General features: G+C 38.6%; 2 protein-coding genes across 2 annotated transcripts; both read left to right on the top strand.

Moving 5' to 3' along the window:
- The first annotated feature begins 709 nt into the window (after window positions 1–709).
- On the top strand, window positions 710–69,839 carry LOC122707480 (membrane cofactor protein-like). Its single transcript, XM_043922938.1, has 13 exons — window positions 710–772; window positions 9,202–9,387; window positions 9,732–9,831; window positions 27,394–27,479; window positions 28,780–28,977; window positions 31,333–31,515; window positions 38,575–38,622; window positions 42,589–42,642; window positions 43,346–43,381; window positions 43,915–44,213; window positions 53,274–53,283; window positions 68,715–68,846; window positions 69,616–69,839. The coding sequence occupies exons 1-13, from the start codon at window positions 730–732 to the stop codon at window positions 69,837–69,839; spliced, it is 1,599 nt and encodes a 532-aa protein (XP_043778873.1). The 5' UTR covers window positions 710–729.
- An 8,495-nt stretch (window positions 69,840–78,334) lies between these two features.
- On the top strand, window positions 78,335–113,058 carry LOC122708112 (membrane cofactor protein-like). Its single transcript, XM_043924232.1, has 7 exons — window positions 78,335–78,524; window positions 83,499–83,687; window positions 84,012–84,114; window positions 100,871–100,956; window positions 101,757–101,951; window positions 112,085–112,267; window positions 112,891–113,058. Exons 1-7 carry the CDS (start codon window positions 78,482–78,484, stop codon window positions 112,992–112,994), a joined length of 903 nt encoding a protein of 300 aa, XP_043780167.1. The 5' UTR covers window positions 78,335–78,481; the 3' UTR covers window positions 112,995–113,058.
- The last annotated feature ends 8,838 nt before the right edge of the window (window positions 113,059–121,896 follow it).

Genomic DNA, 121,896 nt, shown 5'->3' with positions numbered 1-121,896 from the left:
CAACCACGTAAACCTCAGCTATTGTCCTGAATTATGCCTAGATAATGCCAAAGACTGAGCAAGGGCCCAAGTGTCGGGACAGTCTGGAGGGCCCCAGGTCCAAAATAGAGTCCTGAGAGGTGTCTGCCCCACAGGGATCCACTGACTGTTTTCAGGTGGAGGCGCTTGATTCTTTTTATTTAGTCCAGCGTTCTGGAAAAGGGTCAACGATGACCGCGCCTGCCCTTGATTCCTTCCCATCCTTCCTAAGTAGGGCAGTGACAGTGTGTTCACGAAGAGGCGCTGAACATTTCCCGCGAGCCGCTGAGGTTCTCCTTTAGGTCTGCAGACGAAGAAGTGATGTCCTGGCAGGGTCTGAGCAGGAGGTGCAAAGCAGCCCGCGCGCTCACAGGTTAGACCTGGGCTGGGGCCACACCCCGCCTCTCCCGGCCTAAGGACCGCCCCCGGCCCGAGGCCCCGCCTTGCAGCCCGCCCATTGGCCGGCCGTTCCAGGCCACGCCCACCTCCGTGACCGCACCGGACTCTGAATCCGCCGATTGTTGCGCGCGGTAACTCAATTCGGACAGGTCTGTCTCGCGTCGGTCTGCGGTGTCCCGCGTCTGTCTGCGGTGTCCCGCGTTGGTCTGCGGTTTCCCGCTGAACATCCCGAAAATGACAGCGTCTTGCGCGCCTCGCCAGGCACCTCCCGCTCGCCCCGAGAGTCCCCTCTTCCCTTGGTGCTGCGTCGGGATGCTTTTGGCGGCCCTAGTGCTCCCGTTACCCATATTCTCCGGTAGGAGCCTGGAGACAGCGTGCGCCCAGGCGGCGAGTTGGAATGGGTCGGGGGCGGGCAGGCCAGAACCGGGGGCGGGGTGCTTTGCTTGGTGGTACGGGGCGGTGACACGGAGCTGGATTCAACGCGGGTCCTGCGAAGTTGGGGTAGAGGGCGGAGTTGGGGTAGAGGGCGGGGCGGGTGTTTCCCGGGTCTAGCTGTGCGGGGTCCTAAGGAGAAGGCTTGCTTGTTGCGGGGCACTGAGAGCTGCGCGATGGTGGGCTCGGCTTGGGTTGACCAGGGCCAGGCTGGTTCCCTGGCAAGAGCTGGTAGGGTGTTTACAGGACAGAGCCTGGTGAGGACAGGTGCAGGGCCCGGGTGTTGGTGGGGAGGGCTTGCTCAAGTATCTGGGGATGTTGCGAGGGGAAGGGTTTGCCCTGTGTTCCCTGCGCGGTTGGGGGAATGGGGTTATGTCCCGCTGGGGGAGCCGGGAGAAATATACCCCGGTATATGCTTTCTGGAAGTCCCCAACACAGTAGTGCCCGGTGTGGGACTAGAAAGCTTATTGTTTGCTTCGCGTGGGGCTTACCAAAGCAACCGAAAACACATTGGTAGCCAAACCTAGTGAAAAATGAGTATCCTGGAAATAAACTATAAATGGTGTTCACCTGGTTTTCCCTTAAAGCTCATAAATTAGAGCTGAGACCCCGTCCACTAAGTTTGTGTGTTTCATTGAATCAAACAAATACTTTAAATATGTACAAAAATGCATGCTTATTGTATAAAACATAAACAAGGAAAACCATTTTTTTAATACATTGGTATATTTCCTTGTCTTTGTCCACAGATGTGTTTCTATGCCCAGGATATTTTTAGGATCTATTCCGTGTAGTTTGTTTGCTGCAGTTTTTCTTAGCAGCATTCATTCAACAAATACTTGTCTTCTGTATGCCAGGTCCTGTCCAGGTCCTGAGGATGCACTGGTGAACAATAAACACAGCATTCCTATTTTCACTCTCCTGATTTCACTGTCTGTCTGTTTGCCTCCCTTCCGCACACACATGTGAGTATATGCAGGGACTGAGTTTTGCTCACTGTTACACCCCCAGTGCCAGGCACACATTAGGAAATCGAATATTAATATTTGCTAGAATTTATTGGGAGTGGCAGACGGTAGCCAACACGTAAGACTAATGAATATGCTATAACCCAAGAGAAGTGCCCAAGAGCAAAGAAGCGTGATTCTCTGATGGCATTTAACAAAGGACTGATGGGAGGGAAGACTTTTCTGCTCAACGAACAGGCTAGACTCTGCCACCTTGTCTTCTGCAGTTGTTGTTTCCTCAGAGGGCTTAGAAGATTCTTCTGCCTTATACATAATTAACTCTTTCTTATTCTTCAAGCTCTGTGATGTCACCTTTTCAGAGGGACCTTCTCTGACCTACCATTTCCAGTGGACGCACACACACTTCAGTTTAATTCCCCTGCTAACTGGTAGTCACCCACCCAAACTGTGTTTTCCATTCTCTCCTCACTAGAACGCAGAGATCTTGGCTGTCTTGGCACACCTGTGGTTTGAAATGCCCATTTTTTTTTTTTTTTCCTCAGTGTCAACACTCTCGTATAACTATCGAGTACCAGTTAGAGGTAACTTTCAGCTGGGGCTTAGAGTCCAGGAACAACTTCTTTTACTTCCAGGAGGAAGGTTCTCTAAAGAGCCACACTTAGGATGGCCTTTCTGTGGTGCCTAAAAGCTAAGGCAGAGGCAGCTGAGGATCAGAAAGGATTTATATGCCCCTGATAGTAGACTACTCAGGGCTCACACTACTACAGTCTTGCTTGTTACAGATGGTTTTAAAAGTTTATTTCTCTGCAGGAGAGGTGTGAGTGATGGAACAACAGTGCTAACAAGAAATTAAAAGGAATTCTTTAATAATGTTTAAAATATGCTTAAGGCTAGAAGTTGAATGAGATGATAAGAATTGTTCAAAATAGAGAAAAAAAGGATAAAATGAATAGGATATATCAGGGAAGATACCAACTGGAAATGAAGAGGATGAATAGGTTATGTTTAAGGTTGAAAGGTAAAATCAGAATAGGTAGGAAAGTTAAATAAGGTATAAATGGTAACTCACTATACTGGGCATGGGGAGTATGTGGATACTACAAACAGTCACAGAAGTGGCTCTTGAGGAGCAGGTATAATAAGTAGTCATCGTTGTGCCTGGAAGGCTTGCCAGCTCAGAGGTAGTTGCCCAATGGCAGGAGCCCACAGAAGGGACCAGTCTCATTCCTCCAGAGCAGGGTCTGCTTTTTGGGACAAAACCTATGATTTCCTTTTGTAAGTGATCTCTTCTGCCTATATTAAGTCTTTTCTTTCTTCCTGATGAAAGAAACCAAGATCAGTAAATGCTTACATGATACTGTCTTAGTTTTCTTGCTCTTTGTTTTACAGTGCAAGAAGAACAGTCCTTATCAGTCAGTTGCTAGGTTACCATACTACTGGGAGATAGACAACAAAAGAAATTACGTGGTCAAATATTTCTCCAGTGCATAAAGTTTTAAGATGATTATTTTCAATGGTTGGATTTATTGTACTGTATTCTTTACCATTGATTTCTGTTTAACAGTAGTGATACTTTGAAAAGCAAAGTGTTTTGAAGCATGACTGTGACAGACATGCTGTGTGAGATGTTGTTGGCCACAAGGATGAAGGGAGTCCACTATATTATGTGTTCAACATAAAAGCATGTAATGGTAAGCATGCAGAGGAAAGTCCAAGTGCTGCTGAACTCAGGTTGGACTTCTTACCACTCAGAAAGTCAATACTTCAGAGACAAGTGCCAGTAGGAATGGAAAGGTTGCTTTAAGCAGAAGGCTGGCATCTGGGGAGAAGGCAGACCTCTGTCCCAGAACCTACTCTGAAGATTCTACTTGGCCCTGAAAGTTTTTAAAGGGAAAAAGGGGAAGTAATCTCCAAAGTTAATCATTGTGATGTGCGTGCATGCTCAGTCGTGTCTGGCTCTCTGTAACCCCATGAACTGTAGCCCGCCAGGCTCCTCTGTCCATGGGATTCTCAAGGCGAGAATAGTGGAGTGGGTTGCCTTTTTCTACTCCAGGGGAATCTTCCTGACCCCAGGGATTGAACCCACGTCTAACGTCTGCAGGCAGATTCTTTACCACTGCACCACCAGGGAAGCCCAGTCATTGTGATAGGGAGTCATATTTGTTGACATCTCCAATTGCCTGCAGACTTCTTGACTCCTTGTGATCTTTCTTTAGATGCTCTCTCACTGAGTTTGCTCTCAAGATTATTGAAGGGAAAACTGGGGGAAAGAGCTGGCCATCTCTTAATTATTCTTCATTTCCATTTCTTGAACTTAGAAAAGAGACAACAGGTTAGGCAGAGTATTGTGTGATCAAAAGATGTGAAAGGTATGCTTGTCCAGAGGTTAATTAAAATATAGTTTTGATAAAGTGACAAGACAAAGGGGACCTCCTGCAGATAGCTCTTTCCTACAAAAAGCTGCTTATACGAGAGAAGGGACTGATCACTGCCTCCCCAGGGAAGCAGAAACTACTTGCCAGAGGAGATGTTGAGTGAACTAAGGTCAAGGAAGACAAGAGCTGAAGGAGTTGCTCCAGAGCAGGAAGAAGGTGTTCAGAGCAGAGGAAGGAGTGTGAGCAAAGGCTCAGAGAGGTGGTGTGGCTCAGGGCAGTGGTGGCCTGTCTAGCCACCCTGCGTGGTGGCAGTGGGGTGAAGGAGGCAAGAGGAAGGCAGCAGTGTAGATCACAGAGTGAGTGATTGTGGAGAAACAGGATAGTTAGGAATGAACAATTAAAATCAGAGAAATCAGACTATGGTATTATTACCTGTTCTTTCTGGGCACCTTGAGACTTTTTGTTGGCTCTAGCAAATGCACATCTAAACTCTGTGTGTGTATACTCAGTTGTGTCTGACTCTTTGCGACCTCTGGACTGCAGCCTGCCAGGCTTCTTTGTCCATGGAATTTTCTAGGCAAGAATACTGCAGTGGGTTGCCAGTTCCTACTCCAGGGGCTCTTCTGATCCAGGGATCTAACCGGTGTCTCTTGCATTTGTAGGCGGATTCTTTACCACTGCACCACCTGGGAAGCCACATCTAAACTAGGTTGCTTTAATTTCCCCAGGCTCAGTATAAGACCATTTCTTAAGGACTAAATACAAACGTTGCTGTCATTACAATATGAGGATTTCAGATGACCAACTGATGGAAAGCAGTGTTGGTAATAGAACCAAGATTCCTGGCTTGACCCTGGGTGTGCTACCTACTAGGAATGTATTCATGGGAAAGTTCCTTCACCTCACCATAGTTCAGATTGCTCATCTTAAAGAAAGGAAAATAGTACCCAATTCATAGGAAGACTGTGAAGGATACATTAGTTTAAAAAACATGAAAACAATGATTGGCACAGGTAATGCCTGATTTGCTGTTTCTAAAATGATTGATATCACCAATGTTTTTATAAGAAACATGTTCTGGAATTGTTCATTGCTAATCTTTAGGAAAAATATAACCTACAGTCTTTGGAGTTCACTTTTAATGTTAAAATATGATTTCTAGTCATAGAAGTGATATAAAATAGGTTTATAATAAAATATTAAAACAAATATTTTGACATGAAAAAAGTGAAAAATTCTGATTAAGTGAAATTTTTGTAAAGAAACTCCAAAAAAATGGAATCTGACAAAAACAGCAGTAAAAAAAAAGTGATGGTTTGAAGATATTTCTGGAGCAGTTTGGCTGAAGAGTAAAGAATTTTAATTTTATCAAAAGTATGTAAAACTGATAACAGTGCTCCTTCAACTGTGGCTCTAGGAGCTCGAAATGCAGTGATGAGTGAGACACGGCCCCCAGGAAGTTACCATGTCCCAGGGAGTATGAGCAATGAGCAAGTACAGTATGAAAAGTGCTACGAAAGAAGTAAATTGTGGCACCACAAAGACGCTTGACCCAATTTTTTGAGTGAGAAATGTTAAGAGCCTCAGGGAAAAAGTGGCATTTAGGATGAAACTGAAGGAGGGATGGCAAGGTCTCTGGTCAAAGCTGAAGTCAAATGATGCATGGAGGTCCAGAGTGATACAGGAAGCTGAGTGAGTTAATGGGCAGTACTGGTGGAATTGAATGTTGCCTGGAAAATCCCATGGATGGAGGATCATGGTAGGCTACAGTCCATGGGGTTGCAAAGAGTCAGACACGATTGAGCAACTTACTAGACGAGTGTGCAAGAGTGAGCAGATACTAAAGCTCTCTTAGCCATATCAAGGAGCCTTAGACATTATCATGAGGGAATAGGGGAGCCATTGAAATATATCTAACTTGGAAGAGCCCTGGTCATGGTATTCTATCAGTATTATATGGTGGCGGTGTGTAAGTGAACTGAATGAAAGGTAGCAAGACCAGTATGGAGACCTGTTCAGAAACTCTTGCAGCAGTTCAGATAAGAAATGATAGTGGCTTGAATTTTTAGTAGAAGTAAAGGTGGAAATAGAGAGAGAACAGGCATTTCAGTTGTGGAAACTTGGTATGAAGAGTCAAAAGAGACCACACTCTGGCTTCATTATGTTGCTTGAGAAAGTGCAACACCTTCCACGTGGAGCTGTGTTGGGAGGGAATTGAATACGTAGACTTGGCACCCCAGCTAGAGACCTAGGATGGACAGAGCGGTTTGGGAGGCAGCTCTTAGCAGTGTTAATGATGTCATGAGAGTATGTATTCTCACCCAGGGGGATTTGCAGAATGAAAATTAGGAACGTTCCTAGAATAACCCATGAGTAACGTCACATAATGCAATCAGACATAGGAGGAAGAGTAGCCAGAGGACAGGCTGAATATCAAGGTCATTTGTTTCCTGAAAACCAAAGGGAAGAGCTTTTCGGGCATGAAGGAGCAAAGGGAAAATGATCAATCGCTCCAGATGTTATAGGCAGGAAACCTAAAATAACTGAGGGAAAGGGTTAGGGTGAATTTATCTAGAAGGAGGCTACTTAATGACTTTGAAAGTACATTATAAATGAGTGGAAATTTAGAAGTAAAATTGACAGATTATGTGTTAGAATCTGCACTTTGAAGAAGCAAAGAAATTTTAAAAATAAATAAGATTTGGGGAAATTATGTCTTGGGTCAGAGACCATGATTTCCTGAGGAGACTACATGAGAAGGGATATGGATGTGTGCTTGTGTCAGAGATTTATTTTTAATTTTTGCAAGTGGGTAGAGAGTGAGTGCATAATTTTTGCAAGTGCAGAGAAAGTGAACAGTTCTCTTGATTCATAGCAGGGTACTATTTCACTTTTCTGTCACTTACCTGGAGCACTGGGGAATTTTCTGAATGCAGCCTATTGTATTGTGTAATAATACCTATTTTTAAAGTATAATATTGCATTTCTTGCCTTGTTTTTTGCTAATGACTTATTACTTGATATTTAGTTTGTATTTATTTGAGGCTATAGAAAAGATGTTAGACAAATTTGAGTGAATTTTTATTTGAGTTCAAAATGAGTCATAAAGCAGTGGAGACAACTTACAACATTAATGCGTTTGGCCCTGGAACTGCTAACAAACGTACAGTGGAGCAGTGGTTCAAGAAGTTTTGAGAAGGAGACAAGAGCCTTGACGATGAGGAGCATGGTGGCCAGCCATGGGAAGTTGATAATGACCAGTTGAGAGGATTATCAAAGCTGATCCTCTTACAATTACACAAGAAGTTGTCGAAGAACTCAGTTTCGACCATTCTCCAGTCATTCAGCATTTGAAGCAAATTGGAAAGGTGAAAAAACTTGATAAGTGGGTGTCTGATGAGCTGACTGAAAATCAAATAAATCATCATTGTGAAGTGCTGTTTTCTCTTATTCCACACAGCAACAATGAACCATTTCTTGATCAGATTGTGACATGCGACGAAAAGTGGATTTTTCTATGACAACTGACAACAACCAGCTCAGTGGTTGGACTGAGAATCTCCAAAGCACTTCCCAAAACCAAACTTGCACCAAAAAAGGTCATGGCCACTGTTTGGTGGTCTGCTGCCCACTTAATCCACTATAGCATTCTGAATCCTGACAAAACCATTATATCTAAGAAGTATGCTCAGCAAATCAATGAGATGCACCAGACGCTGCAATGCCTGCAGCCAACCTTGGGGAACACAAAGGGCCCAATTCTTCTCCACTACAACACCGAGCCACACATCACACAATCAACACTTCAAAAGTTGAACAAATTGGGGTAAGATATTTTACCCCTCAAAATATTTTGAATATTTTGCCACATTCACCTGACCTCTCGCCAGCCAACAACGACTTCTCCAAGCGTCTTGACAACTTTTTGTAGGGAAAATGCTTCCACAAAAAGCAAGAGGTAGAAAATGGTTTCCAAGAGTTCTTCGAATCCCGAAGCATGGGTTTATGCTACCGGAATCAACAAACTTATTTCTTATTGGCAAAAATGTGTTGATTGTAATGAATCCTATTTTGATTAATAAAGATGTGTTTGAGCTATTTATAATGATTTAAAATTCAGTCTGAAGCTGCAATTACTTTTGTATCAACCTAATATATAAAGTGAAGTCATATTTTGAAATACATAGTCCACATCTATTTTGATCTTTTGAAATCCACAATGCTTATTTAATAATCTCTTCTTACTACAGCAAGTCTTGAGCACCCAGTGTGTACAGAGTGTAGTAGAAAAAGAAAGTATATGATCCTTTCCCTCTAGAACCTTGCCTTCTGAGAGGAAACAGCCTGAATTGACACGTGATCATATGCTTGTGTTTCCAACTATGGAAGCGTAATCTGAGCAGAGTGTTATAGACTATAAAAGAACTTTTAAGATGAGAGGTGAGTTTTGAAATAAATTTAGGGAAAAAATGTGTAAGGAAACACGTGCTGTGCTGTGCTAAGTCACTTTAGTCGTGTCTGACTTTTTTGTGACCCCCTGAACTGTAGCCCGCCAGGCTCCTCTGTCCATGGGTTTCTCCAGGCAAGAATGCTTTAGCGTGTTGGCATGCCCTCCTCCAGGGGATCTTCCCAACCCAGGGATTGAACCCGCATCTTTTATGTCTCCTGCATTGGCAAGCGAGTTCTTTACCACTAGCACCACCTGGGAAGCGCGTGAGGATACGTATGTATATTTAATACCCAAAAGATAGATTTTGTGTCCTTGAATTTACTGTTGAATGAAAATTTAGCTTATTCCTCAACAAATTAAAAGTTAATAGGATATTTTTTAGTAAGCAAGACACATTCTCCACTACTACCATCGCTTGGATAAAACCATGGATAAAGTCATTAAAAATCTTGCTAAGAAACTTTCTACTTATTCTGTACTACCTGCTTGCTGCTAAGCCACAGTGACTGATGGGAAAGATTAAATTCCTAATTTTCTGTTTTTATTCTCTTATTCCTAGTACGCTGCATTGATCCACCAGTATTGGAGAGTATGAAGCTTAAGGGTGTCATTAAACGCCATTATTACCCTGGGGACAGAATAGACTATGAGTGTTACCGAGGATACTTTTATGTGTTGCCTTATCTCCTCTCAGCTACTTGTGAGCCTAATGGCTCATGGAGCCGTATTGAAGAAGCATGTTTAAGTAAGGAAACGAAACCATTTTTATTTCTTGGGTTTTTTTTTTTTTTTCATTCTCTAGAGATTTTTACACATTTTAAGAGTTAATTTTCCACTATAACAGTAATGATTTTCTCATAAGAAACTAAGTTGTAGATCGCAATCCATTTTTTCTGGCTTTGAGAAATCTCCAGGGAATCTTTCTTGGGGATTGATCCCTAGATAAATGTGAATTTCAAGTTTGCCCTTATAATAATTAAATAAAGAAAATGATATTTCATCAATACAAAAGAGCAGTGTAGAATTTTGATTTTGATTTAAATGTTTTGAAATTGGTATGAAAGAACAAATTTGAAAATTTTCTTTTAGGAAAATCATGTCCAGATATCAAAGTAAAGCATGGTAAAGTCGTTGCCCCAAATGAAACATTTGAGTGGGAATCAGAAGCTCACATTTCTTGTGATGAGGGGTAAGTAAGTTACCCTTTAGAAAGGAAGAAGGTAAACATTGTGAATTTCATTTTGCTTTGCTTCTCAACTTGATCATTTCCTTAAAGTTGATTTCATGTTTCTTTCTAGGTGGTAAGTGGCACTTGAAATGATGTGTTATACTGAAATGATAAGTTACACTGAAAAAAATGTGTAATTAATAGAAAGAAATTTAAATTGAAGAAAAGCAAGATTATATACTTATTATATGTGAGAATAAGCCTATTGGATGTGTCAAAAATGTAATAATCATGATAGCTTTATCCTTAACTACAAAGGACATCTGTTTAAAATGGCCGTTCTCAGAGTTGAAGGCAGGTTCACAGAATGACTGCTATCAGCAGGGTAGGAGGGCTCCTTTCTCTCCACACCCTTTCCAGCATTTATTATTGGTAGCCTTTTAAATGATGGCCATTCTGACAGGTGTAAGGTAATATCTCATTGTAGTTTTGACTTGCATTTCTCTAATAATTAGCAATATTTAGCATTTTTTGTTCATGTGCCTGAAAAAGACACATATGCTTCTTTGGAAAAATGTCTGTCTAGTCCTTCTGCTCATTTTTTTACTATGTTATTTTTGGTATTAAGCTGTGTGAACTCCATATATTGGAAATTAATCCATTCTTGGTAGAATCATTTTAGTTAGAATATTTTCTAGATATTTAGTTAGAAATTTTCTCCCAGGCCATAGGTTTCCTTTATTTATGATTTCCTTTGCCATGCAAAATGGCTTCCCATTTAGTTAGATCCCAGTTTTTTATTTTTGTTTTTATTTTCATTACTCTAGGAGATGTATCCAAAAAAATATTGCCACAATTTATGTTAAAGAGTGTTCTGCCTATGTTTTCCTCGAAGAGTTTTATAATATCAGATCTTACATTTAGGTCTTTAATCCATTTTGAATTTAGTTTTGTATTTATTTGTATGTGGTGTAAAAGAATGTTCTATGTTCTATATGGTGTAAAATGTTCTATATGTAGAATGTTCTATATGGCATAAAAGAATGTTTCATTCTTTTCACATATAGCTGTCTAGTTTTTCCAGCACCACTTATTGAAGAGACTGCCTTATCTCCATTGTCTCTTCTTGCCATGTTTATTGATGGGCTTTCTAGCCTATTCTGTGGTTCTACACGTCTCCTTTTCGGCCAGTACCATACTGTTTTGAAGACTGTAGTGTTATAGTATAGTTTGAAGTCAGGGACCATGGTTCCTCCTGTTCCATACTTCCTTCTCAACAGTGTTTTGGCTATTAGGGGTCTTTTGTGTTTCCGTACAACTTAAAACATTTTTTACTCTAGTTCTGTGAAAAATGCCATTGGTAGTTTGGTAGGGATTGCATTGAATCTATAGATTGTCTTGGGTAGTATAGTCATTTTGACAATGCTGATTCTCTAAATCCAAGAACACAGAATATCTTTCCATCTGTTTGAGTCATCTTCAGTTCCTTTCATAGTATCTTATAGTTTTCAGAGTATAGGTTTTTTGCCTCCTTAGACAGGTTTGTTTCTATATATTTTATTCTTTTTGATGCAGTAGTAAATGGGATTGTTTCCTTAATTTCTTTTTCTGATATTTCATTGTTAGAGTATAGAAGTGCAACAATTTCTGTATATTAATTTAGTGTTTGTCAACTTTTCAAAATTCATTGATGAGCTCTAGTAGTTTTCTGGTAGTGTCTTTAGGATTTTCTATGCATAGCATCACATTATCTGCAAACAGTGATGGTTTTACTTCTTTTCCAATTTGGATTCCTTTTATTTATTTTTCTTCTCCATTTCCCATGGCTAGAACTTCCAAAACTATGTTGAATTATAATGATAGGAGTGGGCATCCTGGTATTTTTCCTGATATTAGAGAAAATGTTTTCCATTTTCACCATTGAATATGATATTAGCTGTGGATTTGTCATATATGGCCTTTATTATGTTGAGCCATGTTTTCTCTAAGCTCACTTTCTGAAGAGGATTTTTAGCATCATAAATATATATTGAATTTTATCATATTATTTTTTCTGCATCTATTGATAGGATCACATGGTTTTTGTTCTTCAGTTTGTTAATGTGGTGTAATGCACTGGTTGATTAATGAATATTTAAAAATCTTATATTCCTGGGATAAATCTCACTGGATCATGATGTATGATCCTTTTAAAGTATTGTTGGAGTTGGTCTGCTAGTATTTTGTTGAGGATTTTTGTTTATATTTTCATCAGTAATTGACCTAAAATGTTCTTTTTTGTGTGATATCTTTGTCTGGTTTTGGTATTAGGGTGATGCTGGTCTCATAGAATAAGTTTGGAACTGTTCTTTCTTCTGCAAGTTTTTGGAATAGTTTCAGAAAGATGGATGGATGTTTGGTAGAATTCACCTGTGAAGCCATACGGTTCTGGAATGTTTTGCTTGTTGGGAGTTTTTAAATTACTGATTCAATTTCTGTACTGGTGATTTCGTCTTGGTTCACTCTTGGGAAATTATCTTTTTCTAAGAATATTTCCATTTCTTCTACAGTAGATTGTCCATTTTATTGGCAAATAGTTGCTTGTAGTAGTCTTTTGTGATCCTTCATATTTCTGATGTGTTGGTTGTAACTTCCTTTTCCTTTCTGGTTTTATTGATTTGGGCCCTCTCCCCCTTTTTCTTGATGAGTCTGGCTAAAAGTCTATCAATTTCTTTATCTTTTCAAAGAACCAGCTTTTAGTTTCATTGGTCTTTTCTATTTTTTTAAAAATTTATTTATTTTAATTGGAGGCTAATTATTGTACAATGTTGTGGTGGTTTTTGCCATACATTGACATGAATCAGTCATGGTTGTACATGCATCCCTCTGGCCCGAACCGCCCTTTCACCTCCCCTCCCCCATCCCATCCCTCTGGGTTGTCCCAGTGCACTGACTTTGAATGCCCTGGTTCATGCATCAAACTTGGACTGGTCATCTATTCCACATATGGTAATATACATGTTTCGATGCTGTTCTCTCAAATCATCCCACCCTTGCCTTCTCCCACAGAGTCCAAAAGTCTGTTCTCTGTATCTGTGCCTCTTTTGCTCTTTTGCATATAGGGTATTTATTGCCATCTTTCTAAATTCCATATATATGAGTTAATATACTGTATTGGTGTTTTTCTTTCTGACTTCTCTCTGCATAATAGGCTCCAGTTTCGTGCATCTTATTTTAACTGTTTTCTTTTTTTTTTTAATTTTTTTATTAGTTGGAGGCTAATTACTTCACAACATTTCAGTGGGTTTTGTCATACATTGATATGAATCAGCCATAGATTTACACTTATTCCCCCTCCCGATCCCCCCTCCCACCTCCCTCTCCACCCGATTCCTCTGGGTCTTCCCAGTGCACCAGGCCCAAGCACTTGTCTCATGCATCCCACCTGGGCTGGTGATCTGTTTCACCATAGATAGTATACATGCTGTTCTTTTGAAACATCCCACCCTCACCTTCTCCCACAGAGTTCAAAAGTCTGTTCTGTACTTCTGTGTCTCTTTTTCTGTTTTGCATATAGGGTTATTGTTACCATCTTTCTAAATTCCATATATATGTGTTAGTATGCTGTAATGTTCTTTATCTTTCTGGCTTACTTCACTCTGTATAATGGGCTCCAGTTTCATCCATCTCATTAGGACTGATTCAAATGAATTCTTTTTGACGGCTGAGTAATATTCCATGGTGTATATGTACCACAGCTTCCTTATCCATTCATCTGCTGATGGGCATCTAGGTTGCTTCCATGTCCTGGCTATTATAAACAGTGCTGCGATGAACATTGAGGTGCACGTGTCTCTTTCAGATCTGGTTTCCTCAGTGTGTATGCCCAGAAGTGGGATTGCTGGGTCATATGGCAGTTCTATTTCCAGTTTTTTAAGGAATCTCCACACTGTTTTCCATAGTGGCTGTACTAGTTTGCATTCCCACCAGCAGTGTAAGAGGGTTCCCTTTTCTCCACACCCTCTCCAGCATTTATTGCTTGTAGACTTTTGGATAGCAGCCATCCTGACTGGCGTGTAATGGTACCTCATTGTGGTTTTGATTTGCATTTCTCTAATAATGAGTGATGTTGAGCACCTTTTCATGTGTTTGCTAGCCATCTGTATGTCTTCTTTGGAGAAATGTCTGTTTAGTTCTCTGGCCCATTTTTTGATTGGGTCATTTATTTTTCTGGAATTGAGCTGCAGGAGTTGCTTGTATATTTTTGAGATTAATCCTTTGTCTGTTTCTTCATTTGCTATTATTTTCTCCCATTCTGAAGGCTGTCTTTTCACCTTACTTATAGTTTCCTTTGTAGTGCAAAAGCTTTTAAGTTTCATTAGATCCCATTTGTTTAGTTTTGCTTTTATTTCCAATATTCTGGGAGGTGGGTCATAGAGGATCTTGCTGTGATTTATGTCGGAGAGTGTTTTGCCTATGTTCTCCTCTAGGAGTTTTATAGTTTCTGGTCTTACATTTAGATCTTTAATCCATTTTGAGTTTATTTTTGTGTATGGTGTTAGAAAGTGTTCTAGTTTCATTCTTTTACAAGTGGTTGACCAGTTTTCCCAGCACCACTTGTTAAAGAGGTTGTCTTTTTTCCATTGTATATCCTTGCCTCCTTTGTCAAAGATAAGGTGTCCATAGGTTCGTGGATTTATCTCTGGGCTTTCTATTCTGTTCCATTGGTCTATATTTCTGTCTTTGTGCCAGTACCATACTGTCTTGATGACTGTGGCTTTGTAGTAGAGTCTGAAGTCAGGCAGGTTGATTCCTCCAGTTCCATTCTTCTTTCTCAAGATTACTTTGGCTATTCGAGGTTTTTTGTATTTCCATACAAATTGTGAAATTCTTTGGTCTAGTTCTGTGAAAAATACCGTTGGTAGCTTGATAGGGATTGCATTGAATCTATAGATTGCTTTGGGTAGAATAGCCATTTTGACAATATTGATTCTTCCAATCCATGAACACGGCATGTTTCTCCATCTGTTTGTGTCCTCTTTGATTTCTTTCATCAGTGTTTTATAGTTTTCTATGTATAGGTCTTTTGTTTCTTTAGGTAGATATACTCCTAAGTATTTTATTCTTTTTGTTGCAATGGTGAATGGTATTGTTTCCTTAATTTCTCTTTCTGTTTTTTCATTGTTAGTATATAGGAATGCAAGGGATTTCTGTGTGTTAATTTTATATCCTGCAACTTTACTATATTCATTGATTAGTTCTAGTAATTTTCTGGTAGAGTCTTTAGGGTTTTCTATGTAGAGGATCATGTCATCTGCAAACAGTGAGAGTTTCACTTCTTCTTTTCCTATCTGGATTCCTTTTACTTCTTTTTCTGCTCTGATTGCTGTGGCCAAAACTTCCAACACTATGTTGAACAGTAGTGGTGAGAGTGGGCACCCTTGTCTTGTTCCTGATTTCAGGGGAAATGCTTTCAATTTTTCACCATTGAGGGTGATGCTTGCTATGGGTTTGTCATATATAGCTTTTATTATGTTGAGGTATGTTCCTTCTATTCCTGCTTTTTGGAGAGTTTTAATCATAAATGAGTGTTGAATTTTGTCAAAGGCTTTCTCTGCATCTATTGAGATAATCATATGGTTTTTATCTTTCAATTTGTTAATGTGGTGTGTTACATTGATTGATTTGCGGATATTGAAGAATCCTTGCATTCCTGGGATAAAGCCCACTTGGTCGTGGTGTATGATTTTTTTAATATGTTGTTGGATTCTGTTTGCTAGAATTTTGTTAAGGATTTTTGCATCTATGTTCATCAGTGATATTGGCCTGTAGTTTTCTTTTTTTGTGGCATCTTTGTCTGGTTTTGGAATTAGGGTGATGGTGGCCTCATAGAATGAGTTTGGAAGTTTACCTTCTTCCGCAATTTTCTGGAAGAGTTTGAGTAAGGTAGGTGTTAGCTCTTCTCTAAATTTTTGGTAGAATTCAGCTGTGAAGCCATCTGGTCCTGGGCTTTTGTTTGCTGGAAGATTTTTGATTACACTTTCGATTTCCTTGCCTGTGATGGGTCTGTTAAGATCTTCTATTTCTTCCTGGTTCAGTTTTGGAAAGTTATACTTTTCTAAGAATTTGTCCATTTCATCCAAGTTGTCCATTTTATTGGCATAGAGCTGCTGGTAGTAGTCTCTTATGATCCTTTGTATTTCAGTGTTGTCTGTTGTGATCTCTCCATTTTCATTTCTAATTTTGTTAATTTGGTTCTTCTCTCTTTGTTTCTTAATGAGTCTTGCTAATGGTTTATCAATTTTGTTTATTTTTTCAAAAAACCAGCTTTTAGCTTTGTTGATTTTTGCTATGGTCTCTTTAGTTTCTATTGCATTTATTTCTGCCTTAATTTTTAAGATTTCTTTCCTTCTGCTAACCCTGGGGTTCTTCATTTCTTCCTTCTCTAATTGCTTTAGCTGTAGAGTTAGGTTATTTATTTGGCTTTTTTCTTGTTTCTTGATGTAAGCCTGTAATGCTATGAACCTTCCCCTTAGCACTGCTTTTACAGTGTCCCATAGGTTTTGGGTTGTTGTGTTTTCATTTTCATTCATTTCTATACATATTTTGATTTCTTTTTTGATTTCTTCTATGATTTGTTGGTTATTCAGAAGCGTGTTATTTAGCCTCCATGTGTTTGAGTTTTTAACAATTTTTTTCCTGTAATTGAGATCTAATCTTACTGCACTGTGGTCAGAAAAGATGACTGGAATGATTTCAATTTTTTTGAATTTTCCAAGACTAGATTTATGGCCCAGGATGTGATCTATTCTGGAGAAGGTTCCGTGTGCACTTGAGAAAAAGGTGAAGTTGATTGTTTTGGGGTGAAATGTCCTATAGATATCAATTAGGTCTAGCTGGTCCATTGTGTCATTTAAAGTTTGTGTTTCCTTGTTAATTTTCTGTTTAGTTGATCTATCCATAGTTGTGAGTGGGGTATTAAAGTCTCCCACTATTATTGTGTTACTATTAATTTCCTCTTTCATACTCGTTAGTGTTTGCCGTACATATTGCGGTGCTCCTATGTTGGGTGCATATATATTTATAATTGTTATATCTTCTTCTTGGATTGATCCTTTGATCATTATGTAGTGTCCTTCTTTGTCTCTTTTCACAGCTTTTATTTGAAAGTCTATTTTATCTGATATGAGTATTGCGACTCCTGCTTTCTTTTGGTCTCCGTTTGCATGAAATATTTTTTTCCAGCCCTTCACTTTCAGTCTGTATGTGTCTCTTGTTTTGAGGTGGGTCTCTTGTAGACAGCATATATAGGGGTCTTGTTTTTGTATCCATTCAGCCAGTCTTTGTCTTTTGGTTGGGGCATTCAACCCATTTACATTTAAGGTAATTATTGATAGGTGTGGTCCCGTTGCCATTTACTTTGTTGTTTTGGGTTCACGTTTATACAACCTTTCTGCATTTCATGTCTAGAGAAGATCCTTTAGCATTTGAAGAGCTGGTTTGGTGGTGCTGAAATCTCTCAGCTTTTGCTTATCTGTAAAGCTTTTGAGTTCTCCTTCATATCTGAATGAGATCCTTGCTGGGTACAGTAATCTGGGTTGTAGGTTATTCTCTTTCATTACTTTCAGGACGTCCTGCCATTCCCTTCTGGCCTGGAGGGTTTCTATCGATAGATCAGCTGTTATCCTTATGGGAATCCCTTTGTGTGTTATTTGTTGTTTTTCCCTTGCTGCTTTTAATATTTGTTCTTTGTGTTTGATCTTTGTTAATTTGATTAATATGTGTCTTGGGGTGTTTCGCCTTGGGTTTATCCTGTTTGGGACTCTAAGGGTTTCTTGGACTTGGGTGGCTATTTCCTTCCCCATTTTAGGGAAGTTTTCAGCTATTATCTCCTCGAGTATTTTCTCATGGTCTTTCTTTTTGTCTTCTTCTTCTGGGACTCCTATGATTCGAATGTTGGGGCGTTTCACATTGTCCCAGAGGTCCCTGAGGTTGTCCTCATTTCTTTTGATCCTTTTTTCTTTTTTCCTCTCTGCTTCATTTATTTCCACCATTTTATCTTCTACCTCACTTATCCTATCTTCTGCCTCCATTATTCTACTCTTGGTTCCCTCCAAAGTGTTTTTGATCTCATTCATTGCATTGTTCATTTTTAATTGACTCTTTTTTATTTCTTCTAGGTCTTTATTAAACAATTCTTGTATCTTTTCAATCTTTGTTTCCAGGCTATTTATCTGTAACTCCATTTTGTTTTCAAGATTTTGGATCATTTTTATTATCATTATTCTAAATTCTTTTTCAGGTAGATTCCCTATCCCCTCCTCTTTTGTTTGACTTGGTGGGCATTTTTCATGTTCCTTTACCTGTTGGGTATTTCTTTGCCTTTTCATCTTGTTTAGATTGCTGTGTCTGGAGTGGACTTTCTGTATTCTGGAGGTCTGTGGTTCCTTTTTATTGTGGAGGATTTACCCAGTGGGTGGGGTTGGACGTTTGGCTTGTCAAGGTTTCCTGGTTAGGGAAGCTTGCGTCAGTGTACTGGTGCATGGAACTTGATTTCTTCTCTTTGGAGAGCAATGGAGTGTCCAGTAATGAGTTTTGAGATGGGTCTATGTGTTAGGTGTGACCTTGGGCAGCCTGTATGTTGACATTCAGGGCTATGTTCCTGTGTTGCTGGAGAATTTGCGTGGTATGTCTTGCTCTAAAACTTATTGGCTCTTGGGTGGTGGTTGGTTTCAGTGTAGGTATGGAGGCTTTTGGACGGTCACCTATTACTTAAAGTTCCATGTAGTCAGGAGTTTTCTGGTGTTCTCAGGTTTTGGGCTTAAGTTTCCTGCCTCTGGATTTCAGTTTTATTCTTCCTGTAGTCTCAGGACTTCTCCAACTATACAGCACTGATAATTAAACTTCTAGGTTAATGGCGAAAAGATTCTCCCCCATTAGGGACACCCAGAGAGGTTCACAGAGTTACATGAACAGGAGAAAAGGGAGGAGGGAGATAGAGATGAGTAGGAGGAGAAAAAGGGGGACTCGAGGAGAGAGACAGATCTACGCAGCTGTCTGTTCCCAGAGTGTTCTCGTATCTCAGACACCTACAAGGATTCACAGAATTGGATTGGGAAGAGAAGGGGAAAGGAGGAAATAGAGGTGTTCTGAGGTAGAAAACAGAGAGTCAAGATTGGGAGAGAATAATCTTCGGTTTAAAGATAGGGCTTCTCTTTTTTTTTTTGTAAGGTTATAGTGTAGTGAAGATGAAAATGAAGAGTAGTAGAGGAGTACTAGAGGACTTTAAAAGAAATAAGAGAAAAAGAAAAATAGAAAATAGAAGAGAAAAAGGAAAGAAGAAAAAAGAGAAAAAAAAAAGAAAAAGAAGAAAAAAAAAAGAAAGAAAAAAAAATTTTTTTTCCCCCTAATTAAAAAAATCATAAAAATCTATGAAAATGAAAGTTAAGGAGTAATGGGGGAGTAATAGGGAATTTTAAAGGAAAATAAAAGAGAAAAAATAAAAAAGAAAAAATATAAAAAGAAAAAAAAATTTTTTTTTCCCTTACTTAGAAAAAATAAAAAAAAAAAAAAGTAAAAATATGTCTAGGAATTTCTCTGGAGCTGTTGCGGTCAGTGTGGGTTCGGCTCAGTTTCAGATAGCTCCTCGTTCCAGCTTGCACTTCTCGATATCTACAGGGCCCTTCCGGTGAAGTCGGTGTTTTCTACAGGGATTTTAATCTGTTGCACCAGTCCCTTCTGAAGCGGTTCCCTTTGTTTATTTGGCTTCTGTTTGCCGGTCTCTTCAGAGCCTCATCTCCGCCCTGACACAGGCGGGCGGAGGTGGACTCTTATTCAGGTAGCTAGTTCCGTCGCTCTGCGGGGAGGGGCTGGCGCTGCAGGGAGGGGCTGGCGCTGTGAGGGCGGGCTTGCGCCGTGGGGATGGGCTGGCGCTGCCGGGAGGGGCTGACGCTGCTTTCTCCGTCTGCGCTGCTCAGGCTCCCGGCTGTTCTATGTGGAGCGCGCCCCGCGCTGCGCGCGGTTCCAGCCCTCGGGTGTTCCACAAAAGCGCGGAAGGAAAAGCTGCGCCTGCTCTCTGTGCCTTCCCCGTCAGAGCGGTCCAGGCAGCCAGGGGCTTGATGGGCGCGCTATCCCCAGGTGTGGCGCACTCACTCCCTTCCGCGGACCCAGTCTCAGTTTCCGCTGGCGCCAGTCGGGTGCGCGCGCCTTCCGCCCTCTGCGTCCCCAGCCCCAGTCCCCGCCCACGCCGGTCGGGTGCCTGCGCCCTGTGTCTCACCGCGACCTTCCCCTCCCCCCTGCCTCCTGCCTCCGGCGGGGCTGGGCCCGTCCGCAGCCTGCGAGCTCTTCTCGGGACTTTCCCCCTCCCTTTGTTCTGCGAACGGCCGGCAGTGTGTTCCCGCCGGTTAATTTTCTCTCTCTTTTGGTCTCCCACAGTTCAAGTTGGCACCTCACAGAAGCTCCCTCCGATTGTCCTCAGGGCACTCAGGCCCGGACCCTAGCCCAAGCAAGACCGCCTAAGACTCCCTTCCCGGGACGGGTCTCCGTCCTTAGCTCTTTTGTCTCACTTTTTATCTTTTATATTTTGTCCTACCTCCTTTTGAAGACAATGGTCTGCTTTTCTGGGCGCCTGATGACCTCAGCTAGCGATCAGAAGTTGTTCTGTGAAGTTTGCTCTGCATTCAGTTATTCTTTTGATGAATTTGTAGGAGAGAAAGTGGTCTCCCCGTCCTACTCCTCCGCCATCTTCTATTTTAACTGTTTTCAAACTTCTAGTTCAAAGTTTCATTTGTTGCTGCTCTGATCTTTATGATTTCCTTCTTTTTACTGACTTTGACTTTTATTTGTTCTTCTTTCTCTAGTCACTTTAAGTGTAATGTTAGGTTGTTTATTTGAGATATTTCTTGTTTCCTGAGGTAAGTTTATATCACTATAAAATTCCCTTTTACTACCGCTTTTGCTGCAGCCCATAGGTTTTAGATCATGTTTTCATTTTCATTTGTGTCTAGGTATTTTTTTAAAATGTCCTCTTTGGTTTCTTCAGTGATTCATTGGTTGTTCTATAGCATACCATGTAGCCTCCACATGCTTGTGTTTTTTGCAGTTTTTTTTTTTTCTTTTAGTTGATTTCTGACCTCACAGGGTCATGGTTGAAAAAGATGATTGGTATGATTTCAGTTTTCTTAAATTAGCAGAAATTGCTTTGTGGCCCAGCCTGTGATCTACCCTAGAGAATGTTCCATGTGTACTTGAAAAGAATGTGTATTCTGCTGCTCTTGGATGAAATGCTCTATAAATATTAAGTCCATCTAGTTCAATATGTCACTTAAGGCTCTTGTTTCCTTATTAATTTTCTGTCTGGATGATCTATCCATTGATGTAAGTGGGGTGTTAAAGTGCCCTACTATTATTGTATTACTGTCAATTTTCCCTTTTTGGCTGTTAGCACTTGGCCGTATGTACCAAGGTGCTCCTATATTGGGTGCATATATATTTAAATTGTTATATTTTCTTCTTGGATTGGTTCTTTGCTCATTATATAGTGTCCTTCTTTGTCTCTTGTAGTAGGCTTTATTAAAGAGTATTGTGTCTGCTAGAAGTGTTGCAACTCTGACTTTCTTTTGATTTCCATTTGCATGGAATAGCTCTTTCCATTTCCTCACTTTCAGTGTGTGTGTGTCTCCAGATCTGAGGTGACTTTCTTATAGACAGCATGTATATAGGTCTTGTTTTTGTAATCATTTAGCCAGTCTGAGTCTTTTGGTTGGAGCATTTAGTCCACTTACATTTAAAGTAATTATTGATATGTATGTTCCTTTTGTCATTTTGTTGATTTTTTTTTTTTTTTTGCTTTTTTTCTCCTTTCTTTCTCATCTCTTTTGATGACTATCTTCAGTGTTATATTTGGATTCCTTTATCTTTTTTATGTGTACATCTATTACAGTTTTTCTGTGGTTACATGAGATTCTTGTATAGGAGTCTATATTTATACATGTTTTAAGTTGCAGATTTCTTAATTTCAAATGTATTTTAGATATCCTGCCTTTTATTCTCCTCCCCTCACAATTACTGTTTTTGATTTTATATTTCACATCCAATTGTTTTGTGTATCCTTTAACTGCTTATTGTAGATACAAATTATTTCATTGCTTTTTTCTTTTAACTTCCCTACTAGCTTTGTGTGTGGATGATTTTCTAACTATAAGTTTGCCTTTACCTATAAGCTTTTCCATTTTATAATTTTCTTCTTTTTATTTGTGATCTTTTTATTTCCACAGAGAATTTTCTTTATTGTTTGTTGTAAAGATGCTTTGGTAATAATGAATTATTTTAGCTTTTGCTTGTCTCTAAAACTTTTGATTTCTCCATCAAATCTGAATGAGAGAGCTTTGCTGAATAGAGTATTCTTGATTGTAACTTTTTGACTTTCATTACTTTAACGCCTCTTCTTTATGGCCTACAGAGTTTCTGCTGGAAAATTAGTTGACAGCCTTATTGGAGTAATCTCATATGTTATTTGTTGATTTTCACTTGTTGCTTTTAATATTTTCTCTTTATCTTTAGTTTTTGTCATGGTATGTCATGGTATATTCTATGTCATGGTATATTCCTCTGTGGGTTAATCCTGTATGACACTCTCTGCATTTCCTAGACCTGGGTGACTGTCCCTTTCCAGGTTAGGGAAGTTTTTCAGCTATTATCTTTTCAAATATTTTCTCAGGCCCTTTCTCTCTCCTCCTTCTGGGACCCCAATAATGCAAATGCTAGCATGCTTAATGTTGTCCCAGAAGTCCCTTAAATTGTCCTCATTCTTTTTCATTCTTTTTTCTGTTCCATGGCACTGATTACCTCCACTCTGTCCGCCACGTCACTGATCTGTTCTTCTGCCTCATTTACTCTATTGATTCCTTCTGGTGTAGTTTTCATTTCAGTTATTGTATTCTTTAATTGTATTTGGTTTTTCTTATTAATTTCTAATTCTTTGTTAAAAAACTTCTAATTTTTCACTTTGTGCATCCATTCTCCTGAGTTCTTTGGTCATCTTTACTATCATTACTCTGAACTCTTTCTTGGGTCGATTCCATTTCTCCATGTCAGTTAGTTCTCCTGGGGTTTTATCTTGTTCCTTCATCTGAAATGTATTTTTCTGTGTCTTCATTTTCTTTACATTGCTATTTGTATTTTTTGTATGTGGTAAGTTGGCTACTCTTTTTTGATTTTGGAGAAGTGACCCTCTGTAGGAAATGTTCAAAGCATCCCAGCAGTGCACTACCCTCTCATCACTCAAGGGCCCAGGATTAGCTGGCCTGCATTTGTAGACTCAGTCTGCAAGCTGCAGGGCTGTAATTTTCTTGCTTCTAGTGTCAGCCGCACGGCCACTGGAGGGATCTTGGTCCTCTGTTGTGCAGGGTCATGTCTAGTGAAGTGAAAGTCGCTCAGTCATGTCTGACTCTTTGCGACCCCTGATCTATACAGTACATGGAATTCTCCAGGCCAGAATACTGGAGTGGCTAGCCTTCTCCTCCTCCAGGGGATCTTCCCAATCCAGGGATTGAACCCAGGTCTCCTGCATTGTGGGCAGATTCTTTACCAGCTGAGGCACAAGGGAAGCCCAAATGTGGCTGTGGGCTCAGGAAGTCTTTAGGCAGCCTGTCTGCACATGCTCATTTGTTGTTTGGCCTGAGGTGTCTCCAGCACTGGATCCTACAGACTGTTGAGGGGCCAGGTCTTGGTGCCAAAATATCAGCCTCTGGGAGGGCTCACACAGATGAATGCTCCCTGATATATCTGCCATGCACGTGTGCTCAGTCGTGTTCAACTTTGCAACCCCATGGGCTGTAGCCCTCCAGGCTCCTCTGTCCATGGACTTTCCCAGGCAAGACTACTGGAATGTGTTACCATTTTCTTCTCCAGGGGATCTTCCCAACCCAGGGATCAACCTGCATCTCCTACATTGACAGGCAGATTCTTTACTGGGCCATCTGAGAAGTCCTATATATCTGCCACCAATGTCTATATCCCCAGAGTGAATCACAGCCACCCCCTGCTTCCTCAGGACACCTTTCAAGATCAGTAGGTAGTTCTGATTCAGGATCCTATGAATTTATTGCTTTTGCCTTTGTTCCTGGTGTCTATGAAATGTTTGTGTACCCCTTTAGAGTGAAGTCTCTTATTTCTCCCAGTCCTGTGAGCTCCTGTAATCAAGCTCTGGTGGCTTTCAAAGCCAGATGCTCTGGGATCTCCTCTTCCTAGTGCTGGAGTCTTGGGTTAGGGGCTTCACTGGGACTCAGAACTTGCTCTAGTGGTAAAACCTCTATAATATAATTATTCTATAATTTGTGGGGCACCCACCTAAGGGAATGGGATTTGCCCTCCTACCAGTCTCTTTGTGGTTCCATCTTTTTGTTTCTAGCTATAGGGCACCTTTTCTGGTAGGCTTCAGTCTTTTTCAGTGATGATTGTCCTGTAGATTGTTGTGATTTTGGTATTCTTGTTAGAGGGGGTGAGTTTAAGGTCCTTCTACTCTGCCATCTTAGCTGCTCTGTCTTTGTCTTTTGAGAGTTTGATTATTATGTGTCTTAGTATGGACTTCTTTAAGTTCTTTTTACCTGGAAGTTGTTGAATTTCTTGATTGTATTTGTGTTTCTCATCAAATTTTGGAAGTTCTCTGCCATTATTTTTTAAAATGTTTTCTCTGTCCCTCTCTGTCTCTCCTCTGAGATTCCCAAAATGTGTATGATCCTCTTGATGATGTCACACAAGGCCTTTAGGGACTGCTCATTTTTCTTCACTCTGTTTTCTTTCTGTTGTTCAGATTCAACAACTTCCCCCATTCTATATTTAGATTCACTGATACCTTCTTTCCGCGTGCTCAAATTTTCTTTAAATCCCTCTACTGAGTTTTTTTGTACCAGGTATTGTACGTTAAGCCCAGAGCTCCTTCTTGATTTCTTCTTAGGTTATCTGTCTCCTCATGATGGGCTTCCTAGGTGGTAAATAATCTGCCTTTCAATGCAGGAGACACAAGAGACGAGGGTTGGATCTCTGGGTTGGGAAGATACCCTGGAGTAGGAGATGACAACCGACTCCAGTGTTCTTGCCTGGAAAATTTCATGGGCAGAGGAGTCTGGCAGGCTGCAGTCCATGGGGTCCCAAAGAGTTAGACACGACTGAGCAGGCACACATGAGCATTCTCCTTAGGATTGTTCTGCTCTGCTCTTGCATGATTTTCTTGATTTTCTGCACATCTTTCTTTAGTTGTTCGAGCATATTTAAGATAGTCCTTATCTAATCTATCTGTCATCAGATGTTTTTCAGGAGCAGTTCCTGTTCATTTAATTTTATTTTTATTTTGAATGGGCCATACTTTCCTGTTTCTTTGTATACCTGGTGATTTTTTGTGAAATACTGGACATTGGAATTTAATAATATGGTAACTTTGGAAGTCAGATCCTCCCCTTTCCCTCAACATTGCAGTTTTTGTTACTGTTTTTTGATTGCTGTAGGATATTTCTCTGCCAGCCATCAGCCTGAGTTGTAAACTGAAGGTCTTGTCAGGCTGTTTCTGAGTTTTTCCCTGAATATGCACACTTACTTTCTAAATTTTCCCTCATATGCAGTTGTTTTTGAATGTCTAATCTTTATTTATTGACTTCTAAAGCATTAAAATGAAGTTGAAGGCAAAAATCAAATTGGAAGCAAATGGTGCCCGATCTTTAAATCCCATGTAATTCACTTCAGCCAACAAGAACGGGGCTTGCAAGCGTCTGCAAGACATGAGAGCAATGGCTACCCACCGTTTTCTGTGGTCAGGAACCAAAGTCGGCAATCAGAGTACATGCCCTTGGTTCTTGGAGGGCAGCCCTTTCTGGGTCCTCTGCCTCCTGCAATCTGTGTGTGAGCCGCTCAGGAACACATGCCCAGCTGCCTGCGACACTGCTGAGAGTGGGAATGGGTAGCTGCTATTTTCCTAAGAGCTGAAATTGACTGAAATGAATGTGATTTGCCTGTCTGAGCTTTCCTCTGGAACTTGCAATTCTTCAACAGACTCCAAAGTTCAAAAATAGTGACATCAGGCAGACTCTACCATTGCAGTTTTTGTCTAGTTATGGAGACAGATTCCTAGTGCCTCCAACTCTGCCACCTTCCACAAGTCTTCTCCTAAAACACTACAATATACCAAAAAATGAGGGCAACTTGATGGAGAAGTCGACTAGAACCTTGTGCAAGCAGTTTCACTGATTATTTTTAAATTCGTTAAGTAAAAATATTAGAACGTTCTGTCATAGATATAGAGAGCCTATTAGGCACTTTGAAAGGTTCCAAAAACTTAAAGCATAGACTCTTCTTAAAAAAAAATTAAAAAATTGAAACAATATATACTAGTATAATATATTAAAGCAAAATAGTAAATAAGAAGTGCCGAATACATACAATTATTTAATGATCATTACAATGAGAGTCCAGAGGAAGGAAAGAGCACTGTGAATTTAAATTATCAGAAAAGATTAAGAGAAGATTGCATTAAGTAGCAGTCCTAAGCTGTTCCTAGGGAGATATTCTGACCAACCTAGATAGCATATTAAAAAGCAGAAACATTACTTTGTCAATAAAGGTCCATCTAGTCAAGGCTATGGTTTTTCCAGTAGTCATGTATGGATGTGAGAGTTGGACTCTAAAGAAAGCAGAGCGCTGAAGAACTGATGTTTTTGAACTGTGTTGTTGGAGAAGACTCTTGAGAGTCCCTTGGACTACAAGGAGATCCAGCCAGTCCATCCTAAAGGAGATCAGTCCTGGATGTTCATTGGAAGGACTGATTTTGAAGCTGAAACTCCAATACTTTAGCCACTTGATGCAAAGAGCTGACTCATTGAAAAAGACCCTGATGCCGGGAGGATTGGGGGCAGGAGGAGAAGGGGACAACAGAGGATGAGGTGGTTGGATGGCATCACTGACTCTATGGACATGAGTTTGAGTAAACTCCGGGAGTTGGTGATGGACAGGGAGGTCTGGCATGCTGCAGTCCATGGGGTCACAAAGAGTCGGACTCAACTGAGCTACTGAACTGAACTGAACCGAAAGAATATTAAAAAGAGGTAAAACTTACCTAGCAGTATGTGTCAGATGCTAACTTATTCTCAAAGCAATCCCATGAGGTATGTCCTATTGTGTCATTTACATAGATGAGGAAATTGAGCGAGAAAAACAGTAAAAGGCTTTCCCAAGCTCAAATAACAAGTCCGTCATGCAACTAGAACTTGAATACAGGCAGGCAAGCTCTAGAGCCTGGTCTCTGTTTCTCAGTTCTAACTGAACAGTGGTGGAAGCAAAAGCTCAGAAGTGAAAGTGTGATGCATTTTCCAGAGAGAGCAAAGATGCCAGCATGACAGAGTCATGGAGACTTTTTGCTGTGGGCCAATGTGTGTTCACAGGCAATAACTCTTTATTTGACTAAAATTGCAGATTTGGTTAGCACTTTCATTTTTATCATGTCACTTAAGAAATGTCTCCCTCAAAGTACGATAGTATAGAAAAACAACCATATAAAAGTTTTCACTATTATGTGTGCTGTTAAAGAAACAGTAACCTCTTCTTTTTTCTATTTAGTTATTTCTTAAGAGGAAAACCTATTATAGTTTGTAACCTAATTGGAGAGAATGTGTCTTGGAGTGATACGATTCCACACTGTGAAAGTAAGTAAATTCTCACTTTAGAATTTGGATCAAGAACGTTCAAACTTTTTGGCTTCAGAATCTGTTTTTGCTTTTAAATCAGCAATGATCCCAAAGAGCTTTTCTTTATGTGCCTTGCAGTGCTAAGTTGCTTGAGTCGTGTCCCAACTCTGCGATCCTATGGACTGTAGCCCACCCTGGGATTCTCCAGGCAAGAATACTAGAGTGGGTTACCATGCCACCCTTCTTGGGATCTTCCCCACCCAGAGAATGAACCCGTATCTCTTATGTCTCCTGTGTTGGCAGATGGGTTCTTACTACTAGTGCCATCTGGGAAACTATTTCTTTGTGTGGTTTATGCCTACTGGTATTCATTTTATTGAAATTAGAATGAAAGTTTTTAAAATAGTTTTTTATTAAATCACTTTTAAGACTTGTATAAAGTCAATACATGTTAATACATACACCATATTTTTATGAGAAAAATTAAAATTTTCCAGAATAGTGGCATTTGTTTTACATTTTTTGCAAATATCTGGCTTAACGGAAGACATCTGGATTCAGTCTGTTTCAAATTCACACAATTTGTAGATTCTGGGAAATTTCACTATACAGCTACAAGGATGACAGTGAAATAAGACAGTATTTTGGTATTATTGTGAACCTCTGATGTAGTGAATGGATATGTTTATAAATTATAAAGCATTTCTTAGCTAGTCGTGGGTTTTACTATTATTTTAAAATTAATTTATTTTTTTATTGAAGGATAATTGCTTTACAGAATTTTGTTGTTTTCTGTAAAACCTCAACATGAATCAACCATAGGTGTGCATACATCCCCTCCCTTTTGGAACTCCCTCCCGTCTCCCTCCCCGACCCACCCCTCTAGGTTGATACAGAGCCGCTGTTTGAGTTTCCTGGGCCATACAGCAAATTCCCATTGGCTATCTATTTTACATATGGTAATGTAAGTTTCCATGTAATCACAAGCATATTTTCTTGCTAAATTTCCATCTCTTATGATGTCTAGAACAAAACTTTGCATGTCCTTATAAATAATATAGGAATTTCATATAGATACTTTAATAGGTATTTAAGGAAGTGAGTTTGGTTCTTAAAAGTTAATTTCTATGTGAGTTAATTTGGGAGAATACATTTTTCTCATGGAAACTTTCCTCTCAATGGATAATGGATTCACAGTTAACTTCTAGAAATCATAAGTTAAAGAGCTTACTGAAGGTAGTGCCCAGGACTTTACTAACACTGTCTTACTCTTTCACCTTTCTTTTGCCTTCGTTTTCTCTTTTTTTCCCCTTTTAAGAGATTTATTGTGGACAACCTCCAAAAATAAAACATGGAAAACACACCAATAGCTACAGAAATATATTTGAATATAATGAATTGATAACTTATAGTTGTGATCTTTCAAATGGACCAGATGAATATTCACTTGTTGGACAGAGCAAGCTTGTTTGTATTGAACCTAACAAATGGAGTAGTGACCCTCCTCTGTGTAAAGGTAATCATATTTCCATTTATCTCCTTTATTTGTAAATACTGTGGAATACTTTGTAAATAGTTTTGTTGTTGTTCAGTCACTTAGCCATGTCCGACTCTTTGCAATCCCATGGACTGCAGGACGCCAGGCTTCTCTGTCCTTCACCATTTCCTGGAGCTTGCTCAAACTCATGTCCATTGAGTTTTACCAATAAATAAATAATTTTGCCAGTAAGTAAAACAATCATGCAAGTTTCCTCCTCTGTTTACATTGACTTCTAATTTAATTTAGGCCAAATTGAATAGAAAATAGTTCTAGTTGTGGGGTTTCCCACTTCTCACCCCAGATGTTATTGACATTCCAGTTTACACATTGTGAACTAATATGTGTGTGCATATAAAAATCAAGACTTTTTGCTTCAAAAACTAAAAAACTCAACACATGCTGCCTTAAATATAAAGTTTTTCCTTATATTGCAAGATGTCTGAATGTTCTGGCTACAAATAATGGTAGTGCAGATTGTTAAAGGCTAGCTCTCTCATTGAAAATAATGACAAACTCTGGACAAAATACATTTTTAAAACAATGTTTAAGGCACTCGAGTGACATGAAGCAAGGAGATGCTAGAGGGGCTTTGACTCTTGGAAGGAAACAGTCACTGAGTACAGGATAATATTTACTCTTTTCAACTCGACATGGAACATTTTCTAAGGGAGGTCATTTCCTAGCACATTCTAAAGAATTAAAATCATTCTGAATACATTATCTGATCAAAATGGAATAAACATAGAAATTAAAACAGCTAATCTAGAAAATTCTCAAATATTTGAAAATTATGAAAGATACTCATAAATAACCCATAGTTAAAGTAACAAGGAAAGTTAGAACATTCTGAATTGAATAAAAATGAAAAATATGATATATCAAAATAGCAAAATTTGTGTGATACAGCAAAAGCACTGCTTAGAGGGAAATTTATAGCATGAATCTGCATTACAAAAAAAAAGTCTCAAGTCAATAACTGAAGCTTCCACCTTACAAAACTAAAAAAGAGCAAACAAACTCAAAATAAGGAGACATAAGATAATCATAAATAGAGAAAGATCAATAAAATTGTAAAGAGAAAATAATACAGAAAACCAGTGAAACCCCATGGTTCTTGGAGAAGATTGATAAAATAAACAAAGCTATAACTAGGCTGACAAGAAATAAAAAAGATATTTAATAAATTGAGAAAGAAAAATATCATATGATATCATTTATATAGAGAATCTAAATAATACAACAAACTAGTATATATAACAAAAAGAAACAGACTCACAGATACAGAGAACAAGCTACTGGTTAATTAGCAGGGAGAGGAAAGAGAGGCAATATAGAGGTAGGGAGCATGACTATAAGATAGGCTACAAGAATGTATTGTATAACATGAAGAACATAGTCACTGTTTTGTAATAACTGTAAATGGAATGTACCCTTTAAAAGCTGTTTAAAAATGAAAAATAAATTTTTACAAAGAATAAAAAAGAGGACATTGCTAATATACAGACAGATATTTAAAGTGATGATTAAAGAATATTATATTGATAGTTGTAATATCACAAATTTATGCTTATAAATTTGACAACAAATGAAATTAACAAATTCCTTTGAAGAAAAATATACCAAAATATCTCCACACAAAGATATAGGTAGCCTGAATAGTCTTATATCTATTAAGGAAGTATAATTTGTACTTAAAAACCTTCCCACAATGAGAACAGAGACCTCCTTGATCTGAGAGATGGCCTTCTTGGGGAATTCTACCTTACACTGCAGGAATAAATAATAGCACCTCTACACAAACTCTTCAAGAAATATGAGAAACAAGTGCTTCTCAACTCGTTTCATGGGGACTTTACCCTGATACCAAAGGCAGACCAAAAATTTGAAAGAAAATTATAAACAAGATCCTTACTGAATATGGGACTTCTCAACAAAGGGAAATCTGGCATGCCACGGTCCTTGGGGTCACAAAGAGTCGGACACAACTGAACGACTGAACAATGTTGGGAAGAGAGAAATAAAATAGTCCGTATTCACTTACAACGTGATTGTCTCAAAGACTGATGTTTTAGCAAGGTCACAAAATATAGGATCAACATACAAAAAATGTAGAAAGCCAATAAGCTATAATGATAGTTTCTTCTAAATGGAAAAATGTTTTTCTAAATCTGTTTCCCTGGAATTCAAATGCACAAATGAAGTCTTTTCTTTTTTTTCCCAATTAGCATCTTGCTTTTTATTGCTGGCCTCTTTCTTCCCACTTTGCACTAGTTTTTCTGGTCCTGTGTGAAAGCAGCTTTTTATTAATTCTGGAATTTTTCCACTTTACAGTTGTCAAATGTGAACGACCATTTCTTGAACATGGAATAATGGTGTCAGGAAGTAGAGAAAAATTTTCGTACCAATCAGTGGTGGTGTTTGAATGCCTCCAGGGTTTTTACCTTAATGGCAGCAACCTAGTGTTCTGTGGTGGTAATGATACTTGGGAACCTGAGATGCCAACATGTATTAAAGGTACAAGTGTTGTCTTTTTGCTTTTTCTAATTTTGTCTTTTAGTTTTTAAGACTAATTTAAAAAATTGATAATAATTGATAAGAATAATTGAAAAAAATCTTAGTATTTAACTCTGTCTTGTACCCTTTTCCATTGCAGATGTATGTCAGAATTTACATAGAATTCTATTGTGATTTGGTATGTTTTTATGGAGTCTTAGCATGTTATGTTAGCAAATAATGCAGGAGTATCTATTTCTCTTGCTCAGTATTTTTATGTATAAAAATAAATGGGGAACCATCTTTCAAAGTAAACTGGAGCATTAGAATTTTTACCTATTTAAGTCAAGAAAAGAATGAGAGGCATAATTCATATAAATGAAATGAAAGCTGTAATCTCAACTGATTGGCCCTAGATTATTTCTTTTTCAATGGTGGTTTCTCTCAATACAAAGCTCACAATTTTGAGCCATTCAGATTTAGTATCTTCTTGCTTATATTTTACAAAAAACTCTTTAAATTCATACGATTTACACTCATTCATCATTTTCAGTAATAAAAATAAGAAGAACATATTTACAGCCATTTAGTTATACTTAGTTATTCTAAAAGTATTTGTTGTGGTCTGCAGATATCAACAAGTGTGTAAGCTTGGGCAAGTTATGTAAACTTTACATAAGTTTACTTCCATGTAAAGGTTTAGTGCTTTCCTCAACGGGGTGAAAGCAAAGTTAAAATAGGTCCATTTAAAGCCCTGTAGCACAGTGCCTGGCATTTAGAAAGCTCTTAAAAGGTAGCTTGTATGACTTCCAGCATCACATTTAGAGAATATTTTCCTGATCCAAGATTATGTTTCATTTTCGAGACTGCAGCCGTCTTGATTCTTTTCATAAAACTGGGTAATTTCTGCTGTCACCAGAATAATACCAGTATTTCTACCACCCCCATCATTCCCATCTCATACAATTATTATTTTTCTGTTTCCTGGACATTTTTATTTGGCAACAGAAAGTAAACTTCTTAACAACTGAAAAACAGGAAAAGTCCTTACTTACTGAAATTATGTGGAGGATTTCTGGCAGGGACTATATGTCAGCTGCTCTTCCTAAGACTTAAGAGACTATTTGATACAGTGGAAGAAATCGTCTTTCTAATTTCAGGGCTGCTTTCTCTGGCTGCTTCTATTTAGTTGCATCAGAAGCGAGAGACAAGAGGAACACTCAGAAGAGGGTTAGCCTGGGCGGAATGCTCTGAGGGTCCTAGCGGGGCTCTGCTCAGTCAAATAACATCATTTCTGTGGGTTCTAGTTTCCTGTTGTCTGTTGACACAAACAAATGTCACTTACTGGCTTCTAATTTGTTTCCTATTGTCCAAATATTTTAAAGTACTGAGGGGCATTATTCATGTTAACATGGAAAGTAGAACTCCTTTTTGTAATTCTTGTGAACCTGGTACCCAGTAGCCTCTTTGAGTACTTTGGTGAGTACTTTGAGTACTTTGCTATGAAGTTTTGTGTGGAGAAATATGTTTTTCTGATGGATGAGATATATATATATATATGTATATGTATATCTCATATATTTATATATAAATATATTTATTTATGTATATGGTATATAAATTATAAAATTTTATATATAAAATATATAAATATATATTTTATGTAAATATTTTATTGAAATCTATACTCATTGTCCCATCCATGTTTACTCATATGGTTAGTGAGACTATGTGCTGTGGTGTATACAGTGTTTGTTGAGATATCTTTTTAAAAGTTGACCATAAACATTTCATAAGGAGAAAAAGCAATTCAAGATGGCAAAGTGATTGTCTGAGGAGGCTTTACAAATAGCCAAGAAAAGAAGAGAAGCTAAAGGCAAGGGAGAAAAGGAAAGATCTATCCAACTGAATGCAGAGTTCCAGAGAATAGCAAGGAGAGATAAGAAGGCCTTCTTAAGTGAACAATGCAAAGAGGGAAACAATAGAATGGGAAAGACTAGCGATCTCTTCAAGAATATTGGAGATATCAACGGAACATATTATGCAAGGATGCACACAATAAAGGACACAAATGACGAGGACCTAACAAGCAGAAGAGATAAAGAAGAGGTAGCAAGATTATAGAGAAGAACTGTACAAACGAAGGTCTTAATGACCTGAATCACCACAATTCTGCTGTGACTCTCCTAGAGCCAGACGTCCTGAGGTGTGAAGTCAAGTGGGCGTCAAGAAGCATTATATGAACAAACCTAATGGAGGTGATGGAATTCCAACTGAGCTATTTAAAGTACTAAAAGATGACTGTTAAAGTGCTACCCTCAATATGTCAGCAAATTTGGAAAACTCATCAGTGGCCACTGGCAAAGGTCAGTTTTCATTTCAATCCTAAAGAAAGACGATGCCACAAATGTTCAAACCATCGTACAAGTGTGCTCATTTCACATGCTAGCAAGGTAATGCTCAAAATCCTCCAAGCTAAGCTTCAGCATATGTGAAATGAACACTTCCAGATGTACAAGCTGGGTTTAGAAAAGGCAGACAAACCAGAGACCAAATTGCCAGCATCCATTGGATCATACATAGCAAGGGAATTCTAGAAAAGCATCTACTGGTTCACTGACTGTGCTAAAGACTTTGATGTGTGAATCACAACGAACTGTGGAAAATGCTTAAAGAGATAGGAACACCAGACTACCTTACCTGCCTCCTGAGAAACCTGTATGCAGGGCAAGAAGCAACAGTTAGAACTGGACATGGAACAACAGAGTGGTTCAAAATTGGGAAAGGAGTACAACAAGGCTATGTATTGTTGCCCTGCTTATTTAACTTCTATGCAGATCACATCATGCAAAATGCTAGGCTGGATGAATCACAAGCTGGGATCGAGATTGCTGAGAAAAGTATCAACAACTTAAGATATGCAGATGATACCACTCTAATGGCAGAAAGTGAAGAGGAACTAAAGAGCCTCTTGATGAAATTGAAAGAGGAGAGTAAAAAAGCTGGCTTAAAACTCAGCATTCAAAAAACTAAGATCTTGGCATCTGGTCTCACCACTTCATGGCAAATAGAAGGGGTAAAAGTAGAAGCAGTGACAGATTTTATTTTCTTCAGTTCCAAAATCACTGTGGACAGTGACTGCAGCCATGAAATTAAGATGCTTGCTCCTTGAAAGAAAAGCTATGACAAGCCTAGACAGTGTATTAAAAATCAGAGACATCCCTTTGGCCACAAAGATCCATATAGTCAAAGTTATGGTTTTTCCAATAGCCCTGTACAGATGTAAGAGTTGGATCATAAAGAAAGTTGAATGCTGAAGAATTGATGCTTTTGAATTGTGCTGGGAGGACTCTTGGAGTCCAGGACAGCAAGGAGATCAAACTAGTCCATCCTAAAGGAGATCAGTCCTGAGTGTTCATTGGAAGGAATGATGCTGTTGATGCTGAAGCTGATACTCCAATACTTTGGCCACCTGATGCGAAGAGCTGACTCATTGGGAAAGACCCTGATGCTGGGAAAGATTGAAGGCAGGAGGAGAAGGGGACGACAGAGGATGAGATGGTTGGATGGCATCACCGACTCAATGAACATGAATCTGAGCAAACTCCAGGAGACAGTGAAGGACAGGGGGACCTGGCATGCTGCTGTCTACAGACTGGCAAAGAGTCAAATGTGATCAAAGTAACTGAACAGTAATCAAGGATTTTTAAAACACTGATACAGTTTACTGTGTGAAGAAGAGGTGAATAATTTGTGAGAAAAAGCGTGTGAAAAGACTACAGGGATCTTTCCTCTTTTAATAAAAAATAAACTCTCCTTATAGGATTGTCAGTCATTTTTTATCCTCAGTTAGAGAAAGACTCCAACAAAAGGATCACTAGCATTATATAATGGTTTTAGTCAGTTCAGTCACTCAGTTGTGTCTGGCTCTTTGTGACCCTATAAACTACAGCACGCCAGCCCTCCCTGTCCATCACCAACTCCCAGAGTCCACCCAAACCCATGTCCATTGAGTTGGCAATGCCATCCAACCATCTCATCCTCTGTCACCCCCTTCTCCACCTGCCCTCAATCTTTCCCAGCATCAGGGTCTTTTCCAATGAGTCAGCTCTTTGCATCAGGTGGCCAAAGTATTGGAGTTTCAGCTTCAGCATCAGTCCTTCCAACAAACATCCAGGACTGATCTCCTTTAGGATGGACTGGTTGGATCTCCTTGCAGTCCAAAGGACTCTCAAGAGTCTTCTCCAACACCACACTTCAAAAGCATCAATTCTTCTGTGCTCAGCTTTCTTTAGAGTCCAACTCTCACATCCATACATGACTACTAGAAAAACCATAGCCTTGACTAGACGGACCTTTGTGGACAAAGTAATGTCTCTGCTTTTTAATATGCTGTCTAGGTTGGTCATAAATTTCCTCCCAAGGAGTAAACGTCTTTTAATTTCATGGCTGCAATCACCATCTGCAGTGATTTTGGGGCCCCAAAAATATAAAGTCAGCCACTGTTTCCCCATCTATTTGCCATGAAGTAATGGGACCAGATGCCCATGATCTTAGTTTTCTGAATGTTGAGCTTTTTTTTCTTTTTCTTTTTTTTTTGTATTAATAGCTTATTCCTTTTTTATTGCCAAATAGTATTTCATAGTTCAGATGTGCCATTTTAAAAAATTAATTTATTTATTTTTTAATTTATTTTTTATTTTTTCATTTATTTTTACTAGTTGGAGTGAATGTTGAGCTTTAAGCCAACTTTTTCACTCTCCTCTTTCACTTTCATCAGGAGGCTCTTTAGTTCTTCTTCACTTCTGCTATAAGGGTGATGTCATCTGCATATCTGAGGTTATTGATATTTCTCCTGGCAGTCCTGATTCCAGCTTGTGCTTACTCCAGCCAAGCATTTCTCATGATGTACTCTGCATATAAGTTAAATAAGCAGGGTGACAATATACAGCCTTGACGGACTCCTTTTCCTATTTGGAACCAGTCTATTGTTCCATGTCCAGTTCTAACTGTTGCTTCCTGACCTGCATACAGGTTTTTCAAGAGGCAGGTCAGGTGGTCTGGTATTCCCATCTCCTTCAGAATTTTCCATAGTTTATTGTGATCCACACAGTCAAAGGCTTTGGCATAGTCAATAAAGCAGAATTAGATGTTTTTTGGAACTCTCTTGCTTTTTTGATGATACAGTGAAGGTTGGCAATTTGATCTGGTTCCTCTGCCTTTTCTAAAACCAGCTTGAACATCTGGAAGTTCACAGTTCACATATTGTTGAAGCCTGGCTTGGAGAATTTTGAGCATTATCTTACTAGCATGTGAGATGAGTGCAATTGTGTGGTAGTTTGAGCATTCTTTGGCATTGCCTTTCTTTGGGATTGGAATGAAACCTGATCTTTTCCAGTCCTGTGGCCACTGCTGAGTTTTCCAAATTTGCTGCCATATTGAGTGTGGCACTTTCACAGCATCATCTTTTAGGATTTGAAATAGCTCAACTAGAATTCCATCACCTCCACTAGCTTTGTTCGTAGTGATGCTTCCTAAGGCCCACTTGACTTCACATTCCAGGATGTCTGGCTCTAGGTGAGTGTGAGTGATCACACCATCGTGATTATCTGGGTCATGAAGATCTTTTTCATACAGTTCTGTGTATTCTTGCCACCTCTTCTGAATATCTTCTCCTTCTGTTAGGTCCACACCATTTCTGTCCTTTATTGAGCCCATCCTTGCATGAAATGTTCCCTTGGTATCTCTAATTTTCTTGAAGACATCTCTAGTCTTTCCCATTCTATTGTTTTCCTCTATTTCTTTGCATTGATAGCTGAGGAAGGCTATCTTATCTCTCCTGGCTATTCTTTGTAACTCTGCATTCAAATGGGTATATCTTTCCTTTTCCCCTTTGCTTTTTGCTTCTCTTCTTTTCACAGCTATTTGTAAGGCCTCCTCAGGCAGCCATTTTGCTCTTTTGCATTTCTTTTTCTTGGGGATGGTGTTGATTCCTGTCTCCTGTACAATGTCCCGAACCTCCGTCCATAGTTCATCAGGCACTCTGTCTATCAGATTTAGTCCCTTAAATCTTATTTCTCACTTCCACTGTTTAATCATAAGGGATTTGATTTAGGTACCTGAATGGTCTAGTGGTTTTCCCCACTTTCTTCAATTTCAGTCTGAATTTGGCAATAAGGAGTTCATGATCTGAGCCACAGTCAGCTCCCAGTCTTGTTTTTGCTGACTATATAGAGCTTCTCCATCTTTGGCTTCAAAGAATATAATCAGTCTGATTTCAGTGTTGAGCGTCTGGTGATGTCTATGTGTAGAGTCTGCTCTTGTGTTGTTGGAAGAGGGTGTTTGCTATGACCAGTGCGTCCTCTTTGTAGAACTCTGCTAGCCTTTGCCCTTCTTCATTCTGCACTCCAAGGCTTAATTTGCCTATTACTCCAGGTGTTTCTTGACTTCCTACTTTTGCATTCCAGTCCCCTATAGTGAAAAGGACATCTTTTTGGGATGTTAGTTCTAGAAAGTCTTACAGGTTTTCACAGAACCATCCAACTTCAGCTTCTTTAGCACTATTGGTTGGGGCATAGACTTGGATTACCGTGATGTTGAATGGTTTGCCTTGGAAACAAATGGAGATCATTACTGCATTTCAGACTCTTGGCTACTCCATTTCTTCTAAGGGATTCCTGCCCACAGTAGTAGATATTATGGTCATCTGAGTTAATGGTGTCAAGTCAGATCTAAATGTGCAATTGTGAACAAATGTCAAAGAAATCCTTAGTGAAAAAGAAGTATGGAATATGGTACTACCTGGATTTTTTTAGATAACACATAAGTTTTATGGTTTATTATTAGTTAATTATCTACTAGGATGTTCATTATAAAATACTCAGTTGTAGTGAACATTCTATACATACATCCTTATGTACTTGTGCAAATATTTATTTAGGTTAAACCCAGAAAGAGAAGTGCAAAGTTCTGAGTCTATGTTTTTATTTAAGATATAATTTTTAAAGAATAAAAATGAAAATTAAATTCATAATTTTGTATTGATATGTCTGGTGAATGGAGTCAAATTTATTTTTCCAGGTTACAGGCCAACTCATCCAACAAAGACTCCACTTTCACAATATCCAGGTTCAGTAATTCTTTATCCTACTTCTAGTTAAGAACTTTATAAGGTGCAAAAGTTGCTGTATATGGGTGCAAAATCATATGTTTTATTTTACTTTGCATTACTTTAATTATCAGTGAGACTGAACTTTTTACTGTCTGCATTTATTCATGTTTTTTGTTCATTTTCCTATTAAGTTTCTAAAATATTTTTTATTGTTCATTTGAACTTATAAAATCCTTTAATATGAAGTTTTTTCCGAGGGTTGTTAGTTTATTTTTTATTTATTTATTTATTTATTTTGCTTTACTTTCACTAGTCACTAGTTTTATATATGAATATATGTTTTTAAATATTACCAATGTATACAGAGTAAAAGGTGAGTTCTTCTTATCTTTCTATAGCCTATTACTATTATCACTCTTAATAGTTTAGGGTGTCTTCCTCATATAAAAGTAAACATTTCCAGATTGATTGGCTTTTTAAAGTATCTTTGAAATTAATTTCTCATTTTGATATCAGTTTCTCATTTAAATACTTTCTTCTCTGCAATTGCCTTCTTGTTTTTTGCCTTAATTTCATTGAGGCTTTCAAATGGCTAAGTCAAAAAATTCTCTTGGTAAATGTGACATTGCACTTGAAACTATGCAGGTTATTTTCAAATATCTTTTGATAATGATTTCTAGCATAATTCCACAATAATAAGAGAATAGACTCTGTATGATTTCAATACTTTTAAACCATGAAATTTTTCACCTTGTTTTATGTCATTGGATATGTTCCAGTGTCTCCTGGTTTATAGTCTATGGGAACTTGAATAGAATTTGTGTCCTGCCTTTGTGTGAATATTTATAAATTTAATTACATTGAACTGGTTCATAGTGCTTTTCAGGTCTACTATATCCTTCTACTTTTCTGTCTAATCATCCTATTAACTTTTGAGATTTTGATATTGAAATTCCAGCTAAAAATCTTAATTTATCTACTTAAAAAGTTGTAATATATAGTAGAATTATATGTAACTTTGTTCTGTATTTGCCAAGTCTCCTGAAAATGTATTTTTATGCTTTCATAATTATAAGAAAATTTTAAAAATTAAAGCTAAAAACAAACAAAAATAGTTTAAGGTGTCTTTGTATCTATTTCTATATATCAAAAGTCTTACATGTGTAGCTACACATTTAATTTGGTGTCTGTTTCTTTTTTTCTTAAGCAAAAATGACACCATACTGTTCACATTTTTCTGAAACTTGCATTTTTCTACTTAATGTCTTGTATTGAGATTATAGTTTGAGTTATTCTTATCCTTTTAAATGATGACTTTCATATGCACCATTATATTTTATTTAACTATTCTCCTATCAGAGGCCATTTATGTGTGCAAAAGTTGTATATTAATAGGTAACTGGATGTATGGATCTTTTGTCTGATGGCTATGAGTGTTGTGTCTTTCTTATAAAATCTTCAGGATTTCCCCATGCCAAAATTATATAAACATATCAATCATGCACACTGATTGCATTCTTTGGTACATCTGAAATTTATTATGATATGGAATGAGATTGGATCCCTCTTCACTTCACCCAACCCCCATCCAATGGCAAAGTGACACCATTTGTTGAATAACTTGTCTTTTCTCCCAAGTGTTTTGAGATCAACTTTTATTTAATTTTTCATACCACTTCAGCCAATTTAGTAGCATTAAATGTATTCACATTGTTGAACAACCATCACTACTATCTCTAAAGCTTTTCACCACTTGAAAGTAAACTTTATGCCCATTATGAGCAGTAATGCTTCTTTCTCCACCATCATCCCACCTTCAGTAGCCTCTATTCTGCTTTCTGTATCTATGAGTTTAACTTACCTAGATACCTCATTTAATTAGAATTTTGCATGTGTCTTTTTGTGTCTGGGTTAATTCTCTTAGCATAATGTCTTCAAAGCTCATCTACCTTATATCCAAACTTTATTCCTTTTATGGCTGAAAATATTCCAGTGTTTGTATATACCACATTTTATTTGTAATTTCATCTGTCAATAGATACTGGGTTGTTTTTACCTTTTTACAATTCTAAATGATGCCTCTCAGAATATTGGCATCTAAGTATCTGTTTGGAGTCCCTGTTTTGAATTTTTGGGGGTGGGTATATACCATGGAGTGGAATTATTGGGTTATATGTTAATTCTTGTTTAATTTTCAGAGGAACTGAAAATACAGTCCTCCGTTTAAAAAAAAAGTTTTAAATTGGCTGCACCATTTTCATTCCCACCAGTGAAAAGTTTCTAATTTCTTGCCCTCTTTTCCAATACATGTTAATTTCTGGTTTTTATAATAACCGGAATTATCTAAGTTAGTTAACAGGTGTGAAGTAGTATCTCGTGGCTTTTATTTGCATTTCCCTAATGATTAGCAACATGAGCAGCTTTTCATGTGCTACTTGGCCATTTATATATCTTCTTTGGATAAATGTCTATTCGTGTCTCTTGCCTACTTGTAAAATGGCTTTTTGGTGGTGGTGGTGTTGAGTTTTAGAAGTGTATGGTATATTTTGGATATTAATCCCTTCTCAGGTTTATTATTTGCAGATGTTTCTGCTCATTCTGTGAGTTGCTTTTCACTCTATTAATAGTGCCCTTTGATACACAGAAGTTGTTAGTTTTGATAGAGTCTGATGTATCTGTTTTTCTCTTTGTTACATGTGCTTTTCATGTCACATCTAAGAAATCGTTTCCAGTTCAATATTATGAAATTGTCCTCTTTATTTTCTTCTAAGAGTTTTATAGTTCTATGTCCTTTGTTTTTTGATTCATTTTTAATCACTTTTTGTATATGGTATAACATAGATGTCAAATTTCATTCTTTGCATATGGATATCCAGTTTTCTGAAAATCGTTTGTCGAAAAAAGCTACCCTTTCCCCATTGAATGCTCTTAGCACCCTTGTGAACAATCACTTGACCATATAAGCAAGGGTTTATTTCTGGGCCCTATATTCTATACCATTGGTCTGTATGTCTGTCTGTATGCTAGTATTGTCCTGATTATTGTAGCTTTTTAGTAAGCTTTGAAATCTTCTTCATTTATTTAAATCTTCTTTACTTTCTTTCAGCATTTTTTAAATAGTTTTCAATGTACAAGTCTTTTATCTTCTTGGTTAAACTTATTTGAGTATTTTATTATTTTTTATGCCATTGTGAATTGAATTGTTTGTTTCCTTTCCTTTTTGGATTGTTCATTGTTAGTGATTGTTAGTGTATAGAAACACAACTGTGTTTTGTGTGTTGATTTTGTATCCTTCAGCTTTGCAGAATTAATGTACTAGTTCTAGCACTGTGTGCATTTGTGTGAATGTATGTGTGATCTTTAGAGAGCTTTCTATGTGAAAGATCATGTCATCTATAAACAGATCATTTTATTTTTTCCTTCCTATATGGATATTTTTAATTTCTTTTTTGCATAATAACTGTGACCCAAACTTCCAATATTATGTTGGCTTGAAGTGGCACATGCAGGAATTCTGTCTTGTTCTTGACCTGAAAATAAAGTTTTAGTTGTTCAACATTGAGTATGATGTTAGCTATGAGTATTGTATAAATGACCAGTATTATGTTGAGGAGTCTACTCCAGAGCAATTTCTAAATCACTTCTAAGCCCTCCTTTATCTAGAATCACATTGAATTCAAGGCTGATTTTAAGAGTATGCTGATGATAAATTTGCTTGCTGTACATAGAGTTAGTCACAGGGCTATCAACAGACCAGAAGAAGAATGCTAATGGCATTGAATATAATAATATAATATAAGGTAAAATAAAAGTTATAATATTTAATGATGCAACTTTGAATGAGAAACATTAATATAATTTATAAGGAAAATTAAATTATAATTATGAATTATAAAAGGCACAAAACCAACAGCAATGAATTTATAGATCTTTAAGATTTATTTAGTCTTCCTTTTAACTTACTTCCAATTTTTTTCCCCTAGGATATCCCAATCCCGTTGAAGAAATACCATCACTTGAAGACTTTGAGGATTTAGGTATTATTTTGATTATTAATAACCTGCATTATGAAACCTTAGATTTCTATATGGAAACATCATGGTTCAATCATTGGTAGGTAGGGAAGAAGCAATGTGTCACAAATAGTAATAATTGACATTTACAATTATTTTATTAATGCAGATACCATGACAAATGTTAAGTGGTGGTATATATAGACACATGTAGGTAATTTTCTCTAATCTGGTGAATTCCAATAGTCTTGATGTGCTTGTGTGCTAAATCACTAAGTCATGTCCAATTCATTGTGACCCCATGGACTGTAAGCCTACCAGAATGCTGGAGTGGGTTGCCATTTCCTCCTCCAGGGGATCTTCCCAGCCCAGGGACTGAACCCTATCTCTTGCATATCCTGCATTGGCAGACAGATTCTTTACCACTGAGCCACTTAGGAAGCCCGTAATAAGCTGTACTCAGTAACCTGGTCTGGAAGCTATAGCACAACACAATGAAAAGGGAGACTCCTGTTAAGAGTGTAACAAGATGGATCCTGTACCTGGAATCTATTTAAAAGGGTTCTATGATCAAAATGACTTGGATGCACTCAGCAGTCATGCTCAAACTAGATTGATAAACATTTTTGCTGTAGTTGTTAGATGATCTGATCAAAATTAAAGTATAGCTGCTATCTGGGATCCATATGTGTTCCATATCTTCAAAACTTTTAAAATTTTTTCTCAGATGCAGGAATCATTGCTCTGGCTATTCTTACTGCAAGTAAGTATCTCAAATTTTAATACCACTTAAATAATGATGTAATATGAAGATGAGATGTGCATTATTTTTTCAATGATTTTCAGTTACTATAGTTTTTCAGTACAACAGTCTACTAATACCTGACCTTTTCTATGATATACTGCCTTATGTTGGTGATTGTATGTTGTTTTATATTCTACATGTCCTCTTAGTAACAAACCCTAAATAATACATGTTTTTCCAACTGGTCATGGAAATGACTGTGACCTTTGGTCCTGTGAGTCTACTTCCCAAATATGCTTTGGATAATTTTCTAAATTAAGTAAGGGCTCTAACTTACTGTGGACTGTTAAAGTGATTCCAGGGGGCTGGATTTAGATACTGAAGAATCAAGATGGAATGTAAATGTACACGGGCCTAAATAAAATAATATTTTCTGATCTTAGAAAATGGTCAGAAATAAACATAACTAACATTGATTTCTTCTGCTTGGTTTGGAATCTTCGTAGTTAGTTTTCAGTATCCTATGTCATTTGTTTCCTGTTTTCTTGTAGTTGTTGCTGTTATAGTAGTTTGTACGTGCCTATACAGATGTCTTTTCAGTGGGAAGAAGGAAGAGAAGGACATGAAAGAGAAGGCGAAGGAAATAAAAGAGAAGGAAGAGAGGGAAATGAGAGAGAAGGAGGAGAGGAAGGAGAAGGAGGAGAAGGAGAAGGAGGAGAAGAAAGAGAAGGAGAGGAAGGAGAAAGAGAAGGAGAAGAAGGAGAAAGAGAAGAAGGAGAAGAAGGAAAAGGAGATGAAGGAGAAAGAGAAGGAGAAGAAGGAGAAGGAAAAGGAGAAGAAGGAGAAAGAGAAGAAGCAGAAAGAGGAGAAGGAGATGAAAGGGTAAATCAAAACACATTTCCTCTAACTTATTCTAGCCTTTTTACTTTTGACATATTTTTGTGCAGTATTGTTTGTCTTCTGTATTGCATGCTATATTTTTTTTAAATGTGCCTGCATGAGTACACTGTCTGAATTTCATTTCATTATTAGAAATGTTTTTAGCTGCTTTTAATATTACTGCACCAGGAGGGATTTGTGCAGAATTTTTTCAGCTACTATGACTGTAAGAAAAATTTCTGTGCAGTCTGAGGTTTAAGTTCTACAGCAAATCATGGATGGTTATGGGGTTTTCCCCACCCAAGGTATATCCTCCTCCCTAGATTGGTCTAGTGGCCCAGATGAACTTTTAAATGGTTCACTGTGAAGACTTTGGCATTTATAGTCACTAGAATTTTTATGATGAAGATCTCCATTAGTCTGTATAACGTAGATCAGTGTAAGAAGCTATGTAGCTAAAAACTGATTTCATTTTGAGTTATTTATATGTTATACTGAAGAATTAAAAGCAGCATTATTTGATTTCCCCTTTATGTTTTCTTAATTTGCTAAGTGGCAGTGAAACTGATGGGGTTAAAATTACTGAAAGGAGTAGGATTTACAAGGCATCTCATTAGCTTTCTCTTGATCTATAAAAATGAAAAAAGTCTGCTAGAGGTACTGAGAATTTAAAAGTGCACAAATTCATATTGTTTAAGGAAAATAGAGGTTTTAAACATAAAACTTAAATTTTAAGGAAATAATTCACAGTTTAATGAAATATTAGAAATAAGTCATGGCTAATAAACCTGATTAACATAGGCATAAAAAATCCTTAACAGAATTCAACAAACATTAAATGGATCACACACTGTGATCAAGTAGAATTTGTAGCAGTGATGCAAGGATGGTTCACATCTGTAAAATAATCAATGTGCTACACCACATTAACAAAATATAGAATAAAAGTTATACAATCTTATCAATCAGTTCAGTTCAGTCGATTAGTCATGTCCGACTCTTTGCGACCCCATGAACCACAGCAGCCAGGCTTCCTTGTCTATCACCAACTCCCGGAGTCCACCCAAACTCATGTCCATTGAGTCAGTGATGCCATCCAACCATCTCATCCTCTGTCGTCCCCTTCTCCTCCTGCCCTCAATCTTTCCCAGCATCGGGATCTTTTCCATGAGTCAGCTCTTCACATCAGGTGGCCAAAGTATTGGAGTTTCAGCTTCAGCATCAGTCCTTCCAGTGAACACCCAGGACTGATCTCCTTTAGGATGGACTGGTTGGATCTCCTTGCAGTCCAAGGGACTCTCAAGAGTCTTCTCCAACACCACACTTCAAAAGCATCAATTCTTCTGCACTCAGCTTTCTTTAGAGTCCAACTCTCACATCCATACATGACCACTGGAAAAACCATAGCCTTGACTAGATGGTCCTTTGTTGACAGAGTAATGTCTCTGCTTTTTGATATGCTGTCTAGGTTGGTCATAACTTTCCTTCCAAGGACCAAGTGTCTTTTCATTTCATGGCTGCAATCACCATCTGCAGTGATTTTGGAGCCCCCAAAACTAAAATCTGCCACTGTTTCCCCATCTATTTGCCATGAAATGATAGGACCAGATGCCATGATCTTAGTTCTCTGAATGTTGAGCTTTAAGCCAACTTTTTTACTCTCCTCTTTCACTTTCATCAAGAGGCTCTTCAGTTCTTCTTCACTTTCTGCCATAAGGGTGGTGTCATCTGCATATCTGAGGTTATCAATATTTCTCCTGGCAATCTTAATTCCAGCTTGTGCTTCTTCCAGCCAAGCATTTCTCATGATGTACTCTGCATATATGTTAAATAAGCAGGGTGACAATATACAGCCTTGATGTATTCCTTTCCCTATTTGGAACCAGTCTGTTGTTCCATGTCCAGTTCTAACTGTTGCTTCCTGACCTGCATACAGGTTTCTCAAGAGGCAGGTCAGGTGGTCTGATATTCCCATCTCTTTCAGAATTTTCCACAGTTTATTGTGAGCCACAGTCAAAGCTTTGGCATACTCAATAAGGCAGAAATAGATCGTTTTCTGGAACTCTCTTGCTTTTTTGATGATACAGTGAAGGTTGGCAATTTGATCTGGTTCCTCTGCCTTTTCTAAAACCAGCTTGAACATCTGGAAGTTCACAGTTCACGTATTGCTGAAGCCTGGCTTGGAGAATTTTTGAGCATTACTCTACTAGCATGTGAGATGAGTGCAATTGTGCGATAGTTTGAGCATCCTTTGGCATTGCCTTTCTTTAGGATTGGAATGAAACCTGACCTTTTCCAGTCCTGTGGCCACTGCTGAGTTTCCCAAATTTGCTGGCCTATTGAGTGTGGCACTTTCACAGCATCATCTTTTAGGATTTGAAATAGCTCAACTAGAATTCCATCACCTCCACTAGCTTTGTTCGTAGTGGTGCTTCCTAAGGCCCACTTGACTTCACATTCCAGGATGTCTGACTCTAGGTGAGTGATCACACCATCATGATTATCTGGGTCATGAAGATCTTTTTCCTACAGTTCTTCTGTGTATTCTTGCCACCTCTTCTGAATATCTTCTCCTTCTGTTAGGTCCATACCATTTCTGTCCTTTATTGAGCCCATCCTTGCATGAAATGTTCCCTTGGTATCTCTAATTTTCTTGAAGAGATCTCTAGTCTTTCCCATTCTATTGTTTTCCTCTATTTCTTTGCATTGATAGCTGAGGAAGGCTATCTTATCTCTCCTGGCTATTCTTTGTAACTCTGCATTCAAATGGGTATATCTTTCCTTTTCCCCTTTGCTTTTTGCTTCTCTTCTTTTCACAGCTATTTGTAAGGCCTCCTCAGACAGCCATTTTGCTTTTTTGCATTTCTTTTTCTTGGGGATGGTCTTGATGTACAATGTCATGAACCTCTGTCCATAGTTCATTAGGCACTCTGTCAGATTTAGTCCCTTAAATCTATTTCTCACTTCCACTGTTTAATCATAAAGGATTTGATTTAGGTCATACCTAAATGGTCTAGTGGTTTTCCACGCTTTCTTCAATTTCAGTCTGAATTTGGTAATAAGGAGTTCATGATCTGAGCCACAGTCAACTCCTAGTCTTGTTTTTGCTGACTGTATAGAGCTTCTCCATCTTTGGCTGCAAAGAATATAATCAATCGGATTTCAGTGTTGGCCATCTGGTGATGTCCATGTGTAGAGTCTTCTCTTGTGTTATAGGAAGAGGTGTTTGTTATGACCAGTGCGTTTTCTTGGCAGAACTCTGTTAGCCTTTGCCCTGCTTCATTCTGTACTCCAAGGTCAAACGTGCCTGTTACTCCAGGTGTTTCTTGACTTCCAACTTTTGCATTCCAATCCCCTATAATGAAAAGGACATCTTTTTGGGGTGTTAGTTCTAGAAGGGCTTGTAGTTCTTCATAGACCCATTGAACTTCAGCTTCTTCAGTGTTACTGGTAAGGGCATAGACTTGGATTACTGTGATATTGAATGGTTTGCCTTGGAAATGAACAGAGATCTTTCTGTCATTTTTGAGACAGCATCCAAGTACTGCGTTTTGGACTCTTTTGTTGACTATGGTGGCTACTCCATTTTTCTAAGGGATTCCTGCCCACAGTAGTAGATACAATGGTCATCTGAGTTAAATTCACCCATTCCAGTCCATTTTAGTTCACTGATTCCTAGAATGTCGATGTTCACTCTTGCCATCTCCTGTTTGATCACTTCCAATTTGCCTTGATTCATGGACCTAACATTCCAGGTTCCTATGCAATATTTCTCTTTATAGCATCAGACGTTGCTTCCATCACCAGATACATCCACAACTGGGTGTTGTTTTTGCTTTGGCTCTATCCCTTCATTCTTTCTGGCATTATTTCTCCACTGATCTCTAGTAGCATATTGGGCACCTACTGACCTGGGGAGTTCATCTTTCAGTGTCTTGTCTTTTTGCCTTTTCACACTGCTCATGAGGTTCTCAAGGCAAGAATACTGAAGTGGTTTGCCACTGCCTTCTCCAGTGGGCCACATTCTGTCAGACCTCTCCACCATGACCATCTTGGGTGGCCCCACACGGCATGGCTTAGTTTCATTGAGTTAGACAAGGCTGTGGTCCATGTGATCAGATTGGCTAGTTTTCTGTGATTGTGGTTTCAATCTGTCTACCCTCTGATGCCCTCTCTCAGCACCTACGGTCTTCCTTGGGTTTCTCTTACCTTGGACATGTGATATCTCTTCATGGCTGCTCCAGCAAAGGGCAGCGCTGCTCCCTACAACAGATGCATAAAAAGCATTTGACAAAATTTAGCATCCATTTATGATAAAAACTCTGAGTTAAGTGGGTACAAAAGGTACATACCTGAATATAATAAGGGCCATAATGACAGGTTCACAGCTAATATCATAATCAGTAGTTAAAAGCTTAAAACTTTTACTCTAATATCAGGAACAAGACAAACCATTTTATTCAGCATCAACATTGCCATTTTATTCAACATAGAATTGGAACACCAAGCCACAGAAATCAGAGAAGAAAAAAATGTCATCCAAATTCAAAAGGAAAAAGTGAAACCGTCACTATTTGCAGGAGACATGATATTATATATAGAAAACCTTAAAAGCCAGGGATCTTTTAGAGCTAATAAACAAATTCAGTAAAGTTACAAAATACAAAATTAACACACAAATATCTGTTGCATCTCTTACTTTAACAACAAACTATCATAAAGAGAAATTAATCAAACAGTCTCATTTACAATAACATCAAAAAAAAAAAAAGTACCTGTATTTAACCAAGGAGCTGGAAGACCTGTATACAGAAAATTATGTCATTAATTAAAGAAATTGAAGAAGACAAATAAATGGAAAGATATTTCATGTTCTTGGATCGGAAGAATTAACACTGTTAACATGTTCAGACTAACCAAAGCAATCTATAGATTTAGTGTAATCCCTATCAAAATTCCAATGGCATTTTTCACAGAAATAGAACAAACAATCCTAAAAATTTCATATAAGCCAAAGGACCACAAATGGTCAAAGCAATCTTAAGGAAAAAAAAAAAAAAAACAGCTGGAGACCATGCTCCATGGTTTCAAACTGTATTATAATGCTCTAGAAATCTAATTTTTTTTAGCTCATTATATTCAATTTAATTACCTCTGAAATACATAGAAACATTTTACATATTTCCTTTGGTTCACATTTCTAAGAAACAAAGTGATGGAAGAGATGTTTAAAAGCTACAGGTGCTGGAGGGCAAGGACCAAGTGAAGCCCTGACAAGTAGACAGAGTTTCCCCAGACTAATTCAGAAGCTCAGAGAGAACAGCATTCTCTGCACATGTGTATGCAGTGTTAGCCTAAAAGCAGTCACATAGATCAATGGGACAGAATAGAGAGCCCTGAAATAAATCCCCACTCATGTGGTCCATTATGGTGTCAGGAAAACTGAACAGCTATATGCAAAAGAATAAACCTGGACTATCATCTTACACCATCCAGGAAAATTAACTCAAAGTAGATTCAAGACTTGAACATAAGACCTAAACTCATAAAACTCCTAGAAGAAAATGTAAGCAGAAGCTCATTGATATCCATCTCAGCAATGATATTTTTTAAATTTGACACCAATAGCAAAGGCAATAAAATAAAAATAAACAAGGGGACTACATCAAACTAGGGCTTCCCTGGTGACTCAGACAGTGAAGTGTCTGCCTGCAATGCGGGAGACCCGGGTTTGATCCCTGGGTTGGGAAGGTCCCCTGGAGAAGGAAGTGGCAACCCACTCCAGTACAAAATCCCATGGATGGAGGAGCCTGGTAGGCTACAATCCACGTGGTTGCAAGAAGCTGGACACGACTGAGCGACTTCACTTCACATCAAACTAAAAAAGCTTCTGTACAGCAAAGGAAATCATCAACAAAATGAAAGGGCAACCTACTGAATGGAAGAAAATAATTGCAAATAATATATATTTCCAAAATACATGAAGAACTCACACCACTCAGTAGTAAAACATCAAACAATGTGATTTAAAATGGGAATAGGATCTGAATGGACATTTTCCAAAGAAGAGACATAGATCACCAAAAGTTACATGAAAAGATGCTCAACATTACTAATCATCAGGGAAATGCCAATCAAAACCCCAAATGTTATATCATCTCATAATCAAGGTTCCTCAAAATATAAAAAATACAACTACCATACAATGCAGCAGTTCCACTCTGGGTATTTATCCAAAGGAAATGAAAACACTAACTTGAAAAGATATCTGTACCCCAATATTCATTGCAGCATTATTCATTAGCCTAGATACAGAAACAATGTAAGCGTCTATTGATGGATGAATGGATAAAGAAAATGTGAGAGATAGGTAGATAGATAGATAATAGAATATTATTAAGCCATAACAAAGAATGAAATCTTGCCATTTGCAGCAATATGGATGGACATGGACCGTGATGGCATTTTTCTAAGTGAAATAAATCAGATAAAGACAGACAAATATTGTATGATCTCACTTATATGTGGAATTTTTCAAAAAAGAAAGAAAGAAAGAAAGAAAGAAAAAAAAAGCTCATACATGGAGAAAACAGGTAGGGCCAGAGGCAGGAGCTGGGGGTTTGGCAAATTAGGTGAAAGAAGTCAAAAGTTACAAACTTCCAGTTATAAGTCATGGGGATGTAATGTACTGCACGGTAACTCTAGTAATGCTGTATTGCATACTGAAAGTTCTAAAGAGAGTATAAAAGGTTCTTATCACAAGAAAAAAATAGTCTGTACATATGTATGGTGTTGGATATCTACAAGACACTGTAATGTTCATTTTGCAGTATTTTATATATATATATATATGTATATATATATTATAAGTACACCTAAAGCTAAGACAGTGCTATCTCTCAATTTTAAGAAAAAGCCCATATTTTACAACATAATATCTAAATTATCTTTGTAAAGAAAACAAAAAAACGCCACACTAAAATTGTAAAATATATTGGAAAGATATTATATCTGTAACCAGTGAAACATAATTAATCATATATGCAGTAGCATAATTTAAGAAAAAAATATTTTCAAAAAGTAGTGTGGGAAGGGTAATTAATAATTGCTTTTGCTAAAATATAAGGTATGGCTGACTCTTCATTACAAGGTGATTAGAGGTGCAGTCGAAAACCCACACATAGCTTTACCTCTATTCTCCCACATCCACTGCCAGTCCGTGGCTCTGCATTTACGATTCCACCCGCTGCAGATGCCGCCGTCCTATAGTCCGTTTCTATTGAAAACAGTCCCCCTGCAAGTGGACCTGCACAGTTCAAGCTCCTGTTTTTCAAAGGTCAACTGTACATGCAAATACTTTTGGATATATGTTATCCATTCATGACAGGAACATGGGCAACTAGAAATTCAGTGTTATGGAACAGCTTAATTTTACATCCACTTTAAGACTGGAAGCCCTCTCTGACCCTTTTAAGTTCTGTATCATTTTAATAGCTGAAGTGACTCTAATGTGGGGGAGGTATGCCCTTCTCTTTTAGAGTTTAGGACAGTGCTTCTCTTCCTTTAATATCTACGTCAGTCACAGAGCATCTTGTTAAAATGCAGGTTCATTAGGTCTGGTGTACAGCCTGATGTCTTGCATCTCTAATGAGCTCCCAAGTAATGATGCTACAGGACCTGGACTTTGCTTTGAGAAACTAGGGTGTAGATCATTACTGATGTGCCCATATTCTTGAAATCTGAAGAGGCATCATCAATATTATTGGCAATTTTTTCTCCTCCTTAAGATAATCAGAGTTTTAAAAGGCCCTTCATCTCTACATATGCTTTAAAAAAGGTTGTGGATAGTACTAAGCTTTAAAAAAAGTTAAGATTTCTATTATGTTCTTTACACTGTTGAATGTCCACAATCTTTCCCCATTCCCTAAATTAGTTGTTTTTGCCTTAGAGACTTCTTTATAAGACTGTATTCTATTTCTAGGAATAACTGTGGAAGTAGGATACTGAGCACAGGTAATCCCAAATTGCTGTTAACCGTTGATAGAAAATGAATTTGATGTAATTTTGTATTTAGGATGATTTGGGAACACAGTTGCCTGCTGCAGCTTCCATCACAAAGTACAAAAGCACTGTAGTAGTCACTTTTAAAGTCACTAAACATCATTTTAAATACCTGATGAAAAATGGTCCTAAGGTTAAAATATTCTGCTACAGTTTTCTGTTTCTTAACTCTCAAATTTTAGAGTAGGATCCCATTTGTTCTCATGGGCTCTATCTCCAACCTCCCTCCTTTTCCCTTACAGTCTCTTTTCTCAGCCAGTTCTTCTACTGTACATTCCAGACTTGGAATCCATGGCCTTTGTCCTCTCCTTTGCTATTGCTCCGTCCTGTTCTGAATGACTAAACTGTGTGGTTTCAAAAAAACAAGTGTTTTCACTAATTTGTAGTAATTTTCTCTTCATAAATGCATGGTTTTCTTTGCTCCAGTCATTCTTCAAATTCAAGAGCATGGAATATCTTTCCATTTCTTTTTAAAATCATCTTCAGTTTCCCTTGTCAATCTATTATAGTTCTCAGCATGTAAGTCTTTTACTTACTAGGTTAGGTTCATTTCTTTATGATATAATTTTAAAAGGGATTTTTTTACTCTTCCTTCCTAATATTTTATTGTTAATGTAAAGAAATGTAACCAATTTCTGTATGCTAGCCTTGTACCCTGCTACCTTGCTAAATTTGTTTATCAGTTCTAGTAGCTTTTGTGTGGTTTCTTTAGGGTTTTCTGTATATAGTAAGTACCCTACCCTGTTATCTGCATAGAATGACAATTTTATAGCTTCCAATTAGGATACATTTTTTCTCTTGTATGACTGCTATGACGAGGAATCCCAATACTCTATTGAATAGAAATGGTCAGGGTGGGCATTGTTCCAGATATTAGTGGGAAGGCTTTTGATTTTTCACCATTGAGTATTATGTTGGCTGTAGGTTTGTCATAAGTACCTTTTATTATGTTGAGATATGTTCCTTCTAGTTCCACTTCGGTAAGAGTTTTTGTAATGATGTTGTATTTTGTCAAATGCTTTTTGTGCATCTATTGAGATGATTATGTGTTTTTTTTTCCCTTCGCTTCTGTTGTTGATGTGGTATATCATACTAATTTAATATGTTGGACCATTCTTATGCTCCTGGGGTGAATCTAACTTGGTCATGGTATATGATCCTTTCTATGTATTGCTGAATTTGGTTGCTAATATTTTGTTGAGAAGTTTTGCATCTATATTCAAAGAGATACTGGCCTACAATTTTCATTTTTGGTAGTGCCTTTCTCTGGTTTTGGTATCAGGGTGATGGAATGACTTTGGGAGTGCTCCTTCCTCTTCAGTCTTTTGGAAGAATTTGAGAAGGACCTGTGTAAGCTGTTTGTATGTTTGGTAGAATTCCTCAGTGAAGCCACAGGGTCCTGGACTTTAGTTTGAAGATAGTTTTTAAGTTGCAAATTATATTTTACTTCTAGTGATAGGACTATTCAAATTATCTATTTCTTCTTGATTCAGCTTTCATGGGCTCTGTGTTTCTAGAAATTTGTTCTAGAAATTCATTTTTTCTGGGTTGTCCAATTTGTTGACATATGACTGTTCATAGTGTTCTCTCTTGGGCTTTCCTGCTGGCTCAGATGGTAAAGAATCTGCCTGCTGTGCAGGAGACCGGGGCTTGATAGTATTCTCTTATGAATCTTTTGTGGAGGTTCTTCTTTTGTGCTAGAATATTGTGTCTGCAAAGCTGTAACAAGAAGATACACCTCCCTGCACTGGTAATGCGAGGCACTACCCTAGATTATAATCACAAGTTTGGGAGCAGATTCTACAAAGGGTAATAAGAAGGGCAACTTCATAGTAAAAGTGCAGAGGTGCCTTTGATCACAGGGGCAGAGGGAAAGGCGAAACATACCGGCTAAAATGACCATGTGGGCCTACCCAGCACTATGTATCTGCCGGATTCTCTAAGGATGCCTTTGGGGCTGAAGTCAACCAGGAAAATAGTTTTCAGACAGGCCCTGAGCTTCAAGTGTCTGTAAATACTTGAAGTTAACAAATGCCAAAGGTAATATAACAAAGCTGTAATTAGTAATTCACTTTTGCATTTTAATCATCTTCAAATATCTACATTGTTATATCAAATGAATATTTAAGTTTATATTAATGCTATTTATCTTTCTCACATATATAACTCTATTTTAAAAAAGGACTCCATTAGAAAAATATAGTGATCAGGCCTAACTTGAATCTCTCTCCACAATAACCCTGAGGAAATAGCTATGGAACAGGTACTGTGCTATGACAGTGATGGTTCATAGTGATGCCTCTCCCACCAAGGGAAATATTAAAGTCTCCAGCATTAACATGGTTAACTCTTACATGAGTCAGGACCCCAAGGGTTTGCTGGGGCAGGCACACTGCAAATAACCAACGGGTCCACATTTGGTTCCCTTTGCAGCTCCCTGGTGGCTCAGTTGCTAAAGAATCTGCCTGCACAGAAGATAGGATAAGTGAAGTGGAAGATAGAATGGCAGAAATAAATGAAGCAGAGAGGAAAAAAGAAAAAAGAATAAAAATAAATGAGGACAACCTCAGAGACCTCTGGGACAATGTTAAATGCCCCAACATTCGAACCATAGGAGTCCCAGAAGAAGAAGACAAAAAGAAAGGCCATGAGAAAATACTCGAGGAGATAATAGCTGAAAACTTCCCTAAAATAGGGAAGGAAATAGCCACCCAAGTCCAAGAAACCCTTAGAGTCCCAAACAGGATATACCCAAGGTGAAACACCCCAAGACACATATTAATAAAATTAACAAAGATCAAACACAAAGAGAAAATATTAAAAGCAGCAAGGGAAAAGCAACAAATAACACACAAGGGGATTCCCATAAGGATAACAGCTGACCTTTCAATAGAAACTCTTGATGCCAGAAGGGAATAGCAGGACATACTTAAAGTGATGAAAGAGGAAAACCTACAACCCAGATTACTATACTAGCAAGGATCTCATTCAACTATGAAGGAGAAATCAAAAGCTTTACAGACATGCAAAAGCTGGGAGAATTCAGCACCACCAAACCAGCTCTCCAGCAAATGCTAAAGGATCTTCTCTAGACAGGAAACACAGAAATGGTGTATAAACTTGAACCCAAAACAACAAAGCAAATGGCAATGGGATCATACTTATCAATGATTACCTTAAATGTAAATGGGTTGAATGCCCCAACCAAAAGACAAAGATTGGCTGAATGGATACAAAAACAAGACCCCTATATATGCTGTCTACAAGAGACCCACCTCAAACCAAGGGACACATACAGACTGAAAGTGAAGAGATGGAAAAAGATATTCCATGCAAATAGAAACCAAAAGAAAGCAAGAGTAGCAATACTCATATCAGATAAAATAGACTTTGAAATAAAGGCCGTGAAAAGAGACAGAGAAGGACACTGCATAATGATCAAAGGATCAATCCAAGAAGAAGATATAAAAACTAAAATATATATGCACCCAACATAGGAGCACCGCAATATGTAAGGCAAATGCTAACAAATATGAAAGGGGAAATTAACAGTAACACAATAATAGTGGGAGACTTTTATACCCCACTCATACCTATGGATAGATAACTAAACACAAAATTAGCAAGGAAACACAAACTTTAAATGATACAATGGACCAGTTAGACCTAATTGATATCTATAGGACATTTTACCCCAAAACAATGAATTTCACCTTTTTCTCAAGTGCACACGGAACCTTCTCCAGGATAGATCACATCCGGGGCCATAAATCTAGCCTTAGTAAATTCAAAAAAATTGAAATCATTTCAAGCATCTTTTCTGATCACAATGCAGTAAGATTAGATGTAAACTACAGGAAAAAACTATTAAAAACACAAACACATGGAGGCTAAACAACACACTTCTGAATAACCAACAAATCACAGAAGAAATCAAAAAAGAAATCAAAATATGCACAGAAACAAATGAAAATGAAAACAACAACCCAAAACCTATGGGATTCAGTAAAAGCAGTGCTAAGGGGAAGGTTCATAGCAATACAAGCTTACCTCAAGAAACAAGAGAAAAATCAAATTAATAACCTAACTCTACACCTAAAGCAACTAGAAAAAGAAGAAATGAAGAACCCCAGGGTTAGTAGAAGGAAAGAAATAATAAAAATTAGGGCAGAGATAAATGAAAAAGAAACAAAGGAGACTATAGCAAAAATCAACAAAACTAAAAGCTGGTTCTTTGAGAAGATAAATAAAATAGACAAACTATTAGCCAGACTCATCAAGAAAAAAAGGGAGAACCAAATAGACAAAATTAGAAATGAAAATGGAGAAATCACAACAGACAACACAGAAATACACAGGATCACAAGAGACTACTATCAGCAACTATATGCCAATAAATTGGACAACTTTGAGGAAATGGACACATTCTTAGAAAAGTATAACTTTCCAAAATTGAACCAGGAAGAAATAGAGAAAATCTTAACAGACCCATCACAAGCACAGAAATTGAAACTGTAATCAGAAATCTTCCAACAAACAAAAGCCCAGGACCAGATGGCTTCACAGGTGAATTCTACCAAATATTTAGAAAAGAGCTAACACCTATGCTACTCAAACTCTTCCAGAAACTTGCAGAAGAAGGTAAACTTACAAACTTATTCTATGAGGCCACCATCACCCTAATACCAAAACCAGACAAAGATGCCACAAAAAAAGAAAACTACAGGCCAATATCACTGATGAACATAGATGCAAAAATCCTTAACAAAATTCTGGCAAACAAGATCCAACAACATATTAAAAAGATCATACATCATGACCAAGTGGGCTTTATCTCAGGGATGCAAGGATTCTTCAATATTCACAAATCAATCAATGTGATACACCACATTAACAAATTGAAAGATAAAAACCATATGATTATCTCAATAGATGCAGAGAAAGCCTTTGACAAAATTCAACATCCATTTATGATAAAAACCCTCCAGAAAGCAGGCATAGAAGGAACATACCTCAACATAATAAAAGCCATATATGATAAACCCACAGCAAACATTATCCTCAATGGTGAAAAATTGAAAGCATTTCCCCTAAACTCAGGAGCAAGACAAGGGTGTCCACTCTCACCACTACTATTCAACATAGTTTTGGAAATTTTAGCCACAAGAATCATAGAAGAAAAAGAAATAGAAGGAATCCAGATTGGAAAAGAAGAAGTAAAACTCTCACTGTTTGCAGATGACATGATCCTCTACATAGAAAACCCTAAAGACATCACCAGAAAATTACTAGAGCTAATCAATGGATATAGTAAAGTTGCAGGATATAAAATTAACATACAGAAATCCCTTGCATTCCTATATACTAACAATGAGAAAACAAAAAGAGTAATTAAGGAAACAATTCCATTCACCATTGCAATGAAAAGAATAAAATACTTAGGAATAAATCTACCTAAAGAAACAAAAGACCTATATATAGAAAACTATAGGACACTGATGAAAGAAATCAAAGATGACACAAATAGATGGAGAAATATACCATGTTCTTGGATTGGAAGAATCAATATAGTGAAAATGAGTATACTACCCAAAGCAATCTATAGATTCAATGCAATCCCTATCAAGCTACCAACGGTATTTTTCAGAGAACTAGAACAAATAATTTCAAAATTTTACGGACATACAAAAAACCTCGAATAGCCAAAGCAATCTTGAGAAAGAAGAATGGAACTGGAGGAATCAATCTGCCTGACTTCAGACTATACTATAAAGCTACAGCCATCAAGACAGTATGGCACTGGCACAAAGACAGAAATATAGATCAGTGGAGCAGAATAGAAAGCCCAGAGATAAATCCACGAACCTATGGACACCTTATCTTTGACAAAGGAGGCAAGAATATACAATGGAAAAAAGACAATCTCTTTAACAAGTGGTGCTGGGAAAACTGGTCAGCCACTTGTAAAAGAATGAAACTAGAACAATTTCTAACACCATACACAAAAATAAACTCAAATTGGATTAAAGCTCTAAATGTAAAACCAGAAAGTATAAAACTCCTAGAGGAAAACATAGGCAAAACACTCTCTGACATAAATCACAGCAGGATCCTCTGTGACCCACCTCCCAGAGTAATGGAAATAAAAGCAAAAATAAACAAATGGGACCTAATTAAACTTAAAAGCTTTTGCACAACGAAGGAAACTATAAGCAAGGTGAAAAGACAGCCTTCAGAATGGGAGAAAATAGTAGCAAATGAAGCAATTGACAAAGAATCTCAAAAATATACAAACAACTCTTGCAGCTCAATTCCGGAAAAACAAACGACCAAATCAAAAAATGGGCCAAAGAACTAAATAGACATTTCTCCAGAGAAGACATACAGATGGCTAACAAACACATGAAATGATGCTCAACATCACTCATTATCAGAGAAATGCAAGTCAAAACCACAATGAGGTATCATCTCACGCTGGTCAAAATGGCTGATATCAAAAAGTCTACAAACAATAAATACTGGAGAGGGTGTGGAGAAAAGGGAACCCTCTTTCACTGTTGGTGGGAATGCAAACTAGTACAGCCACTATGGAGAACAGTGTGGAGATTCCTTAAAAAATAGAACTGGAAATAGAACTGCCATACAACCCAGCAATCCCACTGCTGGGCAAACACACCGAGGAAACCAAAATTGAAAGAGACACATGTACCCCAAAATTCATTGCAGCACTGTTTACAGTAGCTAGGACATGGATGCAACCTAGATGTCCATCAGCAGATGAATGTATAAGAAAGCTGTGGTACATATACACAATGGAATATTACTCAGCTATTAAAAAGAATGCATTTGAATCAGTGCTAATGAGGTGGATAAAACTGGAACCTATTATATAGAAGTAAGTCAGAAAGAAAAACACCAATACAGTATATTAATGCATCCATATGGAATTTAGAAAGATGATAATGATGACCCTATATGTGAGACAGCCAAAGAGACACAAATGTAAAGAACAGACTTTTGGACTCTGTGGGAGAAGGTGAGGGTGGGATGATTTGAAAGAATAACACTGAAACATGTATATTACCATAAGTGAAATAGATCGTCAGTCCAGGTTTGATGCACGAGACAGGGTGTTCAGGGCTGATGCACTGGGATGACCCTGAGGAATGGGATGGGGAGGGAGGTGGGAGGGGGGCTCAGGATGGGGGACACATGTACACCCATGGCTGATTCATGTCAATGTATGGCAAAAACCATTACAATATTGTAATTAGCCTCCAATTAAATAAATTTAAAAAAAATCATCCTGCAATGCAGGAGACCTGAGTTCGATCCCTGGATTGGGAAGATCCCCTGTAGCAGGGAACAGATACCCACTGCAGTATTCTGCCCTGGAGAATTCCATGGACTGTACAAGTCCATGGAGTTGCAAAGAGTCGGACATGACTGAGTGACTTTCACTGTTCACTTTGTCTGTTGTAGGCAGTTTCCTAAGCAGGGAGTGGAATTGCGTTTTCCAGCTCCAGAGCCAGTGGCTCCCAAGGACATTAAAAGTGTTTCATCCTTTGTAACATGAGCTTGAGTGCACAGTACACGTCAGATTCAAAGACTTCATACAAAAAATGTACACTCCATGAATACCAGATTAGGCAAGATATAATTAAAACTAACTTTCCTGCTTCTTTTTGTTTTTTTAAATGTAGCTTCTAGAAAATTCAAAATTACCTATGTGATTTACACTATATTTCTTTGGACAATGATGGACTTGGATAATAGATATTATTAAGCTGTCTATTGTTACCCAAAACAGTGTGATGTGAGTTTTAGTTACTTAGGAGCCTCTCTAACCAGAACACATGATTTCCTTACAGTGAGGGATAAATGAGGCATTACTGAACTTTAACATGCTCAATATCATTATCTTTGTAAAGGTTTCATCTCAGAGCCAGAATTAAAATTGCATTTTAGGGAAAATGCATGTTTCTCTCTAGCCTTTCCCACTGGTCCTAAACTAAAATAAGGAAATATTTACTGAGTATATGCAACTGCTCTACTTCTTATTTTAGAGGGAATAAAAAGTACAATGCAGATATAGAAAGGGGATTTCTGGAGTGAGACTAATTGAACATTTGAAATTTCTTTAAAAGAACCATTTTAAAGAAACAAAATCATTTTTAAGAAAGAAATCATTTCCCAGTTCAGTGACTTTTCGTGTTGAAAATACATTTTTTTCATTGGTTCCAAATGGGCTGCTAGAATTTAATTTCTGTACTTAACTATGTTTACCTCTGATGCTGTCTTTTTGTCTTTCCTTGTAGGAAAAAGGGAGTTGGTGCTGGACCCACCACTCAGCAGAAAAAACCTACCAGTCCAGCAGTACAGAAGCGCTAATTATTTTCCACAAACCCATGTATCAATTTATATTTTGATTATACTAACATGTTAAGATCTACAGTAAATTCATACATCAACTATGGAAAACAGTATACAGGCTCCTCAAAAAATTAAAAATAGCACCACCATATGATTCCATAATTCCACCACAGGTATATACCCAAAGTAAACAAAATCACCATATGGAAAAGATAACTGCATCTCCCTTGTGTATTGTAGAATTATTTATAATAACCGTGACATGAAAGAAATCTCAGTGTTCACTGCCAGATGGATGGGTAAATAAAATGTGAGATATATAGATTGTATATATATATATATGTATACACACATACATGCAAGTGTATATACATACACATATATACACATACAGTTGCAATACCATTCAACACAAAAAATAAGGAAAACCTGTCATTTGCAACAGTATTTATAGAACTCTAGGGCATTACACTAAGTGAATCAGTCATACAGAAAGAGACAAATACTGAATGACCTCAATGATACATGGAATCCAAAAGTCTGTACTCACAGGAAAAGAAACCAGATTTCTAGTTGTCAGAGGCAGGGGCTAAGGATGATGGAGGAACTGGGCGAAGGGTGTCAAAAGGTACAACATTCGTTATAAGACAAACAAGCACTGAGCACAATGTACAGTCTAGTGACCGTAATCAGCAATGCTACATTGTCCAGCTGACATCCGACAGTTCCTCATTCCCAGATAAAGAGAGCTGCTGGCGCTGTGCCGTGTTAAAGGACTTGCACGTTCACATCTTTATTTTCTGGGGAAGGAATGGGGGATCCGGAACCAATCTGCCTCAGATCCAAGGAATGACGGAACTGGCAAATTGCTAAGAGAGTAGGTCTCAACATTTCTAATCATAAGGAAGATTGGGGGTTAAGAAATGTAACTATTTCACAATGTATACATTATCAAACCATGCTATACACCATGAACTTATACAGTGTTATATAGGCATACCTCATTACCTCATTTTCCTGTTCTTCACTTTGTTGCACTTTGCAGATACTGCATTTTTTTTTTTTTTTTTTTTTTACAAATTGGAGGTTTATGGCAGCCCTGTATGAACAAATTTATTGGTGCCATTTTTTTCCAATAGCATTTGCTCATTTCATGTATCTGTTTCACATTTTGGTAATTCTTGCAATAATTCAAATTTTTAAAATTATTTTTCTGTTTGTGATGGTGATCTGTGTTCAGTTATCGTTCCTGTTACTGCTATGACTCACCGAAGGCTCAGGTGATGATTAGCAATCTTAGCGATAACTTAGTTTTAGTTAAGAGGTGTACTTTTTTGTTAGACACAAAAAACTGTACACTTAATAGACTGAAGGACAGCTTAATCATGAAACTGGGAAATGCAGCATTTATATACTTGCTTTATTGAGATGCTCACTTTAACACAGTCGTCTAGAACCAAGCCCTCCATATCTCCAAGTAATGCCTGTATGTCTGTTATGTCTCAATGAAACAGAAGGAGAATAATAATCCACAGAGTTTATTCTCCAGTTTCCTTTTAGTCTCATAAATGCAACTGTTAAGTCACGGTGCTAGTATTTTACTGTGGCTTGAACATACTCACCATCCTTTACACTTTTCTGAAACATGTAGGAATTTGGAATTGAACATTGTGTGTGTTTTCCCTCAAATAACAGTTGAACTTATAGGGCAAGTCAACACAGCATCCCTGGTAGTATTAGGTGAAGAAATTTTTAAAAAATAAAACCTCCAAACTCAGAGAAATATAATTCAAAATGAAACTGCATTTTGTTTCTTAAAGAAAGTGAATTTGAAAGGAGTTTTGTTCAAAGATTAATGCTGACTATTGAGTAATTATTTAACACCATCAAAATGTATTTTATATGTTTATCATAAAAAGCCTTTAGAAATATATGTACACTACTTCAGCCCTTGGACAGGAAAAAGGACAACACTGCAGATTTGGAATCTGAACAAGTTTGACTTCCTTAACTAAGCATATTGCTGGAAAATGCGCTTAGAATAGTAGGGTAAAATTCTGTGTATTGATTTAGCAAAGCAATAAAATTTATGTCTGGCATTTGTTCTTCACCCTGTTAATAACAATAAACCAGTCTAAGAAATCAAAAAGAATTCAGCATCAGTTTCAGGCTTCTGTGAACAGAGGGTTCCGACTCTAGCAGGAATGCCAGCTCAGGCCAAAGTGAACACGGCAGAGTTGACGTTTTCTTAACAAGGAATTCCACTCTTTAATAGAATTGGAATCCAGTCTAAATTCTGGCTATAGGTGGTTTTCTCTCCCCACTTTAATAAAGGAGATGTCTGTCTTTAAACATGTTACCTGGACGTCAGCAGTCTGTAGGGCCGCATCAGATAACCTCAAGTTGCATGAGTCTTTGTGGGCTCCTCACCTCATCTATGAAGGGCAGAGTGAAAATGAAGCCCCATATTTCAGAAAAGCAGACTTTGCGGATTTGCTGTAAATCATACAATGGAATGTGGAGAAGGAAATGGCAATCCACTGCAGTATTCTTGCCTGGAGAATTCCAGGGACAGGGGAGCCTGGCGGGCTACAGTCCATGGCATTGCAAAAGAGTCGGACATGACTGAGCGTGCATGGATGCAGTGGAATGGAAAGAGAAAACAGTGCAGGTGGCTCTGGACACGGGTGGGACAGATCCCGGCCCTCTCCTCTGTCCTCACACCAGCGGCCGAAGAGGAGGGACTCTGCTCTAACTCAGATTGTGTTTTTAGAGGTGTTGTTTCAGACTTTTATAGGTAGTAGCATAAACTGGACCAAAGAAATGTTGCCTTGAGAAGGATATAAATGAGAAATTAAGAGTGGACCAGAGTAAATATTGTTTTACTCCTTAAGGACATGTTTGAGGTCCTTCCCTTTGTCATCTCTGGTGAGGAACTTTAGGTAGATAAGTTTGAGCAGAAATAAACAGGATTTCTGAAATAAATACAGAGTTGAAGTTTCACTGTAACCATTTTCACATCCTTTTCAAGAATGGAGCACTTGCTTAGAAGCAAGGGGTGACTGTATGATTTATCTTTTTAACCCTGACTGAGGAATTTTTCAAACAAAAGTTTTATGCTAATCAAAATAAATTGACTTTTATAGTTGTTTCTTTTATATGTGAGATTGATATATGTATATAAATTATGTTCTATTTGTCAAATAATGTGTCAATTACCTAAATACATGGTGGAACTTTTATCTAGGAAAGTTTGTTTAAATGAGAGGGGTAAAATGTATTTGAGTTCAAAGGTGTATTAAAACTGCAAGAAAGTATCCCCAGCGGTCTAATGTCTGTGTTTTGTTCATTTTTTTTGAGAATTGAATCTTCAAGTCTATTTAAAAAATAAAGTGTCATTTTGGAGAAGTTACATTTGGAATGGTCCATTGATTTCCAGGGTGTTTTAACTCAAATAAGAGTGTGCTTCTAATGGGACCCACCTTCTCTAAACACCCCCGCCCCCAGTCGCCACTCCTGCCCCTCCCATCTCAGAGTCTGCAGTGTATTCAGGCTTCTCTCCCAGCAGGCCCTGCGCCTCCCCTGCCCAGAGGTGTTCAGTCCCACCACATTACCTACAGCGTGAAGTTCAAGTTTCTTTCCTGATACCCGAAGACTCTGAACCACTAAATCCCAGCTTTTCGCTCCCAAGCCGCCTCTTTCTGCTACTCTTCAGATCACCTGCTCCCAGTCCAGCTAGACCATCTGCTCCCCGCTCTCTGTAGTAATCCTAGTTCACTGTTGCCCGAAGCGGCTCGTCTCCTGCCTGATCTGAGCATCTTTTAAGGCACAGCTCATGGAGTGCGCTCCAAGCAGCACTTCCGCAATTCTACCCAGCTCTCATAGTCTTTGTGATCACCCCGCCTTGAGAGAACCACATTTAAGTATCTAAGTACATGTGTTTGGTAGAAGACCTATCTTCCACATCACGTTATTGCATGCGTATAAGCTGAGTAAAATCCCGAGTTTCGACCATGAAAGCATAACATGTTTCTGTATGGAACTAATAATGGAATTTGTTTCAAATTATGCAAAAAAAAAATGCTTTCTTGGCAGATTTGAATCTCATTGCTATACTATGAGATCCATCCTCAGTCTTTCTGAACCACAGCTGTGGACTGGAATATCCTAGGAATTTTTACTAATGCCTGGATCCCACCCCTCAGAGATTTGTCATGTTCCTTGACCTGGAGTGTGACCTAAGCATCATTATAAGCTTCCCAAGTGATTATAATATATAGCTAAGTGTGAGAATGTCATTAGTGGTTTTCAAGTCCCAGAGTCCATTTCTGCATATGAACTTATAAAGACATATGGTAAATGATTATAATTACAAAATATAACCATGATTTTGCAATTCAGCTTATTAAAGAAATTTTTAAAAATCTGAAACTTGAATAAAATCTTGTTTCCTGCCTAACCAAAGGAGACTATCTGTGGTTTAAAAAAGCAAAACAAAATAAAACAGAAGCAATCTTTCTAATATCCACACTGGATGAACATTAGTTTGGCTATAATTTTAAAATGTGCTTTATCAATTTTTTTATTTAACTTGAGACTATAGTACATTTTTTAAGTTGGCATTAAATACACAGGGAGTTCTTTTAAAGTGAATAATAAAAGTCCTGTACAAGAATTCTGAAGACAGCTGGGATAGGCAGGAATTTAAATTTAAATTGTTGAAGAACATTCTAGGTCTAAGGAAAATAGGCAAACCTGGCATTCTAAAACTTTTTAATTCTTGGTAATATTGTAACCAAGAATGAATAATTTTATATACTAAAAATGTATATATTTGTACTCAAGAGAAGAATTTAACATAGTCTATTAACTTCCAGAAATATTGCAAAATTGAGTGAGGGCACACACATTTTTTTTCATAACCTGCATGGCTTTCGTCATTTTCCAGGCTCATTCATTCAGAAAAGCTTACCCTAAAATGGTCAGTCTTTATAATCTTGGCGCTGCTGCCCTCCTGTGGACTATTCAGGTATCTGACGGTCCCTTTCTTACATTGGTCAGATTTCCATCATTGCAGATTCCCAGAAGCCATTTTTTATTTTGTTTTAATTAACTAGCTATTTTCTTCTTGCCTTCTAGGAAATTAACTTTTGAAAAGAGGCTAACATCTGTGTGCTCAGTCAACTGTTTTTCCTTCACTCTGGCTTAAAAATCTAAAGAAAGTGACCAAATTGCCTTAAGTATGAATCACATTGAGAAAGGAACCGCCCTGACTCCTGACTTGCTAGCCACCCCCAACCGCCCAAAAAAACCAAACTTGTTTGGGGTAGTAAATTCATATTAGCTGGGCATCAAACTTAGGCACTCAGCCTTTTTATTGTCCAGCTCTCACATCCATACATGACTACTGGAAAAACCGTAGCTTTGACTAGACGGAACTTTGGTTGACAAAGTAATGTCTCTGTTTTTAATATGTTGTCTACATTGGTCATAACTTTCCTTCCAAGGAATAAGCATCTTTTAATTTCATAGCTGCAGTCACCATCTGCAGTGATTTTGGAGCCCAAAAAATAAAGTCTGCCACTGTTTCCACTGTTTCTCCATCTATTTGCCATGAAGTGATGGGACCGGATGCCATGATCTTTGTTTTCTGAATGTTGAGCTTTAAGCCAACTTTTTCACTCTCCTCTTTCACTTTCATCAAGAGGCTCTTTAGTTCTTCTTCACTTTCTGCCATAAGAGTGGTGTCATCTGCATATCTGAGATTATTGATATTTCTCCCGGCAATCTTGATTTCAGCTTGTGCTTCCTCCAGCCAAGCATTTCTCATGATGTACTCTGCATAGAAGTTAAATAAGCAAGGTGGCAATATACAGCCTTGACGGACTCCTTTTCCTATTTGGAGCCAGTCTGTTGTTCCATGTCTAGTTCTAACTGTTGCTTCCTGACCTGCATACAGATTTCTCAGGAGGCAGGTCATGTGGTCTGGTATTCCCATCTCCTTCAGAATTTTCCACAGTTTATTGTGAGCCACAGTCAAAGGCTTTGGCATAGTCAATAAAGCAGAAATAGATGTTTTTCTGGAACTCTTTTGCTTTTTCGATGATCCAGCGGACATTGGCAATTTGATCTCTGATTCCTAGGCCTTTTCTAAAACCAGCTTGAACATCTGGAAGTTCACAGTTCATGTATTGCTGAAGCCTGGCTTGGAGAATTTTGAGCATTACTTGTGTGAGATGAGGGCAATGTGCAGTAGTTTGAGCATTCTTTGGCATTGCCTTTCTTTGGGATTGGAATAAAAACTGAACTTTTCTAGTCCTGTGGCCACTGCTGAGTTTTCCAAATTTGCTGCCATATTGAGTGTGGCACTTTCACAGCATCATCTTTCAGGATTTGAAATAGCTCAACTGGAATTCCATCACCTCCACTAGCTTCATTCTTAGTGATGCTTCCTAAGGCCCACTTGACTTCACATTCCAGGATGTCTGGCTCTAGGTGAGTGATCACACCATCGTGATTATCTGGGTCATGAAGATCTTTTTCCTACAGTAGTTCTGTGTATTCTTGCCACCTCTTCTGAATATCTTCTCCTTCTGTTAGGTCCATACCATTTCTGTCCTTTATTGAGCCCATCTTTGCATGAAATTTTCCCTTGGTATCTCTAATATTTTTGAAGAAATCTCTAGTCTTTCTCATTCTACTGTTTTCCTCTATTTCTTTGCACTGATCATGAGGAAGTCTTTCTTATCTCTCCTTGCCAGTCTTTGTAACTCTGCATTCAAATGGGTGTATCTTTCTTTTTCTCCTTTGCTTTTTGCTTCTCTTCTTTTCACAGCTATTTGTAAGGCCTTCTCAGACAGCCATTTTCTTTTTCTTGGGGTGGTCTTGCTCCCTGTCTCATGTATAATGTCACGAACCTCCGTCTATAGTTCATCAGGCACTCTGTCTATCAGATCTAGTCCCTTAAATCTATTTCTCACTTCCACTGTATAATCATTAGCAATTTGATTTAGGTCATACCTGAATGGCCTAGTGGTTTTCCCTACTTTCTTCAATTTAAGTCTGAATTTGGCAATAAGGTAGAGAAGGCAATGGCACCCCACTCCAGTACTCTTGCCTGGAAAATCCCATGGACGGAGGAGCCTGGTAGGCTGCGGTCCTTGGGGTTGCTAAGAGTTGGACACGACTGAGCGACTTCACTTTCACTTTTCACTTTCATGCATTGGAGAAGGAAACGGCAACCCACTCCAGTGTTCTTGCCTGGAGAATCCCAGGGACGGGAGCCTGGTGGGCTGCCATCTATGGGGTCGCACATTGTTGGACACAACTGAAACTACTTAGCTGCAGCTGCAGTTGGAAATAAGGAGTTCATGATCTGAGCCACAGTCAGCTCCTGGTCTTGCTTTTGCTGACTTACAGAGCTTCTCCATCTTTGGCTGCAAAGAATATAATCAGTCTGATTTCGGTGTTGACCATCTGGTGATGTCAATGTGTAGAGTCTTCTCTTGTGTTGTTGGAAGAGGGTGTTTGCTATGACCAGTGCATTCTCTTGGCTGAATTCTATTAGCCTTTTCCCTGCTTCATTCTGTACTCCAAGACCAAATTTGCCTGTTATTCCAGGTGTTTCTTGACTTCCTACTTTTTCATTCCAGTCCCTATATTTAAAAGGACATCATTTTTGGGGTGTTAATTCCAGAAGGTCTTGTAGGTCTTCATAAAACTGCTCAACTTCAGCTTCTTCAGCATTACTGATTGGGGCATAGACTTGTATTACCGTGATATTGAATGGTTTGCCTTGGAAACAGAAATCATTCTGTCGTTTTTGAGATTTCTGGGGTTCTGTATTTCCTTGTGTTCCATACACTATTTGTGAAGGATGTCTAACAGCCTCCAGAGGTATCTGAGTCCTAATGCCTGCAAACTGGGAATGTTTTCTTATAACTAAAAAAAAAGGTCTTTGAAGAAAAGATCTTGGATGGGGAGATTATCCCCCCAAGGTGGGGCCCTAAATGTAACCATGTTTAATCCTCACAAGAAGAATGCAGAGGGAGACCTGAGAACAGCAGAAAGACAGTGAGACCGCCGAGGCAGCGAGCGTGCCAGGGTGCTGGCTCGGAGGACGCAGGAGGGGGCCGCAAGCCAAAGCACACAGCTCTGCAAGCTGAAAAAGGCGAGGAAACAGATTCCCTACCAGTACATCCCTGGGGACTGTGGCCCTGCCTGTAACCTGATCTCACGCTCCGACCTCCAGAACTCAAAGAACACAGATGCGTTGTTTTAAACAGCAATCGTGTGAATGTTTGCATCACATCGAAATTCCTGTTAAAATACTACTCCAGAGGTGTCAGCATTAGCCAGTGAGGGCCACTGGGAAGTCATTAGGTCTTGAGGGTGGAGGCCTCCTGACTCGGGATTAGGGTCCTTATGAAAAAAGACCCAGTAAAATTTGCTCACCCCGCTGCCCCAGGAAGTTACCGCTAGGGGGCACTGTCTGCAAACCAGAAAGCTGGTTCTCCCCAGACACCACCTGCGCCAGGGCCTCGATCTTAGTGTTCTCAGATTCCAAACTGCGAGAAAGAAATCTGCTGTTTACAGGCTGCCTTGCCTGGAGTGTTTGTTAGAGCCGCCCGGAGCCCCTACGACAAACACCAGGTTTGCTGTACTTTGTGAAAGCAGCCACAGAAAAGCTAAGACAGAGGGGCTCTCGCCCCTGATTGCACAGCGGCATAACCTGCGCAACTTGCAAGTCAGAATTGTAGGGGTGGGACCTGAAAACCACCACTAACGGCCCCTCGGGTGATTGTGATGGGAAGGTGGGTGGAATCACATTAGAACAGACCCAAAGCAGAGCGTTCCTTGTGTTCAAGGAAAACTCTCAAACTGCCCCCCGAATGTAAACACACCAGTCTGCTAGGCACCCCCATAAAACTATACACCAGCTTCTCAAAACGCGGAGTTGCCGACATCTTACACGAAGACTTACCAGGTCCGAGATTTAGCGCAGTCTTTTTACTCTAAGTTGGTCAAAGATTCGACTTCTCTCCTGTTTATTGAGATTGACCGGCCCTTAGTTCCGCAGCTGGAAATTCTTTGCCAGTGCAACCGGCGTGAGGCTGCGGGTGCCTTCAGCCCAATGCACTCTCCACTGATACGCTTCCAGTAAATATGTGGCAAAACTCAGGTAATGCCTGGCAAAGAATTTTCTAGCCAGGTAGAAATCATCGCTTGGAAAACCGGACTCAAGATATCTCCAAAAGAAACATTTTGCTTAGCAATTTATTAGGAAAAATCACTTGGAATGCTGATTTTAGGTAAAGAGCTGCTAGCCTGCAGATGAATAAAGCAAGATAAACCTAAATGAGGGTCACCTTAGTTACTTGGGGCATGCATTTTGCTTTTCATGACCCAGCCTTAAGCACTGTTAAAAATTAAGCATTCATGAGAACTCCAGAAACTACTTTTACGGAAAAGATGTCCCAAGTCACTGTTTTTTATGCTATTATGTTCAACTCTGTCTTCTGGCACTTTCTCATTTGGGAGCTGGAATCACAGCAATCTGCTAGCAGAATCTTTGAGTTACTTGTTTTTTTGGCAATATCTAGCCTAGAGCCAGGACACAGTAGGTGAATCAGAAGTTGTTCGGTTTGTTACAGCTGAACCAAAGCTGTCGTGCCCATAGGTCTGTGGTAGCTTCCTCAGCAGAGAGGTGAATAAAGCAATCCAGGGTCTTAACTGTTCCCACATCCTGGGAACCAGAACCTGAATTCTCCAGCCAACAGCCCCAAATAGCCCTGCAGCTACAGTGGGAGGTGCCCCCCATTCCCAGGGAAGTTTTCCCAACAGAGGCTTCACCCACCTCACCCCACCCCACCAGGCAGGGCAGCCAGCTGGGGGGAGACTGGCAGGAACTGGACCTTGAAAGGCTTCCCAGGTGGTTGAGATGCCACCGCTTAAGGAGAACCACTGGTGTGAAAGCAAAGTCCTGCAGGAAGGTCAGGAAATGGCTACCCGCTCCCATGTTCTTGCCTGGAGAATCCCATGGACAGAGGAGCCTGGCGGGCCACAGTCTGCGGGGTCGCAAAGAGTCAGACATGCCTGAGCACAGCACAGAAAACAGTTTAAAACACCACAATTTTTAGTAAATTTCCTATCTTCCTGAACTACTTCTTCAGATATCAGTGTGAACTAATCTAAACCTGGCATCTCATAGTTACACCATGTCAGAAATCTTATTTTCAACAGAAGATTGTATTAATATTAATAGAAGTAGATACAGGAGAAGGTAAAGATATGAGAGAGGCATTTAGGGCTAATATATAGGCAATTCAATTTTTTCTTAATGACAAAAATAATACAAGTTATGTCCTATTTTCTCCTAAACAGAAATAAATTTGCAAAGCCCTGTCTGTATTATCTGGGAAGGCACTCGACTTACTTGTGTCCCCATGCCCCTGGAGGAACATGTTTTCCACTAATATCTGTGGAAACAAAATCTACATTACTTTTTAAGAATTTAGAATTAGTAATTCATTTTTTGAAGCATTAAAGATCATCCAGTGATCTTTCTCAGTGGGTCTGTGCATATGTTCTGAGGATGCTCAGCTGATATAGCAATAGGATATAAAGGCTTGAGATAAAAATGACAAGGCTTCCTATGAGAATCCTTTTTCTAGTGTTATTCCAATAGTTTGAAGGGGAAATAGAGTTATTTCTGTATTTACACAAATACATATGTAAGGGAGCAGAAGGCAAATGAGGCAGGATAGTTTACAATGAATATAACAGAGAATATTGTGATTTCAGGAATGCTTTAAGTGATGCCTCCAAATCTCTTGGGCAATGCATTCCTTTCCTTTACTGTTAGGGTACTAGGGTAGAAAAGCTGTACAAAATGATTCATAGCAGTCTGTGCTACCTCCAAATATAAACAGACTAATTCCAGACTATGAAAACGTAGGTTGTCTTTACAAGTTATTTAAAAAATATATTCCATAAGAATGCTCAAAATATCATTTGACTTGGCCTTATTCCTGCCAGGTTACCTGCCTAAAACACATTTCACCTTTCTATCTAAGTTGCATTAATATAGCTCAGAATTCACTCACCCATGAACCTCTCCCAAACAATTCCAAAGTGATATCTTTCTTTGGAACTCATAGCCTTTCCTCTCCATACCAGTTGTACTTATTTTTAAACAATTTAAAAAAATAAACCATTTTCCCTGAGTAATATGTGCTTATTATTGAACACACAGAAAATACAGAAAAATATAAAAATTATCTGTAATGGCCTCCTTCCAGTGGTAGCGTTCTTAAGCTTCTTGCATATTATTTTACATTTCCAGGTTTGTATCTTGAGATTATACTGACTGTATAATACTGATATCTTTTTAAAAATTTTTACTAAATGACAACCATTTCACCCTTTACTCAAAATTGTATATGAACACACCCCATAGCATTTGACAATCATATCTTTTAATTGCATTCTTTCAATTTCTCATTCATTCTTCTAACATTGAGTAGTCATTTTAATTTACCATAGATTGTGCTTTTATGTTTTCTTTCCCATGCTAAATTAACATTTGTGTAAGGCTCACTTTTTTAATTTACATAATTTCTGAGTATAGATAATCAAATGAGAAGTGTAAATATTTGAGAATGGATTTATCAAAATTACAATTATTCCCCAATCTTTGGAAAGCATACTTTACAGCATTTCAAATTGTGCACGTTGACTACTGAGCACCTTTCAAATAAAACAGTAGGAGGTCCTCAATGAATTTGTCTCAACCTTTTCTTTTAAAATAGTTTCTTTGTTCACAGCGTTCCAAAGTAGCGAAGTTAATCATTTGCAGCAACATATGGTGGATAAGGATTGGGTCAGAGTCCATACAGAGTCTAATTTCTGTGCACCTGGACAGGTCCAGGGGCAGAGAGCGCAACACAGGTAAAGAAGCAGACTCCAGACGCAGCCTCATGCTGGAGCCATCAGAACGTGTTCCGGAATCAGGCTCTTTTCATTTAGTTGCTTAACTCTGAAACCTCTTGCCTTTGACAAAAGAAACAGTAAGTAAAGGTCAAGTCACTCAATACTCCCTCTCTTATCTACTCGGTGCCTAGATTTACGCCATACTTTTTCTTGCACTCAACATAGGAACCACGGCAGGGAGGAAGTAGATGCTTCTTTTGAATTTATATCGATAATGTATGTGTCGTCCTTGCATCATGATTATCAGCATAAAAATTTTGAGTAATTCATAGGATGATCACGCTCTCATCTAGATAAAAATCTGTTATTTCAGTGTCCTTCCTTGACAAAGTAATATAAAGCTGGAGAATACCTTATATTAAAATGTTGATTGAAAAGGAGCCAATTCATGCCACCAGAGTAAGATCTGAGAGTTATAAAATGTAAGAAGTGACTTCACAGAGATGCGAACATGTACCCTTGAAGATGCTGGAGCTCTCCCAGCATGCAACGAAGCTCCCTCCTCTTAGTCTGGATTCTGGTCACCCCTTCACCCTCTTCTATTGTGCTGAAAGCAAACATTATCTAGTCAGGAGAAACTACACTTGGGATTTATAAGCAATCTCAATTACTTAAAAGAAAGATATCACCTAGGATTTCTATTTACATGTTCATCATCTTTCTTATTTTCAAATGTTTATAATATAGAAGGGAGTCATCAAGGAGAATTTAGAAAATGCAGGAAGATAATATGTAACACTTATCAGTCACATGTACTTATATTACTCAATGATAGCTATTATTAATACTTTAATTTTCTTGAAATCTTTCTTTATATGTTTCTTTAAACACATACACCTTTCTTAAATAGCTATTATTTTTATACAATTATTATTCTTAAAGTTATTATTATTTTGTAGATTTATACTATATTCCCTGTAGACGGACTAAAGTAATATATATAGTGTATCAGTTTTCCACTTTCTTAAGGGAAAAAAATGTAATTGCAAGAGATCCATGATTTTTTTTTAAACTTCAGTTATCTATGGAAATACTGTATGTATTAACTATGGATAAAATACTATATTGCCTAACTTTACCTGTAGTGTTGAGCAACTCTGTTCACCTCTGGCCTCACATTTTTTATCTGAAAAGCAGGAACTGCAACAATTGGTCTAGAAGCTATTCCTAGTGAAAGCATTCTAATTTTGCTTCATTTGCTTTTTGTATGGTTAAGCGTGAGATGTAAGTCAGTTTAAGTCTACCATGTTTAAATGCACTGTCTCCACCATTATAAAGAGAGAGGAATAAAAGATACTATCTTTGCAAACCTACTCCTGGAATACGGTTTGTAACATATTTACTGTGTGAAGCTTCCAAAAGCCAAGAGGAAACAAAGTGAGATGGTGGTCCTTCTGAGAAACGCCCTCCTCTCTGTGCCTGGCTGGGTTCCAGATCCCTGTGTTGGGTGTGGCTCCACAGTAATTCTCCTGAGGTCTGGCAGGCGCCTGCCAGGTGCAAGTGGAGGTGGGGAGGTGGCGGGGCTCCCAGGACCAACATCAGAAAGGTGGCTTAACTATCCTCCGTTAAGCCATTCTCTTTCAGGTTTTCACAAATGCCTAACCTGTAGAGAGGGGCAAGCCCCCCTTCTGAGAGCATTGACAGGCCCCTTCATGCTGCTGTGCCCACTTCTGAAAAGCAGAATGTAAATATACCCATTGAGGAGGCAAAGGATCATCTAACTTTGTTTCATTTAACAAAGTCCCCCAGTTCATTTATTTTTATTCTTTGGTTGCACTTTGTGGCATACAAGAGCCTAGTTAGTTCCCTGGCCAGGGATCGAACCCATGCCCCCTGAAGTGGAAGCACAGAGTCTTACTCCAGGGAAGTCGCTGCAACTCTTCGTTTAATGACATCCCCAGACACCTCTCTCTACCCTACCATCATTCCTAAAGTTTGCAGGAGAGCTGCTACAGAGCTCAGAGCCTGTACTCTCTGTTCTGTCCTCATTTCCTCATTGGCACTTTAACAAAATCTTCAGGGGGAGTTGGAGGAACCACTAGCGTTTAAGCCCCTACTTCACTCAAAGCCTGACCCTTAAGTTCTATTCCTCTCAGGACCTTAGAAAGTTCATATCAATACCCCTCCCCCACCTTGGAACTCTGTCACTAAAATGATCTCAAGGCTAAGGGTTAGACAGTGAACAGATCCACTTCACAGCTCAGCTTGTCTGCCTGATTTAGGAAAGCTTTCTGTGCAGACACTTGTAGGTCATTCTTTTCAGAGGCAAATTCTGCATTGTTCCCAGAACCTAACATTATTAAAATCTCTCATAACTTTCCCAAGATTTGGTAAATCCACACGGGGGAGGAATAGCAGAGACATGTTAAATGCATCTGACAGCAACACCCATTTATTTTATTCAGTATTTGATGGGTATTTGTTATGCACCTAATATAGGTCTAGAACTGTCTCAGTATTGGAGATACAGCAAGAAAACTATCTCTGCCCCATGGAACTTGTACAGGAAAATAGAGAACAAGGTTCAAAACCTTGCAAATGGAACCTCCTTTTTGTCAAATCAAAATAAGCCGAAGAAATCCATGTGAAAGTCTTTAATTTAGAATAGTTTCATAAATCTCAGGTGTAGAAATTTTAGAGATCATAAGAACATTTCAGTAAAGCCCAACCTTTAAATATGATATACCAACTGAAACTAGGAAACCAAAAAATAGCCTTATCTCTTTCCTACCTTTTAAAAATCTGATGAGGAAACACACACAACTTACTTACAGACCTAAAACTACACAGGAAACTTTTTCTCAGTTTTATTGAAATATAATTAAATGGATTCTCTTTTCACAAATAATTGCCAACAATAAACCACAGATTATTTCTGTTACACCACTCTTTCACAAATACAAGAATTAAAAGAAATTTCAGTTCTCTCTCATTGTTTCCTTTCATTGTCTTAATTATAACTCCTTTAATTGCATTATCATGGATGGAATATCTGGATTTTATGACCCAAGACACTAAAGTATTTCTTTTATACATCACACCCACACTTTGGGTTTTATATGCTCTCCCAAGAATTCAAAAAATTGTGTTGGTCTGAGAGGAAGAAGTTCCATGGTTTGTGTATCCCAGACTATCTTTAGCATATTTCAGATATAAAATTGCTTAAATGTTTATAAAGTATTGTAATTCCAGCTGATACATTTGACTTTTACAAGGAGAATTTTCATTTCCTCGCCATCCTCTCATACCTTTACTCTGTGTGATACAGGCTCTGTCGCAGCCATCCTATGAACAAAGTAACATTTGAAATGGAGGTTGCATGTAAATTTTTTTCTTTGCCTGGTAACATAGGGTCAATATAGAAAGCTGAAAAGCACAAGGAAAATGAAATATCCGTAATCCTATCAACTATTACTTAATTTTGGAATATTTCCAGCTAATCTCTTTATGTGTATCAAGTACTACTTTTGTTTTAATAGAAGGAATGACAAAAAGTTATGAAGTGGTTTGGAGTCTGTTTTGTCCACTTAAAACATATCATAGTTTCCCACATTGATATTTTTTAAGCTGCTGCACAGAATTCCACCCTTTAAGTTACCTATCATGGAATCCTTAAGACTTCTGCTAAGTACAAAGGGCTTAAATTTTCCCCCCAAAACTATGAATCTTTGCTCACAGATGATTCTTTGGGATAAACTCTAAACGGGACTGCTAAATTGTTAAGAAGTCATGTCCATTTAAAAACTTGTGGCATATAAAATGTTATGTTAAATATAAAAATTTGAGAGTACTGGTCTCCCAATATGCTTACTCACATTGGTTACCCTTTTTAGTTTTTCTCAACTAAGAAAAAGAAAATGTCAACTCCTTTTGTTTGCTCTTTGCTGCCAGTCATGTTACTTTTGTCTTTCGCCTACTAAACATACAGGTTTACTTATAACTTTACAAATAAATTGTGCTCACTCTTGATTTTGCAGCATCGTTTGCAAGATTGTTTCAACAGAAAAGTTCTCCCTCTTGCCACTTCACCTAACCAATCTCTACCCCTCCCAACTCTAATGACATTCATTGCTTCCAAGAATTTTGCACTTAATGCATCCTTGTCCTCACCTTTTCAATAAAAGTGTATTTCATCTTTAATAAAACATTTAGTCGTTCAATGACAAGGGTTCCTGAGAGTTGAAACCCATTATGCTAACGGCCCATGTGACTTAATAATTTACCTTCCCGGGGCACTCTCTCGGAAATATGTGAGAGACTGACTGATCCTAGCAATTGGGAGAGCAATGGGCAAATCTTTTCTGATTCTGAAATCTATCAGGCCACAAGAGGTTTCAGTAGTAGATGCTCAACCACAACTATAATCCTGAAATATCCCTCAGTTCAGTTCAGTTCAGTCGCTCAGTCCTGTCCGACTCTTTGCAACCCCATGAATGGCAGCACGCCAGGCCTCCCTGTCCATCACCAACTCCCGGGGTTTACCCAAACTCATGTCCATCAAGTCGGTGATGCCATCCAGCCATCTCATCCTCTGTCGTCCCTTCTCCTCCTGCCCCCAATCCCTCCCAGCATCAGGGTCTTTTCCAATAAGTCAACTCTTCGCATGAAGTGGCCAAAGTGTTGGAGTTTCAGCTTCAGCATCAGTCCTTCCAGTGAACACCCAGGACTGATCTCCTTTAGGATGGACTGGTTGGATCTCCTTGCAGTCCAAGGGACTCTCAAGAGTCTTCTCCAACACCACAGTTCAAAAAGGATCAATTCTTCAGCGCTCAGCTTTCTTCACAGTCCAACTCTCACATCCATACATGACCATTCGAAAAACCATAGCCTTAACTAGATGGACCTTTGTTGGCAAGGTAATGTCTCTGCTTTTTTTTTTTTTTTTTTTTGTCTCTGCGTTTTAATATGCTATCTAGATTGGTCATAACTTTCCTTCCAAGGAGTAAGCGTCTTTTAATCCCCAACTAAGCCAAAGACTGAACAAAGGACCCAGGTGTCCGGACAGTCTGGAATGCCCCAGGTCCAGACTGCAGTCCTGAGGGGTGTCTGGCCGACCGTGACCCGCTGCCTGGGCTTAGGTTTTTATCCTCAGGTCGATGCACTTGATTCTTTAATCCAGACTTCCAGAAAAGGGACAATGATGACCGCGTCAGCCCTTGATTCCTTTCCACCCTCCCTGCGTAGGGTGATAACAGTCTGTTCACCAAGAGGAGGTGAGCCAGATATTCCCACTGAGTCGCCGCGGCTCTCCTTCAGGTCTGCAGGCAGAGGAACCAGAGACACCCCATGTGTCGGCGGAGGCGCACCGATGTCTGCGCGCCCAAGGGGAACCCTCCGCAGCGCCGCGCCCCCCTACTCCAGGCACGGGGACCGCCCCTCCAGCGCCGCGCCGCGCCCCTCCAGGCTCACGGACCGCCCCTCCGGGCACACGGACCGCCCCTCCGGGTGCAGGGGCCTGCCCTCCAGGCACACGGACGGCCCCTCCAGTGTAGGGACTGCCCCTCCGGGCACACGGACCGCCCCTCCGGGCGCGGGGACCGCTCCCGGCGCCGAGGCCCCGCCTTGCAGCCCGCCCATTGGCCCCGCTAGACCCTCACCCCGCCCCCGGCACGGCCCAGCCACGCCCTCCGCGTTACTGCTCCGGACACCTTGTGAGTCTGGGGATTGTTGCGTCTGGCAACCGAGCTCAGAGCTCCGCCGGGCTGGGCTCAGCTGGGAGTCCGCCGGTCTCCCCGAAAGTGACAGAGGCTTTCGTATCGCGCAAGCCCCCTCCTGGTCGCCCCGAGAGTCCCCTTTTTCTGGTGCCTCGTAGGGATGCTTTTGGTGGTCCTCGTGTTCCTGCTGCCCACAGTCTCGGGTAGGAGCCTGCAGAGCGTGCGCGCTGCTGGGGAACCGGAGCGGCTCGCGAGGCCGGCCGACTGGAACCGAGGGTGGGAGGAGATTTGCTTTTTGTCTCTCGTGAGAGTCGTGGGACTGGGTCCACTCCGGGGTCATATGGAGTTGGGGTAGAAAGCGTGACCAGAGGGGACCACATAGCGCTAGAAGAGAAGTCTTGCTTGTTGGTGCGCACTCAGCGGCGCGGAGTGATGTGCGCAGCCGGACTTACCAAGGGGGAAACTAGCAAAAGCTTGCAGGGTTTCTGGGACTGAGCCACTTGGGGACGGGTCTGCTGGCCTGTTGGTGGTGGTGATGGCTTGCTTTTGAGTTCTCAGGTGCCTGGGGAATATTGGTAGGCTGGTTCTGTGCCTATGTATGTGTGGAGGGATGGGAGAGGGTGGGCGGAGAGGTTTGCTCTCTGTACTCTGGGCAGGTTTATAACGAGAGTGGAGTATTGGTATCCTGCTGGGCTGAGGGAGGCCGTTCAGGGTGTTCTGTAGTGTGATTTTGTAGAAGTGGCCACCCAGCGGTGCCAAGTTGAAGCTCGTGTGGTGCACAAAACGGTCAGGTGGGAGAAGTCGCTGTGTACTCTGCCTACACCCCCACGTTCCCAGCCCCGCCTGGTGGTGGAGGCTGTGGCTCAGAATCCAGGAGGCAGCATAAGAAGTCACCATCCTTGTGCCCCGGGTGCTCACACCATTGACACAAGGCACCAGTGAGCACAGAGACATAAGTGATAAGGTGGCCACTAGGCATATAATCCTGACGGAGGCAGTAGAGGGTGAGAAGTGCTCACTTGCCTTGGTCACCAGAGGCAGCGCTGGACTCCCCAGGTGGGCTCAGTGCTAAAGAACCTGCCTGCCATACAGGAGACGCCAGTCTGTCCCTGAGTGGGGAAGATCTCCTGGAGAAAGGCATGGCAACCCACTCCAATATTCTTGCCTGGAGAATCCCATGGACAGAGGAGCCTGGCAGGCTACAGCCCATAGGGTCGCAAAGAGTTGGACATGACTGAAGCGGCCTAGCATACATGCATGTATCATCAAACTGACTGTCATAGGTAACCCAGGGCCCCCAGCTACCCCAAGACCCAGTCTTGCCCACCAGAAGGCTGAAGACACAGCCGTACGCAGGAGTGGGCCCACATTAACCCTTGGATCCCTGGAACCCCAAAACCAGGTGTAGAACAGGGTCTTGTCTGCCAGGAGGTCAGCATGGATCCCTGACCTTGCCTAATCCATGAAAAGATGGACACCAGCCCCAAGAGCCCTGAGCCTCAGCCCATCCTCTCTGTGTTAACACCAACTCCAGGACCCTGTCCCTGAAAGCAGGGTCCCTGGGACCTGGTCCTGCCCACCTTGAGCCTGGTGCTGCTCGCCAGCACTAATGCCAAGACCCACAGGGCCCCAGCCCACCAGCAAGCTGACACAACCTCCAAGATGCCTTGCGCCCCTCAGCCAGCCATGTCGGGATCTGACCCTACCCATCAACTGGTCAAAACCAGCTATGAAACCCACCTATGCTGTGACCCCAGCCACCAGCAGTTCTGGGGCCCCTGACCCTGCAGCTGCCACCCTGAGACCAGGTTCTGCCCCCCCCCCCAAAACACACACACACATACACACACACACACACACACACACACACACACGCGCGCGCGCGCATGCGTGTGTCTCCACATCCAGCCAGTTTGTGACCTGGTCCTACCTATCAAAGGGCTGGCTCCAAGACTGGGATTCCCCTGACCTTGCAGCCAATCACACTAGGATCCAGACCTACACACAGTGACTAGCAGCCTCAACACAGAACAGAGCCTGGCAGTCAGTCATCCAGACCAGGAGCCCGCCATTCCTATAGTCGTGCACACAGTGGTCAGACCATCACAGCAGAGGTGTTCAGACAGCCCAACTTAACGATTTCTGAAGACAAGATATGGCTTGGCATTCAGTACCTTTCCTTTACAATTGATGATGTGTCTGCAATCCAGCTTCATCTTCCTCACCAACTAGAATCTTCTTTATGTGGCACTTTTTTCAAGTTTGATTTAAAAAAAAAATGTGCAGTATTGTAAGATTTAGATGTTCTTGCTTACGAGCATTATATCAGCCTTTTAGAATCTTAATTTATACAAACATGGACTTCAGTTTCAGTGAAATTTATTTTGATATTCCTTTTAAAAAGTAGTTTTTGTGGACAGTGAGAGAAGGGGCAGGATGGTCAGGTTTCATTGAGGTCCCACTTTGATCAGAGACCATAATTATCCTGAAGTTACCATCTGGGCATGGATCTGGGTTTGTGCTTGAGTATGAGAGTTATTTTTAAATTTTGTAAGCAGGTAGAGAGTGCTTGCCAAACTTTTGCAAGTATACAGAAGGTGAACAGTTCTCTTGATATGTACAGAGACTGTTTCATCTTCTTTAAACTCATCTGGGAAACTGAAAATTTGGGGATTTTCTGAATGCAATCTACCATATTCTATAATGGCATACTGTATAATGCTTCTTGTAAAAGTATAGCATCGCAGGCCAATATAATTGTACTGTAAACCATCTGGAAAAAAATCTTAGTCAAGATATGTTTACTTTGAAAATCCTCACAGGAATAAAGAATCCAATATTCTGAATAAGAGAAGAAATTATTCAGATACATAAAGCAAAGCAAATACATAAAACAAACAACATTTGTATAATTTAATTATGGGCATGCTATTAACTTGATTTCTTTCTTGGTTCCAGGAAACTCTGAATGATGTTATACATTTCTATCTAGGATGGAATTGTACAGCATTTCTAGTCCATTTTTTTCCCCTATTGTAAAATGAGAACATATAGCTCAAATTGAGTAAATTTAATGTTATTAGTAAAATCCAACTCTATACTGATCATTAAACAGTATTTTTAATAACTGCATCATTTTTTTTGTTTATTTTTTGCTTTTGTTTTGGGCAGTTGATGGAGATGCATTCATATATTAAGATCAAAATACTGGAAATGCTGAAAACATTTTGCCAATAGGTGGATTTCAGCACACGGTGTAAATGAAATGTCGGACAGAGTATCAAGAGAGGAATCTGAAATTTAGAAAATGGTGAAAAAGGAGAATAATATTTCACTTGTTTAGAGTTCTCTCTTGACTAGTCTGTCAATCTGAAGACCTAGATTCAAGAAGTAATTACAGCAAAGTTTCCTCAGGGATCAAAATAGATTTATCTCCCTTCTCCTTTAGGTCCTTAACTGTATAGGAGAGGCCTCTGCATTCTTTTAGCACTTTAGGACTTTAAATATCATAATATTTTACATCATTTCTAGCAGATTCATAAGATTTCCAAGAGCACAGATAATTAAAAGGAAGAGGACTTCTTGAAGCAGGAGTAACACTGTTCTAGGGAAGAACCCCCGACAAAAAAAAGGCCAGAGATAAAAATTCTAAAATAATAGCAATAGAATTTATTGTCAGGATACATTGGATAAACAGCCCAAACAGTTACTGCAGGAAGCTTTTAAGGGCATGTACAATCCATTAATCAGTGAATGAAGATTAAATTATGTTTACAGTAATGTCCAAGAAACCAATTTTTTATGTAAGGTTATTCAAAGTAATAAAATTTGATTATTTAAAGGGTATCCATTTATTTATAAAATGTTCAATTCACTAACCTAGACAGTGTATTAAAAAGCAGAGACATTACTTTGCTGACAAAGGTCCATATAGTCAAAGCTACAGTTTTTCCAGTAGTCATGTATGGATATGAGAGTTGGACTATAAAGAAAGCTGAGCACCAAAGAATTGATGCTTTTGAACTGTGGTGTTGGAGAAAACTCTTTAGAGTCCCTTGGACTGCCAGGAGATCAAACTAGTCAGTCCTAAAGGAAATCAGTCCCGAATATTCATTGGAAAGACTGATGCTGAAGTTGAAGCTCCAATATTTTGGCCACCTGATGCAAAGAATGACTCATTAGAAATGATGCTGGGAAAGATTGAAGGCAGGAAGTGAAGGGGACGACAGAGGATGAGATGGTTGGATGGCATTATCAGCTCAATGGACATCAGTTTGAGCAAGCTCTGGGATATGGTGGAGGACAGGGAAGCCTAGAGTGCTTCAGTCCATGGGGTAGCAAAGAGCTGGACGTGAGTGACTGAACAACAGCCACAACAATTCACTGATACAAAGCAAATAGAAGGATGTTATATTTTTAAATACTTTAGTCCATATTTATTTTGACCTATGAAATTCACAATGTTTATTTGATATTACTCTTACCCAGTATGTACAGAGTGTAGTAAAAAAGAAGGCATATGATCTCTGCCCTCTAGGACATTGCCTTCTGAGAGGACACTGAGTCTAAACTATGGAAGAGTAATCTGATCAGAGTGCTATATGCTATACAAGACTTCTTAGGGAGAGGTGAATTTTGAAATGATGAATTTAGAAAGAAGAGGGAAGGACACATACCTATAAATACATTTTAAAACCCAAAACATAGATGCTATCTTTTCAATTGTGTTGAATGAAAGTTCACCTTATTCCTCAACAAACCAAAAAAGCTCATCGATGGTTATTTCAAGTAAGCAGGGCACATCCTTTGCTACTGTTGCCACATGGGTAAAAGCATGGGCGTGTATGCGTGCCCAGTTGTGTCCAGTTCTTTTCGACCCCATGGACTATAGCCTGCCAGGCTCCCCTGTCCCTGGGATTTTTTCAGGCAAGTATACTGGAGTGGATTGCCATTTCCTCTTCCAGGGGATCTTCCTAACTGAGGGATCGGACCCAGATCTCCTGCGTCTCCTGCATCCTCAGGCAATTCTTTACCAGTTAGCCACCTGGGAAAGCATGAGACAGTCATTGAATCTTTCTACTTATTCTGTAGTACCTACCCGAGGCCAGGCCACAGTCCCTGGCTGATGAAAGAGATAAAGTACTTCACTTGCATGTTCTTATTCTCTCTATTCCTAGAGGCTTGTGGTGATCCACCAAGATTTGACACTATGAGGCTCCAGGGTGCACCCAAACCCAATTATCGTCCTGGGGAATGTGTACAATATGAGTGTCGTCTAGGTTTCAAGCCCAAGGTTCCTACTCTCCCGAGATCTGCTCTTTGTCAAGATAATAATACATGGTCATCTCTCCAGGATGCCTGTGTAGGTAAATAAACAAACAAAAATGTTTTATAGCACTGGATATTTACACACCTTAGTGTGCCTATTCCACTACTTCATGTGAATATAGGTTTTTAGATATCTGTGCATTTGTTCAGGCTTTGAAAAATCCCCAGGGAATCTTTTTCTTGGTAATTGTTTACCTGGGTAAATATGAATCTTGTTTGGCCATATAATATGGAAAGAAAATAATAGTTAAATGAATAATAAGATTCCCATGAATTCAAACAAGCAAAGTAGACTTTTGAATTTGATTTAAACCTATTTTTGAAATTAGTATAAACCAACATATTTGAACATTTCCTTTTAGAAAAATCATGTCCTAATGTAGGAGAGCCTGTGAATGGCCAAGTCAACTTCGTGAATGGAAGTGCTCTGTTTGGTTCACAGGTTCACTTTGCTTGTAATCCGGGGTAAGTAAGATGCTCATTACAGAAAATAAGGTTCAGTATTACTAATTCCATTTTTGTTTTGCTCCTCTTTTTAAACATTTCTATAAACTAGATTTCATTTTGTTTTCTATGTGACAATTTGTACTTGTAGTCAAAGTTATTGCACTATTTATGAAGACCTGAAAAATGTGTAATTAGAAAGAAGTTTAAATTGAAGTAAAGCAAAACTGTATAACTTACTATGTGTGTGTTCAGTCGCTCAGTCATGTCCAACTCTTTGAAACTCCATGGACTGCCAGGGTCCTGCCAGGCTCCTCTTTCCATGGAGTTTTCCAGGCAAGAATACCTGGGTGGGTTGCCACTTCCTACTCCAGGGGATCTTCCCAACGCAGGGATCGAACCTGCATCTTTTGTGTCTCCTGCATTGACAGGGAGATTCTTTAACACTAGCATCACCTGGGAAGCCCATGTAACTTACTATATGTAGTAATAAACCTATTGTATAAATTAAAAATGTAGTAATCATGGTAACTTTATTCTTGACAATAATTTAAAATTGTCAGTTCTTAGAGTTGAAATGGGGCTTATGGAAATAGGAAGAGAACTGTCAACCAGACATACTCTTATTTTGAGATAATCTGTAGTTTTAAGGGGCTTCGCTGCTGGCTCAGAGGTTAAAGTGTCTGCCTGCAGTGCAAGAGACCGGGGTTTGATCCCTGAGTCGGGAAGATCCCCTGGAGAAGGAAATGGCAACCCACTCCAGTACTCTTGCCTGGAGAATCCCATCTCATCCTCTGTCATCCCCTTCTCCTCCTGCCTTCAATCTTTCCCAGCATCAGGGTCTTTCAAATGAGTCAGTTCTTTGCATCAGGTGGCCAAAGTATTGGAGTTTCAGCTTCAGCATCAGTCCTTCCAATGAATATTCAGGACTGATTTCCTTTAGGATGGACTGGTTGGATCTCCTTGCAGTCCAAAGGACTCTCAAGAGTCTTCTCCAACACCACAGTTCAAAAGCATCATTTCTTCGGCGCTCAACTTTCTTTATGGTCCAACTCTAACTGGAAAAACCATAGCTTTGACTAGATGGACCTTTGTTGGCAAAGTAATACCTCTGCTTTTTAATATGCTGTCTAGGTTGGTTATAACTTTTCTTCCAAGGAGCAAGTGTCTTTTAGTTTCATGGCTGCAGTCACCATCTACAGTGATTTTGGAGCCCCCAAAAATAAAGTCTGCCACTGTTTCCATTGTTTCCCCATCTATTTGCCATGAAGTGATGGGACCAGATGCCATAACCTTTGTTTTCTGAATGTTGAGCTTTAAGCCAACTTTTTCACTCTCCTCTTTCACTTTCATCAAGAGGTTTTTTAGTTCCTCTTCACCTTCTGCCATAAGGGTGGTGTCATCTGCATATCTGAGGTTATTGATATTTCTCCTGGCGGCTTGTGCTTCATATTAGTTAGTCTACTAAAATGAATATAATCATTTTAACAGTATTAACTCTTCTAATCCATGAGCATGGTATATCTTTCCTTATTTTTCTGTCATCTTCAATTTCTCTCATTGTACATTACAGTACTCCAAGTAAAGTACAGATCTTTTACTTCCTTTCTTAAGTTTATTGCTAGGTAGTTTATTCCTTTGATGCAATTATAAATGGGATTGTTGTATTAATTTATCTTACTGATAGCTTCTTTTCAGTGTATAAAAACACAACAGATTTCTGAATACTTATTTTTTATCCTTCAACTTTTTATCCTTCAACTGAATTTATTCAGTTCTGTTCAGTCACTCAGTCATTTCCAACTCTTTGCGACCCCATGGACCACAGCACGCCAGAGTTCCCTGTCCATCACTGACTCCTGAGCTTGCTCAAACTCATGTCCATTGAGTCGGTGATGCCATCCAACCATCTCATCCCCTGTCGTCCCCTTTGCCTGCCCTCAATCTTCCCCAGCATCGGATCTTTTCCAGTGAGTCAGTTTTTCACATCAGGTGGCCAAAGTGTTGGAGCGTCAGCTTCATCACCAGTCCTTCCAATGAATATTTAGGGTTGATTTCCTTTAGGATTGACTGGTTTGATCTCCTTGCTCTCCAAGGGACTTTCAAAAGTCTTCTCCAGCATCACAGTTTGTAGGTATCAAATCTTCGGCACTCAGACTTTTTCATGGTCTGGCTCTCACATCCATACACGACTACTGGAAAAATTGTAGCTTTGACTAGATGGACATTTGTTGGCAAAGTAATGTCTCTGCTTTTTAACACACTGTCTAGGTTCATCATTGCTTTTCTTCCAAGGGGCAAGCATCTTTTAATTTCATGGTTTGCAGTCACTGTCCACAGTGATTTTGGAGCCCAAGAGAATAAAGTCTGTCACAGTTTGCATTATTTCCCTATCTATTTGCCATGAAGTGATGGAACCAGATGCCATGAACTTCAGTTTTTGAATGTTGAGTTTTAGGCCAGGTTTTTCACTCTTCTCTTTCACCTTCATCAAGAGGATCTTTAATTCCACTTCACTTTCTACCATAAGGGAGATGTCATCTGAGTACCTGAGGTTATTGATATTTCTTCCGGCAATCTTGATTCCAGCTTGTGCTTTATCCACCCTGGAATTTCACATGATGTACTCTGCATATAAGTTAAATAATATATTATCTTATATATTACCTATATTATACTGAGGTATGTTCCTTTTATGGGGAATGTCCCAAGTGGTTCAGTGGTAAAGAATCTGCCTCAATGCAGAAGCCATAGGAGATGCAGGCTCAATCCCTGGGTTGGGGAGATACCCTGGAGAAGGAAATGACAACCCACTCCAGTAGTTTTGCCGAGAGAAACCATGGACAGGTTAGCCTGGTTGGCTACAGTCCATACAGTCCCTAAGAGTGGGACACACCTGAGCACGCATGCAGTACTTTCTTCCTTCCCTCTATATCCATGTTGTTGAGAGTTTTTATCATAGATGGACCTGGAATTTGTTAAAAGCTTCCTGCATTTGTGAGATAATCTATGATTTTTATTCTTCAGTGTATTAATGTAGTATATCACGTTGACTGATTTGTGACTTTGAACCATCCATGCAGCCCTGGTAGGGCTTCCCTGGTAGCTCAGCTGTTAAAGAATCCACCTGCAATGCAGGAGACCCCGGATGGATTCCTGGGTGGAGACGATCCTCTGGAGGAGGGCATGTTAATACACTGCAATATTCTTGCCTGGAGAATCCCCATGGACAGAGGAATCTATAGGGTGACAGTCCATGGGTCACAAAGAGTTGGACATGACAGCGTTATACTAAGCACAGCTCATGCACCCCTGAGATAAATCCCACTTAATCATGGTGTATGACCCTTTTAAAGTATTTTTTTTATTTATTTGCTAATATTTTATTAAGCATTTTTGTATCTAGGTTCTTCAAGGATATTGGTCTGTAATTTTCTTTTGCTGTGGTATCTTTGTCTGGCTTAAGTATTAGAGTGATTTTAGCCTTTTACAATGCATTTGAAAGTGTTTCTTTCATTGAAATTTTTTGAAATAGTTTGAGAAGAATAGGTGTTCTCTTTCAATTCAATAAGGCATAGTTAGTTTGCAGTATTCTATTAGTTTCAGGGGTACAATAAAGTAATTCAAAACTTTTATAGATTAGACTTGATTTATCATTATTATAAAATACTGGCCATATTACCTGGGTTGCATAATATATTGTTAGTTTGAGGAGGATAAGTGTCAACTCTTCTCACAATGTTTTGTTTGTTGAGAGTTTTTTTGTTAGTGACTTGATTCCATTACTGATAATTAATTAGTTAATATTTTCTATTTCTTCCTGGTAGAGTCTTAGGAGATTGTGCCTTTCTCAGAATTTGTGCGTTTCTTCTTGGTTGTTCGTTTTATTGCCATAGAGTTGTTCATGGTGACCTTTTACGATCCTCTTTGTTTCTTAAGTGTTGGTTGTAAGTTCTCTATTTTGATTTCTGATGTTATTGATTTAGACCCTCTTTTTTTAAAAAATTGAGTCAGGCTAAATGTTTTAACTGTTTTTTTTTTTTTTTATGTTTTCAAAGTACCATGTCTTTTTTTCTTTCATCCTTTTTTTTTTTCTATTTCATTTATTTCTGCCTTGATCTTTATGATATTTTTTTCCTTCTACTAACTTTTGATTTTGTTTTGTCTTCATTTCCTACTTCCTTAAGATGTAAGTAGGTGTTTAATTGAGATTTTTCTTGTTTTCTAAGGTAAGCTTCTTTTGCTATAAAGTTTCCTCCTGGAACTGCTTTTGCTGCATCTCATAGAATTTAAGTCATTGTATTTTTGTTTTCATTTGTCTCCAGTTTTAAAAAAATTGTTCTTTGGTTACATGAGTGGTCTGTTCATTGTTTAGCAGGATAATGTTGAGCCTTGTTAGTGTTTATAGCTGATTTCTGGTCTCATGTCTTTGTTGTCAGAAAAAATGCTTGATATGATTTCAATTTTTTTAAATTTACCAAAGCTTGTTTTGTGGCCTGGAATATGATCTATCCTGGAGGATGTTCCATGTGTCCTTGAAAAGAATATATATTCTTTTGCTTTTGGATCTATGTTCCATACATATTTATTAAGTTCATCTGATATAATGTATCATTTAAAGCTAATGCTTCCTTATTGATTTTCTGTCTATATGTCCTTTGATGTATGTGTGTTGTTAAAGTCCTGTTTGATTGTTGTGTTGCTGCCAATTTCTCCCTTTATATCTGTTATATTTTCCTTATGTATTTAGATGATTGTCTATTGTATACATATGTATTTACAATTGCTATATCTTCTTCTTGGACTGATCCCTTGATCATTATGTACGGTTCTACTTTGTCTCTTCTACAGTCTTTTTTTAAACTGTATTTTGTCTGTGATAAGTATTCGTATTATAACTTTCTTTTGCTTTACATTTACATGGAATACATTTTTTCATTTCTCCATTTTCAGACTTTGTGTCTTTATATCTGAAGTGAGTCTCTTTCATGCAGCATATCATTAGATCTTGTTTTTTTACCCTTTTAGCCACTCCATGTCTTTTGAGTATTGTTTCTTTTACATTTAAAATAAAAATTGGTAGGTATCCATGTTTTGTCATTTTCTTAATCATTTACTGTTTGTTACTGCAGTTCTCTTTCAATCTTCTTTTGCTAACTTTCTTTGTGATTTGATGAGTATCTTTAATGTTCAGTTTGGATGTCTTTCTTTTGTGTGTGTGTGTATTATAGAGTTTTGGTTTGTGATTGCCATGAGAATTTTGTATAAAACTTCATGATTGCTTAACATTGCTGAGTTCTTAAGTTCAAATACATTTTAACTACACTTATTTTTACTCCCCTCCTCTCATGTTTAATGTTTTCGACATCATATTTTATAGTTCATTGTTTTGTGCATCCCTTAACTTCTTATTATATATATGTGTGTGTATGTGTGTATACATATATGTATGTGATTTGGCTCCTTTGTCTTTTAACCTTCCTACTAGTTTTATAAATGGTTTATCTACTACCTTTCTTGTATGTTTCCCTTTACAAATAAGATGATTCCTTCACAATCTTCATATTTTTTAGTTGTGGCCTTTTCTTTTGTACTTAAAAAAAAAATCCTTTTAACATTTTTTTGTGAAGCCCATTTAGTGGTACTGAATTCTTTTAGTTTTGCTTGTCTGTAACATTGTTTCATGGAGAAGGCAATGGCAGCCCACTCCGGTACTCTTGCCTGGAAAATCCCACAGATGGAGGAGCCTGGTAGACTGCAATCCATGGGGTCATGAAGAGTCGGACACGACTGAGCAACTTCACTTTCACTTTTCACTTTCCTGCATTGGAGAAGGAAATGGCAGCCCACTCCAGTGTTCTTGCCTGGAGAATCCCAGGGACGGCGGAGCCTGTGGGCTGCCGTCTATGGGGTCGCACAGAGTCGGACATGACTGAAGTGACTTAGCAGCAGCAGCAGCAGCAACATTCTTTCAAATCTAAATATCTTTGCCAGGTACAGTATTTTTATATATAGATTTTTAGCTTTCATACCTTTAACCTTATCATGCTACTGCCTTTTGATCTTTAAAGTTTCTTCTGAAAATGCTTATAATCATATGGGAATTTATTATATGCAGCCAGCTGCTTTTCTTGTGCTGCTTGTAAGAATCTCTCTGTCTTTAATTTCTGCCAGTTTGATTACAATTCATCTTGGTGTGGATCTCTTTGTGTTCACTGTGTTTGGGACTCTGCTTTCTGGACCTAGAAATCTATTTCCTTTCCCATGTTAGGGAAATTTTCAGCTATTTGTTCTTTAATTAAATTCTCTGCTCCTTTCTCTCCCTCTTCTTCTTCTGGGGCCCCATGATGCAAATTATTTAGTATGTTTGATATTGTCTCATAGAACTTAAACCATCTGCATTTTTTTCAATTTTTTTCTAATCAGCTTTAGTGATTTCCTCTATTCTGTCTTCCAGTTGCTGATCCATTGTTCTGAATCATGTAATCTACTATTGAATCCTTCTGGTGTAATTTTATTACAACTATTGTATTCTTCAGCTCTGTTAAGGTTTTTTAAATATTTCATAATTTATTAAATTTCTTACTATATTCATCCATTCTACTTCTGACTTTTTTGAACTTTCTTATAATCATTACCTTGAACTTTTTATAAGGTATATTGCTTGTCTCCAATCCAGGTAGTTCTTCTTCTGGGCTACTTCCTTCCCATGGGACATATTTTTTCTTGCCTTATTTTACCTAATTCTCTGTGTTTTCTTTGTTCTAGGTAGTTCAGATATGTTTCTGAGTTTTGGAAAAGTGGTCTTATGTAGAAGACATTCTATATGGCCCAGCAATGTACTCCCATCTGTTTACTATATGTGTATCTTCTAATGTTCCTTATACAGGCTGCAAGGCTCTTTATTTATGGCAGAGCCAGCTACTGGGAAGCATTGATAACAGTGCTAGCCCTCAGATGGCTTGGCTGACAGGCCATGCCTCATACAGACTCTGATGGCCCACTAGTGGGTGAGACTGGGTCTTGGTGCAGCTGTCTGCATGGCCCAGGGAGTCATGGGACTGGTGTTGACTGGCAGGACCAGGCCCCAGTGTGTCTGGCTGCTCATCCCAGTGCATCCTGGGACTGTTGCCAGTTCTTTGGTGAATGGTAAGCCCCCAACACTAATAAGCAAGGAAGAGGTTCTCAAAACGGTATTTTTTGTTAGCATGACTGTCCTCCTGGTACAATGAATTCCCAAATGGCTACCACCAGTCTCTGTGTTCCCAGAAGGAGGCCCAGTTGCCTCTTGGAGAGGCTCTGCAAGATCACACACAGTCTGATCCAGGCTCATTTGAAGTTACTGCCTCTGGCCTATGTTTCAAAGTGTGCAAGTTTTTATATTTTTTAATGTAAACATTTATAAATTTAAATTTCCTTCTTGTCACATCTTTTGCTGTATTCCATTCATAAGTTTTGGTAGGTTATATTTTCATTTCCATTTTTTACCAAGTCCAAGTACATTCTCCTTGATGCATGACAGGGCAATAAATCTGAGAGGTGAAGTGTTGAGGTGAAGAATACAACTTTACTCAGAAAGCTGGCAGACTGAGAAGATGTCAGACTAATATCTCAAAATAACCATCTTATTGTGATCTAAATGCCAGGTTCTTTTATAGAACAGAAAAGGGGTGGGGGTGAGGAAGTAAAGTAAAAAAAAAAAGGCCATTAATCTTACAAAAGTCTTCTGGAATAGCCAGCCTCAGGGAGGGGATGTGAAATTTTTTCCCTTGTTGTGGGCCAGGGTCCTGAACAAAGGCCTTAGATAGGCCATTATGTATGATTACAATAGTAAAAGCAAAGAAAAGCAAAAGTTAAAGTCAAAGATACAAGCCCAACTTGGAGTCAATATTGACTCTTCCCTGTAACACATTCATGTCAAAGTGTATTCTAAGTGCCCTTATGATTAAAAGGACTTTTTAAATTTTAGCAATTTTGAGAGGTTTCCAATTTTCCCATTGATTTTGATTTTTGAGTTTGTCCTGTGGTGATCAAAGACCATATTTGTGTGGTATCTACCTTTTTTTCCCCTCCCCAACCTGATATCTACCTTAATTCTTATTAATTTTGGCCTAGCAAAATTAACTACTATTAAGTATCTATTATCTATTATGTAATTATATTATGAAGAATATTAATTTTTTTCATCTGTGACCTAACATGTGGTCTAACCTGGGAAATGTCCAGTATGCACTTGAGAAGACTATATTCTGTTGTTGTTAGATAGAGTGCTCTGTATATGTCAGTGAGACCTAGTTTGTCTTGTATTGTTGAAGTCCTCTACTTCCTTACTTATCTTCTACCAAGTTGTTTAATACATTATTATGAGTGGGGCATTGAAGTTTCCAACTATTACTGTAGAAATGCCTATTTTGTATAAATGTCTTTCACTCCTTTCAGTTCTGTCATTTTTTGCTTCGTATATTTTCATGGCTTCTTATTAGATGCATAAATGTTTATAATTGTTATATCTTATTCAAGTACTTAATCCTTTTTAAAATATAATGTCCTTCTTTGCCTATACACTTTTTGTCTAGAGTCTATTTTATCTAAATTAGTATAGTCATCCCTGATCTCTTTTAGATACTATTAGCAAGGAATATATTTTTGCACCCTTTCATATTCAACACATTTCTGTCTATGGATGTCATGTGAGTCTCTTGGAGGTAGCATATAGCGGAATCATGTGTTTTATGCACTCTGCCAATTTCTGACTTTTGATTAAAGAGTTTAATACATTTAAATTTAATAAATTACCAAAAGGAGGGACTTATTTCTGTAATTGTGCCATTTGCTTTCTATAAGCCTTTTAGCTTTTTTGTTCCTAATTTCCTGCATTACTTTTTTCTTTTGTGTCTAGTTGATTTTTATAGTGAAATGAATAGTTTCTGCATTATTTCCTTTTTTGTACATTCTATAGCTATTTTGTTTATGGTTACCATTGGGACTACATTTAACTTCCTACAGTTATAGAACTCCAAATTGAATTAATACCAAATTAACTACAAAAATTGTAGTAGCAAACCACCTGTAATCAAATGATATCTTTTAAAATTGCTTATGAATTTACTTTAAGTGAGATCTTTATTTTTCCACAACAATTTGAGTTACTGTCTCATGTCCTATTATTTCACCTTGCAAGACTCCCTCAAGTGTTTCTTGCTGCTGAGGTCTCAGTCAGTTTAATCACTCAGTTGTGTCCAACTCTTTGCAACCCATGGACTACAGCATGCCAGACATCCCTGTCCATCACCATCTCCCAGAGCTTACTCAAACTCATGTCCATAGACTTGGGATACCATTCAACCATCTCATCCTCTGTTATCCCCTTCTCCTACCCTTCTGCCTTCAATCATTCTCAGTATCAGGGTCTTTTCCAATGAGTCAGTGATGCATCAGGTGGCCAAATATTGGAATTTCAGCTTCAGCATCAGTCCTTCCAATGAATATTCAGGACTGATTTCCTTTAGGATTGGCTAATTGGATCTCCTTGCAATCAAAGGGACTCTCAAGAGTCCTTTCTAACAACACAAGTCAAAATCATCAATTCTTCAGCTCTCAGCCTTCTTTATAGTCCAACTCTCACATTGACACATGGCTGTGGAAAAACCATAGCTTTGACCAGATGGACCTTTGTTGACAAAGTAATGTCTCTGCTTTTTAATAAGCTGTCTAGGTTGGTCATAACTTTCCTTCCAAGGAGTAAAAGTCTTTTAATTTCATGGCTGCAGTCACCATCTGCAGTGATTTTGGAGCCCAAAAAGATAAAGACTTTCACTGTTTCCATTGTTTCCCCATCTATTTTCCATGAGGTGATGGGACCAGATGCCATGATCTTTGTTTTCTGAATGATGAGTTTTAAGTTTTTTTCACTCTCCTCTTTCAATTCATCAAGAGGCTCTTTAGTTCTTTGCTTTCTGCTATAAGGGTGGTGTCATCTGCATAACTGAGGTTATTGCTATTTCTCTCCACAATCTTGATTCCAGATTGTGCTTCATCCAGCCCAGCATTTCTCATGATGTCCTCTGCATATAAGTTAAATAAGCAGGGTGACAATATACAGCCTTGATGTACTTCTTTGCTGATTTGGAACCAGTCCATTGTTCCATGTCTAGTTCTAACTGTTGCTTCTTGACCTGCGTACAGATTTCTCAGGAGGCAGGTCAGGTAGTCTGGTATTCCTTTCTCTTGAAGAATTTTCCACACTTTGTTATGATACACACAGTCAAAGGCTTTAGCATAGTCAATAAAGCAGAAGTAGTTTTTCTGGAATTCTCTAGCTTTATCATGATACAGTGGATGTTGGAAATTTGATCTCTGGTTCCTCTGCCTTTTCTAAATCCAACTTGAACATCTGGAATTTCATGGTTCATGTACTGTTGAAGTCTGAATTGGAGAATTTTGAGCATATCTTTGCTAGCATTTGAGATGAGTGCAATTGTGCAGTAGTCTGAGCATTCTTTGGCATTGCCTTTCTTTGGGATTGAAATGAAAACTGACCTTTTCCAGTCCTGTGGCCACTGCTGAGTTTTCCAAATTTGCTGCCATATTGAGTGCAGCACTTTCACAGCATCATCTTTCAGGATTTGGAATAGCTCAACTGGAATTCCATCACCTCCACTAGCTTTGTTCATAGTGGTGCTTCCTAAGGCCTACTTGACTTCACATTCCAGGATGTCTGGCTCTAAGTGAGTGATCACACCATCGTGGTTATCTGGGTCATGAAGATCTTTTTTGTACAGTTCTTCTGTGTATTCTTGCCACCTCTTCTTAATATCTTTTGCCTCTGTTAGGTCCATACCATTTCTGTCCTTTATTTTGCCCATCTTTGCATGAAATGTTCCCTTGGTACCTCTAATTTTCTTGAAGAGATCTCTAGTCTTTCCCATTCTATTGTTTTCCTCTATTTCTTTGCACTGATCACTGAGGAAAGCTTTCTTATCTCTCCTTGCTATTCTTTGGAACTCTGTATTCAGGTGGGTATATCTTTCCTTTTCTCCTTTGCCTTTTGCATCTTTTCTTTTCTCAGCTACTTGTAAGGCCTCCACAGACAATCATTTTGCCTTTTTGCCTTTCTTTTTCTTGGAGATGATCTTGATCCGTGCCTGCTGTATAATGTCATGAACCTCCATCCATAATTTTCAGGCACTCTGTCTATCAGACCTAATCCCTTGAATCTATTTCTCACTTCCACTGTATAATCGTAAGGTATTTGATTTAGGTCATACCTGAATGGCCTAGTGGTTTTCCCTACTTTCTTCAAATTACGTCTGAATTTGGCAATAAGGAGTTCATGATCTGAGCCACAGTTGGCTCCTGGTCTTGTTTCTGCTGACTGTATAGAGCTTCTCCATCTTTGGCTGCAAAGAATATAATCAATCTGATTTTGGTATTGACTATCTGGTGATGTCCATGTGTAGAGTCTTCTCTTATGTTGTAGGAAGAGGGTGTTCGCTATGACCAGTGCATTCTCTTGGCAAAACTCTGTTAGACTTTGGCCTGCTTTGTTTTGTACTCTAAGGCCAAATTTGCCTGTTACTCCAGGTGTCTCTTGAGTGCCTACCTTTGCATCCAGTCCCCTGTAATGAAAAGGGCATCTTTTTTTGGGTATTAGTTCTAGAAGGTCTTGTAGGTCTTCATAGAACCATTCAACTTCAGCTTCTTCAGTGTTACTGGTCGGGGCATAGACTTGGATTACTGTGTATTGAATGGTTTGCCTTGAAATGAACAGAGATCATTCTGTCATTTCTGAGACTGCATCCATGTACTGCATTTCGGACTCGTTTGTTTACTATGATGGCTACTACATTTCTTCTAAGGGATTCTTGCCCACAGTAGTAGATATAATGGCCATCTAAGTTAAATTCACCCATCCAGTCCATTTTAGTTCGCTGATTCCTGAAATGTTGATGTTCACTCTTGCCATCTCTTATTTGACCACTTCCAATTTGCCTTGATTCATGGACCTAACATTCCAGGTTCCTATGCAATATTGCTCTTTACAGCATCGGGCTTTACTTCCATCACCAGTCACATCCACAACTGGGAGTTGTTTTTGCTTTGGCTCCATCCCTTCATTCTTTCTGAAGTTATTTCTCCACTGATCTCCAGTAGCATACTGGGCACCTACTGACCTGGGAAGTTGATCTTTCAGTGTCCTATCTTTTTGCCTTTTCACGCTGTTCATGGGACTCTCAAGGCAAGAATACTGAAGTGGTTTGCCATTTCCTTCTCCAGTGGACCACGTTTTGTCAGAACTCTCCATCATGACCCATCCATCTTGGGTGGCCCTAAATGGCATGGCTCATAGTTTCACTGAGTTAGACAAGGCTGTGGTCCATGTGATCACATTGGTTAGTTTTCTGTGGCTGTGGTTTTCATTCTGTCCCCCCTCTGATGGAGAAGAATAAGAGGCTTATGGAAGCTTCCTGCTGGGAGAGACTGACTGTGGGGGAAATTGGGTCTTGTTCTGATGGGCAGGGCCATGCTGAGTAAACCTTTTAATCCAGTTTTCTGTTGATGGGCGGGGCTGTGTTCCCTCCCTGTTGTTTGACCTGAGGCCAAACTATGGTGGAGGTAATGAGGATAATGGTGACCTCCTTCCAAAGGTCCCGTGCGCACACTGCTACACGCAGTGCCCCCAATCCTGCAGCAGGCCACCGCTGACCCACAGTTCAGCTGGAGACCTCTGGACACTCACAGGCAAGTCTGGGTCAGTCTCTCATGGGACCACTGCTCCTTTCTCCTGGGTCTTGTGTGCACAAGCTTTTGTTTGTGCCCTCCAAGAGCCTGTTTCCCCAGTCCTATATAAGTTCTGGAGGCTCTATGGTGGGGTTGATAGCGACCTTCACCAAGAGGGCTAATGCCATACCCAGGTCTACTGCACCTAGAGCCCCTGCCCCTACAGCAGTCCACTGCTGCCCCATACCTCCTCAGGAAACACTCAAACACAGTTCTGGCTCAGTCTCTGTGAGGTCTCTGGGTCCTGGTGCACACAAGGTTTGTTTCAGCCCTTGAGCATACCTCTGGCGGGTATGGGGTTTGATTCTAAACACATTTTCACCCCTCCTATTGTCTTACTTAGGTTTCTCCTTTGCCCTTGGATGTGGGGTATCTTTTTTTGGTGGGATCCAACATTCTCCTGTCGATGGTTGTTCAGCAGTGAGTTGTAGTTTTGCAGTTCTCAGAGGAAAAGAGGAGTGCACATCCTTCTGCTCTGCCATCTTGGAGTCAAATACAAATCCCACTTCTAGAGCAGGAGAATGAGTATTCATTACGTTGGTTGTCATGTTCAACAGCTATAACCCAAAATATTCTTAAAAGGTCAGAAATTCTCTGAGACACATCCAGATTCTCTGTTCCAAAGCACAGCCAGTGCCACACACACCTCACTTCCCCAAAAAAGTCTGTGAGTGTCCAGGAGTCTCCAGTGGAGGTGTGGGTCCACAGTGGCCTAGTGGTCACAGTCTCTCTCCGTTTTTATTTCTGGAAAGGTCCTAATTTCTCCATAACTTTTGAAGAACAGTTTTTTCCTGGATAGAAGATTTTTGTTTGTTTGTGTTGTTGTTGTTGTTTTGTCTTTTAGCACTTTGAGTATCTATAGTCACTATCTTGGGGTTCTGAGTTCTTAATGAGAAATTTCATAACCTTGTTTAGAATCCTCTATATGTGATTATTCTATCTCTTTCTTGCAGCTTTCAATATTCTCTCCTTGTCTTTTGAAAGCATGAGTATTATGTGTTTCTTTGAGTTCATCTTAGGGTGCATTGAGATTTTGTCATATTTATATTAACATTTAATCAAATTTGGATAGTTTTCTGCCATTAATTTTTCAAACATTCTCTCTGCTCTCTTCTCTGCACTGCCTCCTTCTGAGAGTCCTACATTGTATATGTTGGTAGATCTGTTGGTGTTCCGCAGTTCCAAAGATTTCTTAGGCTCTGTTCATTTTTCTTTAGTCTTTTCTCTTTGTGTTCCTCAGAGACACTAATTTCCATTATCCTGCTTCCAAGTTCTCTGATCCTTTCTTCTTTTTGCTCAAATGTGCCTCCCATGGATTTTTAAAGCCCATTATTGTACTTTTCAACTCCAGAAGTTCCTTGAGGTTTCTTTCTAGTTCTTCTGCCTCCTGTTTGAGATTTCTATGTTTCACACGTGTTCCCTTGACTTCATGATTTCTTCCTTTAGTTCTTTAAACATCTTTAAGCCAGTCATTTTGTTTTTGCTTTTCAAATATTACTGAGGGCCTACCCATGGGGATTAAGCAGGAGGCCTCTGTGAAGACAAACAGGTGCCGGTGAAAGGTGTTATTTGACCTCCTTCTGGAGGCAGTTTGTTGGTATGGCCACATTTGTTCTTGTGGCAGTTGGCAGCATGAAGATTTAGGTGAGCATACACTTGTGGGAAATCATTTGTAGAATATATTTTGGGGCAACCTTGTGGAAGGAAGTTCTCAATGATGCTATACCACAGGCAAAGCACCAAATGCAAGGTGGATTATTTATTTTTTAAAAAAAATTGTTGATTAATGGCTCTGTGCTGAATATCAGCCTGATGTACAAACTGAAAAATATTTCAGGTCTTTCCTGAGCCATTCCCTAGGCATACACTATCACTTTCTGATTTTCGTGCATGTGCAGTTGCTTTGGAACGTCCTAGTATTTAATGTCTGGCTCCTATAAGGGGAAAAACTGAAGATGAAATGGGGAAGAAAGGGCACTTGATATGTCAGCCTCTTGAAGTTACTTCATCCAGGGCAGAAGGGGATTACAAGAGTAGGGGGAGGTGTGTAAAAAATGGCTACCTGTTTCTTTGTCTGATTATCTGTGATCAGAAGCAGCTATCAGTGATAAGAACACAGATCCTCATATTTGGAGGACAGGGTCCTTTTTGAACACCTTGGCTCCCACAAGCAACTTGTAAGCTGCTCTGCAAACACATGCAGAGATCCCTGCCACACTGCTATGGGTGAGGATGGGTAGCTACCACTGTGCTAAGGTAAGAGTTGAAATAGACCAAAGTAAGCCAATTTACCTAAGTCTTCACCTGGACATTGTAAACCATCAAGAGAAGTCAGAGTTCCAAAATAGTGACATCAGGCAGATTCTACCTGTGCAATTGTTATCAAGGTGGGGAGACAGATTCCTGATGCCTCTTAAATTGCCATCATACCAGAAATACACATTATAATATAGAATCAATGAGTGAGTCTTGTAGAAAAGTCAGCTGGAAGCAGATAGGGTATATTTAACTTAATCAATTAGAAATAATGGAACATTCAGTGAGTATTTATATAGAGAGACCCTACTAGGTAGTTTGAGGAATGCCAAAAGTTTAGTACATAGATTCTTCCTAAAGAGGTTGTATCCTTCTTGAGAAATACAACATATACAGAGAGGCATCAAAGCATAATAGTAAGTGAGAAGAAGTATAAAATATATAGAATTACTCACAGTCATTACAGTGAACTTCCAGAAGGAGGAGAGTGTATTGTGAATTTAAATCATCAGAGAAGATATCGCCAAGTAGGAGTATTCCTGTGCTACTCCTAGGAAGGTGAAGACATACCTCGGAGATATTACAGGTTCAGTTCCAGACCACTGCAATAGAGCAAGTCAAATGAATTTTTTACATATGTTTACACTATATCATAGTCTAGTAAGTATGTAATGAAATTATGTCTAAAAAATATACATACCTTAATTTTAAAATGGCATATTGCCAAAAATTGTTAGGGCTTCCCTGGTAACTCAGATGGTAAAGAATCTGCCTGCAGTGTGGGAGACCCAGGTTCAATCCCTGGGTTGGGAAGATCCCCTGGAGGAGGGAACGGTCATAATCTGAACCTTCAGTGAGTCACAGTAGTAACATTAAATAGCATTGATCACAAATGACCACAACAAATATAATAGTAGTAATAAAGTTTGAAATATGTGATATTTATCAAAATGTGACAAGAGAAATAAAGTGAGGAAACATTGCTGGGAAAATGGCACAAATAAACTTGCTTGAGGCAGGGTTGCCACACACCTTCAGTTTGTTAAAATCTCAAAAAGTTAGGAGCAATAAAATAAGGTGGGTTTGTATTCTGATCTAAAAAATATTGATAAGAGTTAAAATTTACCTAGTACTCACTATGTGCCAGAGGCTAACTCATCCAATCCTCAGAACAATCCCATGAGTTGTGTAGGGGAAGCATTAAGGAAGCATTAAGGGATTTCCCGGAGAAGGAAACGTCAACCCACTCCAGTGTTCTTGCCTAGAGAATCCCGTGGACAGAGGAGCCTGGTGGACTGCGGTCCATAGGGTCGCACAGAGTCGGGCACAACTGAAGCGACTTAGCAGCAGCAGCAAGGGATTTCCCAAGCTCAAGTCAGTCATGGAGCTAGAATTTGAATCCAGGCAGGCAAGTTCTAGGGCCCTGATCTCTGCTCAGTCCTTACTGAGCAAAATGGTGTGAGCAAAGAGTAGAAGTCAGTGTGTGATACACGAGCCAGAAGGAGCAGAGGGGTACACTGACAAGCGTGACAGTAATTTGCACATTTTACTGTAGGCCGAAGTGGGTCCACATGCAGAACTCTTTGTTTGATTGAGTTGCAGATTTAGGACATCCATTATATTAAGAAATTTCTCACTCAAATTACTATAGTACAGAAAAACCATCATATAAAACATTTTTGATTATTATATACATCTTGTAATTGCTTAAAGGACATGCTAACTTTTTTCTCTCATTTAGTTTTTATCTGATTGGAGCAAAAATTCTATATTGTGCAATTTCTGGAGATAATGTGGCCTGGAGTGATAATATCCCAATTTGTGAAAGTAAGTATGTCTTCCCTTTAGAATATAGAGCAGCAGTTCTCAAACTTTATGACCTCTTTATGCTTTTAAATTAACATCAACACCAAAGAAATTCTCTTCATATGGGTTATGTCTATAGATATTTATTATATTGCAATTAAAAATGAAAAGTTGTAAAAATAATTATTAATTCATTTTTAAGAAGTGTTAGCCTCAATACATATAAATATATGCAACATATTTTTATGAAAAGTCAAAAATTTCCCAAACAAATAGTGGGAATTGTGTCATTGTTTTATATTTTTGCAAGTTACTTCAATATCTGGTTTAAAGGAACACATTTGGATCTACTCTACTGGAAATCAAATAGCTGTATATGAAAAATTTAACCATACATCATTGGAATGAAAGTGAAAAATGACAGTAATACTCAGTATCAATGTGAACAACCAATTTGTGAATGGAGATATTTATAAACCATAAAGTATTTTTCAACTAGCACTGAGTTAACTTTTTAATCACAAGTATATTTTAGCATTAAATTGTCAGCATCTTTCATGATGATAAGAGCAAAACTTAGCATGGCCTTGCAGATAAATATGTATTTCATATTTCAGAAAATAAGTTTTTTCTATATTAATGGCTTGAATTTGGGATAATACATATTCACATAGAGGCTTTCTTCTAAATGGATATTGAATTCACAACTGGGGTATATTAATCATATGTTAATGAATTATATGAAGGCAGTTCATAGGACTTTGCTAATGCTGTCTTAATATTTTACTTTTACTTCATGTCCTTTTTCCTCCCTTTTTAAGTAATTGTGTGTGCAGCACCTGGAAATATAACAAATGGAAGATTCACCGTTTATAAGGAAGTATATCAATATAGTGAAGTAGTAATGTATAAGTGTAATCCTTCAAATGGACCAGATGAATATTCTCTTATTGGAGAAACCACCCTTATTTGTATTGATCATAACAGATGGAGCAGTGCCCCGCCAGAGTGTAAAGGTAATAATATTTCCATGTATTTCCTCCTGAATCTAAATACTGTGGAAACACTTCAAAAATATTTTTATCTCCAAGTAAACAAAAGATTCCTGTGTACTTGCTCCTCCTGCCAAATTGACTTCTAATTTAGTTTAATATTGCTCAAATCAAATTAAAAGAGTTATAATTGTAGACTTCCCAACCAGTCACTCAACATGTTCTTAGAATTTCAACTTACACATCATGAACTACTGTGTATATGCATGAGCTAGAACTTTGGGATTTTTTTGTTGTTGTTGTTATTGTTGTTTGTTCGCAAGCATCAGAAAACTGAACACACTGCAGCTTAAGAAATAAGAAAGTTTTATCTTGTAATATAAGATCTCTGAGAGTTTGGGCTATAGGAACATTAAAAGACTAACCTTCTCACTGATAAGATTGTTAAACTCTGAACAAAGCTTATTTTAACAACTTCACGTTAACTAAAAGTGGGGAGACACTGGAGGGGATGTGACCCCTGACAAAGGATCCAGTGAATGATAGCAAAATATTTATTTTCTCCCAGTGTACATGAGACATTCTGTAATAGCATTTTTAGGTAATATTTTTAACACATTTATTTCCAAAATATTGAAACTAGTACCAGTACATTGACCTGATCACAATGGGATGAATGTAGAAATCAAACCAAATACTTGAAAAATGTGCAAGACACTTTTAAATAACCCATGAGTCAAAGAAGCAGTCACAAGGGAAATAGAAACTGTTTTTAATTGATTAAAAACTAAAATTTGGTATATTAATATACAAAAATTTGTGGGATACAGCAAAAGTTTTGCAAAAGTTTTGCTCAGGGGATCTTTATAATGTGAAATACTTATGTTGGAAAAACAGAAAAGTCTCAAATCAGTCATCTATGCTTCTACCATTAGAAATTTAAAAAGAAGAGCAAATTAAATCTACAACAAGAAAACAAAGGGAAATAATAAAATTGGAGAGCCATGAAATTGAAAAGAGAAACAAAACAGAGATAATCAAAGAAATCAGCCTGGTTTTTGGAAACTATGGATAAAATAGATAAATCCATAGACAGTCTGACAGGAAAACAAAGATAAAATCACCAATATCAAGATTGAAAAGGAGAACATCATAAAATATCCTATAGACGTTTAAAGAATAATAAGAAAAAAACAAACTACTGTATGCCTATAAATTTGACAACTTAAACCTTCTCACAAAGAGTACTGCAAACCATGTATCCTTACTGGTGATCTCTACCAAACGTTTAAGCCGTAAATCATGGCAGTTCTACACAAAGCAGCTGGGCCTCCCCAAGGCTCAGCAGTAGAGAATCCGCCTGCAACGCAGAAGCATCAGGGGCCACGGGTTCCATCCCTGGGTTGGGAAGATCCTCTTGAGGAGGGCATGGCAACTCACTCTAGTAGTCTTGCCTGGAGAATCCCATGGACAGAGGGGCCTGGGGGCTCCAGTCTGTGGGTCACAGAGTTGGACACGACTGAAATGACTTAGCATGCACACACACAAACCCAAAGCCTTAAAAAAAATACAAGAGGAGAGAATCTTTCACAGTTCATTTCAAGGACAGCATTGCCCTGATGCAAAAACCAGGTCTACAACATAATGATTCCACATTTACATATATAACAAGATGATCACCATGATGTCTAGTTCCCATCTGTCACCATGTAAAATAAGTACAGAGTTGTTGACTGTATTGTCTAGTCTGTGTATCATAACCTCATAACTTATTTATTTTATAACTAGAAGATTTTGCATTTTAATCCACTTATTTTCCTCCTCTTTCCAGCCACCTGCTCTCTACCAATCACTAGGTCTCTGTATTCACGAATCTGTTTCCTTTCTGTTTTATTAGTTTATTTGTTTTATTTTGTAGATCCCACATATAACTGAAATCACATGGTGTTTCTCTGACTGACTTATTTCACGTTGCATAATTCCCACTATATCCATCAATGCTGTCACAAATGGCAAGATTTCATTCTTTTTATGACTAGGTAATATTCCATTTTATTTATTTTTTTTTATTTATTTATTTTAAATATTCCATTTTATATGTACCATATCTTCTTTATTCATTATTCTATCAGGACACTTAGGTTGCTTTCATATCTTAGGTATTGCAAAAAAAAAAAGATGCTGTAATGAAAAAAGGGCTGCACAAATCTTTTCGAATTAGTGTTTTGTTTTCTTTGGGTTAATACCCAGAAGTAAAATTGCTGATCATATGGTAGTTCTATTTCCCTCAGTCTATGGTTCATTTTATTTATTCCATACAGTATCCTTTGAAGCAAAATTTAGCTATTCTTTAAATGCATAATAGAATTCATCTGTGAACCCACGGAGTCCTAGATTTTGTTTACTGGAAATTATTTACTAATTCAATTTCATTACTAGTAATTGCTCTATCCCCATTTTCTATTTGGAGAAGGCAATGGCAACCCACTCCAGTACTCTTGTCTGGAAAATCTGATGGGCAGGGAGCCTGGTAGGCTGCAGACCATGGGATCATTAAGAGTCGGACATGACTGAGCGACTTCACTTTCACTTTTCACTTTCATGCATTGGAGAAGGAAATGGCAACCCACTCCAGTGTTCTTGCCTGGAGAATCCCAGGGACAGGGAAGCCTGGTGGGCTGCCGTCTATGGGGTCGCACAGAGTCAGACACGACTGAAGTGACTTAGCAGCAGCAGCAGCAGCAGCATTTTCTATTTCTTCTTGACTTAGCATTGGCAGATAATATGTTTTTAGGAATTTATCCATTTATTCCAGGTTTTCCAATTTTGGATATATAATTATTCATAGTATTCTCTTATGATCCTTTGTATTTCTGTGGTATTGATAGTAACTTCTCTTTTATTTTTTATTTTTTTGGATCCTTTCTTTTGTTTCTTGATGGGTATGGCTATATGTTTCTCAATTTTATCTTTTCAACGAGCCAGCTCTTATTTTCACTGATTTTCAGTCTCAATATCATTTATTTCCACTCTTTTCTTTATTATTTTAACCTTCCACAAACTTGCAGAGATGGTTGTTCTATTTTTTATATATAGGTGTAAATTTAGATTGTTTACTTGAGATTATTCTTGTTTTTAAGGTAGGCCTATATGGCTACAAACTTCTGTCTTAGAACTGTTTTTCCTGTGTTACATAGATTTGGAATGAATTGTCTCTATTTTCATTAGTCTTAAGATATTTTTTATTTCCTTTTTAATTTCTTCAGTGAATTACTGATCATTTAGTAACATGTTTTTTTGGTCTCCATGTGTTTTTTAGCCATTTTTCTTCTGGTAGTTGATTTGTATTTTCATACTATCATGACTGGAAGAGATGTTGGACCACAGATTCAAATGTAAAACCTAAACTGTAAGACTTATGAGAAGACAGAAAATATTTGTGAGTTAGCAGAGATTTCTTCAAAAACTTTAAAAGCATTATTCTTTAAAGAAAAAAACAAAAAACAAACAAAAAAAGACTGGATTTCTTAAAAACTGAGAACTTCTCTCAAAGACACTGTTTGAAGAAAGAAAAAACTTGTCATAGACTGGGAGAAAATATTTGTCAGGGACATTTCTGAATGGACTTCTAGCTATGATGTATAAAGAACTCTCAAAACACAATAAGAAGAAAGCAGCCCAGTTTACGCAAAAAAGGGTAACATATTTGGATAGAATTTTTCCCACTGAAGAAGAATGTGGATGTTAAAAAAAGTACATGAAACATTGCTCAATATCATTAGTAATAACAGAAATGTAGTTTAAAACCATGATGAGAAACCACTAAGAACTTATTCAAATGCATGAAATTAAAAAGAAAAAATTAACAATTCCATGTTTTGGTGAGGATATGTTATATTTGGGACTCTGATAACACTGCTGATAAGAAAGCAAGTGATATGATCATTTGGAACACAATTTAGCAACTTCTCATACAATGAAACATATACTTAAGGTACAATTCAGCTACCCAGGGTAAAATGAAAACATGTACACATAAAAATCTGACATGAGAATATTCATAATATCCTTAGTCATAATCATCCTATACTGGAAACAACTCATATGTCCTTGAACTGGTAAATGGAGGAACATCATTGGTACGTGCATATAATTATAATACTCTGCAGGAAAGGATGATGAGCTTTTAATTCAGACAACAGGAATGAATCTCAAATGCATTGTCCTAAGTAAAGTAAGTCAAACTCAGAGGATGTGATTCCGTATGACATTCCGGAAAAGCAACACTATTGCTGCCCCTCAGTTGTGTCCGACTTTGAGACCCCATGGACTGCAGCGCGCTGGGCTTCCCTGTCCTTCACCATCTTCCGGAGCTTGCTCAGACTCATCTCGATTGAGTCAGTGATGCTATTCAATCATCCTGTCCTCTGTCATCCGTCCCCTATTTGTCCTGCCTTCAATCTTTCTGAGCATCACGGTTGTTTCCAATGAGCCGGCGCTTTGCATCAGGTGGCCAAAGTATTGAGCTTCAGCTTCAGCATCAGTCCTTCTGATGAATATTCAGGACTGAGTTCTTTCAGGGTGACTGGTTTGATCTCTTTGCTGCCCAAAGGATTCTCAAGAGTCTATTCCAACACCATACAGTTCAAAAGCATAATTCTGTGGTGCTCAGCCTTCTTTATGGTCCAACTCTCACATCCATACATGACTACTGGAAAAACCATACCTTTGACTAGATGGACCTTTGTTGGCAAAGTAACGTCTCTGCTTTTTAATACATGGTCTAGGTGTGTCATAGCTTTTCTTCCAAGGAGGAGCATCTTTTAATTTCGTGGCTTCAGTCACCATCTGCAGTGATTTTGGAGCCCAAGAAGATAAACCCCATCACTGTTTCCATTGTTTCCTCATCTATTTGCCATGAAGTAACGGGACCAGATGCCATGATGTTCATTTTATAAGTGTTGAGTTTTAAGCCATTTTTTTCACTCTCCTCTTTCAACTTCATCAAGAGGCTCTTTGGTTCCTCTTCACTTTCTGCCTCAAGGGTGGTGTCATCTGCATATCTGAGGTTATTGATATTTCTCCTGGCAATCTTGATTCCAGCTTGTGCTTTCTCCAGCCCAGCATTTCTCATGATGTCCTCTGCATATAAGTTAAAGAAGCACGGTGATAATACACAACCTTGACGTACTCCTTTTCCTATTTGGAACCAGTCCATTCTTCCATGTCCAGTTCTAACTGTTCCTCCTTGACCTGCATACAGATTTCTCAGGAGGCAGGTAAGGTGGTCTGGCATTCCCATCTCTTTAATAATTTTTTTACAGTTTGTTGTGATCCACACAGTCAAAGGCTTTGGTGTAGACAATAAAGCAGAAGTAGATGTTTTTCTGGAACTCTTGTCAATGATCCAGTGGCTCTTAGCAATTTGATCACTGCTTCATTTGCCTTTTCTAAATCCAGTTTGAACATCTGGAAGTTCTCAGTCCATGTACTGTTGAAGGCTCACTTGGAAAATAATGAGCATTACTTTGCTAGCCTATGAAATGAGTGCAATTGTGCATTAATTTGAACATTCTTTGGCATTTCCCTTCTTTGGGATTGGAATGAAAACTGACCTTTTCCAGTCCTGTGGCCACTGCTGAGTTTTCAAAATTTGCTGGCATATTGAGTGCAGTACTTTCACAGCATCATCTTTCAGGATTTGAAATAGCTCAACTAGAATTCCATCACCTCCACTAACTTTGTTCGTAGTGATGCTTCCTAAAGCCCATTTCACTTCACACTCCAAGATGTCTGGCTCTAGGTGAGTGATCACACCATCGTGACTATCTGGGTCATGAAGATCTTTTTTGTACAGTTCTTCTGTATATTCTTGCCACCTCTTCTTAATATCTTCTGCTTCTGTTAGGTCCATACCATTTCTGTCCTTTATTGAGCCCATCCTTGCATGAAATATTCCCTTGGCATCTCTAATTTTCTTGAAGAGATCTCTAGTCTTTCCCATTCTATTGTTTTCCTCTATTCCTTTGCAATGATCGCTAGGGAAGGCTTTCTTATCTCTCCTTGCTATTCTTTGGAACTCTGCATTCAAATGGGCATCTTTCCTTTTCTCCTTTGCCTTTCACTTCTCTTCTTTTCTCAGCTACTTGTAAGTCCTCCTCAGACGGCCAGTTTGCCTTTTTGCATTTCTTTTCCTTGGGGTGGTTTTGATCACCACCTCTTGTACAATGTCACGAACCATAGCTCTTCAGGCACTCTGTCCATCAGATATGATTCCTTGAATCCATTTGTCACTTCCACTGTATAACTGTAAGGTATTTGATTTAGGTCATACCTAAATGGCCTAGTGGTTTCCCCTACTTTCTTCAATTTAAGTCTTAATTTTGCAATAAGGAGTTCATGATCTGAGCCATAGTCAGCTCCTGGCCTTTTTTTTTTTTTTTTTTTTTTTGCTGACTGTATAGAGCTTCTCCATCTTTGGCTTCAAATAATAAAATCAATCAGTATTGACTATCTGGTGATGTCCATGTGTAGAGTCTTCTCTTGTGTTGTTGGAAGAGGGTGTTTGTCATGACCAGTGTATTCTCTTGGCAAAATTCTGTTAGACTTTGCCCTGCTTCATTCTATACTCCAAGCCCAAGCTTGCCTGTTACTCCAGGTATCTGGAGTACTTGACTTCCTGCTTTTGCATTCCAGTCCCCTATGATGAAAAGGACATATCTTCTTTTGGTGTTAGTTCTAGAAAGTCTTGTAGGTCTTCATAGAACCATTCAACTTCAGCTTCTTCAGCATTAGTGGTTGGGGCATAGACTTGGATTACTGTGATATTGAATGGTTTGCCTTGGAAATGAACAGAGATCATTCTGTCATTTTTGAGATTTGCACCCAAGTACTGCATTTCAGACTCTTTTGTTGACTATGATGGCTACTCCAATTCTTCTAAGAGATTCTTGCCCACAGTAGTAGATATAATGTTCTTCTGAATTAAATTCACTCATTCCAGTCCATTTTAGTTCACTGATTCCTAAATTGTTGATGTTCACTCTTGCTGTCTCCTGTTTGACCACTTCCAATTTACCTTGATTCATGGACCTAACATTCCAGGTTCCTATGCAGTATTGTTCTTACAACATTGGGCTTTACTTTCAGCTCCAATCACATCCACTACTGGGCATGTGTTTCTGCTTTGCCTCAGCCTCTTCATTCCTTCTGGAGCTATTTTTGTTTTTCTCCAATCACATATTGGGCACCTGATGACCAAACAACACTATAGGGATAGAAAATTGATTAGTGGTAGGCTGGTTGAGGAAGGCAGAGTTATTGGTGGGCATTGCTTACGAAGTGGCATGAGGAAATTTGGTGGGGGGGGGCGGGTAGGGAAACTTTCTATGTCTTTATTGTATTGGTAATACATGATTATTTGCATGTATTAAACAGCAAACAGTTATACACTTTTACTGTTTAACAGTATGTAATACAGTTAACACTTATCATTCAGAAAACTAAGATCATGGCATCCCGCCCCATCATTTCATGGCAAATAGATGGGGAAACAATGGAAACAGTGAGAGAATTTATTTTTGGGGGCTCCAGAATCACTGTACATGGTGACTGCAGCCATGAATTTAAAAGACGCTTGCTCCTTGGAAGAAAAGATGACCAACCTAGACAACATATTAAAAAGCAGAGACATTACTTTGCCGACAAAGGTCCATCTAGTCAAAGCTATGGTTTTTCCAGTAGTCATGTATGGGTGTGAGAGTTGGACTATCAAGAAGGCTGAGTGCAGAAAAATTGATGCTTTTGAACTGCGGTGTTGGAGAAGATTCTTGAGAGTCCCTTGGACTGCAAGGAGATCCAACCAATCCATCCTAAAGGAGATCAGTCCTGAATATTCATTGGAAAGACTGATGCTGAAGCTGAAACTCCAATATTTTGGCCACCTGATGTGAAGAACTGACTCATTGGAAAAGACCCTGATTCTGGGAGTAATTGGGGGCAGGAGGAGAAGGGGACGACAGAGGATGAGATGGTTGGATGGCATCACTGACTCAATGGACATGAGTTAGTTTGAGTAAGCTCTGGGAGTTGGTGATGGACAGGGAAGCCTGGCGTGCTGCAGTCCAAGGAGTCACAAAGAGTTGGACACGACTGAGTGACTGAACTGAACTGAAACCTAACTTAAAGAAAATCATTAGCACAAATTTCAGCAGTGTAGCACAACAGAGAAAAGATCAGTGAACCTGAAGTCAATACAATACAAATGTAACATGATTTCAAAAGAAATATTACATGAGAGAGAGAGAGAAACTTGTACACCTGTGGAAGAGTAGCAACCAGTAAACGTACATGTAATTGGAGTGTCGTAGAAAAAGGACAGTGTAGACAATTATTTGTCTGTCTGTTTTATATTGAAGTATAGTTGCTTTACAATGTTGTGTTAGTTTCTACTACCTGGCAAGTGAATCAGATGTGTGTGTGTGTGTGTGTGTGTGTGTGTGTATACACATATATATCCACTATTATTTAGATATTCTTCCCATTTACATCACCCAGAGCGTTGAGTACAGTTACCTTTGTTATACAGGAGTTTCTCATTAATTATCTATTTTATACGTAATAGAGTATATATGTCAATCCCAATCTCCCAGTTTGTCCTACCCCTGTTTTCCCTCTGGTACCCATGAGTTTGTTCTCTATTGATTTTTTACTGTCTATTTATTTTATTCTCTATTATTTGAATTTGATCCACAACATTCACCCCAGAGATCCACCCCAGGGAATTCATTGACCCTAGCAGGATAAATAACTTTTGAAAATTCACCAAAGAATCCTCATTAGACTAAAAACAAAAGGAAAAAGCTGCCCGTAAGAGGGGAAACAAGCATATTACATTCTTTCTTCCTCACCTCCAAGAAAGAGTAATAGCTGACTTCTCTCAAGAAACTGTGAAGAGCAGAAGACAATAACTTCTGCTAATGTGCTGAAAGAAAGATATAGCACTTCTCCCAGAATTCCCTCTCAAGGAGAAATCTTTCAAAACTGAAGCTATAATAAATGAAAACAGTTTCAGATAAAGAAGAGCTAAGAGAATTTGTCATTAGACAACCTGAACTCAAAGAATTGATAAGTTCTCCTGGCTGAACAAAAATTATACCTAATGAAAATTCAGATCCACAGGAAAGGAGAAAACATCTTTCTGGTTTAAAAGGCTATATTTCTGTGCTCGCGTCAGCAGCACATATACTGAAAGGCTATATTTCTGGCCCTCATCTGTTGTTCAGATTAATCTCATAAAATGTTCTCTTGAACTCACTGCCCTGCCCAGTGTTTTTTCGGATTTGTTTTGTTTCCAAATTCTGCCAAACCCATTAGTAGATCTGAAGTCAATCTAGAGGGCCCTGACCTTTAATTTACTTCTGGAGAAGTAGAGTAGAATGGAATCTACCACAGTACACTGTCGTCAGTGCTAAATATTACCTTCTAGCATTATCTCAGGCGTATGTGCTTGCATACTGATTTAACACTTAAAATGTGTTTTAAAACTTAAAACATGTTGATCTCTGGGTTTACAATCCAAAATGTTTGGAAAACACTGCCCTAACTCCACTGACCTTTGTGTTTCTTGAACATCCCAGTTCCTGTATGTTGTTACCACCTGAGAACTTTCTATTTCCTTTTTTTTCCCCCAATGGCTAACTTCTTTTAAATTTGTACTCAAGTATTATTACCTTCTCAAAAAACTCTTTACTACCTTTCTAAAAGAACATGGTGCTGTAATTAGTGTCAGCATGACCTGAAAAAAAATCCTAGCGTTAACGAACATCAAAAGTCAGTTTTGAACTTACCCTATGTTTGTATCTGGTACTCAGACCTTTCTCAATACATGTCAATACTGGGGAAAAAAAAGGTAGGAAAGCCAACAACTATTATGATAGACTATTTTGGTAGAAAAACATTATTAGATTTCTCTACATCTATTTCCCTGGAATTCAAAAGCACAGAGTCTTGTGTTGTTTTATTTATTTTTTTTCAATTAACATCTTGCCTTTCATTCCTCATTTTTTCCTTTCTTCTGGGAGTTATTATTTGCACTAGATATTTGGTGTTATATGAAAGCAGGCTTTCAGTAATTATGGAATTTCTCCACTTTTCAGTGGTCAAATGTGACTATCCAATCGTCGAATATGGAACAATAGCATCAGGAGTTAGAAGAAAATATTACTACAACGCCCAAGTTGTATTTCAGTGTCATGATGGTTTTTACCTTCATGGGAGCAGCACAGTTGTCTGCGGTGCAAACGGTACCTGGGAGCCCGAGCTACCAAAGTGTACTAAAGGTATGAAGGTGTCTGTTTCCTTTTTCTTTTTTAAAAGATTTTATTTTTTCCACAATAGATTTCAATGATATAGAGCAGTTGGAAAGGAACAGTTTTAGTATTTATGTCTGTCTTGTATTAATTTCCATGCTACGTGTTTGACTTCTAATTCACGAAGAAACTTGTTTTGGTTTTCCTTTTATAGACTCTTAGTATGTTGCATACATCACACAGATGCATAAATTTCTCTTGTTCAACATCTTTACATGTAAAATGGATAGCAAACATTTTTTAGTGTAAATTAAAGGGTTAGTAACTCAGTTGTGTCCAACTTTTTGCAACCCCATGATGGACTGTAGCCCAGCAGGCTCCTCTGTCCATGGAATACTCCACGTAAGAATACAGGAGTGGGTTGCCATTCTCTTCTGCAGTGGATCTTTCTGATCCAAGGAGTGAACCCGGGTTTGCATTACAAGCAGATTCTTTACCATCTGAGCCACCAGGGAAGCCCGAATTAAAACATGTGCATTTTTACCTAAATAAGAATGAAAAGGATAATTCATATAAGTGAATATTAGTAGAAAGCAATAAATCCCAAGTAATCGAATGAGTTTACATATATTTTTTGTTTGTTTGTTTTCCAGAAGCAATTGCTACCACTACGGTGTCTACAACTTCTAGTGCCTCAGGTTTCATAAAGTCCTGCTTATATTTGTCAATATCTTTTAAATTCCTTGTGATTTTTTAAAATCCTTTAAAAGTCTGGTGATTTACACTCACTAGAACTTTTAGTAATAAAAGGAGGAAGAATGTATTTATAGCCATTTTTGCTATTATACTTAGTGAATCTAAAATTATAGGTCATAGTCCACAGATATAAACAGGTTTGTAAACTTAGGTAATTTATATAAACTTGTTTATGTACATGTGTAATGATTGAATGCCTTCCTCGCTGTGTGATATTAAAGTTAACAGTGGGATGCATTTAAAGCACTTAGCACAGTGTCTGGTGTGTAGAAAGCTCTTAAAGGTAGCTCACCTAATTTACAGCTTCATTGGAGTCAATATTAATGTAGAAATCAATATTAATTAAGGTCCATGGCTTCTGTTTTTTAATATGTATGTTTTCTGTGTCATCAACATTGATAATTTATTCATTTTAAAAGTGATCTGTTGACACCTGTACCAGGTATCATCCGGGTTCAGGAATGTATTTCATTCTCCTGCCAACGACCACTTTGGTTCTTTTTATCAAGTACAATTTTAACTGGGAAATTTCTACTGTCTCTAGAACAAGATCTGTGTTTCTACTCCCCATCCCAACCTAACCACCTCATACAATTATTTTTTTCTCTCTACTGGCTTTTATTTTTTTGGCAACAGAAAGGGAATTGTATAACAGTGGAAGGGCAGCCAAAGTCCTTATTTGTGGAAATGAAATGGAGGATCTCTGGCAGGGTCGCCTGAGCAGCCGCTCTGCCTAAGACTTGAGAGACTATTTTGATATGGTGAAAGGAATTATCTTCCTGAGTCCAAGCTGTTATCTTTGGCTTCGTCTTTTTGGATGCAACAGAAGCCAGTGAACAGTGGCAAGAGCATTAGCCCGAGCAGACCGCTCTGCTTACTCAAGTAACATCATTTCTGTGGTTTCTAGTTTCTCACTGTTGAATGACTCAAACAAATGTCCATCACTGGCTTCCAATGTGTTTACTTCCTATTGTCAAATAATTTTAAGGATTGAGGGGAATTATTCATATTAGCATGGTAATTAGAACACTTTTTTATAATTCCTATAAACCTGGTACTCTGTAACCTCCTCCAGTACATTGGGGGTTGCCGTGAAGTTCTGTGGAGAAAGCAATGTCTGTGGATGATACATAAAGATTGCACAAGAAATCTATACTCATTGACTCACCCGTGTTTGCTCATATGGTCCTAGTGGGAATATGCACTGTAGTATGTTATGCTTATTGATACACGCTTTTGAGAGTTGACCATAAGCGTCTCATAAAGAATTTCTAAAACATGTATTCAGTTTAGCATTGGAAATAACAGGAGAATTGTGAGGACAAGTTTATAGAGGTGATAAACTATAGGGATCTTGTTTTAAATATCATAAATCAAAGTTCTTTGTGAGGTTTTCAGTCATTTTTTATCAGAGAGTATGAAAAGCATCATTAGTGACATATAATGTTGATAAGGTAGATCTAACTATGTGAATGTGAAAAAATTGGGACAAATATGAAGTGACAAACTAAGAATACAAATTATGTAATATGATACTATGTGGATGGTATTCTTTTAAGATTTGTAAACTTATTCTGAACACATAATTTCTATGATTTATTATTTGCTAATTTCCAGGGTTTCTGCTATGTAATATAGATCCATAGTACATATTCTTATGTATACATTCTAATGTACTTGCATAAATATATATTTAGGTTAACTTCCCAGAAATAGAATAGCATAGTTTGGAAACTATGCATATTTTCATTCTGAGAAGTAATTCATTTTGAGAAATAATTTTCTTAAAAAATGAAAATAATCAAAGTTAATTCTACAATTTTGTATTGATGAGACTGGTGAATTGAATCAAAATAGATTTTTCCAGGTCCTCAAACAACTACAGCTCCAGAGTCAAGTCCTGCAGGTTCAATGCCTCTTTATCTTACTAACATTGTTTCGAACTTAATAAGATGATGGGTGAAAAGTAATGTCACATACTAATTTGTATATTGAAATTATCAGTGAAGCTGAAATGTTTTGGTTTACAGTCACTTATATTGGTCTTTAGTTCACTTTTCTATGTGATTTCTGAAATATTTTTCATGTTGATGTAACAAAGCTCATTATAAGTTAAAATCCTTTTAACAGGAAGCAGAATTTTCCTCCAGTTTGTCATTATTAAAAGTCAATTTTCTTTGAAGATTTTATACTATTAAAAATAGATTGCTTAAAAAAAAATCGATTGCTTTGTATACCTTTTAACTAGATTAGCATACTAATCTGAGGGACTTCCCAGGTAGCTCCCAGTGGTAAAGAATCCACCTGCCCCTGCAGGAGATGTGAATTCAATCCCTGGGTCGGGAAGATCCCCTGGAAGGGGAAATGGCAACCCACACCAGTATTCTTGCCTGGAAAACCCCATGGACAGAGGAATCTGGCGGGCTATGGTCCATAGGGTAGCAAAGAGTTATATATGCCTGAGTGACTGAACATGCACACATACTAACATGAATTTATTAAATTTCAGATATTACAAAAGCATACATAGTGAAAAGATTGGTTCTCCACTTCTTCCTCTCGTCTAATTACTAAAATTAATATCTTTATAGTTTAGGGAGTCTTTTTAATCTACTTCTATGCATAAACATTCTTATTTGTGTCGGTTTACATATTTGGCTTTATTCTTATCCAAAAATGTCATCATGCTGTTCTTTTTTTTCTGAAACTTGCACTTTTTCCACTTAACGTCTTGGATTGGAGCTTCAGTTAGATTTACTCCCATATTTTTATATGATTTTAATATGTACCATATTTCCCTTGACTTTTCCATCAGTGGTCATTTAAATGTACAGAATATTTATATTAATAGGAAGTTGGATGTGTTGATGTTTTCCCTAATGGCTAAGAGTGTTGTGTTTTTCTTATAAAAGCGTCAGGCCTTCTGCATGGTGAAATTACATAAACGTTGCCATCATAGTGCTTATGTGATTGCATCAAATCATTGATTCATCTCACTTTCTTTAGGGTATCTGAAATGAGATTGGGTTTATCTTTATTCCACTTACTTTCATCCAGTGTGAAGTAGCACCATTTGTTGAGTAAGTCCTTTTCTTTCCAGCTTTGTTAAAGTACAAGTTTTTATCACACATTAAATTCATACATGATCTGATCTTTCTGTTCCCTTGAATTCTGCCCATTCCTGCCCCAGCACCAAATCAATGCTTTGATTACAGAATGATGATATGTTTTAATATCTGGCAGAATACTTCCTTTTCAGATGCTCAGGCTACATTCTGTGCTAATTCTTCTAGACCAACTTCTATTTTATTTTACTGACAATTTTAGCTAATTTAATGGTACATTTCAGTGGCATTAAGTATATTCACATTGTTGTACAACCATTACTACTATCTATCTCTAAAACCTTTAATCACCTCAAAATGAACATTATACCTATGAAACAATAACTCTCCATTCTCCCTCCTCCCAGCCGTGTTAACCACTACCTATTTTCTACGTTGATTAATTTGACTGTTCTACATACTGCATAGACTTGGAATCACTTCTGGATTATTTCACTTAGCATAGTGTTTTCAAGGTTCTTCCATCTTGTAACATGTATCAGAACTTTATTTCTTATATGACTTGGTAATATTTCTTCATATATACCACAATTCCTTAATTTATTCATTTGTTGGAAGACCTTTTGTTTGACTATGCCAAAGTCTTTGTGTGGATCACAAGAAACTGGAAAATTCTGAAAGAGACAGGAATACCAGACCACCTGACCTGCCTCCTGAGAAATCTGTATGCAGGTCAGGAAGCAACAGTTAGAACTGGACATGGAACAATAGACTGATTCCAAATAGGAAAAGGAGTACGTCAAGGCTTTATATTGCCACCCTGCTTATTTAACTTATGTGCAGAGTACATCATGAGAGATGCTGGGCTGGAAGAAGCACAAGCTGGAATCAAGATTGCCGGGAGAAATATCAATAACCTCAGATATGCAGATGACACCACCCTTATGGCAGAAAGTGAAGAACTAAAGAGCCTCTTGATGAAAGTGAAAGAGGAGAGTGAAAAAGTTGGCTTAAAGCTCAACATTCAGAAAACTAAGATCATGGCATCTGGTTCCATCACTTCATGGCAAATAGATGGGAAGACAGTGGAAACAGTGACAGACTTTATTTTGGGGGGGGGGGCTCCAAAATCACTGCAGATGGTGACTGCAGTCATGAAATTAAAAGACGCTTACTCCTTGGAAGAAAAGTCATGACCAACCTAGACAGCATATTAAAAAGCAGAGAGATTATTTTGCCAACAAAGGTCCGTCTAGTCAAAGCTATGGTTTTTCCAGTAGTTATGTATGGATGTGAGAGTTGGACTATAAAGAAAACTGAGTGCCGAAGAATAGATGCTTTTGAATTGTGATGTTGGAAAAGACTCTTGAGAGTCCCTTGGACAGCAAGGAGATCCAACCAATCGTTGGCCACCTGATGCAAAGAACTGACTCATTGGAAAAAACCCTAATGCTGGGAAAGATTGAAGGTGGGAGAAGGGGACGACAGAGGATGAGATGCTTGGATGGTGTCACCGACTCAATGGACATGAGTTTGTGTAAGCTCTTGGAGTTGGTGATGGACAGGGAAGCCTGGAGTGCTGCAGTCCATGGGGTCTCAAAGAGTTGGACACAACTGAGTGACTGAACTAAACTGAAGTGAATATTTTTTCGTATATACCACAATTCTTTAATTCACTCATTTGTTGAAAGACCCTTTTGGCCATTCTGAATAATGCTACTCTGAACAGTGGCATTCAGGTATCTGAGTCCCTATTTTTAATTTTGGTGGTTATATACCTAGGAATAGAATTGCTGTGTTATATAATAGTACTTTGGGCTTCTCTGATGGCTTAGATGGCAAAGAGTCTGCCTGCAAAAAATGTAGGAGACCCAGGTTTGATCCCTGGGTCAGGAAGATCCCCTAAAGCAGGGAATGACTACCCACTCCAGTATTCTTGCCTGGAGAATTCCATGGACAGAGGAGTCTTGTGGGCTACCATCCAGGGATGGCAAACTGTCTGACATGACTGAGTAAATAATACTTTCACTTTTTCTTCATAGTATTACTATGTTTGTTTATTTTTTTGAGGAACAACCAGGGAATCTTCTGCAGTGGCTGCACAATGTTACATTCCCTCCAGTGACTCACAAAAGTTTAATTTCTCCCCCCTTTTGCCAGTACTTGTTGTCTTTCTTTTTTCCTTTTCTTTGTTTGATAAAAGCCATACCAGCATATGTGAAGTACTATCTCATTGTGGTTTTTCTTCGCATTTCTATATTTATTAGTGATGATCATCTTTTCATGTGCATATTATTGGTCTTTTGTATATCTTCTTTGGAGAAATATCTGTCCAAGTCCTTTGCCCAATTTTGAATTGGATCTTTTTTCAATTTTTAAAAGCTCATAATACATTTTGGAGGTTAACCCCTATCAGATATGTAGTGCCATTCCCTCCCATTCTGTGGACCGCTTTCTCTCTGATGACAGTGTCCCTTCTTAAACAGCAGTGTCTGGTTTTGATGAAACCCCGTGTATCTGTGCTGTTGCTGTCACGTCCAAGAAGTCACTGCCAGACCCAACATCCTGAAGCTGTCCTCCATGTTCTCTTTAAGAGTTTCGTAATTTTAGCTCTTAAGTTTATGGTTCACTTTTGTTCCTTTCTTCTTTTCCTCTCTTCACTTGTGATTTAATGACTATCTTTAATGTTATGTTGGAGTCCTTACTTTTTCTTATGTGTATATCTATTTTAGAGTTTTGTCCTTCTCATGAGGTTTATATGTAGCAATATATATACTTATATATATATACATATGTATATACATGATTATTTTAAGTCGCTAATCTCTTTATTTTGTACACATTCTAACAACCCAGCACTTTTACTCCATTCCACCACATCTAATGTTTGTAGCATCATATTTTACAACTTTTTGTTTTTTTCATCCTTAAGCTACTTATTGTGGTTATAAATGTGTACTTACTACTGGGATGACTCGTATTGACCAACTGGTTGGTAGAGCCGGGTCCTGGGGAAGCCGGCTGTGGTCTCAGAGCAAGTGTTGGCCTCCTGGTACATGGGGCTATGGCCTGAGGGATCCGAAGGCTGGTGTCCCCCTGCTGGCAGGCAAGGTCATTTCCTGACTTGGCTGACTGTAGTGTCCAGGGGCTCCTGGAGGTGGTGTTGGCCCATGGATGGATGGAGTCTGCCCTTGGGGAGGCTGGTTGAGGGGCCCATTGCTCCTGGAGCTGACATCTGACTGCTGGGCTTGGGTCCATGGGCTTCTGGGACTGATGCTGGCCCACTGGTGAGCAGAACCGGGTGCTGGGGTCTGGTTGCCCTGTACTGGGCCTTCTATGGACAGGGAGGTCCAGGCAGCTGGAGGACAGGGGATCTAAGGCAGTCAGCCTGCTTGTAGGTAAGACTCTGTCCCTGCTCCAATAACTGCTGGGCCTGGGCTGTTCCAGAACTTGTGCCCACCTGCTGGGGGGTAAGGTCACATCATGGTGCTAATAAGCTAGAGGGAGGATTCCAAAATGCCACTTGCCAGCCCCAGACTCCTTTTGGTATGCACTCCCAACAGTGGCTACTACCAGAATCTCTGTCCGCAGAGTGAGTCCACATTGTCCTCTGCCTCTTCAAGATGAGCAAGTGAATCTGACCAAAACTCCTTTCAAATTACTGCTTCTGCACTGGGTCTCAAGAGTGTGTGACATTTTGTTCGTGCCCCTTAAAAGCAGAGTTTTTCTTCCTACAGCCCCTCGGATCTCCCAAAAATATGCCATGTTGGCTTTCAAAGCCCAACATTCTAGGAGCTTGACTCCTGGTGCAGGACCCCTGCGCTGGGGAATCTGATGTGACTCTCAGACCCCTCCTTCCTTGGGGAGAACTTGTGCGATTGTAATGATCCTCCTCGTTTGTGGGTCACCTACCTGGTGTTACGGGTCTTGTTTATGCCGTGTCTCTGGTCTTCTTTCCTGTCTCATGTTGGTTCCTTCTTTATATCTCTGGTTGTAGAAGATCATTTATGCTAGTTTTCAGGTCATTCCCATCCATTGTTGTTCTGTAAATACTGGTGATGTTCATGTGCCCAAGGAAAGATGCAAACTCAAGAGTCTTTCTACTCCACTGACTTAGCAACTTCCCTAGGCCTCATTTAGTTCCTAATCTTTTAAATTAATTTTTGTGTATGGTGTAAGGTAGATGTCAAAATTCATTCTTTTGCACATGGATACCCAATTTTCCAAGAATCATTTGTTGAAAAGAGTGTCCATTCCCCATTAAATGTCCTTAGAACCCTTGTGAACAATCATTTGACCATATAAGTGAAAGTTTATTTCTGATCTCGCTGCTCTTTTATTTTTTTTAATAGAAATATAGTTGTTTTACAATATTATTTCTGAACATAGAGATTCAATATTTTTAAAGTTTAACTCCAGGTAAAGCTATTAAAAAAATAATAACTATATTTCCCTGTGGTGTACAGTATATCTTTATTGTAGCTTTTTAGTAAGTTTTGGAATTGGGAAATGTGAGTCCTCTCGTCTTTCCATTTCTTTATTAAGATTACTCCCTTCAGATCCCATATTAGGTTTAATTTGTCTATTTCGCAGAACACATTTTCAATATAGTCAAAGGGCTGCATTTAATCTGTGGATTGCTTTGTGTGATATTGACATCTTAACAATATTATCTTTCAATCCATGAATGCAGGATGTCCTTTCATTTTCTTATGTCTTCAATTTCTTTATGCAGTGCTTTGTGGTTTTCAGGGAACAAGTCTTTTAGTTCCTTAGTTAATGTTTATTCCTAGGTACTTTATCCTCTTTGCTGCTACTGTGTGTGGAGTTGGTTTTTTAAATTTTCTCTTTAGACTGTTCATTGGTAGTGTATAGAAATGCAGCTGATCTTTGTTGATTTTGTAACCTCTGACTTTGTTGAATTAATTTATTAGTTCTATTTAATAGGTTTCTGTATATATGTGTGTGTGTGTGTGTGTGTTGGTGTGAGTATGCATAATCTTTAGAGTTTTCCATTTAAAAGATTATATAATCGAAACAGAGAGAGTTTTATTTCTTCTTTCTCAGTTTGGATGATTTTTATTTTTTTCTCTTACCACTGCTCTTGCTAGGCAAGAAAAATAAGTTAAAATATTTTGTTGTATTGATTGAAGTGACAAATATGAACATCCAGTATTGCTCCTGACTTAAGGAAAATAAATTCAGTCTTTCACTATTGAGTATGATGTTATCTATGTTTTTTTTTAATAAGTGGCCTTTATTATGTTGAATTTTATTATGTTGATTCTATTACAGATCAGCTCTTAAATGGTTTTAGGCCATTGTAGGTCTTTTGTATTTCAATCTTTTTTTTTACGTTTTGATTGGAGGGAAAATTGCTTTATAATGTTGTGTTGGTTTCTGGCATAGTGAAGTTGCTCAGTCGTGTCCAACTCTTTGAGACCACATGGACTCTAGCCTACCAGGCTCCTCCATCCATGGTATTTTCCAGGCAAGAATACTGGAGTGGGTTGCCATTTCCTTCTCCAGGGGATCTTCCAGACCCAGGGATCGAAGCCAGGCTTCCTGCTTTGCAGACAGACGCTTTACCGTCTGAGCCACCAGGGAGGGTTTCTGCCAATAACAACATACATCAGCCATAACTCTGCGTGTATTTCCTCCCTCTCGGCCTCCCTCCCCTCTCCCCATCCCGCCGCTCTGGGTCATCACACAGCAGCAGGCTGGGCGCCCTGTGCTATGCAGCAGCTTCTCACCAGCTAGCTAGTTTACACTTGGTATTGTTCTTATGTCTGTGCTATTTTCTCCCTCCTTCCACTCTCTCATTCCTTCCCCTACTGT

The sequence above is a fragment of the Cervus elaphus genome, chromosome 14 (assembly GCF_910594005.1).
Source record: "Cervus elaphus chromosome 14, mCerEla1.1, whole genome shotgun sequence".
NCBI classification, from domain to species: Eukaryota; Metazoa; Chordata; class Mammalia; order Artiodactyla; family Cervidae; genus Cervus; species Cervus elaphus.
Note: the sequence above shows the minus strand (reverse complement) of the source record. Positions and strands in the feature narration are given on the sequence as shown.

What these genes read in the sequence shown, in the direction of transcription:
- LOC122707480 (XM_043922938.1), top strand. Translation starts at nt 730, where the DNA reads ATGCTTTTGGCGGCCCTAGTGCTCCCGTTACCCATATTCTCCG. An exon ending in GATGCCAACATGTATTAAAG is followed by an intron (nt 31,516 to 38,574) that starts GTACAAGTGTTG and finishes TTATTTTTCCAG; the next exon opens with GTTACAGGCCAACTCATCCA. An exon ending in TCCACTTTCACAATATCCAG is followed by an intron (nt 38,623 to 42,588) that starts GTTCAGTAATTC and finishes TTTTTCCCCTAG; the next exon opens with GATATCCCAATCCCGTTGAA.
- LOC122708112 (XM_043924232.1), top strand. Translation starts at nt 78,482, where the DNA reads ATGCTTTTGGTGGTCCTCGTGTTCCTGCTGCCCACAGTCTCGG. An exon ending in TAATATCCCAATTTGTGAAA is followed by an intron (nt 100,957 to 101,756) that starts GTAAGTATGTCT and finishes TCCCTTTTTAAG; the next exon opens with TAATTGTGTGTGCAGCACCT. An exon ending in TGCCCCGCCAGAGTGTAAAG is followed by an intron (nt 101,952 to 112,084) that starts GTAATAATATTT and finishes TCCACTTTTCAG; the next exon opens with TGGTCAAATGTGACTATCCA.